The sequence below is a fragment of the Canis lupus genome, chromosome 7 (assembly GCF_048164855.1).
Source record: "Canis lupus baileyi chromosome 7, mCanLup2.hap1, whole genome shotgun sequence".
NCBI lineage: Eukaryota > Metazoa > Chordata > Mammalia > Carnivora > Canidae > Canis > Canis lupus.
The window spans coordinates 3,581,928-3,726,106 of NC_132844.1; the positions used below are offsets into that span (position 1 = coordinate 3,581,928).

A 144,179-nucleotide genomic window follows, 5' to 3' on the forward strand; every position below is an offset into this window, starting at 1 on the left:
GCAGTCATTGTCTATCTAGAATTCAAATTTACTTGGATGTCCTGTATTTTTTTCCTACTAAATCTGGCAACACTAACCTATACAGGGGTCTTAGCAATTGTTTCTTGATTGTGAAGAGATACACCTCAAAACTTAAGATCTCATTCTATTTTTCTCCATTGCTTTGGGTACCTTAACTGTGCCCCTATTTTTCCATAGGATACAATAACAGAGCCTCTGAAGCTTCAGAGAGGTGTATGGCTCCTTTAGTTTCTACTCACAGGCAAGGGCTTGGCCTTGGACTTACCACTTTTTGAGTGAGAGGTATTTATACTCATTGGAAAATGCTCCGGGGCACATATTTATTCCTCAAAACTGTGTAGAATGTAGAAGAAACAGAAATCTATAGAGTTGGAGAATTCCACTCACCAAAATGTTCCACAAGAATTTTGTACCACACACACAAAAACAGAAGACTCCATTTTTCCATGGCTCCATGTGATGCGAGACATGCCTCCACATGGTCTCTCCAGGTCTCCTCTGGTCCCTGGCAGAGCTGGATAACTGGAGGGGGAGGGAGAAGGGGGGAAGCAAAGAAGGAATAAATGAAAGAGAGGGTACAAGAGATTTTTTTCCTTTGTGGTTTCTATAAATATGAAACTTTGGAGAAAAGTAATAACATCTAGAAAAAAAAATATAGGGAACTTTCAATAGGATGCATCATGTAAAACTACAGCCAGCTCCTTTGAAGAAAACCAGTTGCAATGATGAACAGTATACATTCCACTTGCCATATTTTTCTTCTTTATATATGATTTCAGCCAGAGTCTGTCCTAGATTTATTTAAGGTAGGATTGGGTGTATATATGTGTTATAGTGGGTAGGAGGTAGCAATTATCAAGGATCTTGCATCTAAATTTTCTCACTGTGCTGTGTCTTGCATTAAAATATGTGTCCTTAAATTTGGTTGCACATTAGAATCACCTGAGAAATTTAAGTACATAAAACTTGGAACCTCAAAGATGATGATTCAATTGATCTAGAATGGGACCTGGTGAGCCCATGTCTAGAATCAATGAATTTAAATGATCACACTTTCCAAGAGTATGTTTTCAACATGATTGTCTCACTAGTGAGACAATATAACAAAAATTGGGAGCCAAGAAGACCTCACCTATAATGATTATTGGAATAACAACAGCAATTCAAAGGAATATCACAGAGATTCTGAAATTGGGGTTACAATTTTGGGGGCATGTTGTTAAAATTGTAGGACTAGCTAGAAAACCAAACTTAGGATGTGGTATGTGAATTCATCAAGTGTAGGAAGGAAATTGGTAAAAAAAAAAAAAAAATTCCCCATGAAAATGAAAGCTGGAATTCTATGTGGTTGTTTCCCCATTTTCTATGGTTATCTGGTTGCTGTGGAGATTGGATGGTATGAGGAGATTAATTTCTGACTTTCTCATGCTTGCTAGAGCCTTCCACCTAGCTTTACCAGGTAGCATAGATCCCCCAGGATTAGTCACAGCACATGGTCTCGAATTCAGGAAGCCTTGAATATCCTGCTATAGGTTAAGTGCAACCATAAACTTGAGCAATGCATGGCTAGTATGGTGCCAGAGACAAGAGAAAAGAACTTGAACTGTGCTATAACATGCCATAGAAATGGTATGGAGATAAATAGATGCAAAGGCCAAGATTGGCTGTTCTTTATATAAAAGGCCTAGCTCTGACAGTATATGTGGATTCAAAGTCCTGAAGACATGTATTTCTGTGTGGTTATCTTACTGTCCTAAAAGGAGGTCATCGTCAGAAGTTCAGGGGTAAGGATTCATATCCTTGTGTAATAAGTATGAAAAATATGTTCCTTCTTCATATTCAGAGTAGAAGAACTATAACAGCAGAGTAGGACTATAACAGAAGAACTATAACAGCAGAAGAACTTGAGGATGCCTACAGGTTTACTCCAGGCCGCTGGAAAGAGACTTGGAGGCTCAGAAGTTTAGTTCACATAAGTAGGAAGGAAGCTTCCCTTCATGACATTTTAACAGTTACTGGAAACAACCAAGACCCATACATAAATTCCCCAAAGACCTATTGCACAACCTGAGGGGAAAAATGAACTGAAACTTTTATGTGATTATCGTTTCACATTTAGAAAAAGTCTTCATAGAAGATATGACCTAATGCATCTGATGGAGGCCTTGAATAAAATACTACACATTCAAGGACAAAAAAAAAAAAAGATAGTTCGGTAAAATATGAGAATTTTTGTCTACAAATAGTATTAAACCCAGTTCAACGTGGATTAAAAGTAGAGAATTTGTTGGCTCATGGTATCAGAACTCTAGAGAGGACTTTCAGAGTTGGCTTAATTTAATGGCTCTTGTTCAATTTCTTTGTGTTCTCCAAACTGAGCCTCCTTTTATCTGTTGGCTCGTACCCCCGCTGACTTCCTGAGTAGGAAAATTGGTGTAGCATTCCAGGCCTTATATCTACAGAGGACGGCACTCAGAGGAAAAGAAAGCTTCTGTTCTGGTGCCCCTCTCTTCAGAATGAAGAAACGCACCAGAAGCCCAAGGAAACCTCCTCTTCCCTACTAGTTTGGATGGACTGGGTCACATGTTAACTCATGAATCAATTCTTTCGGGCAGTGGAATCCTCCTGAAGCTTCTGTGCTGTATGGCAAGGAGTAGGCTTCTGAAGGAACACCAAGACACTGTGATGAAGGGGGAAGGGGAATTGATGACTACCAGGTAACAAAAATCCACTTTAGGAAGTCTCCCTATCCGTAGAAATGCCACCTGATATTTCCCAAATAAAAAAAAGGAAGGAGCCATCCGATGTCTCGCCAATACATTTGACACCATAGATGTTCTGAATCATCTGATAAAAGTGCCTCGTTGACAAGTTTACACTCCATGGATTTTCATGTTTCTATGCATTCTAATGTGATTGTGTTAATGCTCCACAACTAAGATGCAGTGGTGTCAGCCTGCTACGTGCCTTTCTCCTTGATGAATCCGGAATGGAAAGGTTTTGGAAGTTCATTTGATGCTTTTTCTGAGTGTGGTTATTTATTTATAATGTAAAGACCTTTCTCTGGTTATAGTAACACTAATGTTATCTGATAGGTAGCCCCACATGAGAATTGCACTATTGTAAGGATTCGGGCAAAGTTTGGTAACCTCACTGCATATTAATACATGGCAATCGTACTCTGCAGGAAACTTTATAGTAACTCATCTATGTGACATTTATTACCAATTTAAAATATCCCCATTGTGATTGCAGGGAAACATGAGGAGAAAGTTTCTCTGTCAACTATGTTCATGAACGCCACACTGCCCCAACATTTTAAAATAAGCTGAAATGAAATTTATTGAGTTTATAGTTTGAGGATGCCTACAGGAAAAGCTTGTTCTTTTTTTTTTTTTTAAGATTTTATTTATTTATTTGAGAGAGAAAGAGAGAGAGCACAGCAAAGGTGTAGGGGCGAGGGGGACAGGGAGAGGGACAAGCAGACTCCCCACTGAGCAGGGCGCCTGACACACAGCTGAATCCCAGGACCCCATGATCCCCTAAGCTGAAAGCAGCTGCTTAACTGAGCCACCCAGGTGCCCCAAAAGTATGTGTTTTTTTCCCATAGATATTTTGTATAAGACCAAACAAAATGCCCTTGAGGTGAATACTGCTGTAAGGACTGACTTATTGCCTGAATTCTTGAGCTAGCTACAGGCATTAACTTGATAAGTAAATGATAATGTTTATTTCTCTTCTTTTTTTTTTAACTGATGACTTTACACAAGTCAAGAAAACACTTCTTTGTTAATACAACTAAATAAAAATATTAACCAATAATTCCAATCATTATCGTACAAAAACCTATGCAAATAGAACCAAATTAGGGAAATTCAAGTAGCTGTTTTTTGTTGTTTTTTTTTTCTCTCTCTCTCTTTTTTAAATCAATCTTCAATTGTAAAAAATCATGCTTACTTTAAATTTTGTTTTCTCCATGCTCAAGTACTTTAATAAACTTGCCCAGAATATTTATTTTCCTATTTAAGGATCCCTTCAGAAATATATACAACTCCAATGTTTTATGCTCTTGAAATATAATTTAGTTTTTACTCTTTGGTACCTTGTCTTGGGCCTTCTCATTTTGAAATTGTTGTTGGAGACAATGTTGGCCTAATCAGCCATTTTCTTCCTATATTTTAGCAGTAGAAAGAAATCATCTTTTAAGTCCGTTTTCTGATAGAAGAAAACGCTCTGATAAATAACAATACTAGCCTCAGGAGCCGGTAGGTTTGCATCCCAACCACATGTGACTGTACAAAATGAGTGGAAGCCAAGAATAAAATGGTTAGAATTACAGAGATTGATCATTTTAAGAGTAGGATTTCTTAAAAAGCATATGGTAGAGACATGTGATGAAATAAAAAAAGTATTAAAATAATGGTGCATAGCTGTATTTGTTAGTCTACAGAATATCCAAAACATGTCAAATAAAATAATAAACTTTCAAGAAGGATATAAAATATGACTCTGTTCTTATGTAAACACACATATTTTCGTACAAATATTTTATTAATAGCATTTATATGGAGGTAATTAAAGGTGACTTCTGTTTTCTTCTTTATACTTTTCGATGTTTTCTGAATTTGTAAAAGAGCAAGTATTAATTTTCATCCCAAAAAAGGTTATAATCCCATTTTCTTTTCTAAGTACAGTCTAAAACTTTTAAGCAGGAGCAGATATAAAGTGATTTAAATAAATTAAGTGATTATGAAATCAATTACATGCTTTCAATCTCTCCCCCCTAACCTAATTCCCACTGTCCTTTTTAACAGTTGATATTTTTGTATTTTTGCCTCGTTACAGGGGATAACCACTTTTCAGGACAACAACCCCATATCATACAGCAATATGTCTGTAATGCTTTTCTACCCTTGAATTAAAATCATCCTTGATTACCCTCAAGCTGCCTTTCAGTTGGAAAGACATGTTCTTACCTAATGCGTAGACTCTTATTTTCCAGAAGGCTGACTTTGCTGATGGGTCAACTGACTTTGCTCTTTCTTAGCTGCACTCAGTCTCTTTCCTTCATATAGAGATGCTTACCTCAACATAAGAGGCAAGTAGAGGAAAGAACTTCAGTTTTCTGTGCCTGTGACTCTTCAACCATGGGGTCTCTAGAGGTTTCCAGCTTTCAATTCTATCCTTTAATTTTAGTTTTTTTTCCTCCTAGGGGTTTGTAGGTGATTTTGTAACACTGAGTAACTATTTCTACATTTTAAAATGCCCACAGTAAACCAGAATGCTAGTAAAATAATCGTTTTGCTGTATTTTTTTCTAGTTAGATGTTACATTCCTTTGTTCAATATTTCATTTCTTTTCTTTCATTTATATATATATATATATTTTTTTTTAACTAATAAGTTAAAAGCACTGGCATTAACACTCCTGTTAATATGCCTGGCAAAATAGAATAGCTCAGCTCTGCAAAGGCAAACCGTACTCAAAAAAAAGTCTTCCACTCTGGAGTTAGATTGTCTCAGGACATTAAAGACAGTCCTGTGTAGTGCAAAGTCCTCTTTAGCGGAAAGACAATCACTGCTCTTGGGAATTCAGCAAGGCTTCAGGGTAAGATGTTCTACTCAACGTGATAAAGACGAGAACCTATTATAGCTTACAAGGGCTACCGGAAATGTCGATTTTATATCTTCTTCTATATAGAAAAGTATAGGCTACTAGACAATTACCCCGTAACATAGACTGAGAAGAAAACAGAATATACCACAATGAAAACCCTCAATGTACTCACATCCCTGGGCTTAATGATAATTAAACTAAGAGTCCTAAAATACTTCACAATAATTTTTGAGAGATATTAACAATTACTTAAGAAAGATTCTAGGCCAGAAACCAATATTGCACTGTACGTTCACTACCTAAAATTTAAATAAATCAAACAGAAAGATACTAGAATATCTCTTATAATGAACTACCTTTTAGAAAGAAAATTTAACTAATGCTCAACTTTCCATCAGTTTAGGTTTCCAAAGGATTTTTCGTGTGTACAGATAGTCTCACCTCCTTTCTCTCGTCAGTAAACGTCATGGTGAAGCTAATAAGAGTGGGAATTGTTTTACCATCTTCAGAACTGAGGTGGTTCTAAGACACTCAGTTTTGTCAGCACCCTTAAGGTGACTGAACCCCAAACCTCCCTGCCATGCCTCACATTTCAATGTCAGTCAAGAGTAGAGACCCTGTAGTACAACTGTATTATGAAAAACTCCAAACCTCCAGTAGGAACATTCTCTGAACTATTTCTCTTAGAATAAACAGAGGACTGAAGAGAGATAGGGGTCTTAAATGAAATGCAAGGTGGGATCAAGAAGCTGGTTGATCATTGGCAGAGTGCAGCTCCTTAAAAATTAGTAAGCAGGTCACTTTCCGATAGGGAGTGGGCAGATGGCTAGAGATCATTGGAAGACTGGATGAGGAAAGAAAAGTTGAGAGAGATGGAAAATCCATTTGTGTAGAAGGAAAGGTGGACAAGCTGCCATTGGTTCTATCCCTGCCCTCAGCACAGGGGCTGCCTGGTTTGGCCAACAGTGTGGATCCAGGGGGAGAAGGAGCCTTCATTACACATCAGCCCAGGAGATGAGGGCGAGGCCCCAAGCCTGTCCCTGGAGATGTGCCAGGAAGTAGGAGCAGATGAATGGGTTCCTCTCTAACCAAGAAGTTGAGTGGGAAGTAAGTGGGGACAGGAGCCAGGAAATGAGAGCAGTTTTCTGAGACACTCCAGAAAGTAGTGTGTTTAATAGTACCTTGTTCTCTAATGTAACCTGAGTATTATATAAAAATGTTGGCTGGTCTTTGTTTCTGGTTCTTGGGAGGGAGGCTCTAAACCTTTGAAATTTCTTAAGTGATGAAGATATCTTTGTTATCCATGATACCCACCCCACCCCACCCCACCCCACCCCCGGGGACCTCAAGGATTTATGTTAATAAGGTGACACATGGTGCATCTCTAGTTCTAGTTTTAGGATAATGAGTGGCTACACTGGAGGGACCAACTGCACGATCAGAAAATGAGAACTTCAATGTTGTCCAATCTCTGGGGACTAGAAGGGTGCTGGAAATTGGGTTCAATCACATAGCCAGTGATTCAGTCACATCTATATCAGGAGCCCTGATAAAAACTCTGGACACCTGAAGCTCCAGGGAACTTCCAGGTTGGTGATACTTATCGATGTGTGGGAAAGTGATGCATCCTGAGGACATGAAAGCTTGGCATTTAGAATCCTCCCAGGCCTGCATCTTTTCTTTTGGCCGCTCCTTATTTGCATCCTTTTTAATAAAATTGTGGTGATAAATATAGTGCTTTTCTGAGTCCTGTGAGGACTAGCAAATTATCAGTCTAGCAGTCTAGCAAATTATCAAACCAGAGGGGTAGTGGAAACCTCCAAATTTATAGCCAATTTGTCATAAGTGCAATGACCCAGGAACCCCAAAGCTTGCAGCTGGCATCTGAAATAAGGGGAGATTGGTAGGGGTTGCACCCTTAACCTGTGAAATCTCACCTAACTCCAGGTACAGACAAAATTGCTTTACACCGATAAGGTTTCTGCTAGTCTTGAGTGGCTTCCAGATTATTTTCTAAGACCCAATGTTTGAGGCACTAGGTTCTTGAAACATCATCTGAAGTTATATGTGCCAAATTTCTCAGTATCCGATTTCCACTTGAGAATTCACAAATTAAACTCGGTCTCTTCCTATGGTAACTAACCTACACCCTTTGCAAACTAACAAATAATTCATCTTGCTCACCCTGCCCTCCAACGTCCATTCCTGCTCCAATTTATGTTCAAATATTTCCAAAAGGTGAAAAAAACTTAAAGTCTTCTTCTGTATTTCCCTACGTTATTATTGAATCTCTGCTCATGTTAATGCTGAGAGACCAACTGAAGGGCTACCCTCACTTTCACCCTAACACGTGACCCCTTCATTTTCTCCATCATGTCGGGAAGGGCAGGTAACAATGGCCCATGACTCAAAAACAAGTCTTACTATTAGACTTCCTCACATACTCTTAGGGCCCAGGGGTTGTGCTAAACATTTCCTTGTGTTGCCCATTGAGTAAGCTCTCAGTTTTAGGGGCCTGTTTCAGATAGTCTTTCTTTCCCTGATCTCCCCAACCTTTCTCTTCTCATCCTCTCCTCAGCATTCATGCTCCATGGAGAGAGTGTAGAAGCAATCCACCGACTCTTCCATTCCACGGAAGGTGAACTTACTTCCTTCGGTTTCTTCAGAGATAAACACCTACAAGAAAAACACACATCACTAGCCACTAGCAAAGCCTTTCAACAGCAGAATGACTCAGTAAGAGAGTCAGTGTCTCTTCATCCGTTTTACCAAATATATATATATCTCCTCCAAGGAGCAGAAAGGAAGAAGAAGAAAAAGGTAAGTGAGTAAGAAAACCCTGTAGACAGGTCAGTAGTCATCGTACCCACTGCTTCAGACCCTGGTTTTATTATAAAAACTATATTGCACTAGGTAAAATGACTCCAGGGTGTAGTAGTAAACCATGCACTGAAGCCTCTTCCTTCTCAAGCTTTCATGATTTGTATTAGTAGCAAAAAGGAGCTAGTAGCTCTACAGCCAAGGCACATTCAGTAACTATCTGAATCTTAGTTCTCTCAGCTATATTATGAAAAGAAAATAAAAATAAATATCATTGTAAGCATAAAATGAGATATGTACAAAGGGTATGACCCATAATGGGTTTGCAAAAAAGAATGGCTCTTATTATTGCTATTATTATTTACTTTAAAAAAATCTTATTGCCATAGCTAAAGCTTCCAGTATAATGTTGAATAGAAACATTTTAAAAAACATTCTAGATTTGCATATTTAGAAAATTATATTAGAAAATTTTTATAATAGGGGCCCCTGGGTGTCTCAGACAATTGAGCATCTGTTGCTTCCAAGTCCAGCTTGATGGTTCAGGAACTGAAAGTGCAATGCACGCGTGGAATAAAAGGAGAGACAGACACAAACACTGTGGGGATCAGGGGACCAACGCAAAGTCTGAAAAGGTCCCGAGCTCATAACAGCTGCTGCTTTTATTAGGTGCATTGCTTAACCCTACCTGTTAGAAAGAGCAATCTCTACATTAGAAAAGTCTGGCAATGCAAAGAGGCAGGCTGAAAATAACTTCTAACAAACATCCCTCCCATATAGGGTGGACAAGGAAGTTTCGAGTATGATGAACAGTCCACTCTGGTGTTTAGTTGCTTGCATCCTACATTCAAGACTTACTGTTCTTCCGTATGTAGAAACTTCTCTTTGTTACGCCACGGGATGCATTTCTCAGGATCATATATTTACAGCCTCTTTTCTTAGATCTATTTATGATAAAGCAGACCTGTTTCCCACAGGCCTTCAACTCTGGATTTTGGCTCAGGTCATGATCTCAGGGTGATGAGATTGAGACCCACATCAGGCTCCGTGCTCAGCAGGATCTGCTTGAGATTCTCCCTCCCTTTCCTTAGGCCCCTCCCCAACTCATGAGCTCTCTCTCTCTCTCTCTCTCTCTCTCTCAAATAAATACATCTTTTAAAAAATACATAATATGTTTAATATCATTTTAAAATTATGTTCTACTACAGTTTGATGTAGCATATTTGCATCTGTTCAAAAGTGAATCGGTCCATACATTTCTCATCATGTACCATTCTCTGACCCTAGTTTCAAGCTCTTTCAGTCCTATAAAATGAGACACTGCACCCATTTGTAAAACAACTTTTTTTTAAACAATTTGTTGTTATGGGAAATGTTATTGCTTTTTCTTTGCCAGCTTGTCAAAAAAGGTATTGAAACAGTGGGACCCTGGAGATTTGTGGGGGCAGGGGGGAGAGTGAGGTCACTGGGGGTAAGTTTTTTGATTATCAATTCAACTGATTCACTGCTTATTAGTTTATTCCAGGTCCCAAGTTTCCTTGACCAGATGCTCAATGGGTATAAATATAAGCAGTACGCTTAATAGTTATAAACAGACTGTTCCTGAATCTGGCAGCACAAGTTCGAAATCTGTCTTTCCCATTCACTAGCTATTGACGTTGACCAATTTTCTACACCTCTCAAATCTCTGATTTCCTCCCATAAAGGGAGGATAATAAATATTGCCTACTTCACACAGTTGTTTTAACCATCAAGTGAAATAATGCATATAAAATGTTCACCACAGTGCTTGGAAGATTGGGGGCATGCAGTCAATGTTAGCTATTACTAGCAGTGGCTGTGGTGTAGAGTAGCGTGGCTTTTAGAAAATAAATTCCTTTTGATCAAGAACTCATACATTTTGCACATACAGCCATTGAGCTGAGTGATTTTAGGGAAGGCAGGTGCTGGTTAGGCTGGTCAACCTCTCCCTGGAAAGATTCTGCTTCTGAGCTACTCACCTCATGTTTAAAAAATCGTGTTTTCCTTCTGATTGTGACTGGTCTTCCTGGCGATGACAGGGACACAGATACCCCTCTCTTCATGTACACCCAAATTCAAGTGTACCCGAGATAGGACTACATGAGTTCTCATAAGATTGCTCTTTCCTCCGCATTGAGGACCCTGGTCATACAAAATGAGTTTTAAGTGGCTGTATTCCACTTAAGTCTACACACAGTGGGGACAACTAACTAAGGCAGATTCTGCAGTTGATTCCAGTGGTCTCTGGATTCACACAGAGCCAGACCTGGCTCTCCTACCTACTACTCAGCCTTGGGCACATAAGTCTTTAAGCATCAGTTTTCATACCTAGAGAATTTGAGTACAGGTTGTAATCCCTTGTTGTCTAATATATTCTGAAACTGAGATTTTTCTCAGATTTTAAAAATCTAATAGGCCACACATACCATATATCATGTACCATCCCAGCCAGAGTCTTCAGCAATTCCCTGTGATCACGCTAATATTTCAGAAGAGAAATAGAGGATCATTCACAGTAAGTCAAATAAAGATTACAAACAGCTTGTTACTATTTCAGCTCAGGTCAGATCAGAGTTTGCTATCAAATAAATTATGAGGGGTGCTTTGGTGCTGCCGTGGATTAAGGGTCTGACTCTTAGTTTCAGCTCAGGACATGATCTCAGGGTCATGTGACCGAGTCCAGCAGTGAGCTCTGCAGTCAGCATGGAATCTGCTTAAGATTCTCCCCCTCTCCCTCTTTTCCTATCCACCCCCCATGCTTGCTCACTCTCTCTCTCTCTCTGAAATAAATAAATCTTTAAAAAAACGAATTAGGAAAAAAATTTTCAATGTTCAGTGTTTTTTAGATTTTAGTACTTCAGGAAAGGAACTATGAACCTGGAGTGTCAGTACCTGCCCTATGATGTGTTGTATACATTGAATAAAATTGTTTACAATAAAGTGATCCTAAACCATGTTTCCACCATTGAGTGGTGCTCCTCAAAAAAAGTGTATTTTTTATTTTTTTATTTTTTAAGTAGGCTCATGATGAGTAAAGGGGAACTCATGATGAGTAAAGGGGAGCCTCAGTGCTCCATCTGCCCCAGGCTACCATTCTATTTTCCCCTTTCCCACAAAAGGACTAAAAAGGGAGCTTCTAAGCAAAGTGTGTTCCATGAAAATGTTTCCTGTGTCTTCACACCACCATTGGTAGAAATGAAGAAAAAGACTTCAAACTCTACACGCTTCTAGTAAGACCCACCCCTAGCCTGACTCCCTGGCATGAGTCTCACCACCGCCTGCCTTGGCACTTTCAGAACTTATCTTACTGTGCCCTATATCTCTGCTTGCATCAAACTCTGGAAGGAAGCCCAGCACTCCCAGGCCATCTCTCCATCCCAAGACTCTAATCCCCATATATGACTCCATCTCCCAACCCCTGCTCCAACTCCTGAAGACAACCACTGTGTCTCTGGTACTCTTGGTCGGTTATCCACAATATCCCTCATATCTTAAACATCTTCACATTTTTTCTAGCTTCAGCTGGAATCACAATATTGTTTCTTTCATAATCTCTTGGGTGATTTTCACTCCCACAAACCTTGTATCATATTGCAGCTTCAAGACCATCTCCATTCTCTCCTTTCTAAAAAAAACCCCAGGTTTGAATCTCATATTGTCAGACTATAGCACCCATCCATTCTTGTTATGGTCACGCTCAGAGCTACAAGTCACTCTAGCTCAGGCCTTGAGGATATTAGCTCCTGGCTCACTTTTTCTCTCTTATTTAATTCTTGTCATAACCATGGTGATTTAAAATGTACATCTGCAATATCTCTTATATACTGTCATCTCAGTTCGTTGACTATTTTTCTGTCCAAAGATCTTGTTATTCACCCTACTAAGCCATAAACTTCTATCAGTCCCTCCTGGACCATTTCATGATCAGTAACTACAACACCTCCAAAATTCAATTGCAAGCAACACACCTCTTGCATATCCAGAGTATTTCGATAATTTTCCAACCTACTGGAAACTAAAAATCCATGTATTGAACTATCTTTTCACTATCTGCTGCTACCTTGACATCTAATGCTTCTTTACCTGGCTCAAATTCCACAGTTCTTCATAATAACCACTTCCTTGAATTCTCCCAACTACCTTGCCCTTTCCTTCCTTCATCATTCTCATCTGCCAAAAGCCCATTCCTGTTAAATCTGACTCTCTACGCACTTTGTAGTTTCACTCACACATGAGCATTGCAGGAATAGGCAAACAGGGCCCCACCGAATGGCTTCATGTTAAACTTATGGCCTTGAATTCTGACCCAACAAACCTTTGGACTGTGCCATCCTAATCCCACTACCATCTCACTGTTCTACAGGACTCTTTTCTACATCTCTTCTGTTCTGAAAACTCCTCTTTTTCTACCATCATTAATCTCAGATGATGGCCATACTTATTACTTCACTAAGAAACAGAAGTACTCAGAAGATTTCATAAGCTCCCAGCACCACATCTACCTAACTATGAACATCTGTGCCTAAATTCTCTGCAGTCCTCTGGTTATGAAGGAGGTAGAGTGCCACTGGGCTCAGTTCTTGGAACATCTGTTTTCTCCAGCAAGGCTCTCTCCCTACATGAATATACATGGATTCTCAGCATCTCCACTTGGATATCTAACAAGCATCTTAAACTCAAGTCATCCAAAACTCAACCTTTTATTGCCCCTCCCACAATAAGTCTGCTGTTCCTTTAGAGTCCTCATGGCAGTAAATATTATCCCCATTATTACAGTTGTTAAAACTAAAAAGTTTGTATAATCCTTAACTTCTTTCTTACCTCTCCTACCATACATCTGAATCCATCAGTAAATCCTGTCAATTCAACTTTCAATATTCATTCAGACAATAAGCACTTGCTCCGAACTCCAAAAACTCACTGTAGTCCAAGCCACCATCATCTCACAAGTAATACACTAGCCACCCAACTGTTTGATATGACTCCTTCACGGTCTTCTACTGTCTGGTTTTTCTCTACAGTCACCAGAGTGAGGTTTTCAAAGCCTGTCAGAAAATAGTCTTTTCTGCTCAAAAATCCTGAAAAGGCTTACTCAGAGAAAAACAAAACAAAACAAAACAAAACAAAAAACAAAAACGAAAACAAGGGTCCTACAAGGCCTGTACCATTTAGATCCCAGGCCCTCTCTGAGCTCTGCCATTACTTTTCTCCCATTTGCTTGCTGCTCTAAACACACTTGGCTTCTTGTTATTCCCTGACCACATCAGTCACATTCCTGCCTCATGGTCTTTGCACTCACTGTTTCCACTCCCTGGAACACTCTTCCCCCGACATCAGTATGTCTTGGTTCCTAACCTCCTTCAGGTCTTTGAATGCCATCTTCTCAGAAAGCTTGCTTTGATTCCTCTATTTTAATTGTAACATTCTTTCTCATTAAACTGCCTCCTTTTTATGCCTTCTTTGTCTCCGTTGACTCATCATCCAATACACCATGTATTTTACCTATTTGCATACTATATGCTTCTCCTCCCTAGAATAAAGCCTCACAAAGGATGAAATATGGGCAGTTTTATAGACTGATTTATCCTGGTACCTCAAATAATTTCTGGAAATAAATATTTACTGAGCAAATGATTAAACTGCAACAACATTGTTAATTTTTAATATGAGCATAAGGTCGAAAGAAATGTTCCGCCTCAGGAGTCCTGGGTGCCTCTCTCACCTCTCCAAGATTTACTGTCCTAGTCTTCTGCCACAGGGGTTCATCACTGGAAAGTTTTGAGGAGGCTCATTGTGATGCATTTAATCCCAAAACTCATCTCAGGATTACTATAGAATCCTTACTCAGACACAACCAAGGACTAATGTACACAGTGTAGACTTTGGCATCCGACTTTATTATTTTTAAAAAGTAAAGTAATATATTTTACTTGAAGGATAATTAACAATATCCAACATAGAACCAATGAATTCTTATTTATATACAATTCTTACAATTGTACACAGCCTCTAACAGAATAAAGGCAGAGTGGCTATAAAATAGGCAAACTGGCAGGGGAGAAAATAGGTGTCTAAACATTTTAGTAAAGGAGGAAATGGAAAAACTCTTTAATTCACTAAGCATGGGGACAAACTGTCTAAATGGATACCCTAGTACTAAAACAAAGTACAATATCTCATGTTAATAGTTTCAATTCTGAATCACTGAGGAAAATTGAAATGAAGATAGATTCTTTCCTTTCTTTCAAAACTAAACTATGAACATTTACTTTTATGTAACTGCTTTATTAAGATATAGTTCACATAGTATACAATTCATCCATTTAAACTATACAAATCACTCTTTCTTAGTATTTTTAAAGAGTTGTATAACCATAACCAGTATCTCATTTTAGAACATTTTCATAACCCCACAATGAAACCCTGTACCCATTAACATCATTCTCATTTTCTGCCCAATGCTTATGCACCTCAACAGCTCTTGGCAGCCACTAATTCGCCCTCTGGTTCTGACTTGCTAATTCAAGACAGTTCACATAAATGTAATCATTCAATATGTGTCCTTTTGTGCTTGGAATCTTTCCTTTAGCATGATGGTTTCAACATTCACCCATATTATAGCACGTATTAATACTTCATTCCTTTTTCCGCATGTTTGTAAAGAAGGCAGTTTAGTGTTCAATTTTCAACTAATAGAATATTCAGACATGGCATACAGACTGCAATCTCTAATATCACTTCCTACTAAAAGAACCCAGAAATTAGAGGAAATATGATAAAAGAGGAAGGAAGGAAGGAAGGAAGGAAGGAAGGAAGGAAGGAAGGAAGGAAGGAGAAAGGGAATGCAGACACCATCAGATACACCCAGAGAGTGAAACATTCTTCAAGTAAACTAGCTAGGTCTCTATAATAATTATGTTTTATGAAGGCAAAGTTGTGCTTGAATGAAAGAGATTAAAGGAATATATGACCAGATGCAATGCAAATATTTTGGGGTCAGTTGGAGAAGTTTGAATGTACCCTGGATTGAGATGTGATAAAAATTGACCAAAACAGAAAGGCAAAATTTATTGAAAAGATATGTTACCAAAAAATATGTACTGTATAATCTCATTTTGCTTAAAAAATGTGCATGTCTACATGTGTAAGTAGGTAGACAGGTGGTGGGATAGATGGACAGATAGATCTAGATGGATGCACAGTGGTGATTTCTGGAATTGTGTCTTAATATTTTAAAACCTTTACTTGTCTAATTTTTTCTAATGTAATTGCACTTCTTGCATAATAATAACAAATTATGTAAAATAAAATAAAAATGGAGAAATTCCCATAAATCAATTTAAAAACAATGTTTTTGATCCTAAAATAAATAGGCTGATTCAAGATAGCAGATGAGGAATTCTTACTAAAATGAGAGTAAAGTAATTTTACTTGAGGGAAAGTAACTTTTAAAATATATGTTTGAAGATAACCCTTAAAATGAAGATAACCCTTAAAACCCTTAAAAATAAAACCCTTAAAAAAGTGTGAGGTGATGCCATCTCCAAGTTAAAACAATATATATGTATTTAAATTGAGAGAAAAAAAGATAGAAGATTATGAAGTATTTGATAAGTGAGACAAGGCAGAGAAAGCTGAAGACTTTAAAACCTAGTGAATGGCTAAAGCTGAGAAAGGAGGTCTTTCTAGCAGAAATGTAGCTGTTCTGCAGATTTAGAATTAACTAGTATAGGGTATGGAGTAAGAAGTGGGGGGCTAAAAACTAGATTTAATTGGAGGGTTTGGAACAAGATCCTACCTCTTCATACTAAAAGTAGGGTAACTCAAGAATTTAACCCTAAGCAAACATGTGTAATATATGCATACATAAGAACACAAATTTGAGAGAGAAAATCAGAGCCTTAGAGAATCCATTCAGAAGGCCCCACACCCAATTATTAGAATTTTCAAACAGAGAAAACAAAGAAAAAATAAAGAAGAAAATTAAACAAAAAAAAAAGATAGAAGAAAAATTCACAGATGTAAAGACATGAGCCTTCAAACTGAAAGTGCCCACCAAATACATGATTAATTTTAAAGCATTTGTTTGTTATATATGATAATCAGGTAATGTTGGACATTTTTAATACTATTTAAACAAAAGTGTTACAATTCTTACACATTCATTCCCCTTCCACTTCTTCAGACTATCAAGCATCACAACAGGTTGTTCGTTATAATTATTTATACAACTACGCTTTCAAAAAGAAGTGGTAGGTAGAGGATTCGCAAGTCAATGAACTTTTAAAATTGAAATTGTTAGGCTAAAGGAAACAAATCATCTTTAAATAGAAGTTTTAAAAAAGATAAAACTTAGAAAAAAACAAAAATTAGTATTTTAAATAGAGTAACACAAAATAGTATTATGAGTGCTGGTTCTGTGAGAAAAATGTGACCAAGAGAAAAAAAGAGACACAAAGTTCTCTAATTTGAGAACGAATGTATATCTACCATGAACAGAGTTCACTTTAAAAAAAATAGAATTAAAGATTATCTCTATCATGTTTCTATCCTTAAATTATTAGAGAAACACTAAAGAGTGTACTAAAGAATGAATCTATTACACAGAAGACCCAAAGTTCTGATCTGTGTTGATTACAGATTAGACATGACAAGAGGAAATACCAAAATTTGACACTCGATTTCTTCAGCTGCAAATGGGCATAAATCTCTGTCCTTCTTATCTTATAACAATATTGTTAGACTGCATTTGTTCACCCTCGCTTATTTATCAAGTGCTTACTACATGCACTGCATATGAGTATTCACAAAGTAGGCAGGCTTGCTCTCTTGCGTTTAGAGGAAGGAAATCATGATAAAATTCTCAATAAGATCTTCGTAAACTGTTTTAAAATGTAGATGCCAGTAAAATGTCATTAAATTTAAATTAATTTTTAAGTTAAGTTGATTTTAGGCTTTCCAGTGCTCTTGTGCTATGTTGTCACAGTTAAGTATTTTCAATCGGCATACATATTTCAGTGTATATATACTTTTATGGGTACTAGACAACCTCAAGGTATTTACATAACACTGAAGTAGGTCTTTCTCATACCAACCTGGCTTACCAACTTTCAAGTAAACCAGAGTATAAATCAAGAAGCATAATAAATGTAGAAATTTCCCTAGCATATTAATGTTAAAGATAATTCTAAATGATTGGTCCAGAATAAATAACCCGAAGTAAATTATCTGTAAGGGATTTTGAGAGGTTGTATTGTCTTGCTTTTATGTCATGAGTAAGCATAACATTTCTATGCTGTTCTGTGACTGAAGATTTTAAAAATTGATTTGCACATTAAATTTCATCTAAAATGTACTATAGTTCCTTGGGTCATAAAACATAGACATTCCATTCGGTTTACAATGCTTAAATAATTTTGAGTCAGATTTTTTTCTTTTTTGCCAATGGAGCTTGTGCTCCTTCCCCCCCCACCACCACCTTTTTTTTTTGAACAATAGATCTTTTAAAGACAAGAATCCAATGACCTTTTCAAGGGTCATTTGGAACCTTGGGCAAAATGTAACAGTTCTTCCTGATGGATTTCCACACAAAGTTACTGGAGACTCAAAGTCTATGGTAAATAGAGTCTAGGGAAACACAAACCTGGATCTGTCTGCCAGCTGATTATTAATACATCTGAATGGCCTGAACCCTGACCTGTGCACTGAATCTCCGAGCAAAACTTCCCTTCTTCCTCTCTCTCCTCTATGGCACCGTAGTCTTACAGGCTTTGCTTATTTTCTTCTATGCTTTGCATTCGTGTAACCCCCATTACGATATTAAGTCAGATTTATTTTGTTTCCCACATCTGTTCTTCTCAGCCCCACTGATAGCACTTCGCGGCAAGATGAGCTAGGGAAAGAAAATAAGCAGAATGTGTGGGGTTGCCGGAGTAAAAATGGGGCTTTTTTTCCTTTGATCTCCAAGTCATGTTTTCCCTGCACAGCTTCCTCTACACATCTTGGCAAACGTCAGACGCTGAAGTCACACTACTGTGAAGGTTGGGAAGAGAAAAGGAGAAAGAACAGACAACTAAAGCCTCTGGAATTAACAATCAGGACTGTAGATAGCCCTTAAACATTAACCTAAATGTATATAATAAAAAAAAAAAAAAAAAGCCTCAAGTGAATTTGTGCAAATTGCATATGCAAATATATGCATAAATGAAATTTTTGAGTTAAGACTCAAAATGAAAGTACTATTCAAATGATTATCTGACAGTAAAGGAAGAATTCTATCATCCACAGGAGCAAATTAATGTTGCTACAAAACTTGAAATCTTCTCCTGAAATTCCCTATTAATATTGCAGTATCAAAGCTTAAAGCATTTAATCTTCTACGATCGTTTATCTCCACAGATTTAATTATTGGCTAAAAAAAGCTAATCGTGAGTAGCGACAGAGATATGTTCATTGTCCAATTGATTCATGGCTCTTTGACCTATTTAATCATGAAAAACTAAATTCTAACCTATATTTTTTCCTAAAAGAACTAACGAGAGTTCTCTGGGCACTGAAATCCATGCTTCAGTGTGATTTTGATTTTGCATCACGATTACTTGACTCCCCATTTTTCTTCAGGTGAAAAACACAGCCATCAAACTGTAGTGCCAATTTTGCCCAGGATTCTTTTTTTTTTTTTTTTTTTTGGCCCTAAGGAGATTACAGTGAATCATTTTAAAAATCATTTTAGAAATTTAATTACATCATTGTTAGGCAGGCACGGTACCATTGCTCCCCTACGGCTCCCCTCACAAAACTCCAGAAAGGAGCTCATGGCTGTGAATGTGGACCAAGTTGCGCGTAGTGTTTAGAAGCGTTAAATCCGAGCTGAGAGAAAATTAGTCCTTTTGCAAGCAGTGAAAAACCAAGGGGATCATTTCATTGTCACCACCCAGTAGCCACCAGATGCTTAGAATTCCACGTATTTTAAGGACAAACCATTCAAAGACTCCTTTGACACCCAAAGTATGCCAATAATTCAATGTATTAGTTGGATGCAAATTTTATACAATAAGGTATGGAAAGCAAACTGTAATTGGGAGTGCCAGAGTGAATGGAGCTCTATCCTTTGACAGAGCCCATTGTTGAACTCCAGCCTGAACCCCCGACCCTTTACTTTGCAGGGATACAATAGCCTTTGATATGAGATGGTGGGAAACGGACTTAGAGACTCATTTCACATTCAGTTGCAATTCATCAGTTTGGCGAGGACTTTTAGCAGCTTTAATGACCACAGCAATTGATGGTTAAATCAATTTGTGCCGGTGACAGCATGGCTGGCCTCTAGACTGTAACAATCCAGGATTGCACCAGGCAGAAAAGACTCTGTTATTCAGATGTGCACGGCTCCTACTCAGCTCAGAGTGAGAACAACGGGGAGACAGTCTCTCCCAGGGCAGGCCCTGGAGAATGCACACATTCACTCCAGTGGACTACACAATGGCAGGGCTTCTTTGTAAAGTGGGGCAGTAGATTTTTTTTTTTTAAGTATTGTTGCAAGTAAAAATATACAGTAGGAGACAAAGATTTCTAATATTTGACTATATCCTAAGAGAAAGAAGCAAACCAGAAAGAATTTAGCCTTTGTTTCTTTGATCAAAATGGGTGGTCCTCCTCCTGCCACCACTAGACACGCCACCCCCCAGGAAAAAAAAAATAGGAAGAAGGCAAAAGAAAATCCACAGTAGAGATTATGGCAGAGGAGGTTTACATTTAGGAAAAAAAAAAAAAAAAGAAGAAGAAGAAGGTGAAATAAGAACTTAAAAAACAATACTGCATTCTGAGTCAAAAAGGAGGAAATACTGCTCCCTCTCCTGTTTATCAGAGGGATTTTTCTCCCCAAGTAGTTGGAAGACATATTTTTTTAAAATGTTTAAATATAAATGTTTATAATCAAAGAGGGCAGCGGCAGCATGGTGGGATGACTGGTATGGCTTATGCGATTTATTTAGAATAAAAAATGTTAAGTAAGCCAATACTTCGCTGAGCCTAGTGTTTAATGTTTGGGAAATTTATGTGCAAAAATTGGCATTTTAAAGGTGGGGGTAGGGACAAAAAGTCATTTCGCCAACATAATGCTCTGTGCCAGAATGAATGAGTGTAAGAATGACTGATTAAACCATACACAATACTTTACAAGTCTGCAGAAGATGTACCAAGGCATCTAAGAATAAGTACACATAATGGGGAATGTCCCCTTATTATTTAAACATCTGACTTGTAAAGGTTGGAAAACCTAAAGTCCACAGACATACTTCTCTGGACTTCTGAGGTATGATAGCTAACTTAAGTAACTGTTTAGGATTTTCAAAAAAATAAAAACAAACAGGCATTAATGCTACAGTTTTTGCAAAACAGAAATTGCCTCCCAAAGTATAGAAATCATGTTAACATAATATTAAATTTGGAATTTAATGAACTTGACTATAAGGATGGAACCTCTGTGATCCCGAGCGTTTTTTTTTTTCCTACCTTGTTAAAAATCGGACCAAATAACGTAATATTTTTTTTAAGCTATTGTGAGGAAAAGGGGGAAGGGGGATCTCTTTTAGAACCTGGGTAGATCCATGGGAAATGAATTGCATTAAACACGCAGCTATAGCACGGTGGAAAAAATGTAAACAACATTTTCCACCAGATTTGTCTAAACATTGAGAGAATATTGAGGTTGTACAGAGGAGGTCTTGGCACTGAGTCCAGAATCTGTACTTGGTAACTGGGGAGGGGAAAGAAAAGGAGGCGAGTTTCCATGGCAACGCTGGTGCCGAGAGCAAATGGAACAAGCAAGCATCTTCCCAAGGGAGGAAGGGAGCATGAAAAGTGGAAATGGAGGGGGAAGGGCAGTGGCAGCTTCTGAAAGGCTAGTTTATGCTGAATAAGTGTTTTTGTGCAAAGCTGTGACGTGATCCATGACAGGGTGCGTATTCTGAGAGATGTGACATCCTCTGGTCATGCGCCGCTCGGGTGATTAAAGATCACTCTGCCTGGGAATGTGTATTTGTCTTACCCTCTTCAGTTTAGCTGCATACAGAGAGTGGACTCATGTCGATGTGCACATTGTCCTCCACCTTCACAATAAAATACCATGAGGCGACTAGACTAGAACTTCACATGCATTTTTTTCTTATCATTGTACCCAGGAGTGATGTGGGGGGGGGGGGACTTTTATTTCCCTCTCTTAGAGGAAGAGGAGGAACTATAAAGGCAGATAGATGTGGTTTCTCATACTTTTGACTGTAAAACTCTGATTCACAATCCTGACAGCAGTGTTTCGCGTGTCACAAGGGTGTATACTTGTTCCGAAGGAATACGAGCGTCTAAAAGCTAACCTTATTCGTCTGGCTAAAATCATCATTATGAATATTTTCTTCTGATTATAAGTGGCCTTCGCGTAAAGAGGAAAACAGTAATGGCACCAAGAACAGGTGACAGATGGAGGCCTAGCTTTCCTCAATGCTCTAGAAAGAAACACATGGCCACTGAAGTACAAAGGCCTTTCATTCGAGGTCAGATTATATTGCAAATTAGCACCACATAGAAGAGCCCCGAGAAAATGTGGGCTTGGTCGCACAGGAGTTAAACTTACACCATTGTCCCACGATTTAAAAACAAAAACCAGGATCAGAATATATACCGGTCTGTAAACTCTGTGAGGCAGTAGTTATGTCTCCCCTTCTCCCATCCTATTTCCAGCACACCCCCCACCCAGAGCCTACACGTAGCAGATGCTCAATACATATTTGTTGACTATTGAAAGAGTAAGTAAGATGAATCATTTTTCAAAATTGTGAGACACAACTTGTAAATGCGCAGGAAAGGAATGAACCTTTATTCACCATCTCCGATATGCCAGGCAGCATGCTCATGTTCTCTCACTGAGTGCTCACCAATACCTAGGAGGGTGGTCGTTTATCATCCCCATGTTACAACTGGGAATAGAGAATCCCTGGAAGCCTCACTTACTTGCCCAAATGTACACCATGGATTAAGCAGAGATTCAAACTCAACCCACTCATGATCTTTCAACTTTTCCATCCTGCTTACTTTATACCAGACAGCAATGACTAACTCCCACTTTGTTCTGACCTAAAGAACTAAAATGTGATGAATTCATCATCATACTCGTCAAGTCTCATTGGGAACCCTCTAAAAGCTCGGGGAACAGTGCTTCAGATCTCCTTCCACCTGCTCCTTGGAAGACAGTGAAGGCCAGGATCGGAAATTAAAAGCTAGATTAACCGAATACAGCTCTCAGCCCTTCACATATAATGGAGCTAAGATTCTGTGGAAGTAAAAGCAGCTGTGTTCCTAAGTTCAAATGGAATCTTGGTGCAGCCCATATTTCTCCTGTCTACTCTTTTGTGTTGCTTCCTACCTTCTGTGATTCAGTGTCTGCCAAGACTGAGCCCCCCTGGACTGACAAAGCTCTACCCGGATCCATCTCAACCCCTTCCTTTCCCCCATCTTCCTTCTATTGACTCCATTAAAAAAAAAAAAAATCAATTCCAGTGAATCCAATGGCATCTCCATTTCATTATCAGTCAACATATTTTACTCTAAACTTAGTCTTCATAGAATAATTCTTCACTACACGTTCATGATCTTCTCTTCCTTCTGAGTGCAAGCTGTTGTTTTTCTTCTCCCTGTCTTCCAAGGATCATAAAACTCCCAAATTCCCACCAACATTTTGAGATCATTATTCTTTCACCCTTGTTTAAAAAGGTAGGATGCACCTTTATTTACGTGTCCACTAACTATGAACAGATAATCCTACGACACCCATTGTCTGAGGACATGATTTTGTTTTCCATAAATCTCACTTCACTCCATTTTTTTGTCTCCAAATGACACTCCTTGAAAGTAAGTTTCAAACAGGTTAAATAACTGACCTAGTTTTTGAAGTGGAGTGGGAATTGGCCCCCACGGACGTTCTCTTCACAGCATCATCCTTCCTCTCTATCTGATTAAACTGACCTCTTTCTGCCATCTACCAATTTTCACATGCATCCACAGTCCCTGAAGGCTCTGTCAATTGACTCATATTGTTCCTCTCCATTGCTAGCATCCTGGGGCTTGCCAATGTTCCCCGTGATCATGTATCTTAGCACGTATCTATGCTCTGCCCTGATAATCTTATCCTATATTTCAGAAACCTACTCTCATGGGTATACCCAAACCAGTTTCTCAAAATGTGGCCAAGAAGACCTCTGATGATCACCAATGGTGTCAGCAAACATGTGGCAATTTAGAGCAAAAGATAATGAAACTACCTTGTTGACTTTCATTTCACAAATCTCCTTCACTTATTCCGTAAGTATTCATCACACACTAATGAATTGCCAGACACTATTGTAGGCACTGAAGATAGAGCAGGGAACAAGACAGGTGAGATCTTGTTTTCATGGGACTCATGATCTTAGGGAGAAATAAACAATTGTAAGTTATTATACAATGAAAGAAAAAAAGCAACAGAGCACCAAATAGTCAAATATAATATTCATCTACTCAACAAATATTTCCTTTTGTTCCTCCTCTGTGTCAATCACTGTTGTACATAGTGTGGATGTAGCAGCAACCACAAAATGCTAAATCCAGAAAATATTTACTCCCAAGATAGATAATAATGACCTTATCATTAGAGTAGAAATTCTTTTAACCAGACTTGGTCCATGATCATCAACATATCATGAGAACTTGTTCTTTATCATTGCTAGGGTGTCTGGGATTAAAACACGAAGGTGTTTGTGTAATCATCTGTTCTGTTCTGTGTGTAAGGATCGTTGCTCGAGTGTTCAGCTGAGAGCTCCTCAGAACCATGAGTCTCCTTGGTCAAGAAGTTGAGCAGGTCTAGGGCTTCTTATCTACTGAACAGGATGGGGATTTTTGTTTGTTTTCCCCAGAATAATCGATGCCCCTGTTCTCTGAGAGACTCCTTTTTTTGGGGGGGGAGGCAGGGAGGGAGATCATTTCTGAGCAAATAACAATAAATAAATTTATTTCTAAGTATAGGGCATGAGGATATAAGATATGTAAATGATATGTATTCGTATATGTGATAAATAACATGCAATAATAAAATAATGTAATAGAGAGAGAGAGATGAGGGATAGGGTTTGAGGGAAAAAGAGAATAAATAGGATGTTGTCGGGGAGACCCTTCAGAAAGAGAAGGCTTAAGAACTAAAGAATGAGAAGTGCCAGAAACTCCATTGTTTTTAATAACCATCACAGGCTTACAGGGCCTACCTGTGCAACACTGAAGTAGTCAATATGTTATATCCAACACTTAAGTTTAAAGTCTTCTCAGCTAATATGTTGTTTCAGAACCTACCTGGTTTTGTTCGCAGTTGTTGTTATGCTGTAACATATCTCAAATTCAGAAAAAAAAAGTGGATCAATGACTCCAGAGTTGTTTATTAAAACACAAATGTGGCAAAAATCATCCACAGATTACTACAACCAGGAAAGTCACTTATAGTGTACCAGACCCCAGGATAACATCTGATGTGAACTTCTCTGTGCAAGACAAGTGAATCTGCAAGTGTAATCATTTCACATAAGTAAAGGAGGACAAAACAAGAATACTCTACATAATAATGAATATCTGAAAATTCAATTTTATTGAACCAGTGATCAATAAGTCTCAGTGCATTTCCTGTTGAAAGTACCTCAAATAATGGTATAAAACCATAAAAGCTTTTACATTGTTTCCCAAAAAAGCACAGTGACCTCTCTGGTAAACCAACTGACTTTTTCCAGAATGAGGAACAAATAATGGTTTCCAGTATAGAAGAGATGAATTTATTGGCCAGAGGCGGAAGAGAAACTGAACAACAGAGGCAACAAAATCGTAGGCCTCATAGCGCAAACAAGTATAAACCTACTATGGCTGGGAAGTTTACAAGACTATTAGCAAAGTCAATTTAAGAGCAAGAGAGAGTATGTGTGTATATGGGGAAGAAAGCCAAAGGAGCTGCACGCAAGATACACCAGCATATTTTGCAATTATCGACAATGTATGATGTAGAAGAGCAATTGCAGTTACGTCTGTGTGCTGACCAATAGTTCGCTTTATGGTTCTACAGATGCCACTAACGTGTAGAGCACGAACTAGGTCCTAGTACGTGCGGGATGCGTATGAGAGGAAAGTACTAGGTGATGACTTGTTCTGTTAATCATTGAAAATCCACAGCCACGAAGACGTGAGTCTGGGTGCATAGTGACTATTCTGGTTCATTTAGATCAATGCTGACAAATTTCGACGATGTGTGCCACAACAGGCTACGTTGCTACCCACGTAAAGCTAACTGCACCTGCTTAGCAAGCGATCCATGGCTTCATTCACAGAGACTGTTGGTAATGAGCCCTTTATCTCCTGATGCAGGGTCAGTATGGAAGGAAACCTGAAACTTGGTGAACATAATTAAATGAGATCCCTGGGTGTATGGTTTTTGAATACTTTAAGGAGAAATAGATTGATCAGGAACTATAAGAAAGCTCGCTGGTTGTTGAAGGAAAAAATACCTCTATTTTTGAACTAAGGAACAGGTTATAAATACTTTATAACGACACTGATATTGCTCATAACAGTTTCAAGTGACTTTCTCAAATACTCTACCTCAAATAACCTGCACTTCAATATAAAAAATTGCACATTTCAATGTTGAGAATCATTTGAAAAAAAAAAAAAAAAAAACTACCAGGATTTCTTACAGACATGGAATCGCTGTGTTAACAGGTCAGCTGCTCAAAGCTCCATGCCTTCCCAAACCTTCACCGTTTTTTTTTCACTTATGAGAGAAATTGATACCATATAATCAAGCTTTTTGTTTTTAATTGTGGCAAAAAAGAAAGAAACCCACTAAACAAAATTTATCATCCCAACCACTTTTAAGTGGACAGTTCAGTAGTGTTAACTGTATTCATATCACTGTGCAACAGATTCCTAGAACTTTCCATCTTGTAAAATTAAAATTCTATACCCATTGGACAACAACTCCCCATTTCTACCTCCTCCTCACACCTAGCAAACCATCTTCTATCTTCCATCATGCTATCTTCAAACTTTTATCTTCTAGGAGTTTGATTACTTTAAGTACCTCATATAAGTAGAATCATACAGTATTTGTCTTTTTGTGATTGACTCACTTCACCTGGTGTGACATTCTCAAAGTTCATCTGTGTTGCAACATGAGACAGGATCTCCTTTTTTAAGGCTGCATAATACTCTGTTGTGTGTATCTCCTACATTGTGTTTGTCCATTCATCTGTCAATGGACATTTGGGTTGTTTCCACCTCTTAGATATTGTGATTAATGCTGCATTGAATACGGGTATGCAAATATCTCCTGAGATCCTGCCTTCAATTCTTTTGAATACATACTCAGAGTGGGAATACTGGATCATGGGGCCATTGTATTTATAATTTTGGGGGGAATTTCCATACTACTTATCATAGGGGTGCCCCATTTTATATTTCCACCAACAGTGCACAAGTGTTCCAATTTCATCACATCCTTGCCAAGACTTGTTACTTTCTGGTGGGTTTTGTTGCTGTTGTTGTTGTTGATTGGTTTGGTTTGGTTTTTGGTTTGTTTGGCATTTTTGCTAGCCTTCTCAATGGGTATGAGATAACTCATCATGTTTTGCATATCTCTAGTGATTAGTGATGTTGAGCATCTTCTTGGCTTGTTGACCATTTGTATGTTTTTTTCAGAGAAATGTCTATTCAAATCCTTTGCTTACTTTTTAATTGGGTTATTTGATTTTTTGTTGTTTTTGAGCTGTAGCTCTTTATCTACTCTGGTTAACCCTTAGTCGCATATATGATTTGCAATGGTTTTTTCTCATTCCATCGGATGCCATTTACTTTGTTGATTGCTTCTTTTTTTTTTTTAAACTGAATTTCTTTGAACCATTCCAACTCACTTCTTTTTTTTTTTTAAGATTTTATTTATTCATGAGAGACACACAGAGAGAGAGAGAGAGAGAGGCAGAGACACAGGCAGAGGGAGAAGCAGGTTCCATGCAGAGAGCCTGATGCAGGACTCGATCCCGGGACTCCAGGACCATGTCCTGGGCCAAAGGCAGGCACTAAACCACTGAGCCACCCAGAGATCCCCCAATTGTGTCTTTTGATGTGCACAAGTTTTTAAGTTTGATGCAGTTCCATTTGTCTATTTTTACTTTTGTTGCCCATTGCTTTTGTTGTCATAGCCAAGAAACTACTTTCAAATCCAATAAAATAAAGCACTTCTCCTATGTTTTCTTCTGGGAGTTTTATAGCTTCAGGTCTTACATTTAGGTCTTTAATCTATTTTGACTTAATTTGTGTATACAGTGTAAAGTAAGGATCTTACTTTATTCTTTTTCATGTGGATATTCAGTTTGCCCAGCACCATTTGTTGAAGAGTCTCACCCTTCCCTGTGGTGTGGTCTTGCCACCCTTGCTGAAGATCATTTTACCATATATGAAAGGATCTTATTTTTAAGCCACATTCAAATTCTCAAAAATTAATATCTAATTTCCAGAGATAAATACAACTAAATGGATTAAAAATGTTGTTGTATTTCTCTCCAAACTTCTACACTGAGTGGGCAATGCTTGTTAGCAGTCCTGGAAGTAGTTTAAGTTAATTTCTGCACACATTCAATCTGAGCATTCCAACACTGTTTGACAGCTGCCAAATAAGTATTTCCATGCTACAAACTCATGATTGTGAGGCTAGAATTAACTTAATACAAATAAAGCCTGAGAATAGAGAAACTATTGAGTATAGTTCCTAATCTGTGCATTAAGCCATCTATAATTGAGATTGATATCAAGATGTCAGTGAAAAACTAGGAAAATCCCCTCACTAATACTAAATAATGATCATCATTATTTTTCCCCCATTCTGCTTCACCCGTTTTGTCCATCCCCCAATGATCGTTTTTCTTAACACACATTAAAATGTAGTTTGCCCTTTATTTTTTATATTGTGATAATTTTTCTACTTAGTTCAATGTTAGTTTATTATACCCCACATATCCATTGAATGAGGTAAGACCACACTTTGGAAAGCTCTGCCTTAAATCTGTGACTTAATCTACAATTTAAATCTACAACTGCTTTAACAGTGCCGTCCAATAGAAAATAAATGCAAGCCATATATGCAATTTTAAGTGTTCTAGTAGCCACGTTAGAAAAGATGTAATAGGCGATGTTAACTTTAATAATATATTCCTTTTAAAATGCCCCAAATATTATTATTTCAACATGTGCTAAATATTTTTAAGATATTGAGATATTTTGTATTCTTTTCTTCCCAGCACGTATTCACAATCTGGTCCATATTGTGCATTTGCAGCACTTCTCACTTGCTCTTACATCTCGACTCGGAGCAGCTGCATGTGACTAGTGACTACTGTACCAGACCGCACAGTCCTGAAACTTTAACCTTACAAATCAGATTCTCTGATCTTAACCTTCTTCGCATTGACTTCTTTCAATATCTTTCTGTCACTAAACCTAAATTTAAACCCCAAAGAGATCCTTTCCTTTGATGCTACACTTCTCTGAGTCCAATGATTCCCCGAGGCCTTTGCTAGGAAAGCCCTCCTTTAGGAAAGCTCTCTAGTCAATGTGCTTCACTGGCCAGACCATTCTGGAATCCTGAACCAATTTGAGCACTCACCTTCCTATTTCTTTTCCAGACCACGGACACTACCAAAGAAAGTATATAACCATGCCGATTGGCATCATTTCACATATATCCCTTTCACCCTGCGTGGGTATGCGAGGGTCTTCAACTCTCCATTATATATTACAGTCACTGTAGTCCCTTTCCACTCCTTCAGCAGACAGTCATTGGTAGAAGCCCCTTCTACTGTCCCATGATATTCCTTCCCCCCACAGTCTTAGCAGACTGTCTAGTCCCCTATTTCAGAGGGAGTAGAGGTGATCAAGCATGCCCAACAGTCAGACACTTGCCTCTTCAAGGCAAATCCCTTCCACCTGAACTCTTCAACCCATCCTCTCCCAGATTTCTCAGTGACTTTGTGTGAAAAGCAAGAGCACCGGCTGACATCCAAGTTAAATATTAATGTAATTACTCAGCTTCTTAAGGAGACTTTACATTATTGTTCCCATTCTGGCACTAGATATGGGACTTTCAGCAAATGTTTCCATACCTCAGCTTTCTCATCTTAAAAGCTAGGCTGGGTGAATTCTATTGTTCCTTTTAGTTCCAGTGTTTTAGACTCTACAGTCCTGCATAACAGAAAATGAGCTTTGATGTGCTGAACAGAATCAGAGGAGAGGAAAATGAGTATGTGTAGGACCAGGTGGCCTCCATTCCTTTCTGGATCTGCAACCTCACATTGACCCGAACCTCTTCGGGACACTGTTCTTCATCTATAAAGTTGAGTTAGTAACCAATCCACAGAATGGCTCTGAAAACTTAAAGGCACAGCACCTACATGGACAGGTGTCTCCTAGGACAGTGCTATGCCAGAGCAGGGACTCAATTTCCATTAATTGTTTCAGTCAAGGGCAGAGGCATTGTGGAGGTTGTTGCCTGTCTGCTTACAGACACAACTGCGCCCTGTTCTTGCAAACTACATTTCCCAGGTTCCCCTGTTAACTGGTTTTCTGGCACATTTGGCCCCTCAGAGGCACTGGTTGGTAACTAAAGGTGGAAGGAGGGAAAAATAGAGAATTCTTTTTTTTTTTTCTATGCCTCGGCAGCATTTAACATGGCTCCAGCTCCCTGTCAGACACCCCCTACCTTAATGGTCCTATGTCGTTTGTCACAAGAGATAGCCCCTAATTCTGGGTTCTACTTATACCACCTTCTGTGCCCCTTTGCCCCTCCTGAGGTTCATCCCTTTGTTTAACATATTTAGTGAATCCCACTTCCTGGCTGGACCCTGACTGATGCAGCCATGACAGTGTCATTTGTCTTTGGGGAATGGATGAGGATTTTAACACTGCGAGTAAAGGAATGAGCCAGGTAACCTATAAAGACCCTTATTCGGTTTCAATCACCTAATTCTTACACTTTGTTAAATTCAAACAGTCATTACATTAATTTCACAGCCTAATGTTTAGTTTCAGAGCTTCTCAGAGAAGTGCTAGGTTCACAGAATGAGCAAAATTTGGGGATATAAAACTTGGTGAGTCCAATGCACCGCAGCTGGTCTTAATAGCAAAGCCACAGGGTAGAAATCGTATGCATCAGACTACCCTGGGCCAGACCAACTGTATTTTATGATCACAGGTCCGGCTTTCCCACAGCATATCCTCCCACAGCTAATGGCTTCCATGATTTGAAACTCTTTCCCCATTCCTGCAGGCCTTGCTGCTTTGGAATGTTGAGGTTTCTAATGCTAATCTTAACCACATTCTCTCCTCTGTGTTATGCACTAGGATGGATCAAAGCAGATTCATATGCAAGAAATAAGATTTTCGGAAAATAAAACTCAAACTTTTCTTGGGCTTATACACTAAATGAGAATTCATTTCTTGTATACCACATTATTTCTCAGAAATACTTTCTGTCTGGAGCTAATAGACGCCTTGCCAAAAGTTCAAATCTCTTAGAAAAACCACATTAATGGTTTCCCCTGACCTCCCAACCTCTTCACCTCTGTGCTCCTCTGTTGCAATGTCAAACATTCTGTTAGCAGGTAATGAAATGGAGATTCAAACTTGAGAATGCTGCTGTCACAATCTGCACTCTCAATCACTGCCCAAACTGAGAGATGGGTTCTTTAGTAAATGCCTCCATAGTTGTAATGTGTTTTTTTTTTTTTACCTAAAATGTTTTAATTTAAATTTTAAATAATTCCAGACTTTAAAAAAGTTACAAAAATTACTATTTTTTACTATTTTTTACTATTTTTTACTATTACTATACAAAAATTCATATTCCCTTCCCTCAGACTCCCCCAGCACAGTTACCCAAATGAAGAAATTAATATTAATACACTACTAATTAACAATACTAATCTATAAATATTATTCAGATATCGCCAACTGTCCCATTAATGACCTTTTTTCTGACTCGAGATCCAATCCAATACCAAACATTACATTTACTTGTCATATCTCCTTGGTGTCCTTCATCTGGAACAGTGCTTCAGTTTTTCTTTGTTTTTCATGATCTTGATACTTTGATGCCATTATTTTGTCAACTGGCCACTTGAGTGTCCACAATAATCTTAAGGCTCAAGAAAGCTGGACATTGATCAGCAGGAAGTGTCCAAACCTTAACAGAAAGACGTGGAATTGGTGTACATCAAACCCTATATTTGATGGGATGCAATGGCCTCTCAAGGAGAATCCACGGGTCTTGACCTTGTGGCAACTAGGCTCAGGTGCCCTCTCCAAAGCAAGCAATCTCGCGACCAGCAATCCTTTCTCATAGCACTACTGGTTTGTAATGAATTAGAGAAATATTTCATTCTGCTGGGTAATCTCTATGAATATGATCTCTCAAGCATTTTCTGCCCCAAACCAATTATCTTGAGAAGCATATGAAGGAATTTAGTTCGTTTTCCTGTACCTGTTCTTCTTGAGCATTTCCAGATAACTGGCTCCAGATGAATTCCTCACATGGATGAAAGCCATCAATATCACATTTCTATTGTGATATAAGTATGACAGGCAGTGTCTCCATGTTTTAAAATCTAAGTTAGTTATTTGCCAGTTTCAGGTTATTACCTATTTTAATTCCTTAGATGATCCAGGCAATACAGCCATTGATGTTGCTTAGACTAATCCCTGTCTCAGCCATAACTATCACACTAGAATTTTTCTCAATGGATATTCTAAATATTGAACATAACAACATGGGGGGAAAAGACAAAAGTTCTTTTAAGTTATCATGTAATTCATGTAATATAAAATAGGCATGTTTCAAATTGGTGGCTGCTGAGGAGTGAGGGCTTTCTCATACAGTTCAATAAAAGACTACTCATGATCCTCCTATGACCATTCTTGGTTCCTTCTTGGACTTGATCGTGAAAATTCTCATTCGTTGGTCAATGTGATAAACTCAATACTTTTCCATACTGATAAGTAAGACTACATTAATACTTTGTAAAGCAATAACAGTTCTCACGCTTACTGGTTTTTGGACGCCTTTATGCCCTTAAAGGTTATTGAGAACTCCGAAGAGTTTTTGTTTTACTGGGTTTTATCCATTACTGTCTACCATGATTGAAATTGAAACTGCAAATAGGGTGCCTGTGTGGCTCAATCAGTCAAGTGCCTCAGCACAGGACATGATCCAGAGTCCTGGGCTTGAGCCCCACATCCTCCCCAGCAGGGAGCCTACTTCTCCCTCTCCTTCTGCCTTTCTTTCCCCCCTGCTTATGCTCTCTGGCTCTCTCTTTGTCAAATAAATAAATAAAAATCTTGGGATGCCTGGGTAGATGTTTGGGATGCTCTAGTAGAGCCCCTCAATATCTGACCCATTCAGATGTCCTCAGACCAATAGACTGAATCCTCTTCATCCAATTCCCTAAAATCTTGGGATGGCTCAGCGGTTGAGTGTCTGCCTTCGGCTCAGGGCATGATCCCCTCCCGGGATCCAGTCCCACATCTGGCTCCCTGTGGCAAGCCTGCTTCTCCCTCTGTCTGTGTATCTGCCTTTCTCTCTGTGTCTCTCATGAATAAAAAAATAAATTCTTTTTTAAAAAATTAAAATATTTAAGAAAAAATCAAAACTGAGAATATTTTAAAACATTTATATATCAATTCACTTAAAATAATTATTCTTCTTTGGTCATCCAAAAATGGGCATTGCCATAATTTAATAAAATCCTTGCCTCCAAAAAATATCTTTAGTCACCACTTTTAGCACATGCACTTAGAAGATATAAAATTGATTGGAGGAGATAATAGGTTAGGACCCACCAAAAAAAAAAAAAAAAAAACTTTCAAAAATAAAAATGGGACTAAAATGATCAAGAAATTTTATAAATTGACCCAAGGAGCCAAAAGATGACAGTACTTTGTATTGTATTATATCACTCTGAAATTTGTTACCAAGATTTCTTAAGTCATTTCCCTACCGTATTTTCACTTCTCAAAATCAAATCCTAAAGGCTTTGCTATCACTCAGTTCAAATACTGTTTCATATTGCAACTTCTTATATATTACCAAATTTTAAATTGACCTCATTCAGCTTCAATATTCTTACAAAAACCTACAAAGTGTGACTACTTAATTGTCACAAATAAAGCTTTTATCTTTATTAAAGTCCTTTAGAAAAAAAATTAAAAAGGAGATTTAAATCTCCAAGCACAGGAAATAGATGAAATAATACTTTAACCACCACCATTCCACTAGTCATTTGAAAGCAGCAGGCCTGCAGGCAGTTCTTAACTTGGGCTATCCTGGTTCCTGACCCAACCATTTCTCATTAGAAGCTCCATGTAATGTCTGCAATGAATAAATAGGCTTCTGGAACATAACATGACTCAATAAAAATAACCTTATCCAAAAGCCTTTTTAGTTGTAGAGTTATCAAATCTCATGATATATTTAATAATTATTTCTGATACATTTCTTCTAGAAATCACCTTCTGTATCACCACCACCACCACTGCTCCCAGATATTTTTAATAATAGACTCAAGTGGTAAAGTCAAGGCCTTGACTTCATATATTTCCTTAAAATTGCTGCTCCAAACATAAGCTGTTTATAGGTTTCAAGTCGGATTGAAATACCCGCAGATGCATCACTTCTAATTAATGATCAAAACATAAGCTTTTAGTTTTTCTAATAGTATTCTCTCAACCTAATTGGGAGGTACCCTAATTAGAATTCTGGTTATAAATGAAAACCGACTCAAATTATCTTACAAAAACAACAGAGTTCATTGGGTGTATACAGGGCCAATTCATTGAACTGAGAAAGAAAAGCAGAAATTGAGACAGTCTTACAGACTTTGGGAACTGCAATCAAAAATTCAAATGCTGCTGGGGCACCAGGTCAGCATCCAACTCTTGATTTCAGCTCAGGTCATGATCTCAGGGGTGTGAGATCGAGCCCCACCATGGGCTCCACAATTACAGGGGGTCTGCTTGAGAGTCTCCCTCTGCCCCCTGGCTACCCTCCCCCAGCTCACATGTGCTCTCTCTGAATAAACAAACAGATATATAAAATCTTCTTTAAAAAATTCAAATGGCAAAGTATTATCTCTCTCGGCCCCTCTTATCTCCTTTTCTCTGTTTCTCCGTGTGAGCAGTGTATGCAGGCACGTCTTACCTGGACTGCTCTCTACTTGTGGGTTCTTCTTCTAGGTTTCATCTCTGCCAGGAAACGTGTACGTCAGCAGCTCTGGGGTTCCATCCTTGCAACTCCAACAACAGAAAGAGGAGGCCTAACTAGTGTCATGCACCCATCCTTTAAATCAAACTAGCTGGAAGTTAAGAACCCCCAATTGGACAACCACAGGTAGTGTGACCACTCCCAGGACAAGATGTGGAGGGAAGTCCAGCCAAAACTACTTGGCTGGAGTCAAGGAAGGGAAGGTTCTCAAGGGAAGATGAAACATACTTCCAGAAGAATGGGACAGAGTGGCGCTTTTCAAAGAAAACAAAAGATATTGACTATAGATAACTTCTCTTATCTACTACAAATACTGACTTTAAAATTATCAAGTGTGTTTTAAATTTAATTAATTGTTCAGCTCCATCAATTTTTGTTCATCTTAAAATAACTAATCTTGGGGCGCCTGGGTAGCTCAGTGGTTGAGCGTCTGCCTTTGGCTCAGGTTATGATCTCGGGGTCTTGGGATCGAGTGTCTCATCGGGTTCCCCGCGGGGATCCTGCTTCTCCCTCTGCCTGTATCTCTGCCTTTCTTTCTGTGTCTTTCATGAATAAATAAAGAATAAACAATCTTTCTTTTACTCCTCATTTCACAACCACTACTCTAGTAGAGCCCCTCAATATCTGACCCATTCAGATGTCCTCAGACCAATAGACTGAATCCTCTTCATCCAATTCCCTAAAGCTTCACTTTCACACAAACCCTGCCCTGCCCTAGTCAAAGAGGCCCCACCAATAGCTCTTCCTGACAAGTGTCATAGTTCTTTGCATTTCTCAGATCCTAGAATGCCTCTCCCTCGCCCACCTTTGTTTTCAGTCCTGAACCCTTCCTTTAGCTACATCTATCAGGTTCTAATCTGATGTCTTCCCATGCAATCAGCTCTTACTTTCCTTCTCCTCCTGCCAGCACATACAATCCAGGGCACATTATATAAATCTTTACTGTTGCAATTCTTGTGCATTAGACCAGCAGCCTGAGGAAAGGTGTTCTAGTTTTGTACCTGCTGCTGTATCTGTCCAGCCTACAGCTCCTCAGGCTCTTCCTAATTCTGAGTTTAGGTTTACTTTGCTCATCATACTTTGCTTAGGTTCTATATTTCCCTTATACATTATTGTTCACATTTTTTATCTTACCCTTTCAATGGGTTATTCCCTAAACAATGCAAGGCCTTAGTAAACCCTGGGTAGCTGGGTATAATTCCAATGCAAAAAGTAAAATGCTCTAGTTTTTAAACAGTAGTTGCATTATCTGGATTCTAAGTGGCTTTGCCTTACTACAGTACATTACTAAGACTTCAACCCTCATTTACTGAATAAGCAAAATAATGTTTAATAAGAGCGATAATTGCAGGAAATGGAGATGGACAATAGTGGAATCTCATAGCACAGACCTGGATTTATTTCAGACCTGAGAATATGGAAAAAATAAGATAATCACTAAATGCAAAAATATATCAGTTGTGGAAGAAGGCAACATGAAGTAACCAGAGGAAGAAGTAAAAAAGGAGCATAATCCATCACTTGTTCTTCAGCTTCTATAAGATGTATCTGCTTTGAGCTTTATAACTTAGTGGCTTTTTCTTCTTAGAGCACTCTTCCACCTCAAAGTAGTTTCTGGATACCACATTTAAAATAAAAGTTAAATAGAGACGCTGGGGTGGCTCAGTGATTGAGTGTCTGCCTTTGGCCCAGGGTGTGATCCTGGAGACCCGGGATCGAGTCCCACATCAGGCTCCCTGCATGGAGCCCCCTTCTCCCTCTGCCTGTGTCTCTGCCTCTCTCTCCCTCTGTGTGTTTCTCATAAATAAATAATAAATAAATAAATAAATAAATAAATAAATAAATAAATAAAATCTTTTAAAGAAATAAAAAATAAATGAAAATTAAATAGAGTAAATTAAACTACCTCAACTTTATGTCTTGAAACCTTAGTACGTGCAATTCTGATGCCTATTGCTGTTTGCTCACTGGCCTGGCAATGACACACCCGTACAGCTTCCCAGTGTTTGCGAGACTTTCTCTGTGCCGCTGGAGAGGCATGCCCCAAACTCTAGCAATAGGATATGTGTGAATATAAGTCCTGCTGGACCCTCTAAAATGAGAGCTCCTAAGACTCAGGCAAGAACACCAGGTATCCTCTCTCTTCCTCTTCAGCTACCACACCAAGTCAATCCTACTGATATTCGGGCAAGGAAAATGATCAACCTTGTTTTGCTTTTTATAATTATCCCCTCTGCCAGGTAGGAAACTAGGACAATATCTCGGCATGATGAGTTTGTGATGTTCTTCTCTTTTTTGAAGCAGAGGGCAGATGACACTCCAGCTCTTTTGGAATTGTAATACGACATGATTCCGAGTCATGGCAGCATTTAGGTCATTAAGTCTAGTACCCATCCAGGACTTGCCTCCGATGACAATCACTGCCCTGAAGAGCATTTTGTTAGATAAGGGTGGGATGGGGAGGGAATACACTACACCCATTATTTCAAAGAGCTCTCGTTGCTGTGTTGCTGTGAATAAATTAGAAAAAAAAAAAAAAAAGGAAATCTTCTCATAAGAAGAACTTAAAGAATGCCATACTCTGCTAGTTTAGGATGCTGTGGTCTGTAATGCGAGAATACATTTATGAAGGATGTAGTCTACAGAGGAGAAAGTATGAAAAAACCCTTGGTATAACAGTGTGAGGTGCCTTAAAATAATTTTTTAAATGGAGTACAGATCTTGCTGCACCCTGCTTCCAGTAAAAGGCAAAGCAGAAAAAAAAAAAAAAAAAAAAACTGATACTGGTTGCTATGGCAGCAAGTGCAAAGAGTGAGTCTGAATTCTGTGTCAAGGTAATGAATTTAGCATCTACAGGAAAAGAAATGGATTTCCTGTCACACACTGTAAATCCACCACCGGAAATGAACACATTGTAGTCATTTTGGGATGTTTAAAACCCATTTAAGATGTGCAAAAGTGGTAGAAAGAGTGCATCAGATTACCTCAAGGGACTCAGTTTTTCCCCATCAGTGTGTTTCCATCCATGTCTGTGAGAGGAGCAGGAAAGAACCTTCCACATGAATCTGGCAGTTTGTACTCAGCAGGTTCCAAAGTGACTATGGCACGGCCAAGATTTTTCCTCAAGGCCTTGTTGCTGCTCTGGACTGCTAAAAGCTTCTTCTCGGGGGATGCTCTTCAGGAGGGCAGTTCACCCCTTCCTTGACCCTTGATAATTCGCTCATTCTTACTCCTGCCCATATCCAGGGCCATCCTCTAATGGGCTTTCCTGGGCCTACTCCTCAGCTCTCCCCACTCTATCACAAAAATAGTGTTGTACTATTTTTGTTATTGGTCTCTTAGGTTGGCAGTTGAATAAGCCATTTTCAAAGTAATAATAATGATGATAAGCGCGTGAATATAAATACTGTATCTTACTGAACTGAGAAATATAATATATTGTTTAGGAAGCACCAGAGAGTCATATTCACTTTCACACGTAGAATGGTAACTACTTACCTAGATATGCTATATTTAGTAATGATGTCAAGATGATTATAGATGAATGCAGCGACAGACTTAAACCTCAAAAATGAAACACTAAAAATGTTAATTTTCTATTGATGGCCCTGCCTGATATGAGTAAAACAGCCCCCTTGTCTTGTAGCTCTGCCATCTGGAGCGCCTGAGCTCCAAGCATGACCTGGGAGGGAAAGAGAGACGGAGGGCAAAACCTTGGAGGTGGCATCCATTACTTCCAGCCACATCTCACTCGCCAGAAACCAGTCAGAGGACAATCAGAACTGCAAGAAAGCATGTGAACATGAGCAATTTCTACAACCAGAATCTAATAAAGACTTCGTTGGGCAGTATTTTCTATTTTGACTTCTGTTATTGACAGAGAAATACAAACCAAACTTGGGTGAAATGATATAGTGGTTTCAAAATCTACATGAGAAACAATGACCTTTATTGGGAGCTGCATTGAGCCCCTTATGCCAACATTCATACTTCTCTATGATTTCTGTGTGCCTCTCCTGGTCTTCCTAAAACAGAAGGGTATGAAAAATTATCCCTAGACTCTATTAGAAAAATATTTCTGTATTAGAATATTTCTGCAAGGAACAAGAAACAAGGACAATGACAGTCTTTCATTGTACCTTCAGGCAAAATTTAAAACTTGCAATCTTAGAACCCTTTTTCTCACCTTTCAAGTATCCTTGGACTTAGTCTTCAAAGAAGTCCACGTAAAAGTGCTATTAGCACAGAATATCTTCATATCGCTTAGCAATTCTGTAACAGCACATTGATGTCAGTGAAATTGTAATGAAGTACCTTCACACCACTGATATTTCTATTATCTCTGAGAATAGTGTAGTCGGAATAACGTAAAGCATCAAATCAAATACCCTGTTAATTGTTGATGTTGCTTTATCAGATGCTAAGTAAAGACTAAGACAAAGCAGAAAGCATGAGTTGTCTCAGTCCACTTAGAAGGAAAGCAAAGAAACAGAATTCCCAAGTATAAACTTGGCTGAACCCACTTGGAAGCCCAACTTGCCTATTGCTTTAGAAATTAATGGACTGCAGATGTTACTATATTTTAACAGCATATTGTACCCAGATCAGAGACTATGCATGGTCCCAGTAGGACAGATGTTTTGTGCAGTCAGTGGAAAATTCAATCAAATAAGCTGTAATTGCAAAAGTAATTAAAGTTCATTACTTACAGTAAATACACTGAGAAAACTTCAATGGTTAAGGAAAAGCAACTTTCTTCTTTTACCATCATACCAGACAAAATTAAAAATGAAAGAATTTGATCACTAGAACAAGGCAAAGAATTCTTTGCCAGTCTAGAGACAAGTTAATATTTGCAAGGTAATAAAAGTTAAGTGAAAATATCCAGCAATGCGTCTCATAATAAATACTTGAGTTGACAAAATTATGAGCATAAAATATCATCAAATACAACTGAGAAAGATTTAGGCATATAATAAACTTCAAAATAGTTATATGATTTCAAAATTCTACCATTGGGTATTACATAAGAGGTTTAAAATATGACAGATCTTGCCAGTTTTCTCCAAGTTTAATATCTGGTCTTTTAGAATAGCTCCAAAGAGTGTTTGGGGACTTTTTTGTCCTCAAAAGTTCAATGAAGTGTCACCAATTATGCATATTATAATAGTAAAATAATAGCTAGCAGTTTAATCTATTTTCCATGTACTTAGCACTGTGTTAAGAACTTAACAATAATCCACTGACATGGGTTCTTTTATTTCCCCCATTTTGCACATGAAAATAATGAGCTTTAGAGAAATTAAGTAACATCCCAATATCGGGAGTTGTGATGATAAACTACAGTTATACTCCAGAAGCTATACTCAAATACTTCATTATATTGCCTCAGAAAGTCAGGGTTCTTATTTATTCAAATGCTATCTATTTCCAATCGTTATTTAAGGTAGCTCTAACATTTTTAAAATCACAAAAGTTATTCATGAGCATTTAAAAATCTATCTTGAACTCATTTACATTTCACCCTATAGTGATCATTATGTAAAGTATCCTTCTTTGATACTAATACCTCAAGTCCATGAGAGCCCCTTAATTTTACGTGCTCTGTATTTGATGAATTAACAGTCTTGCTCATATTTTTCATTAATTAAAAATTGTAGGTATGTCTTCATTTACTCTTGTGTTTCTTTTTAATTATTTTTATTAAACTATTATCTTCTCATGTGTACTAATATGGAACCCATTTACCCACTTTATCAAACTTATTATTCTTCACGATTTTTCAGTCCCTTTATCTCTTAACAGATGGCAAAATGGAATTACAAAAATTCTTTAACTTTGAGTAAGGCCAAACTAATGTTTTCCATATTGTTCTGTCCTGGTAATGGTTTTTAATCATAATAACACACTGTGTTAGAAAATTAAAAAAAAAAAAAGGAAATTCAAGAAAAAGGCAGTTACTTCTTCCTAAAAACCTTTCCTGGCCTATAATTAGTAATACATTAGTTTCCGGTTACTTTTCATCTAAATATCTCATATTAACCAACATAAGAGTCTTACAATTTCAAATACTGTTATCCTGAATTTCTTAAATGTACTAATAGAAACAGGCTTTTTTTTTTTTTTTTTAGTATAAATGCTTTTTTTTTAGATGATATTATTGATTCTTCTTTTAAACTTTTTTCGGCACATGGTAGCCTAGTTAACATTGTGATTGAAGTATCTGCTTTCAATTATGTTTCACTAGAAATAATTTCCCTACATTGGAGGTAATTTACAAATATAACAAGAGAAAAAACAAGAAAAATAGCTTGAAAGATTAACTTCCAAAACCATTCATATATAAATGTTAAGTTAATCCACTGCTTCCTAAATTATGGTTCTTGGAACACTAGCTCCATGACATTAAATGAAACAGTTCTATTGTTTGGGAAATCAGTAATTAAACAAGTTAAACAAGTTTCTATACCCCAGACCTCAGTTCTTAAATTATATATATAAAAAAAGTGCATTAGGAATTTCCAAGAGAAAAACATAATATAAACTATTTCCCACATTCCTTTGGCTCTTTCAAAGCCCTTGTATTTATGGAGCCGCTCTCAGTTTTAAAGCCCTGTGGAACACACACTGGGAAATGCAGAGGTAATTAATATGTTCCACAAACTACAATTAGAAACTAGAATGATTTCTACTTATAAGATGTCTAGCAGTGGATATTTTAGGTACCATTATTATATAAGGATTTATTCTAATTGTAAGGATCCTAGAGATGGTCAACACAGAAGGACATTGTGCAAAAAGGCAAGGCAGGGTGATGGGCATCATGTACTACTTATCGATGTAACCTCAAAACTTAGTTGACTTTATTAATTTTTCTGTTTTCAGATTTTCATTACAGTGTAAGTATTTAAAATCATCAAGATGCTTTTTTCACTAACAACATTTAGCTGTTTCCATTTTCTTGTAATACACGTTAACACAGACATAAAAGTTATGTAAAAAGATTGTCCTTTTCATTCAAAATATTTTTTCTTTTTTTTTTATTTGTTCTTAAAGCACAATGTTAGCAGTACCTGTAACAAAAGGAAAAAAAAATAATACTGTGGCTCTGTTTAAATAGATTGTCTCCAACTTGCTTATTGATTTTTTTTCTATAAAAACTTATTGTTTCCTAGGATTCTTTAAAGAATCTACTGGGGAGACTGGAGACCTGTCAGCTTATAAAAATATGCCATTACTGTATATATTATATTAAATTGTTGAATGTGCATGGAATTTGTTTATACTATGTGCCAACCAATGAAAAAGCTGAACTGATGTTCATCCATCGGTGACAACATGAAGGAAATTAAGAAACACAAATTATTAGACTTTTAAATGCTCGTACTACTAGCACTTTTTCTTTTATAATATTGAATACGCTGCAAGTTAAATGCCTTTTCTGTCCAGTGAGGTCTTAGCTTCAACAAATATCAATTCCTAAGGTAAAATTTGATGCACCATCTTTAACAATATTTTTTTGTGCCAAAGGAGAGAGAGAGATCCAGATTTAAGGTGGGATCTGAGCAGTTTCTGAGCAGTGCCAATACTAAAAACTTGATCTTATTGCCCATCCCTTTACCTTCATAAATAGCATCATTCCTTTGAATATTGAAGAAGATTCTGTCTCGAAGCATATGCTACTAGAAATACAAATATCCTAGGGTAGAAATAATTTCAAATGGTAGGAGTCAAACAAGAACATAGTCCTTTGCTTTGAGAATGAGAGAGCAGAAGGAAAGGAGGAATATGGTAAGTATGGAAAAGTATGGAAGAAAAGTTTTACTTCCTTAGAAAATATCTTCCCTGTGAACACAAAATGTTCCACCTGTAGCACAATTAATGGCAAGTAAGATTGCAGAAAAGATCCCCGAGAGGCAGATAATGAGAAATGAGAAGGTCCCATTTTTACGTCGTCTAGCATTCTTTTGCATCTTTGGACAATAAAAGTCTCTTTAAATGAAACAACTTATTAAATTTAAAATATTTTGTTTAAGTTTGAGGGGTTAACATATCAACCTAGGAAACAGAAAGTAGAGCAGAAATAAGACCATAGAGCTTCCCACCTCATACAGCCCACCCAGAGGTCGGTGGGTCACTGGCCAAAATCAGAAACCAAGACTTGACCAGTGGAAGCAGGAGACCCAACCCTCACTCTTCCCAGAACAAAGATCTGAAGGAAGATCTCTTTTTCTGCCTAAATTTAGTGCAAATTTCTCGACTCCACAACTAGTGAATGAAATAAAATACGAACAACTGAAGTGCATTATCGATTTTCTCAGGCACAGAAAATTCAAAGAAAACATCTCTGAGTTAATGCATCAGCATTGAATGTAAAGTGAATACGGAAAATCTTTGTTAACACAACATTAAAGTATTCATACAATCGATGGGCCTCAGAGTCAGTAATGTGCTGAACACTTTTAAAGAGAATATTGTCACTCTTTAAATTACTAAAGTGTTATCAGCAGAACACTTACAAATGAGATCAATTGAGGAGCCTGGGTGGCTCAGCCGGTTAAGCATCCAACTCTTGCTCTGGGCTCACGTCATGATCTCCTGAGTTGTGAGATCAAGCCCCCAATCTGGCTCCATGCTCAGCGGGAGATCGGCTTGAAGGGTCTCTCCCTCGGCCCCTTCCGCACTCAAATAAGTAAATAAATCTTTTTTAAAAATGACATAAATTACTCCTTTTTGAAATGTGCACCTTAAACCTCCAAACTTTTATGATCATGGATTTTCTTCATATATGAATGGTGTTAAAGGATACAAAATTCACTTTTTCTTCTTTCTCTTTCTACTTAAATAGAAAGTAATATAACAACCAGCACCCATGGAGCCACCACTTATAATGGAGTCTGCCACATTTGACACTAATCTTTTTTCTTCGCTAAAGAAAATAAAATATTAAAAATAAATTAATCTTTTACTCTTTCCCCAGTTTTATTCCCTACTCCTCCTCCCACCCCAGAAAACAATTAACCAGAATATGCAGGCATTTAAAAAATAATCATGCTACGCATATATGTAGCCATATACAATTTTTTTTATTTTTAAATTTTACTATGAGGACCTCTCATTGCTAAATAGTTTTGTGCAAGTTGGACTTTTACTCAATATCATTTCTTATCTAATCTACACTACATCTAATCTATCCGTGTTGGTACATAGATCTAGTATATTCATTGTAACTGCAGCAGAATATTCAAATTCTATTTCCATTTTATTTCTTCAAGAATTCTTAAAGAATTTAATTAGTTCAGGGATGCCTGGGTGGCTCAGTGGTTCGGTGTCTGCCTTTGGCTCAGGGCATGATCCCAGAGTCCCGGGATTGAGTCCTGCGTCGGGCAGGGAGCCCGCTTCTCCCTCTGCCTGTCTCTCTGCCTCTCTCTCTCTCTTTGTGTCGCTCATGAATAAATAAATAAAATCTTTTTTAAAAAAGAATTTAATTATTTTAAATGAGTTTTCACTTAATGGATTTCATCTGCTGCCCTGTTTTCTTCCCTTCCTGGCCTTTGATCCCAACACACACACATACACACACACACACGTACTCAGAGTTTTTATTTATTTATTTTTATTTATTTTTATTTTTTATTTTTTAATTTATTTTTTATTGGTGTTCAATTTACCAACATACAGAATAACCCCCAGTGCCCGTCACCCATTCACTCCCACCCCCCGCCCTCCTCCCCTTCTACCACCCCTAGTTCGTTTCCCAAGTTAGCAGTCTTTACGTTCTGTCTCTCTTTCTGATATTTCCCACACATTTCTTCTCCCTTCCCTTATATTCCCTTTCACTATTATTTATATTCCCCACATGAATGAGAACATATAATGTTTGTCCTTCTACGACTGACTTACTTCACTCAGCATAATACCCTCCAGTTCCATCCACGTTGAAGCAAATGGTGGGTATTTGTCATTTCTAATGGCTGAGGAATATTCCATTATATACATAGACCACATCTTCTTTATCCATTCATCTGTCAATGGACACCGAGGCTCCTTCCACAGTTTGGCTATTGTGGACATTGTTGCTATAAACATCGGGGTGCAGGTGCCCCGGTGTTTCATTGCATCTGTATCTTTGGGGTAAATCCCCAACAGTGCAATTGCTGGGTCGTAGGGCAGGTCTATTTTTAACTCTTTGAGGAACCTCCACACAGTTTTCCAGAGTGGCTGCACCAGTTCACATTCCCACCAACAGTGTAAGAGGGTTCCCTTTTCTCCGCATCCTCTCCAACATTTGTTGTTTCCTGCCATGTTAATTTTCCCCATTCTCACTGGTGTGAGGTGGTATCTCATTGTGGTTTTGATTTGTATTTCCCTGATGGCAAGTGATGCAAAACCATATCTGGGGGCATCACAATGCCAGATTTCAGGTTGTACTACAAAGCTGTGGTCATCAAGACAGTGTGGTACTGGCACAAAAACAGACACATAGATCAATGGAACAGAATAGAGAACCCAGAAGTGGACCCTGAACTTTATGGTCAACTAATATTCGATAAAGGAGGAAAGACTATCCATTGGAAGAAAGACAGTCTCTTCAATAAATGGTGCTGGGAAATTTGGACATCCACATGCAGAAGAATGAAACTAGACCACTCTCTTTCACCATACACAAAGATAAGCTCAAAATGGATGAAAGATCTAAATGTGAGACAAGATTCCATCAAAATCCTAGAGAAGAGCACAGGCAACACCCTTTTTGAACTCGGCCACAGTAACTTCTTGCAAGATACATCCATGAAGGCAAAAGAAACAAAAGCAAAAATGAACTATTGGGACTTCATCAAGATAAAAAGCTTCTGCACAGCAAAGGATACAGTCAACAAAACTACAAGACAACCTACAGAATGGGAGAAGATATTTGCAAATGACATATCAGATAAAGGGCTAGTTTCCAAGATCTATAAAGAACTTATTAAACTCAACAACAAAGAAACAAACAATCCAATCATGAAATGGGCAAAAGACATGAACAGAAATCTCACAGAGGAAGACATAGTCATGGCCAGAGTTTTTAATTCAGGCCTCTCAAACCCCAAATTCTGTTGGTGAATGTTCTGGAATCCGTCTTTCAGGCTCTAAAAATACAACAGGCAGTGTTGCAGAGTGTGATCAAATACCTGAACTTTTGTCAGGATCTCACTTGGGTGCAGTAATCACGTTTAGCTCAGAAACTTTTTGCAACTGGGTATAAACAAATGAAAATTTGGGGTCTATGGCCGGAATGTCCTATTAGTTTTCCCAAAGGGTTAATAGTTAAAATAGCACGTCAGCAACAAAAACTAACAGATAGGGTGTATGAATCACTGATTTAGCAGGGTGTTTCCATTAATAATGCTTTTCAGCTGTGCAGTTTGGAAAGAAAAGTGAAAAAGAAGGGATGCTCACCAGCTCACACAGATAACTGAACTCTCTTATAAAGCTTTGCTGGTGGAGTTGACATCATTCTGGATGAAAAAAAAAGCTGCAGCTTCCCTGTCCCTAGTTCTCATTACTTCAATTTCTGGATTTAATTAGAATTACATTCTCTTCCTTCACACACACACACACACACACACAATGTGTATCTACAAGGTCAAACCACAAACCTGAATATTCAAAATAATTTATATTTTCATGTGGTAAGACTATTTGTTCTACATATTGTGATAAATCTGTTACTTCTACCTGTTTATGCTTCAGTACTGAATGTCAATCAATTACAGTAATTAAATGCATGAGGAAAGAGCAACTCAAGCTAATCTTTATCCCCTCCCCTAAAAAAATGTGATTTACTTTTTAATTACCCACAGGTTAATGATTACATTTAGGGAACTTCATATATCACAGTGATTTTATACTGCACAATTTATGTGAGCAACACTGTCCTACAGATATTAGAAAATAAAATAAACAACAAAAACCAAAAATGAACCCTATTCTTAGGAGTTTACATTTGCATAAGTGAAATGACACCTCCAGAAATGACAGCAGCATTGACTGTAAACATATTTTAATAGGGAAGAAGAAAGAGTTCTATCAAATATACTCGTCAGGAATTGAGGCATCCTGGAATAGGATAGGATAGGAGACTCAGAATTCTAAGACTTTAATCCCTATTGTGGCTCTACCCTTACTGATTAGCAGCCTGCCTGACACATGGTGGCTGCCAATGAACATCTGTTGATTTACCCTATAGACTCGAGACATCACAGCTTCTCAGGATCTTGGTTCCTCTCCCACAAAAGGGGATAAGAGATAATTCATAAAATTCTTGTGATGAAAAAAAAAATTCTTGTGATGATCAAATAAAATATGTGAAAGCATATTATGGTAACTTTTTATATTGCCTATTCTCTGAGGAATCTAAAACTATGAGCCTCTGGATTATTAAAGCTTGTGCATCATGATATGAAGGTAACTTTCCTGTGAATAGCCTAGGGCTGGGAATAAAAAATAAAAGAAAAAAACATAGCTCATTGTTTTCCTCTTCCTTTAGCTATAACCACCCCCCCCATCCCACCTCCCCAACCTCCCCTAGTGGTTAAGAGGTAGATGACCTTCCAAACTTGTAAGTTCCTTTTCCATAGGGGAGTGGGACATTTCCCAGGAGAATGTGAAGCACAGACTACCTCCATGCCTAAAATCTGACCCTAAATTGAAACCAATCAATGTCTCCTCTGTAAGCCCCAGCACAATGACCTTAGAGAGGAAGATTTAAACGCTGTGGGGTCACCTGTGATTTTAAATCCTCATTCTAAGCCAAACCTCTTGCTGGGAACAATGGGAGATCTGGGTGCAGATTACCTGCAATTTCCATGTTCTGTGGTAGCTTAAGAAACGATGCCCAGATCTGGAAACAGAGCACAGAGCCATAATGACAGTGAACAAGAGGTAATGAGAAACCTGTTCTCACAGTTTAAATATCTGAATCACACCTTCAGATAGCATTTGTCCAAGAATAGGAACGTTCTGAGCATTACGGCACCGACCAAACTTTCTATACGAATCCTCAAAATAAGCATTGTTTGTGAGAATGCACGACGTCAGCATACCATACTTCACGTGCTAATGTTTTCCTGACACTCTGTTCTATAGACATTTCAGTGATGGTGTATAAAAGAAGAAACGTGACTAAACCTAAAAGGGAGGTGGTAAGGATCATTCAAAAAGAAAGAAGGAAAGAAGGAAGGAAGAGAGATGGGACGATCTGTAGTTGAGCCAGTGAAACTTTTTAAGAAAAAGAAAAAAAGGAAGGGAGGGAGGAAGGAAGGATAATATATGGTGCTCAATCCATCTTGCCATATTTGAGAGGCTATTTTATTAGGATATTTTACTATTGACAGACTTTTCATTTAAATGTAAATTGTGTACGTAACAGTAGTGACCCTCCACATATAAATCAGCTTGGCTCCAGCTATGAGCAATCCTACACAGATATGCCAATAAAATGCTGGAATTTCAGCAAAAATTAAAAATCAATAAGGCCCATTGAACTATGTCATTCATTTATTATCAATCTATTTATATAATTTTTTTCAATCTTTGGTTAAAATTTCTTCTTCTTCATGTCGTGCATTTAATACATTTATCATTGTGACATTTCTCATAGTGCTCAACCCACAGTATTTGTTCCCTCTCTCTGTACTCATATCTTTCTTTTCTCTGTGGTATCTGCCTGAACTGGTATGTGTGCGATGCCAAAAAACAAAGTAGCATAGGGAAGAAGAAGCGATTATGAAGAATTATGACTTTAAAAATGGAAAAGTTCTTGAGTAGGTAGTTTTAAAGCAGAGTATACTGGGTTTCTAACAATTTATGAGTTGTTTTTCTGGAGTGTTTTCCTTCTTTTACCCATTACCTGGCCTATATTTTTTTGCATTCTTTCTCTCCCTACTCTCCTTTGCTTTCAGATGACTTCATTTTTTTCTTTCTTTCTCTACTATTTTTCTTCCTTTTTTCTGTTTTTCTCTCAACACTGAAGACTACTGCTTTAATATTGTCTTCTCTCATGGGATCTCTCATGGGAAGTCTATTTGTGGGTGAGCCCCAGCTTCTTTAGCTATAACCAGAGGAATGCAGTCCCAGATTCTCACCACAAGCCACATCTAAAAGTGAATCACTCTCAAGCAGATGGAGTTTCCCAGAAGAACAATGTACTGCTTGAGACTGTCATTCCTAACTAAAGGCTCAGCCTCAAGTGAATCACAAACTTGACCAACAATATGTTTTAAAGTGAAGATACAATAAGTATAAACTACTGGAAAAGATTGTTAAGGTCCAAGTCCCCCCAAAAATGGGTTCTAGTGCATAAATCATATTGGTAGTTATAATATGGATCCCTATTATAAAGTGAGCATCCAAAGACAAAGGGCTATCTGTAATTTAGTCTAAACCTAATGTGCTAGGTATGAGAGAGTTACTTTGATTTAACAAATGGGGAAGAATTAAACAATTACTAATTTGGGTGAAATGTGTGTGTGTGTGCGCGCATGTGTGCATGTGTGTGTACACACCCACACATATACAGCTTCTCTGAGTTTGAAATTACATACAAATTTAAAAGTATATAAAAAACATGTGCCAAGATCAGCATTCTAAATTACCAACCATCCGTTTCGCCCAGGATTAAGAGATGTCCTTGGGTACAAACTTGAATCAGTATAACCAGGAAAGTTCCCCTGGAAACAAGGGCAAGTTGGCCACCCAAGCCCCCAAGTAAAGGGTGAGAAGTGATCTGGACGTGAAAGAGAGGAGTTTCTTCGCTGTTTGGTTTGAATGCTAAAAATTATTTATGAACTTACAAAAGTATAAAATCAATCTTAAGAGAACAGCGCTATTAGGATGAGAAAGAAGACATGAATTGTACTGTTAAGACTGTTTGGCATGCTAGAGTAGTAACTAGTTAGGGGAAATTATGGAAATTGATATTTACTATGCACCCTCTTTTTAAAGAATGACATTTAGCCTATAAATGTGTAAGTTCAATCATCAAAAAATACAATCAATATGCAAAATTCTGTATTTGCATATAAAGAGATTGCCTCCTTATGTGGAAGATTAAAAGAAACCAATTTCCCTCATACTGCTGTTTAGTATCTAATGAGGGATTTCAACCTATTTCAACTGAGATTACTCTTCAGCATTCCATCCAAGACAAAGTATCCTAGCTGGCATGCATGACATAGTGATTCTAAAGGGAAAACAAATGAATAGCATAATTGTGTTTTCAAAACATTTTAAACAGCTTTGATGCTTGGAAAGTCACTTCACTTTTTGCCAACAAATAATGCCAATTTTCCTTTAATCTTAAAAAAAAAAAATGCCGGTTTAAAGCAAGATTCCCAGTTAGATTTTTCAGTCGAAAAAAATTTTGAAAAATAGAGGCCAAAATCTCATCATATTACTACCATATAATCAGTATAAACCCCCTTATAAATAAGTGTGAAGCTAAATATAACAAGAAATTCTGAAGGATTTTTCTGCAAGCATGTCTCAAGTATCTGCCCTGAAAGCCTCCTGCAAAAGAAGCTGGTAAATAAGCTCATTGAGTCTCACAAGTATCTTCACACAAGCAGTTTCTCCCTGCCAGCCTACAAACTACGCCTCTCAGACTTTGGGACAAGATATAGAGAAAAGCATCCTTTCTTTTTCAAACTGTTGTTTTGCTTTTGGAGAGGCTACACTGACTAAAATCATCTGGATTTGGAATCTTCAGGGTATTTTCTGAACCTAGTTTCACTAATCATCTTAAGGTAAAGGAGGTACTATGAGCCTCTGCACCTTCTTATACACCTGTAAAATCATAAAGTACTTGATCCACCCACCTCACAGAGGATCTTTGAAGCATCTGCTATAGTATGTAAGATAAGGGACGCCTGGGTGGCTGAGCTGCTTCTCCCTCTGCTTATGTCTCTGCCTCTCTCTCTCTGTCTCTTATGAATAAATAAATAAAATCTTAAAAAGAAAATAAATCCAGGAACTTACTGTTGAAGGTCTCCAGCTCATTCTTTGTTGTGGAACCGTGGCTGTCCTCCTCACTAAGAAGAGAGAGCCATAGTTTGCCCCTTATAGCTACCTACATGAGTTGTTCACACAATGTCATTTTTGTTATTAGATGTAGTTATCCTGCCGTTAGGAGAAATGAAATGAGAACCTGACAACGAGCTGAATTTATTATAAAACACTATCAGTACAGCATTTGGGAGGTATACGAACTATCCAAAAGGATAAAAATCAAAGTTTGCAAATTATCATTTTACCTATATATTTTTTAAAGATTTTATTTATTTATTCATGAAAGACACAGAAAGGGAGGCAGAGACACAGGCAGAGGGAGGCAGAGACACAGACATCGGGCTCCCTGCAGGCTCCATGCAGGGAGCCCGATGTAGGACTCGATCCCAGGACCCCGGGATCGCAACCTGAACTGACGCTTGATCACTGAGCCACCCAGGTGCCCCAGTTCTTGGTTTTATTAAGACAATTCCTGCCAAGAAAATCTTCCATCAGGGCAGATCTGGCTGTTCTGACAGGAGCTCAGGGTGGTTGCTCTTGCAGGATCAACTCACAGCACAGACCTGCTAATTCCTATTGCTTGTTTCCCAGAGTTGTCAATGCCTGCCCTGAAGGGTGACTCTAGTCAGCTCTCCAAAGGAGCTCCATCTTTCTTGGTAATTCCTAGTTCGATGTCACTATCTTATACAATTGGATCAATAAATGTTTATTAAATTCCTGCAATTTGCCCAATACTGTATTTGGTGCTAGGGATAAACATGTGAAAAATAATATGGCTGTCCTTGAGAAACATAGAAGCTAGTATCAGCCCCAGAGCCAGAAACAGAAGCAGGTGGTTACACGTTCTGCAGTAGTCCCACCAGCAGTCAGGGGAGCACTGGAAGACAGATACCTGGACACCTAAACTTTAATAGTTGGTTCATACCTTGGTCCTCTCTGAGCATTCTAAGTTGAGTTCTTTCAAGGAAATAGATGAAGGCTTCTAAACCTGGGATCCACAGATACAGTCTCTGGTATAAGGAGAGTTCTGAGAGAATTTTGTGTATATGCATTCTTTCATTTCCGTGATAATCTCAATTATGTAAACCAAAGTCAGCAAACTTCCGTAAGGACCAGATGGTAAATATTTTAGGCTTTGAGGGCTGTACTATCTCTATCACAGTTACTTGACTGTGCCGTTATAGCAGGAGAGCAACCACAGGCAATGACAAAAAAATTTAGGCATGACTAAGTTACAATAAAGCTTTATTTAAAAAATAAATGTGGGGGGGGGGGTGCAGATTAGGCCAGCAGGCCAAAGTTTGATGACCTGTGATCTAAGTGAACGTTTTATAACAAAATACTCCTGTGCAATTGCAGTGGTGTTTTAAGTGTGTTTAGGAGAGGGATGGATCCAAAAAGCATCAAGGCACAGTATGAGTGTAAGCTTATAAGTGATTCAAAAAGAGTACTCTCTCTTTCTCTCTCAAAAGGAAAGAAAACAATGAAGAGAAGAGAGGAGAGGGGAGGCCAGACAAGGCGAGTGGGGGGAAGGAGTGAAAGGGAAAGAGGAAAGAAGAGGAAAAGAGAAAGAAGGGAAGAGAAAGGAGAAGGAAGAGGAAGAGGAGAGGAGAGGAGAGGAGAGGAGAGGAGAGGAGAGGAGAGGAGAAGAAGAGAAGGAAGAGAAGAGAAGAGGAGAGGAGAGGAGAGGAGAGGAGAGGAGAGGAGAGGAGAGGAGAGGAGAAGAGAAGAGAAAGAAGAGAAGAGAAGAGAAGAGAAGAGAAGAGAAGAGAAGAGAAGAGAAGAGAAGAGAAGAGAAGAGAAGAGAAAGAAGAGAAGAAAAAGAAAGAAGAGAAGAGAAAGAGAAGAGAAGAGAAGAGAAGAGAAGAGAAGAGAAGAGAAGAGAAGAGAAGAGAAGAGAAGAGAAAGAAAGAAGAGAAGAGAAGAGAAGAGAAGAGAAGAGAAGAGAAGAGAAGAGAAGAGAAGAGAAGAGAAAGAAGAGAAGAGAAGAGAAGAGAAGAGAAGAGAAGAGAAGAGAAGAGAAGAGGAGAAGAGAAAAGAAGAAAGAGAAGAGAAGAGAAGGAAGGGAAGAGAAAGAAGAGAAAGAGAAAGAAAAAGGAGGCTTTTGAGCGGTCCAGTTGGTTAAGCATCTGCCTTTTGATTTTGGCTCAGATCATGATCTCAGGGTCGTGAGACTGAGCCCCGCGTCAGACTCCACACCCCACTCCACAAGAAGCCCATTCAAACCAGACAGGCCAAGATGGCGGATGCCATAACAGGAAACTCCTCACCAAATTAGTTAGAAAAAGCCCAAAGCCCTGCATATTGCTCTAAGTAATGACTATTCTACGTGCTAGCTAACAACTGCAGATAGCAGATAGAAACCCAAGCCCTAGGGATGCAGCTCCCTCTCTCTCTCTCTCTCCCTCTCTGTGTGTGTCTCTCTTTCATTAGCATGCTGTCATACCTTGAGAGTGTATTTTTTGCTTTAGTAAACTTTCCCTCTTGTGTTTCCCATCTGCTGTGCTGCCTGTCTTGAATTCCTTTTCATGATGAGACCAAAAATCCCTAAGGACTCTTTCAGGTCTGGCTGGGTCAAGGCCCCAGGGCCCAGGGTCACCACAATCACCCAGTGGCACTAAGAGGACAAATCAGAAGACTTGACTTATATTTCTTGAAACCTGGGTGATACAGAAGACTGGTGTCTGCCCCAGAGCTGGGGAATTTAAAAAGCCTAGAAGTGGGTAAGGTGGACAATGGTAGCTGAGAAGATGGCTTCACTGTGGGAACCTTTTCTAGCAACACATTCAGTGTGGGTGTGTTTCCTCTGAACTGAGAAGAAGTGACCTGGTGTCAGACCTCAGTCATCTAAAAGTGAGTTTTTCCAGGAAGTGTGGTAGAGACCCAGGTATAGGTGGACAAAAAGGACTTTTAGCTTGTCAGTGGGAAAATGTCAACGAACGACCAGTGAGGGATCTGCAGTAATGGGACAATCTCCAAAGAACCCACACAGCCCACAGTCAAAGAAAGAATCCATTGTAAACACTAGCCACGCCAGAAAGAGTTCTGCTGCTCACATTAGTACCAGGAAAGTAAAACCATACTGCGCCCTCACTTCCTTTCTCTTCTCCATTCATCTTGGAGGAGCCACAGCATCTTTACCTTGATTTTTTTGGAGGGGTTACCTATTCTTTTTAATTAATTAATTAATTTATTTATTTATTTATTTATTTATTTTAAATTTTATTTATTATTCATGAAAGACATATAGAGAGAGAGAGGCAGAGACACAGGCAGAGGGAGGAGCAGGCTCCATGCAGGGAGCCCGATGTGGGACTTGATCCTGGAACCCCAGGACCATGCCCTGGGCTGAAGGCAGGTGCTAAACCACTGAGCCACCCAGGGATTCCTTATTTTTTTTATTTAAATTCAATTTTCCAACATATAGTATAACACCCAGTGCTCATCCCATCAAGTACCCTCCTTAGTGCCCATCACCCAGTCACCCCCTTCCCCCCACTCCTTCCACAAGCCTTTGTTTCCCAGAGTTAGGAGTCTTTCATGGTTTGTCTTCCTGTCTAATTTTTCCTCACTCAGTTTCCCTCTTTTCCCATATAGTCCCTTTTCTTATTTCTTATATTCTGTGTATGAGTGAAGTCATACGATGATTAGCTTTCTCCAACTGACTTACCTCACTCAGCATCATACCCTCCAGGCCCATCCACGTCGAAGCACATGGTAGGTGTTCGTCCTTTCTGATGGCTGAGGAATATTCCATTGTATACATAGACCACATCTTCTTTACCCACCATCTGTCGAAGAACATCGAGGCTCCTCCCACAGTTTGGCTCTTGTGGACATTGCTGCTGTGAGCATTGGGGTGCAGGTGTCCCAGCGTTTCACTACATTACCCTGATTTTATGACCTGTGTGGGGAGAGGGGAAGGGGCAGAAACATGAGGCAATACAATAGAAAAGAAGCCTTCTACATTTCCTATTCCTAGTAGGTGTGGGCTGGGAGAGAGGTAGGGAGCTTGGCAGTTAGAACTCACCAACATCATTCTATTCCCTTTTTCTGATAAGAAAAAACACATTTTCCAGCCCCTTTCAATTACATGGGGCATGTGACTTCGTACAACTGAAGACATGGGACTGGAGATGTCATGTGTCAAGAAGATAGAGTCTACACAACTTTGTTCTTCCCTCTTTTGCAGCCGCAAGGAGGCCCCGTGTCAACATGACAGCACCCCAAGAGCCACAGGGCTTAGATTACTCAGTTACCGCAAAGATGAGTTACTCTTTGGTCCCAGGAGGACTTAGAGTAAACAAACAAAAAAAAATAAGCAAAACCCCAAAACTTGTGTTGCGTCTGTCACCACAGCACAACTTGATCTGCCCTAATTCATGCAAGGATAGAAGATTTAACCTAGAATGAAATTTGGAGCTTCTGTTGCTACTTGGGACTGAACATACTAATTACTGGTCTAAAACTGTCGTAGGGGTCAAAGAACCTACAGGGCTTTTGTTGTCTAAGAGCTTGTTTGAGATTTCATCCAAGGGCAGGGAAAAAAAACCAGCCACACAGACATTTGCAGGGCAGTTGGGAGAAAAAAAAATTATTGTTTTATTGTTTCAGCCTCAAAACTTATGCTTCTTTTGTGTGCTGATTATGGAAGGTTTCTGGAAATAACTAACTTAGGTCAACCTATTTAAGAGATGTAACAGGAAAATAATGGTATATAGATTTTAAAAAAACAGATTCTAGCTCAGATTTGACTTCCTCTGAGCTTCAGGTACGGATAGGGTTAATTCGCAAAGGAACGGAAAGGACTACCATCCTCCAGGAGTTAAAATGTTATGTTTCTGGAAGATTTCTAGACCTTGAAAACACTTTCGTGCCATCAACTAGTTAAAAAGACAATTCTCATTGCCTTAGATTGCTGTTGGTTCTCTCTGCCGCAGCAGTGGGGTCGCCCAGAAGTACGGCTGGGCTACGTGACCAGCCATAGGCTTTATTTAACTGCAGTAAATTACCACCACCACCACCACCACCACCCCCAAAAAAATGGCCACAATCTCAGCTCTTTTCCTCTGTCCCTTCCATCTGGTCTAGTCTTTTGACTTGATGTGGCCAACGGACTGAGGTGGAAGGAACAGAGTTCAAGTTCTGAGCCTGGGACTGATCTGGCTTCTTGCAACCCTGGAGTTGCCATAGCAAGGCCAGGCTAGCCCGCCCGAGGGTGACAGACACGCAGCCCAGTCACTTCTGTTGACCAGCCACCCTCTGAGAGAGATCCACCCGGCAGGCAGGTGGCTGTCCACACACGGAGAATCCCAGCTAAGACCAGAAGAACTAGAAGAAGGGAGCTCCCCAGCTGAGATCTGCCTGCTGGCCCACAAGACTGAGAGCAAAATAAATGGATGTTTTGATTCATTAGCTTCTGGAGGACTCGTTAAATGACAAAAGCTGATTAAAAAAATAAGGATGAAATCAATATTATTTGTTTAGAAACTCTGCTAATTATTTTACAAATGGTGACAGAAGGGAAAGGCCTGGAACCAATGCCATGTGTCATCAATGCTACATTTAGGCAGAGAGGGTTAGGTTTTATAGCCACACATTTTTAGGTTTGTATTAATCAGTTCGGGCTGTCATAACAAAATACCATAGCCTGGGTGGCTTAAACAACTGAAATTTATTTTCTCACGGTTCTGGAGGCTGGGAAGTCCAGAGTGAAGGTGCCAGCTGATTGGTTCCTGGTAAGAACTTTTCCCAGCTTGCAGAGAATCAAAGCCTTTTCTTTGTGTCCTCACATGCCAGTATCTCTTCTTATGAGGGCATGAGCCCTATGGGATGAGGGCCCCACCTCGTCACCTCATGTAACCTTTCTCACCTCTGCACAGGCCGTATCTCCAATACGGTCGCATTGGGGGATAGGGCTTCAGTGTGTAAATTTAGGGGGAACAGAAAAATTCAGTCCATAACAGCTTGAAAAATATTATTATTGTTGGAATTCCTAGAGCAAAAAATCACTTCATTATTGTGCGACTGAAAGTCATTAGTTTTTAACCCCCCTTTCCCTGCTAAACGATTGTGTTTGGTAACACGATTTCTTAGGAATGCAACTTTTACATGATTAAACTGAACAGATTACACAAATAATTCTCTCTAAAGTTTTTGCTACAGAATCTGACATTTGATGACGAAAAAGCATGCCATTGGAAGAAATAACTTGAGCTTTAGCAGCTTTTTGGATGTAAAAGTTGTCCTCAAACCGAATTACATTTGATGAAGCAAAACAGAAAAATAATTCTCAAAGGCCCACAAATACATACTGGCAATTTTATTATTTCCCCTTCTTCTCGCATTCTTTTATTTTCATATTTAGAAATAGCCAACCTGTAATATTATTTGAATAACAAAATAGAAACAGTGATAGTAAGTAAAAGGCAAAGAATTTTTAAAGTCTATTAGGTATTCCTTCCTAAAAGTTGACCACAATGCATATAAAAAGGACTTTATGCAAATTTTGTATTTCTCACTGTGCAATGCTGAGTAAATATTGAGGCTGGGCTGTTTTGCATTCAAAGTGTTTTATGATTTCTTAATAAAAGAATGCTAAAGTAGACAACGTAATGACTACGGATCAACATATAAAAGAATGATCTATTCAATTCTATGAATACTATTGGTGGACCATTACATGTTTTCATATTTTATACTCCAACTGAAGTCAACAGATACAGACCGTTCACTACCCTGACATCATAAAAAACCTTTTCCTGTGTTGATAATTGTGTCTTTTGCATTTAAATCTTTAATCAGCCCAGATTTGATTTTCTGTGTGATGTAAAGCAGCATTTTGATTTGTGGTTCATATGGATACATCTGATCTGAACAGTATTTATGGAAGAGATTTTTCATCCTCCGCTCACCTTCCACGCCATCGCAGGCACATACACGTCTGCATACCCATACATCCGCTTCTGGGCTCCCCCTTTATTTCATTGGTCTTCCTCTGCACCCATACCACATTACCTTAAATAGGATAGCTCTACAATAAGTCTTAATACCTAATAAGTCAAGTCTTTGGACTGATTCTTCTATTTCAAGACTGCCTAGCTGTAGGCACCCTCTTGAATTTACACATAAATTTTAGAATCAGCTTGTCATTTTCTATGGAAAGAAAACGCTGTGATGTTGACTAGAATCATTTGGGGGTAAAATCAATGAGTACAATTTAATTGTACTTTTACAATTGTACTTTTACAATCTTTTAATTCATTTAGGTATTGTTTAAGGTCTTTCAATAGATGTTAAAATGTTTCTCACAGAGTTCTGGAACATAGTCTGTCAGAAATGTTTTTGGATAATTTGTATGCTTGGTGTTACTGTAAATGTCACCTTTAAACTTTTTTCTTTGTATTCTTACTATTTATTACTATTATTCAGGAACACAATTTATTGTACTATGCAGATTTTTATTTAGCAGCTTTTCTTTACTCTTCTACTAATTTGAATAATTCATTTGTGGGTGTCTTTGTTATTCCTTCTACACAATTATATGATTTACAAATTAGCTTTTATTTCTCTATTCTTCCCAATCCCTACACACTTATTTCTTTTTCTTGTAATACTGTGCTAGTTAGAAACACTGATAAAATATTAAATAAAAGAGCTATTGCTTGGAATCTTGGTCTTCTTCCTAAACTCAGAAGTAGAGCCTTCAATGAGTCTTCACTGCGTAGTAAGTTTACTGTTGATTTTCAGTCACATTAAGGAAGTTCCCTTCTGTTTCTAATTTGTCAAGAACATCAACATCAATGGACATTATATTTTAATAAGTGCCATTTCTGCAATTGTGGAGGTATTATATGATCTTTAATTTTGTAATATGGCAAATTATATTAATTAACTTTTCCATATTAATACTTTATCTTCCCGAAGTAAAATTAACTTTGTCACGTGGATTATACCATTTGTGCTTTACATATGTTCTACATTCTTTTTGCTAGTTTGTTTTGTTACTTTTGTTACTAGATTTTTGCATCTATGTTTCGTAAGTAAATTTTGCTCATGCTTTTCTTTCTTTACTATTTTTGTTACATTTTGGCATTAAAATTAAACTAGCCTCATAAATAAATTTTTAGTGCTCTGAAAAAATATGAGTAAGATTGCAATATTTTGTTACTTAAACACTCGTTTGAACTTGTTGATAGAGACTCTGTGCTTGGAATTTTCTTAGTGAAAATACTTTGGACTATTGATTCAATTTTCTAGTAATTATGGGACAATTCAGACCTTCCAATTTTCCTTTAGGTAAATTTGCTTATATATTTTTTCCTAGAAATTTGTCAACCTAGTTTAAATGTTTTCATTTATAGCATAAAGTTTTCATAAAACTGTCATAAATATTAAAAATCCCAGAAACACCCAAGTGAGTTATAACTTATATGCACACAAAAATCTGCACATGAATGTTTATAACAGTTTTATTCATAATTGCTAAAACCTGGAAGCAAGTAAAATGTCCTTTAATAGGTGAATGGATAAAGAAACTGTGGTATATCCATACAGTGGAATATTGTTCACCAATAAAAATAAAGGAGCTATCAAGTCACGAGAAGACATGGAGAAAACTTATTGTATGTTGGTAAATGAAAGAATTCCATTGGAGAAGACTACTTACTGTATATTTCCTACCATAAGACATTCTGGAAAAGATGAAACTATGAAGATAATAAAAAAAAAAAAATTCAGTGGTTGCCAGGGGTTGGGAAAGGCAGGAGGAGGGTTAAATAGGTAGATCACAGGGGATTTTTAGAGCAGTGAAATTATTCTGTATAATACTGTAATGTGGACATATGTAATACACTTAGACATTTGTCAAAATCCACAAAATACATAGCACAGAGTGAACTCTAATATAAATTATGAAATTCAATTAATAATAATGAATTGATATGGGCTCATCGATTGTAACAAATGTTCACACTAACGCAAGGTTTAATAATAAGGAAAACTATACTCAGAGGAGAGAATGGGTAAATGGGAATTCCCCATATTTTCTGCAAATTAAAACTGCTAAAAAAGCAGCCTATTAATTTAAAAAATAAATAAACAAGTATTGTATTAATTTACTCCTTCTCATATGAGGTTTCCTAGTTTCTTTCACAATTGCATCAACTTTTAAACATATTTTTCCATTACTATATTACATTTTTATAATGATGGAATCCACAGCTGTCTAAGTCCTAGACCTAGACTTTCTTCTTTTACAAACTCCTTATGTACCATAAAAACACTACATTTTTTCCTAATTGACTTATTTTTATGGGTATATTACTTTGAGAGACAGTTTTAAGAAACGCTCTCATTAATGTTGGTTTCCTTTCTGAATAACCATTTTTTTCATTAGAGCTTTATTATTGTTGGCGAATTGTGATGTTTTCCAAGGTCAATAACATTTGCTAAGTACCAGCTGCATCAACTCAGGTAATTCTTACCTTACCTCAGTGTACACTTGCCTAAAACGGTCAATTTAATAAATTTATTTATTTATATTAACATTGTGGTCACATAAATCCATCAAGGCAGATATTCCACATCTTTAGATAAGTTCCATAACCCCGACTTATTGATATTTTCCCAATAATCATGGGAAATGAAAAAGAACTAATTTAGACAATTTTTTAAAAGTATATGTCTCAGGACACACTGACTGTTCTATGTTCTCTTTCCTTTTGAATGCAACCCATCTGCCCAAAGATGAAAGCTTATAAATATAGCCTTCCGGCTGCCTAAGAGAATCTGGTTGTATTTTACTTGAGATGTTAGGTTAATATGATTTCCTTAAACTTCATAATTCAATCCACCTTTTTTATTTTGGGCAGAAACTTTTCCCTTGAATTACAAATGATCTACAAAGTTGAAGGAAGTTGTAAGTTCAATTCTTTTGTGTTGACATAAGCAACAAGTTGGAAATATCAGGCTTACTTTATGATGGTCTCTGTAATTAAGCAGAAAATTTATTTTCTGATATTAGTTATAATTTTTCTAGTATTTTATTAATATTTTTTCTTTTGTTTATTCAATTTGTGCTAACTATATGCATGAAAGGCCCAGGAATAAAATTCTAAATACAGGGAATCCCTGGGTGGCTCAGTGGTTTAGCACCTGCCTTCGGTCCAGGGTGTGATCTTGGAGTCCCAGGATCGAGTCCCACATTGGGATCCCTGCATGAAGCCTGCTTCTCCCTCCGCCTGTGTCTCTGCCTCTCTCTCTTTGTGTGTCTCTCATGAATAAATAAATAAAATCTTTTTTTTTAAAAAAAAAGAAAAACTCTAAATACATATATTTTGAGGTTTCATTTAGAATTGCAAGCTCTTTTATTTAGGACAAACCTGAAACTGATTAAATTATTTCTACTTCAAATTCCAAAATTTCAAGAGCTATAATACTAACAAGAAGAAATGATGAAAATAGACTTTTATTCTTTTTCTGGACTTTTTCTATGATATCTTGGACTTCATCATATTTTTTTCACCTACAGTTCTTGGGCACGGAATTTCTACTACTTAGTTATTTGTTAATAAAATTGGTTGTCAAGGCCAGAGCAGGCATTTTTTTTTTTTTTTTTTACTTTCTTAAAAAAAAAGAAAAAGAAAGAAAAGAAAGAAAAGAAAAGAAAAGAAAATGACTTACCACTTTAAATGTCCTCAGGGGGCGCCTGAGTGGCTCAGTCAGTTAAGTTTCCACCTTTGGCTCAGATCATGGGGTCCTGGGATCAAGCCCCTCTGTCGGAAAGTCAGGTTCCCTGCTTCACGGGGACCCTCTTCTCCCTCTCCCTCTGCCTACTGCTCCAACTGCTTGTGCTGTCTCTCTCTGCCAAATAAGTAAATAAAAAAGCCTTTTAAAAAATAAATAAATGAGACAAAATGCCCTCTGGAATTCAATCAAATTCTACAGAAAAACTCTAAAACTCAAATGTGTACACTAGGTCAGTTGTTTAGAAAACAGTTTGTGGAATTGCCATAATTGAATCTGTCTGGTCTAATCAGGAGGAGAACCCAGACCAAGTAGTTTAATAGAGGACATTAATAGGGGCCACTAGTTAAAAAGGAAGAGGAAGATCTGCAAGACGATCAGAGAAGGATGAGGACACTCCATGATTCATGTCAACATCCAGAGATTAGTGCCAGCCCAAAGTGATTCTAGAGTTGTAGAGACAAAGGAGACGGTGATGCTGCAAAAGCCTGAGGATGCAGAGCCTGTAGACAGAAGCTGAAACCACAGAGGAGCTCCTTATGGAGGCAAGAGCCAGTTGGGAACTGGGATTATGGCAAGGATTGGCTCAACAGAGACTGTGGCCCCAGAGAGAAGGTCTGCTAGAAAGAGATGGAATTATGGAGACAGTTTAGGCTACAATTGCAACCCAAAGCCAGGAAAGAAGGCAATGAAGTAACCTGGCTTCTCTCCTGTAGTCCTCCATTTTCCAAATTTTGTCTCCCATTAGCCATATCTCTCCAGAAAGCAATTGACAAACGGGGGTGTGGGAAATCAAGTCTGTGAGAATCGGGACCCTAAGACACTGAACAGGAAAATAACACATTAATCTTTTCTCATAGTGAACTAGTCATGATCTGGGGAAATCTGGCAGAATATTTAGAAGTAAGGACTAGAAAAAAAGTAAGAAATGAAGGGTTGGAAAGCTCTTTCGTGACTACCAGTAACATTATACAAGACAGAAATGTTTGCATGATAAATGTTTATATTAAGTTTTATGGTAAAGAGCAAAAGTCTCAGGAAAGTTTTAAAAATACCTAGGAGCTCTTGAATCAAGTCAGAAATCTTGCTTTATGAAGTTCTTGGCAAATTTCTTGTAAGAGCAACTGCTTATTGACTGTACATGATGTGCGTGCAGGGCTCTCCATGCACTTTCTCACTCAGTCCTCACAAACATTCTATGATATGGAGACTATTGTCATTCTGCAGACGAAGGGACAAAGACTAATTGTCTGAGGTCACAGCGGTGGTAAGTGAGAGAATTCCCACCCCAAGCCCCGTATCCTGATCTCCAAGCTCGGTCTTGGTCACCATGGGCTCTGTCCCAGTCGGCGCTGGTTGGATGAGGCTTCATTATGTGTTATTCATAATCACCTTTCTGAGCAGATGGCCGTCTCCCACTTCCACAAAGCTGGCTCAGAATAATGATGGTTAAAATTAAATAGGTGTTTTATATCCAACCCACACACAGAAGATGAAATCATTCCTGCTTCTGTGACCAATGATCTTTTAAAGGCTATATGTACATTTTTATCTCTTTAATCATCTGTAAGCACTGTGCTGTTCTATAAGATGGCTAAGGGGATGGGCAGATTGAAGCAGAAAGGAAAGCATCCATCTACAGGCAGCAGCATCTCTGCACCCAAAGCGCCTCCAAACTTCCTTCGCCTCCAGAACCTTGCTGGTTGCAAAAACAGAAAATGGAAAAGCATTTGGTGGTCAACATTGACACACATCGCTACCTTCCTCTGGTCAACGGAGACTTAGCTGATGACCATGTCCACACCCTGCCCATCAGACACTACCAGTCCGTGATGGAGCTTTCAGCAAGATGGTGGAAGAGGTGGAAAATGGTTCTACACTAAGATGGTTCTTTAAGAGTCAAGGGAAATGATGTGTTCTATTTTAGAGAAATTGTAAGATTTATCACATCCAGCCACAGGTCATTTTTGTGCAACTCAGCCACTGCTCTGCTAATGACATTAAAGATGCCTTCATCCCCCAGGTGCAGGAACCACACATAGAGCTAGCTGTTGGAAATCCAGAGCACTCTGACATCAAGCCCGTTGTGCAGCCAAGAGTGACATTTTTTTATGTTGAAATTGACGGAGGATCAAAAAAAAAAGGAACTTGACAGAGGAAAGAAGCTTTCCTACACAATTAAAAAAAAAAATGTTTCCCTTGCAGTTAAAAAAGGAGGTCTTGGCCAGTGAAGCCATTCTTAATATTCCTGACTGGTCTGAATGGAGGCAGTGCCAGATGAGCAAGGAAGAGGCAACCCTGGCCCACAGTTTCTAGAGAAACGTTGAGCCCTTAGACTTCATTCCGGATGACTCAGCACAGGGGAAGGCGCTTTATGAACTTCACGGGAAGTAGTGGCCACCTGTTTGTAAATAAGCTAGTCTCTCAGGAACCCCTGTAGAAACGACCTGCAGCCAAGAGGCCTGATGCTGAATTTTTTGGTAAAAAAAAAAAAAAAAAAAAAATCACATTCTGGGACGCAAATCATATGTTAAAAGCATGTCTGTCATCCAGATTGTGTTTACCAACATTTTCAAAAAAGGATTTAAATTATCAAATAAAAGCCAAATGCTTGTCCATGAAAAAAAATTACATCATGAGTAGGGGCAACACGAATTCTGCTGCTTTTGCTTTAGACCAAATTAGGCAAGTATCTGGTTGGCTGATTATTTGTTAATTCAATTCATTAATTTACTTATTTATTTATTACTGATACACTTTTATAGGATGTGTGTGTGTATGTGTGCTTGTAAGGAAGAGTGTAGCATGCTACCACAGAACCCTTCTCAAAACTGTATAAGCCAATGGCATTCTAGAATCTTATTTTTAACAGGTATCAGTACTCAGAATAATAATATATGCTACTATATAGGCTATAATAGTAATATTAGTATATATGCTACATAGTAATCGAATTTAATCCTTAGTATTCCTTTGTAATGCTACCCAGGTTATGCTGAACATGTTTCTTGAAGAAATATGCCTCAAAAAAAAAAAAAAACCCACAAAAAACAACAAAAAAAAGTAAAAAGAAGAGTATCATTCTTCCACTACATGAAAACATATTTTCTATCTGTGGGACGAGCATGGCATTGAGTAAAGGGCACTTGTCAGAGATTTAGGTGTCCCACCTGTGCTCCTTTTTTATTCTGTAACCTTGAACATGTTACTTACCCTCCTTTGTTCACAGCCGTTTCTCCATAAAGAGAGGCAACTACTTCCTGCTTTTTTTACCTCAAACACAAGTGAGGTAGGAAAATGTAAAATGAGGTGATTGGGGCTGATATACTTTGTAAATGAAAATGATATACAAATTTAAGTCATAAAAATTCTCCTGAGTTTTTCTGTGCTGGTCTAGATACACACTCATGTACTGTAAATGCTTTCATATATGGACAGAAAAACACACACACAGGCCTGAGAAACAAGTGCCATGCCATGTATATGATGCACACTTATATGTTAGAATGCATGGATCATGAGCGGCGTTGGAGGGGTCAGGAAATAAGACCCAAAGTAGGGTAGACTGGAGCACTTGGCCTGGCTTCTATCTTACTGGTCACCTCTCTTACTATGTTGTTAAATAGCAGAGGAAGGAGAATGGTGTGCCATTTCTCCACTGCTAGGAAAGGCATATATGGCAGAAAATCAAATTAAATGATCAAATTATATTGTGGTCCCTAAAGATTGTTCTCATTGAGATGAAGGGGAAAAACTCGCCATTTCATTTCAATTCAGAAGAATAGGGGACAATACATTTCACGTAAATCAGAAAAAGAACTTCATCATAATTGACTTCTAGAAAAATAAGAAATGTGAAAATTATCATAAAGAACAGAACTGAGTTCACTATTATCTTAAATAATAATTCTCTACACAAGATGATTCTACTACTGAAAATTAGAGAAATAGGACACTTTTGACCTGGAGGATTTAATTCCAGCTACTTTACTTTCCTTTTTACCCAAAACAAAAACTTAAAATGCCATGCCCTGCGGTTGAATTATTGGACTATCTCTTCTGTAACTATTGTCAAACAACTTTATCATTACTAATTTTGCTTTTTTATTGTTAAGCTTATTTCTTTTTTTTAAGATTTTTTTATTTACTTATTCATGAGACATGAGAGACACAGAGAGAGAGAGAGAGAGGCAAAGACACAGGCAGAGGGAGAAACAGTCTCCATGCAGGGAGCCCGATGCGGGACTTATTTCTAAATTTTAATTACAGTATAGTTAACATAGTGTTATATTAATTTTAAATGTACAATATAGTGTTTCAACAATTCCACACACTACTCAGTGCTCACCATGATAAGTGAACTCTTAACCCCCATCACCGATTCACCCTTCTCCATCCACCTCCCTCTGGTAACCACCAGTTTGTTCTCCATAATTAAGAGTTTGATTTTTTTTTTGTCCCTTTTTTCCTCTGTTCATTTGTTTTTTTCCTTAAATTCCACAATATGAGTGAAATCATAAGGTATTTATCTTTTTCTGACTATTCCACTTGGCATAATACTCTCTAGCTCCACCGGTGTCATTGCAGGTGGCAAAATTTCAACATGTTTTACGGTTGGGTAATATTCCATTGTATATACATATTACCTCTCCTTTATCCATTCATTGATCGATGGACACTTGGGCTGCTTCTGTAATTTGGCTGTTGTAAATAAAGCTGCAGTAAACCTAATTCTTTTTGAATTAATGTTTCATATTCTTTGGGTAAATACTCAGTAGTATAATTACTGGATCATACGGTAATTGTATTTTTAACTTTTTGAGGAACCTCCATTCAGTCTTTCACAGTGGCTGCACCAGTTTGCACTCAACAGTGTGAGGGTTTATTTTTCTCCACATCCTCATCAACATTTGTTTCTTGTGTCTTTGGTTCTAGCCATTGTGATAGGTTTGAGGTAATGTCGCATGGTGGTTTTGATTTGCATTTCCCTGATAATTAATGATTTGGGGGATCTTTACATGTGTCTGTTGGCCATCTGTATGTCTTCTTTGGATAATTTTGCTTGTCTTCTAGTTTTCTTTTTAGACATGCCAGAGATCAGTTTTACTAATTGTCTTTATTTTAGGAACTATTTTAAGGAAAATTTCAATCTACTCAATTTTATGTTGATCTTTTTTTTTTATTTTTATTTATTTATTCATGAAAGACACAGAGAGAGAGAGGCAGAGACACAGGCAGAGGGAGAAGCAGGTTCCAAGCAGGGAGCCTGATGTGGGACTCAATCCTGGGTTCCCAGGATCACGCCCCGGGCTGAAGGCGGCGCTAAACCGTTGAGCCACCCAGGCTGCCCTTATGTTGGTCTTAATTTTCTTCTTGATTCCCTTAAAGTTTTTAGTTATTCTTTTTCCTAAATTCTGAAATAAAGTATGTCACACAGTGAATAAAGGGCATGGGATCAGAAAAAAAGCTGTCTGTGAATAGACTTAACACCTTGGACTTCAGAACATCTTTCATGCCTAATGGAGAAACACATAGTTAAATAGATTTGCCTACATGTAAACGATAGCTACTGATTTGGAAGTGCGGATTATCATATTTTATCTTGGTATATGTCCTAAAGTGGCAGAGGTTTGCATTTTCCTTTTGTAATCAGCCGAAATTTATATCATGAATAAAAACTGACAAACTTCTGTGCAAAATAACATTATTATTTGGTGCACATGCCCGAGTTGACCAGGACAGTTCAGTGACATGAATCTAGCGGCTCCTTCCCACCCAGTGGTAACAAGCATTCTAAAGAGGATTCCAGCCTTTGCCTGAAGAAATGAACTCCTGTTGCATGTTATTTATGAAGGCAACTCCTCAAGAGCCCCCGCTGGGGTTTCAGCAAGCACGTGGTAGGAATTCTTAACAAGCATAACATGCAGTGTAGCAGTTTTGATATCTTCTCAGGTGAAGAAGTTTTAGGGCCTCAAAACCTATTCCAATTGGCCCACCTCTACCCAGCTCTAGGTTTCTGGAGCGCTCATAGGAGGATTTGATATAATTAAGGTGCTGGAAGCATCTGACAAACTAGATACAATTTGCCCCAAAGCTCCCAAATTAAAGGAAAGCTTCTAAGTACTGACAAATAAAGCTTCGGTGATGAGCTTTATAGAAGGAAACTAAGAGGAATCAAAATGTGGATTCTGCAAACAAATTCTGGAAGTACGAAAAGTAATGGTGTTGAATATGAGACGTTTGATGTACTGGAGGATGAAGAAGTTCGGCAGGGGTTAAAAGCTGACTCGAATCAGCCCACATACCCTCTGCTGTCTTCTAAAGGGGAGCCTGTTGGAGGTGTGGATAGTGCTGAGGAACTGAAAGACAATGGCGAGTTCCCACCAGTAATGAGAGGAGAGAAGTAGTGAATGTTATGCTGGGGGCCCCGCTGTGGCAGGAAATATTTCCATCACAGTGGGGCTACTCCTGACTTAGTTCTCAGGGGGAGCAGGGGCAGAGACTACTTCCTACCCACTTATGCTCAGTGTATTTCATAAATTTGTGCTAAATACATGTGTGTTTTGTGTATTTTCACCGAACGCAGATTGCAACAAACATCTTCAAATCCAATTAAAAATACTTTGTGTAAAAAAAATAATGATCTAAAATAAAATAGGAAATTAAAGTCTGTGTATCAGTTATCTACTGTGACATTTCAAAGGAATTAAAACTGAGGCTAAGATATTTACTTGTTCATAATTCTGCAATTTGGCTGCCCTCCATTCAATAGTTTTCCTGCTTGTCTCTCTTAGAGTCACTCATGTGGCTGCTGGCATTGAGATCTCTTCTGGGAATGGATGGTCCAAAATGGCTTTACTCATGTGTCTTGTGTCTATCCAGGACAGCCACTCAAGGTACCTCAACTTTTCTATTCACAAGGACTCCAAATTTTCCTATAGGAAATTTTCCTATAGGTAAAAGCAGGTATTTTAAGGCCTCTTAGGCCCAGGCCTACAAATCACACAGTCACTTGTACCATTCTACTGGTCAAATCAAGGCACAGCCCACCCAGATCCAAGAGGCAGGAAGATGGATTCCACCCCTTGACGAGGGCTGAGAAATTCACATTGTTAAGGGACATGAGTGCAGAGAGGTATGACTCACTGGACGGTCTTATTGTAATAAAACTATTTATTCTTCCAGAATAATGATTATAACAGCAGCTAATATGTACTGAGAAATTTATGTGTCTAACAACTGTTAACATATTAATTTTCAAACAACTCTCTGAGAGAGGTTCAATTATTTTCACAATTTTACAAATGAGGAAACAAGACCACATGGACATAAATGTATTAAAATTGTTTCAGTAATTAAATATCAGGAATATGATCTCAATGTAGAAGCAGACAGACATAATTAGAACAAAACAGAAAGTCCAGAGTTAGGCTCAACTATATGTGGGAATTCAATCTAATATAAAGCAGGCATTTCAAATTACTAAGATAAAATAATTTGAAATTACTAAAATACTAAATTACCGTGCAACAAATTATTATCTGATAATTGTTTAATTACATAGATCACGAACAAAATGAGCCATTTGCAAAAAGTTAACATTTGATATACATCTCATTCACACGAAAATGAATGCAAATAGAGTGAATGTGTAACTCTGTAAATGTTAATCCTGTAGAAGTACTGATATAAGGTATAAGTAAATATAGGGGAGTGACTGAGCACATTTAAATCACAAAATCTTAGGGTAAGACTGGCTGTGAAAACCAGAAAGTCAAAAAATATTATAGATTTTTATTATATAACAATAAGCTAAGACTCCTTAAAGACTTCTAAGTCATAATCTGTTTTTCAACTATTATAACACTTGACATTCATACAATTTCTATGAGGTAATTACTGGCATTAAAGCACACTTAACATCTGAGGAAAGTGAAGCATACAGTTACTCACTATACTTATATAGCTCTTAAGGAAACAAGGTAAAATTAGAACCTTAGCATTCTGACTCCATAACCTGTGCCCTGCCATAAAAATAATTTTTAAAGATTAATTTATTTATTGGAGGGGAGCAGATGGAAAGGGAGAGAATCTCAAGAAGACTCCACTAAGCACAGAGCCCAAAACGGGGCTGGCTCTTGGGACCCATCAGATCCCAACCTGAGTTGGAACCAAGAGTCAGATGCTCAACCAACTGAGCCACCCAGGTGCCCCCAAAAACTAAAATATGTTTAAGTAAAAGGCCAATAAAAGGAAATATATGTTATAAAGTACAAGTCTTGAAATAGGAAATGGATTTAAAATGGAGATAACAAGACACCTGGGTGGCTCAGTGGTTGAGCGTCTGCCTTCAGCTCAGGTGGTGATCCCCGGGGTCCTGGGATCAAGGCCCACATCGGGACTCCTGCAGGGAGCCTGTTTCTCCCTCTGCCTGTGTCTCTGCCTCTCTCTGTGTGTCTCTCATGAATAAATAAATAAAATCTTTTAAAAATAATAAAATAAAATGGAAATAGTATAAAAGATAATACAGCAAATGAAAAGAACCTAACAAACAAACAAATACAAATAAGCTAAGAATAGAAAAGGGAAATTCACACAGAAAAAGAGACACAAAGATTCAATAGAAACAAGAAAACATGTTTGAAATCACTAGTAATAAAGTAAGTGCAAGCAAAAGTAAAGATTATCAATGCCAGTTATTAGTCTGGGAAACCAGAAAGTGGTGAATGATGCTCAGATCTTACAAAAATACAAAGAAATAGCTACCCATATGCATTGATGTAGGGATTGTACATTAGAGGATGAAATAAGAAATATTCCCCAAATCAGAATGACCACACCCTGAAAACTGTGATATTTCTCAAAGAAATTTATGCGAAGGATATGCCTAAACAAATGTGCTCAGGTGCACATTTATCAAATTGTTGTTTATAGAAAGAAAAAAGGAGGAAGCCATCTTAAAAGTCCTCAATAAGGGAGGGCAATAAATTTTAGAATAACCATGTCATAAAACAGAGTCTGGTGCAGGCATTAAAATGGCTGATGTAAATCTATTCACACTGACACTGAAATACCCACTACCTTGTTGAAAGATGGCAGGTTGTAAAGCATTCTGTAATGTGTGGTCCCCTTAATATAAAATTGCATAGTAATACAGTAAGAGAGCATGAAAAGACAGTCACATTGGGGTTAATAGTAGCTGGAATTCATAATAGTTGTAGTTGAAATACCACAGGAGTTGATTTTTATTCTTTATTTCTCCATGTATTATTTGACTTTTTTTTTTTTTTTTATGAGAAGCATTCTCTTTGTAAAGCAGAAAGTGTGGCTTTCTGGATGTGACAGTGTGAAGATATTGGAGAATCCCTTCCCCCAAAAACAAATATAAAACTGGACAAATTTGTGAAAAACAAACACTTTAGGGCTGTAAAAACAATAACAACAAACTTGAGCTCCTGTATATAGGAAAAATGGCTTTGTGCAAGAACAGCGGGAATCTGGCTGCAGCCTTCTTTCCCTTACACGTTTCCTATACACACATGCACAAGCACACACGCACACACACTCCCAATCAGTTGACATGGTAATTTTATAAGGGTGAAGCTGGCCAGGAAAACCTGCAGCCCTGCTGACTGGAGCACAGGATAATGACTCAGGTATGGCAGTGTTGTCAAGGAAAACAGTAAACTCACTAGGTAATGAGCCGGGAAAACCTTATGCTCTACCAACCTGAGCTTGTAATCTCAACTGAAGGGAAGCCCTAAAAATCAAAGAGCCATAGACTATAACAGGCAAAAATTGTAGCACTGTATTACTGGGTTCATACCACAGACAGATAGACTTGTAGCACAAGGTAGGGAGAAGTTGTCATATTTTACTGGAATTAAGTCAATATTTAGCCTCACCTAGCTTGTGATAGTTATTGAATCTAGTATCCTTAGAGTAACCACTAAGAGAAAAGCTCAAAAATGTGGCGTTAAAGAAATAAAAATGAAAGAGGAGACATTACTATCAACCTCAGAGAAATAAAAAAGATTTGTAAAGGAATACTCTGAACAACCATATGCCAACAAAGTACATAAATTGGATGAAACTGACAAAATCCAGAAAGCACAAAAGCAACCAAAACTGTCTCAAAAAGGATATCTAGGGGCACCTGGGTGGATCAGCAGTTGAGCATCTGCCTTTGGACCAGGGCGTGATCCCAGGGTCCTGGGATCAAGTCCCACATCAGGCTGCCCCAGGAAGCCTGCTTCTCCCTCTGCCTATGTCTCTGCCTCTCTCTGTGTGTGTCTCTCATGAATAAATGAATAAAATCTTTTAAAAAAAAGGATATCTAAATAGACCTATAAAAGTAAAGATTTTGAAAAAGTAAATTAAAAACTCCCTAGAAAGAAGAGCCCAGGCCTAGATGCCTTCCCTGGTGAATTCTACAAAACATTTAAAGAATTAATGGCAATTCTTTACAAATTCTTCCAATAGGGATTACTTTTCAACTCACTCTGTATAGTCAATATTAACCTAATACCAAAATCAGAAAAAGATATCACAAGAAAGAAACCTATAGACTAACAAATCTTATAATGTTACATAAGAAAACCCTCAGTAAAAAAACTAATAACCCGAATCCATCAACCTACAAAAAGGACTATATGCTGGGATGCCTGAGTGGCTCAGTCAGTCAAGCATCTGCCTTCAGCTCAGGTCATGATCCCAGGAGCCTGGGATCAAGTCAATGTCCGACTCCCTGCTCAGCCAGGAGTCTGCTTCTCCCTCTCCCTCTGCCCCGCCACCCACTCGTGCTCTCTCTCTAACAAATAACTAAAATCTTAAAATAAATAAAATAAAAGGACTACATAACTAATGGAATTCATTCCAGGAATGCAAGGCTCGACATGCTAAAACTGATTAGTGTAATACATCACAACAGACATCACAACAAAAATCACATGATGGTCTCAATTGATGTAGATAAATCATTTGGCAAAACTTAACATCCTTCCTGATAAAAATACTCACAAAGTAGGAATAGAAGAGAATTTCCTTAGCCTGATTAAAGGCATATATGAAAAACCCATAGCTAACATCGTGCTTAACGGTGAAAGATTAAATGCATTTTTCCTAAGACCAGAAACAATACAAAGATATTCACTCTTACCAGATGAGGCAAATCTCTGCAGACAGAAAGTGGAACAATGATTGCCTAGAGGTGGGTCAGGGAGAGATTGAGGGGAAAATGGGAAGTGTCTGCTAGTAAGTATTGGGGTTCTTTGATGGTGATGAAAGTATTCTAAAACTTACTGTGGTGAGGGCTGCCCAACTCTGTGAATACCCTAAAAATTATTGAATTGCATATTTTAAATAGATGAAATGTAGCATATATGAATTATATCCTAATAAACTGGTTACTTTTTAGAAGGAAAAAATGAAATAAGATACTAAAATATTGATTCAATACAAAAACTTTAGTAAAGGAAGAAGACCAAAGGGACAAAAAAAGACATGAGACATATTGAAAATAAAGTGCAAAATAGTAGAGATAAAACCAACTATATCCATGTCTTTTCAAGTGAATGGACTAAACACTAATGAAAAGGCAGAGATTGTCAGACAATTAAAAAACAAGATCCAACTCTGTGTTGTCTACAAGTGACCCAATTTGGATTTAAAGACACAACGAAGTTGAAAGTAAAAGGATGAGGAAAGATATACTATATATACAGGAGCCATAAAAGAGTCGGGGTGGCTATACTAATATCAGGCAAAATAGAGCTTAAGACAAAACATATTATGAGTGACAGAGAAGGACATCTTATGATTCAAAAGTCAATATATAAGGAAGTTATAAATGTACACACACCTAATATTAGAGTTTCCTAATACACGAATCAAATGCAGACAGAACTAAAAGGAGAAACTGACAGTCCAACGATTATAGGTGATTTCAATACCCTACTTCTCACAATTGATAGAAATGAGAAGAAAATTAATACTGATATAAAAGACTTGAAAACTATCAAACAACCTAACCTGGCGTTTATAGAATTCTCCTCCCCCAAAACAGCAGAATACATATTCTTTGCAAGAATAAACAGAACATTCCCCAGGATAGACCATGGTCTCAGCCATACAATAAATCTCAGTGAATTTAAAAGAATTGAAATCATATAAAATATGTTCATCAAGCACAATGAAATTGAATTAAAAAGGAACAATAGAAAAAAATTGAGATATCTCAAGTATTTGGAAGTTGAACATCTGTAAGTAATCCAAAGCTCAAATCAGTAACCACAGGGAAAATAAGAAAATCTTTAATTACTTGAAAAAGAAAATATGACCTAAAAATCGAGGAAGGCAGCTAGAGAAATGCTGAGAGGGAAATTTAGTGGTTTGAACACTTATATTAGAAAAAAAGATAGAGGGGGGCCTGGGTGGTCCAGTAGGTTAAGTGACTGCCTTCAGTCCAGGTCATGATCCTAGGGTCCCAGGATTGAGACCCCCAATCTTCTTCTCCTCCTCTCTTTGCCCCTTATGCCCACTTATGCTCTCTTTCTCTCTGACTCACTCTCTCTCTCAAATAAGTGACAAATTTTTTAAAAAGGAAAAATAGATCTAAAAAATTATCTAAGATCCTACCACAAGAAAAAAGAAGAGATAAACCCAAATTAAATAGAAAGAAGGAAAAAATAAAGCCCAGTGCTGAAATCAATAAATCAGAAAAATATAAAACCAACAAAGATGACCAATAGAACCAAAAGTTGATTCTTTGAAAAGTCAATAAAATTGGTAAACTGAAGTGTGAGAATGACAAAGAAAAAAGAGAGAGAAGATACAAATCAATAAAATCAGGAATGAGAGACTGGGCATCAGTAATTTGCCTACAGAAATTAGGCAAGGATTCTTGAATTTCTTGAATTATTACAAGAAAATATTATACTCTTTTTATGCTAACAAATTAAATGACTTAGATAACATGGATAAACTGATACAAATATGCCCATTACCAAGAAACTCAAGGAGGAACAGGAAATCTGTATAGATCTATAAATAAGTAAAGAAATTAAATTAACGATTAAAAATCTTCTGATACACAAAAATCTAGATGATTTCACTATTCTACCTAATATTTAAGGAAGAAAAGATAGTAGCTCTACTCAGACTTTATCAGGGGGTAAAGAAAGTTTTCAAGTCACCCTGAGGCCAATATTACTCTGATACCAAAATCAAAGATATCAAATGAAAAGAAAACTGTAAACCAATGCCCTAAATAAATATAGATACAAAAATCCTTAACAAAATATTAGCAAAGGTAACCAACATATCAAAAGAATTATATACCACATCCAAGTGGGATTTACCAAAGTCATACAAAGTTGCTTGTATTCAAATATGTAATTCACAGTATCAATAGAAAAAAGGACAAAAGTCATTTCAATAGAATCAGAATAGCATTTTAAAAAATCCAGTATCCATTTATTTTGAAAAAAATATTTCAATAAACTTGGAATAGAAGAGAATTTCCTCTAGCTCAAAAAGGGCATTGAGAAAAACCTAAAATTCACATCATGCTTAAGAGTAAAAGCTTAAGTAATCTCACACTTAAATCAGGAACAAGGCCAAAATATTTATTATCATGACTTCTATTCAATCCTGTGCTAGATATTCTAGACAGTATAATCAGGCCATAAAAATAAATTAAAAGCATATATTGGAAAAAAGAAATAAAGCTCATCATATGCAAACAACATGATTCTGTGTATAGAAAATCTTAAGGAAGCTGCAAAAGCCAAAGCAAAACAAAACAATAATCTATAATTAATAAACAAGTTTGAAAGGTCATAGGGTACAAAATCAAAATTTGAAGGCCAATTATTTTTCTTAATACAGCAACAATCAAAATTTTAAATTAAGGAACCAGTTTTATTCACAGTAGCATCCAAAAGAAATACTAAGAAATAATCTAACAAAAGACATGAAAAACCTGTACAAAGCAACCTATAAAAGATTGCTGAGAGAAATTAAAGTAGATCTCTAACAAAATGGAAAGCTATTCTGCATTCATAGATCATACGACTTAATTTTTTAAGATGTCTCTTCTCCCCAAATCGATGTTTATATTTAATCCAATCTCCATTAAAATTCCTGTAGTCTTTATGTTTGTTTGTTTGTTTGGAAAAAATGGGCAAGGTGATCCAATATAAATGGCAATGCAAAGGACCTAGAACATCAACAAAAAAAAACTTTGGTAAAGAAGGACAGAGTTGGAAGACTTACACTACCCAACTTGGAAACTTTCTATGAAAGTACAACAATTAAGATAGTGCACTTTTGTTAAAGAAGATCAGAACAGAAGGTCCCAGGGCACCTGGCTGGCTCAGTTGGTGGAGCGTGCAACTCTTGATCTCTGTGTTTGTGGGTTCAAACCCCATGCTGGGTGTAGAGATTACTTAAAAATAAAATCTTAAGGAAAAAAGAAATTAAAAAGAAAGAGTAGAAAGTTCCCAAATAAATGCTTGCATTGATGGTCAATTATTTTATTTCATTTTCTGGGCAACAGTATTTATGCACATTTACCTGGTAATATTAACTTTTCTCAAAAGCCTAGAAATTTTTGTTTGTTTTAGAGTAGTTTTAGATTCAGAAATAGTAGAGAGAGTTTCGGTGTACTCTGCAGCCGGTTCCCCGTATTGTTAACATCTTACTTTATCATGGCACACCTGTCACAACTAGTGAATCAGTATTATTAGTGCAAAGTTATTAGCTAAAATCCATACTTTATTTGAATTCCCTTCCAGGATCCCATCCAGGATACCACATTATATTTAGTCCTCTTGTTTCCCTAGGCTTCTCTAGACTGTGATTGTTTGTCAAACTTCCCTAATTTTTTTATGATTTCGACAGTTTTGAGGATTGCTAGTCGGGTATTTTGTAGAGTATCCCTCACATTGAGATTTTCTAATGTTTTTCTCATGTTTAGACTGTGGTTATGCCTGTTGGGGAAGAAAGACCCCAAAGGTAAAGTGTTTTTCTTATCACATCATATCAAGGATATATGTTATCAACATGACATTGCTGAGGATTTTGACTTTGATCACCTGGTTGTAGTAATTCTTGTCAGATTATTCTAGAGTAAAGTTACTCCTTGGTCCCTCTCCAACTACTATACTGTTTGGGAGGGAGTCACTATGCACAACCCTCACTTAAGGGGTAGGGAGTTATGCACCTCCTTGAGGATGTTATTTCCACATAAATCATTCATAATTCCTTAGTATGGGATATTTGTCTCCTCTTCCTCTTGTATTTATTTATTTGGTCATTTATTTATATCAGTATGAACTCATGAGCATTTACTTTATACCTTGGGTTATAATCTGATACTACTTTATTTATTTTGTTCATTAAATCTTTCCAGCTTTGCCCGCTGGGAGCTTTTCACATTGTCTCCTGTGTCACTTTGACACATTCCTAACATTTTGTCTTTTAAGTACTTTCTTACTTTCCCACAAGATCTCTGGGTCCATCTTAAATTTTCCCTGATCCAGCCCTGGAATCTGCCATTTCTCCAAGGAGCCCTTGTTCCTTTCACTGGAGAATGATATTAAAAACCAAAATCTAGATGCCAATCTGCATGCTGCTTGTAGGATGACATTGTTCCTAGACCCTCTCAGAGGACAGAGCCATATATGTGTATATAGTATATATATGTGTGCGTGTGTGCATATACTAACCAATGTACACACATATCTATAATTATACATAGATACAGCTAAAATGGTATAATGTAATATAAATGAGATAGATGATAGATAGATGATGATAGATAGATAGATGATAGATAGATAGATGGTACATCGATCTATCCACCCATCAGTATCTATATTAAGGTAAATATGTTTATACTGATACAGTGTCTCCATCACTAATTGGGTATCACATGGTTTGTTCTAACCTTCCTCCCTAACTGCAATAATCAGCTGATTTTCAAAAAAGGTGCCAGGACAATTCAGTGGGGGAAATGAGTCATTTCAACACATGATGCTGGAACAATTAGATATCCACAGGAAAAATATTTAAAAACAAACTCAAATTCTTACCTCACATCATTGCAAAGATTAATGTAACATGGGTCATAGACATAAGTGTAAAAGTTAAACTGGCAAACTATGGAAAACAAACTGAGGGTTGATGGAGGGATGTGGATGGGGGATGGGATAGATGGATGATGGACATTGATGTGATGAACACTGGGTATTATATGTAAATGATGAACCACTGAACTCTGCTCCTGAAACCAATACTGAACTGTTATGTCAACAAACTAGAATTTAAATAATTAAATAAATACATACATACATACTCAAACTATAAAAATTCTGTAAGAGAATATAAGATAAATAAATCTTTGTGCCCTCAAAGCAAAGGTTTCTTCAATGTGACATCAACTGCACAACCCATAAAAGAAAAAAATTTGATAAATAGGATTTTATCAAAATAAAAATCTTTTGTTCTTCTAAAGTTACCATTCAGAAAATGAAGAGATAAGTCAAAGACTGGAATAAAACATTTGCAGGTTATATACCTGGTTTTAAAAAACCTGTCATAATTCAGTATTAAGAAGCCATCAATTCAATATTAAAATATGAGCAAAATATTTAAATAGAATTTCACCGAAGAAGACATATGAATAGCTAATAGGCACGTGAAAAGATGTTTAATAGCATTAGTCAGCAGAGATATGTAAATCTAAACCGTAATGAAATACCATTAGATACCCACTAGACTTGCTAATCCAAACAGCATCAAAATGAAGTTTTAACCAGAATGTGGAGCAACTAGAACTCTCATGCATAGTTGACTAGAATGTAAAATGGTATAATCACTTTTAAAAAGTGTATCAGGTTATTTTTTCTTAAGTTAACCGTATACTTATTTTAAAACCCTATTTAATTCCTAGGTATCCTCTCAACGGAAATGAAAACTTATGTCCACACAAAGACCCATGGAAGAATGTTATAACAGCATTATCCAGAATATCCAAAAGGCGAAAGCAATTTAAATATCTATCAATTCGTGAAGTGATAAACAAATGTGATATATCCCCACAATGGAATACAAGTCATATTAAAAATTATGAACCATGATTTCACACTGCACTACAGATGAACTTCAAAGACATTGCATATGCAGAGTCATAAAAGACCATATATTGTAGGGCTTTATATGTAATTTCTACTAGTTTATATGAAATTTCTACAAATGGCAAATCTGTGAGGGACAGAAAGCAGATCTGTGGTTTCCAGGGACTGGGGATTGGCTGCAAACAGGCATAAGGAACATTCTGGGGATGATGCAAACGTTCTAAAACTGGGGTTATGGTGATGGTTGCACAGCTGTATAAACTTATTAAAAATTATTGAGATGTACACCTGCGCAGTTTGAATTTTATGGTATTTAAGTTATGCCTCAATAACTAAGGAATATATAATAATGGTATTAAGCATAGTGTAGTATTTAAACCAGACAGTAGAGAGCCCAGCAATAGATATACACAGGAATTTGACATGCAGTGAAATGGCTTTACAAATTGACAGAAAAAGGATATACTACAAATAGTGCCAGGACAGTTACGTATCCAAAGGAAAAAAAAATTATTTTCCTTTCACACAATATGAAAAGATAATTTCCAGATGTATTAAACACTGGAAATTAAAAAACAAGTTGTTAATATTTTTAGGAGAAATTTTGGAAGAATACATTTATAACCCCAGGGTTAAAAGGGGTTCCTAAAGAAAACAAGCAAAAACCTATGAAAGAAAGATGGTAAACTGAAAATTTCTAATCTTATTACAGTGAAGCATAACATAAACAAGGCAAATGATGACATCAAAGAAAAAAATTCGTGCAGTGCCGATTTTAGTTAAATCTGACAAAAGACTAGAATGTATCAAGACCTGCTAAAAATCAACAAGGCAAAGAAAAACCCAAAAGTGGAAAAAGTGTATGGCCAGATGATTTACAGAAAAGAGGACATAAATAGCCATCACATATATTAAATGATGATAAACATCACAAGTGATTATTTTAAAAAACCATTTAAATAAGTATGTGACACCATTTCACATCCATTCAATTAGCAAAAATGAAGAAAAGTCTGACAATAGAAGGAGCGGGCAAGCATGTGGAGAAATGGGTAACATCCAAACACCAATGGTAAGGGGATACAAATACTTTTAAGAGTAACTTGACCATGTTTAGTTGAATAAAACAGCAATCTTCAGAACACAAACATTTAGAGAGATGTGCAGACATTCTAAATGGCACAAAGACATGAAGAAATTTTAAAAATTCTACACTGAATTCTATACTTGAGTCTAGGATCGCACTGTATGTTGACTGGAATTTAAATTAAAAACTTGAAACTACAAAAAATTATATTAATAAATTAATTTTCAGAACTTTACCTTCCTTATATATATTCACAAAAGCAAAGGCAAAGGAAGTTGCAACAAGTATTAACATACAATTTTGTCTTATTTAATCCAGAAGACATACTCATGACAAAACTTTGTCTTATCTATGTAAAATTAGAATATTATTTTTTTAATATTTTATTTATTTACTTGAGAGAGAAAGCACAAGCAGGGGGAGTGGTAGAGGGAGTGGGAGAAGCAGATGACCCACTCAGCAGGGAGCCCCTGTGGGGCTGGATCCCAGGACCCTGGGATCACCTCTAGAGCCCAAGGCAGACGCCCAACTGACTGAGCCACCAGGCGCCCCTAAAATTAGAATATTAAAGATAAGTGAACAGTATGTTGGCAAATGCCAATCCACCATTAAGTGTGTTCTCTCTGCATGCAGCCACTGTCTGTAACGGGGAAGAACTTGGTAAGCATTCTCATCCCCTTATGTCTTGATTCATGCCGAAGTTTCCAAGATATTAACGTGATTATTTAAAGTGCGTGATACAGTAGAAAGATTTCATCGAAACCAGGTACATTTGCAAAGGTTACCGAAAGTAAAGAATTGTGACTTTTCTCAATCTTTACTGAGTCATTGGATTAGGCAGGCTAGCTTTAAGTGAAAAAAATTAATAAATATAATTAAAAAGTGTTTGGCAGGTCTTGGAAAAGCCTTTTTGGCATACTTTCCAGAAACTGAGAAAATAGATAACTTTGATGAAACAATCCCTTTGAAAGAGAGATGACTTCTCTTCATGAACCACATGGATGGTAGCACATATTCCACTCCTCCTGCAGCCCCCAAAAAACCAAAGGTGACAGTCCTCATTGCAGGCTGACCCTTGCAAGCGCCGCAGTGCTGATCACTGCAAGCGGATTCTCAGACTTTGTCACCCTGACCTTCCAACTGGAGCCTACCTATCAGAAGTGAATGACCATCCTTGTGTGTGTTTAGGATCTGATAATATGCTGATGACTGTGCTTTCATTTTCAGAGTGCCTTTCTTCTAGAGTTGTTCAAGGAATGTTCCATGTGGCCTTTACATTTTTTAATTACATATTAACAACTTTATGGGGAAATATAAGCAGAATCATCAAAAAAGAAAAATCCCAGTCCTTTTCACCATAAAACCCCAACTAATGTCAAGATACAATGGTCTCTCCTTGCTTTAATGTTGCACAGATATAATTTTTCATAATTGCAATAAGTATACCCATATTATTTAAGGTTTTTTTTAAGTTTTTTTAGTTAACATTACAGAATCCAGATTTTTTGCACCCCTTCCTCATTTACATATTTTAAAAGAACGATGTGATATTCAGTTTGCTAATATATCAGATTATTTAACCAAAAAGAAGTGAAACGTCTTCTAATTCTTTACTTTCAATAGAACTGAAGAACCTAATTAAATTTTTGACTTAAAAAAAGCTTGTTAATAATTATTGTGCTCGATTGTTATCTTAATTTTGGTTTAAACACAAAAGAAGTTTAGAGAAATATATAATTCTGTTACAGCAAAACAGTAGTCTAGACATTTATTTGAATAAATGGGAATTAAGCTGACACTGAAACTTATTTCATTCAACTTCATGTAATCTTCACTTATGTGAACTGATTGACAAAGCCCATCTCATTTAGAAATACCTTTCGAGTACAATTTTACCTTTATCAAATTTTTAACGTATTTTTGTGATCTTGAGCACTTCTATAATAATAATAACTGTAATGCTAACCTAGTACAAAACAATTTTAGAGCCTAGTGTCACAAGAAAGTTAAAATTTTTGTTTCAATGTACCTTTATATTATTGTTGAAGAAAACTTGATAGACTTTTCCATAAAACACTTTCAAATATAACAATATAAGATATTAACATCAAATTGAGAAACATGAAATGGAAATATGAATTTGCAAGGTAGAAATTACAGTGCAAAATTTCCAATTGTTAAAGAAAGTGCTCATGTATTTTTAAAAAGGTAGGAGAGGGCAACATTGCTGATGTTTATATTCCAATTAGTACATTTTAAGGATACGGTATGAACTTTGCCATTAAATGCCAGTACAGATCTTCCTTGACTTACGATGTGGGTTACGTCCCAATAAACCCACTGTAAGTTGAAAATATCATTAAGTCAAAATGCGTTTAATGCACCTAACCTGCCAAACGTCACTGCTTAGACTGATCTACCTTAAACGTGCTTGAAACATGTCCTTTTAGCTTACAGTTGGGCAAAATTATCTAATGTAAAGTCTAATTTATAATAACTTGAATATCTCATGTAATTTATTAAATACTTTAAAATGCTATTTTTAATGAAAAATAGAAAGATTGAATGGGTACAGAATGATCGATTTTAAGTGCATTGGTGATTGCGTGGCTGCCTGGGAGCTACAGCTTGCTGCCGCTGCCCAGCATCATAAGAAAGTATCTACTGCACTTCGCTCACTGGGAAAAGATCAAAATCCTAAATTCTAAGTATGGTTTCTACTGAAAGCATAGACAGTGCTTTTGCGCTATCGTAAAGTCAAAAAATTATAAACCAAACCGTCATATGTCAGGGACCATCTGCATTTGCAGATTACTAGCATCCATGTCTTTGCAACTAGTTAAAGTCCTGTCAAAAGATTTTAACTATCAGCTTAAGATGTGTGAAGGGTTTAGTTTTAGTTTTTAGTTTAGTTTTTTTGACATCTTTTAGGTTTTATTTCTTTTAGGGAAATGCAAGCAAACATGTATAAAGACCTCTAAGGAAGAAGATGATCATGTCTTTTGACCAAACAATTACATTCGGGGCTCAATGCCTCCTGCAACCAAGAGACGTGATAGGTCAGGATGTTCGTTGCCACACCATTTGCAATTCCAGCAGAAACTGGAAACAACTACTTACCAAAAGAGTAATGGATAAACAAATGGTACAACTCCAGACAAATATATATATATATAGGGAAAGCAGATGATTTAGACCAATGTCACTCAAAGCACATTCTATGGACCAGTATCAGTTGGCAAACCATCTGTTACCAATCTGTGTCAAGATCGTACTAAAATTGAAAGCGATTATTTAAAACTTTTATAGCAGCTTGACAGAGTAATTTTTATCTGTTAAATATAATAATAAAAACTGTGACTTGTCTTTAGTACATCTGTTTTATCATATTTTCTCTAATAATACATTTATTGTGTTTTAATTAGACAGATGGTACATCATAGACTGAAAATTAAAAAAGAAATCTTTACCAGAGTTGGAGCAGTGATCTTGAACCAGATAAGAAAGCATAGATAAATCTGAAAACCATAGCATTGAGTATAAAGAGAAAATTTGAAAATTATGTGTACATTGTGTTGCCAATGATTTTATACATAAACACGTACATCATAAAATATATATTACCCAAATAATAAAATATAAGCAACTCAGATAGTAAAAAATGTAAGTATGTACTGATAAGCAATGCATGAGAATGATATACACCGACCTCTGAGTAACTTTGAAGAAGATGGGTGGGCAGGACAGCAGATTCATGGAGGGATGGGGGCTTCCGCTGTATCTTTCACTTCTTTTTAAAATATCTCTAAAACAAATATGACAAAACTTTAAGATTTTTTTAAAGCTTCCTTGTGAGTATCCATTATATTGTTCTCTATCTTCTTTTATGTTTGAAATATTCCATAATAAAATACATAAAACTAAATCAAAGTTGTTTTTTTTTTTTCAAATGCAATATAAACTTCAGATTGTTGGAACTTTTCCACAAAAGGAAAAAAAAAAAAAAGGGAAAGAGATCTAAGAGAAGATGAAAGCTTTTCTACAGTATCTGGCAAATTTAACAGATTATGTGCCTTTCCAAAATCATCCATTGAATATCAACTATGTGTGAAGAACCATACAACGTCTTAAAAATAGGAAAAACTATGTGTTGAGGATGTAAGATAAACTATTTGGAAGAAACCTGAGACTGAATCAAGAGCCTACTAAGCCAGATGTCTTGATATGTACCCCAAAACAAAACTGGATCTCTGTATCTTCTTAGACAGGCAGGATTTTACCTTGAAAGGGACAAGGTTCTCTTTGTTATTATTACTTCACTTCCCCACATTATCATTATCTCCTATGATACTGGTCTTAGCAGTGTCACCTGATGAAATGACATTTTTAGGAAGAGTCTGAGGCTCATAAGAGAGATTACAACAGATGCTGGGCAGATGTTTCCCTCTGCCTTTTATTTTATTTTATTTTATTTTATTTTATTTTTTCAGAAGTTGGGTAAGCGTGATCTTTATGCTGCTGTTTAACTCTGCAGGCCAGCTGCCTCTACAGCAGCCCTGAACAAGTGGATTTCCTTTGTGTGTCTGAAATCATCTAACAGCAGACGTCGGCCTAGGGGTTTCCATCACTCAAGCGTGCTGGGCTGCCCTATCACCAAGCGCTGGGAACAATGGCTCAGAAACAGTGGTTTCCTATCCCGTTTCATTAAATGGAATGTGAAGTAAAGGGAATTTGACCTCCTTGAGAGGATGCTTTCTTTGACCTCTGAGAAGTTTGTTGTTGTAGAATGAACATGCAATCACGGGAGAGAGGTAAAAAAATGAAGCTAACTGGACAGCTCACAAATCATTTAACAGTGTGCATGGGACTTCATAGTAATAGGGTCAGGGTTTCCAGAAAAAAAATAATCTGATAGTGACTACAAGGATACTAAAAAGTAGAGATGCTTCTGTGTGTCCCTGAACAATGAGGACACAAGAATAGCAATAAACATCCTTCATTAGGGCTCTGTCCCTCTGGGGTCTGGTCACTTCAGATATCCTTCAGCGGAAGCTTGAGCAATTAAGATGGCTGATTTCCCAGGAAAAGAGCTTTGTTCCTTAGCACGACCAGCACAAAGGCTTAGGAGGCCGTCCGTCCGCGTCCGAAAATAGCAGGCCCCGTTGGAGGGTCTGACATTCCTCTTGCCTTAATTCATGGCCTAAATTAAAACGGACTGTTTATTGGAACTAGGTATCCCACTGTTGAATTAATCTGAGAGAAAATTGGGATATTTTCTTGGATTGTTCGCAAGGCCTTAGAAATTGGCCTCGAAGAATTTTGCCGGCGCTGCTTTAGAGTCGCTTTTCTGGTCTGCAGGGGAAACCTCAGGGCTATTTGACTGAGAAAAGGAAAATGAAATCCGCCTGAAATAAGTCTTCCGTTAGTTGTGAAAGCCTCTTGCTGCACTGTTGGTGTTGAAAAACTAAAACCTGAGACAAAAACTCGGGCGGATAGAAACATCGAGGTCAAGGGTTCCTAAGCTGCTTTGGTCGTACGACGGCACGCCTCGAAGAACCTCAAGGCCACCCAGTTAATTTTCTGCCACTTAAATGTTTATGTTAAAATAGAGATGCAGGAGCAGAGGAGAGTTTCGGGGAGTCGTAGGCCATTCCCTCCTCCTGTGCACACCCCCCCCCAGGGGGCCCTGGGAGCTGGTAAGGGCAGGCCCAGGATCCTGCTGCTGCTGCAAAGTGGTAGCAAACTCACGCAGACCCTGTGCACCGCCTTTCTCCGGCAATTAAATGGGAAATAACAAAGTACCTACCTCCCTCACTATTTTGAAGAGTGACAGCTCCAACATGCGTCAAGCACGTGGTGCCCACTACAGGCAACTCACACGTGGTAGCTGCTGTATCGTTTAACTGGGTCGTTGCTCCACTGAAGACAACATCTTAGCAATGGCGGCATCTAGAGTGGCTTACACAAGTACTGGGCTTAAAATTTTGTGAACATCTGTATGTGTTTCAACATTGAGATATAGATGTGCAATTTTTTTTTAGATATGCATATTTTAAAACAGAAGTGGGACCCCTGGGGGGCTCAGTGGTTGAGCCTCTGCCTTCAGCTCAGGGCGTGACCCCAGGGTCCTGGGATCGAGTCCCACATCGGGCTCCCTGCAGGGAGCCTGCTTCTCCCTCTGCCTGTGTCTCTGCCTCTCTCTTTCTCTCATGAATAAATAAGCAAAATCTTTAAAAATTAATTAATTAACTTAAAAAACAGAAGGAAACTACCACAAAATGTTAAATGACTGTGAATATAGTGACACTTTCTTTTTAACTTTTTAAATATTTTCCAGTTTTAAAACAATTTTTCTATTTTCCAAAATTTACTTTTGTAATAAGAAAAAGGAATCCCAAGGGATGCCTGGATGGCCCAGACCAGCAGCTTAGTGGCTGCCTTTCGCTCAGGTCATGATCCAGGACCTGGGAACCACCAGCACTGGGTTCCCTCGCTCAGCAGGGAGTCCGGTTCTCCCTCTGCTCTTCCCCCTCCACCCACTTGTGCTCTCTCTCTCACTCTCTCTCTCTCAAATAAATAAATAAAATATTTTTTAAAAAAAGAAAACAGAATTTCAAAAGGAAATAAAAGATAATAAGTTAAAATTCTAGCTTTCAGTACCTTATCGCCTGGAATACTTGGATTCCATGCCCTCTTAAACAACCTGGACTCTGACCTCTTCTTACTATTCCCTAGTTGAGGAACAGCTTTCAATTTGTGTCTGAACTTGATTTCTCTAAGAAGAAATTTCCAGCTACGTTTAAGATTGAGGCTGTTCACAAAAGCTCCAGGAATGGGTTTCCCATTTACTGTAACTACAACTCTTTGGGGTTTTGCTTTTTCTGTAGTAGAAACACCTACAAATGTAATTGCAGATCCTAAGGATTAGTGTTAAAACAGCCCATCCTACTATTTGATACACAAATCAGAGTGTTCATCTTATTTACTCCATTTCCGACAGAGCTAAGGCGCCAGGGTGGCCTAAGTGGGGAGATGGGAAATTTAGTTCCTCTTCAGAAACACCAAGAGATTTAAAAAAACAAAAAACAAAAAAACAAAACAAAACAAAACAAAACAAAAAACAACAGTTTCTGAGGACCTTCTCCAACCCTAATGAATCAGAAACACCGAAGAAGGAAGTCAACAGGAAGGAACGACCTGTATGCTACTTGAGTGATACTGGTAATTGGCCAACTTGGTACAGTTATAGTTTGGGACCAGTTAATATTAGGCGAAAGTGTGTTTGTCTGAAATTTAACAATCGTGGATAGCTCTATTTTATATTGCATATGTTTCATCCTATTACAGGTATATACTACATTCGCCCATGTTCTACGTATGTAATGTATTTTTAGATCTACTTGATCAGTTTTCCATCACCTTGAGTAAATTGGAATGTTCATAACTGTTGATAGGCAAAATAATCCTCATTCAAAATGTTATCTGAGTTTTATTTATTTGGTCCAATATTTGGGTGGTAAGCCCGTCACAATTTCCCTTAGAAGGATTCTTTGTTTTAAGCCTATTGGTTTCCAGTTACAGAAATGCAAAGAGATTTTTCTGGCAGGACACTCAGTACTTTTGGCTCCTTGCATTGGACCAGTTCTGAAGTTGAAAGGTGTTTGGAAAAGGGTTCAGAGGAAGTGGAAAGTGACTCTCTAATAAGGCATTATTACATCAGGTTTATGTGAACACCAAATGAATGTCCAATTGTTTGTATGTGAATTGTTTGGCTTTCTTCCAGTCCAACTATAGTATCAAAGTGTTGTATAAGTATGTTCTGATCCAACTTTACTGATTTTAGGTGCTTTGATTTTGGCTGAAAGGCATCTTTTCAATCAAGTTACAGACACTGGTGTAACTTAAGGAATGGGTCACCTAATAATGAGAGAGTCCTAAATATTTTGCCAATCTCTTTCTAAACAAGTAAGCCTTTTGATTTTTCTACTTAAATTATATAAAATGTATGGGTCTTGGGAAATAAATATAAAATAAAAACGAGAGCAATCTTTTCCACTAGGTGAGAGATATTGGTAGAAGTAGAAAGTAGTTTTCTGCACTCATTTTTTACTGTAAGAATGATTCGACCGGGCAAGGAACTTGCTGGACTCCATCTCCCTACGCCTTAGAACTTGAGCACCATCAATCCTAGTGACTCAAGTCCAGCATATTTGTTTCCAAACTTCATATTTAGAATGTGATGTGCATTAAACTAAAAAGAAGATTCTTGAAGGATTTTATCATCCGCCAAAAAGAAGCCCATGGCGATATCGTTTTCTAGGATGAGACTGCTTTTTAACTAGGACCCCCAAATTCCCAAGGTTTAAATTCGAATATTCAACTTTTCAAGTAATCTATCAGTGTACACTCCAATGTCACGCTCTCAAAATTAAAATCCCAAAATTTCAAACAAAGGGATCATTTGAGAAAAATGAATGGTGAGCCATGGTGGCCTGGTATGTCAGTTTTGATTGTAGTATCTTAAGAGTGATTCTAAGATAAAAGCTTAGCTTCATTTTGTTAATTATGAGATAACTTATCATGTCACCAAAGGTGAGCTTTTTTTCGTAAGATGAACCAGGTTTGGAGAAATTCTGAGTCAATAATAAAAAACAACAACAACAACAAAAAAAACCCAAGTCTCAGTGCCAAGATATTCTGAGTCAGAAGTACGCTGGTTTCCTAAATCTTACTTGAGAACCCTTCAGAATCTGAAGACCTTGGGACAAAGTAGCAGTTCATTGTCATCCCTTTCCAAGTCACACTCACTGGAAAGTAAGTGACCATCCAAGCTGGAAGAGACCAAAAAGGGGGCCCTAATAGCTTCAAGGCAAATGAGGGAAGGAGCAGATCAAAGAAAGTAATATAATTCCTTCCTTGATAAAAAGCTGATACTTTTCAAAGTTGCCCCAAACCAAAGGCCTCTTGTGTTCCAATTTATTTAGAATTCTTTTTAATACCACGCATTCAAAGAGTTCTTTCCTTCTCAGGGAAATTCGGGGGGGGAAAATCATATTTAATTAAGTAGTCAAAAGAATGAAAATTTCATTTGAAGTTAAATATTTTTGAAATATTTGGCTTAGCCCCCTAATGCAATGCCCAAAGTGCCTTCAGATTTTTATTCCTAAGTGGGTTTTCAAATTCAATTAAATTCTCTGGCTTCAAAGCTACTTAAGAAATATTCTGGGCCAAAGATATTTCAGTTACCTTTAAGCCCTCCGGGGAACGCCCCTCCAAAAAAGTCAGGTCATTTATTCTTGAAACTCATAAATGTCAATGCAAACATACCCTGAAGGTTCATTTATCATATAGAGGTTGAGTGAACCTATGATTGGAAGTAAAATGAATAGTAATAACTTCTGAATATGTTCCATATTTTTGTACACTCTGCAGTCTCCGGTATCAGTTTTCATTTGCTACTCCAGAGCTGGAATTTATTAAGGTATATTAGGGATAGAACCCAGATTCATATTTCAAATATTTCTGCCAGTCTCCCATGCAAAAGCAAAAAAATAAGTGTTCATTGATACTGATAATTCCCACCACTGCTGACAAGTTTCACTGTTTTTTTTTCTTCTTTTTCCCAGCTGAGAAAATATTTGCTGTTGAACATCTGGCTGAGGAATGTGGAAAGTCCAAAGGCCTGGTATAGTATCTGAAATGGACTTTTTAAAGACAAGTAACATGGAGTATTAAGCGGTTTCCCAGAAGTGAATTTTCAGAGAAAATGCCCCATGTCACTTCATGAGAGTCAGAACCTCCTAAGAGTGGAGGGGTCGAATTAAGGGTCAGTATCAAGAGTTTGCTGTGGTGTAGACACCACGCTGTATGTAGACAGTGGCTGTGCCAGGCGGGTACTAGCGAGGGCATCTGCTCCTCACACATCTACTCCCCGTCGGGGACGGAAGGGCAAAGCTCTCAGACTCCACGGGAGAATGTCCTTCCAGCCTGTGTGAGCAGCAACCGCCCTTGGAAGCAGGAGGACCCTACGAGAACCTTCTCCCGCTGACTCATCCGGGCAGACACGTGGCCATCTAGGGCTGAGTTCAAGGAGTTGCTGTGCTGAGCGCGTGTGTGGGTAGGAGTGTGGCCAGTACAAGTCAACATGGGGAGAGCCTGCGGCAGATTAAAGAGTAAATTGGTACACGTTTGTGCAAACACGTACAAACCAGCCTCTTCGAACCAGTATGCTGAGTTCCCTCTAGTGGGTCAACAGCACAGGCCCAGTAAGTGGGTACAATTTCCCATCCATGTGCCTCTACTTACATCAGTTTGCATCTACTCACATCTCACTGCAGAGCCCTTGTGTTGACTATAGTCCTGCACCTCAGGAACCCCACTCACTCTACACGCGGGAACCACAGGTAGTGTGAAGTGAACCTCGCCAAAATCCGGATCATATATCCCAGGAGCCCAAGAGCCCCAGGGCCTGGCAATAGAGATGTCGGCTGCCTGAATTTAGATGTGTCCCTTTCACATACAGAATTTTAGGTCTGAGAAAGAACAGAGATCATCGGGCCCAAGCTTCCCATCTGCGAGAGTGAGAAACTGGGAGAGTGGGGCAGTTTTTTCTGAAATTATACAAATAAGTAGCAGATCGGGAGCCCCGACCTCTTTCCTCCATGCCGCAGAGATGCCCAATGATCCTTGTCACCAGGTCTCGGGTCCTGATAGCGCGTAGTTTTGATTTAGAGTTTTTGGCAGTTTGGGAAGCTGTTAAATTCTTCTGCAATACATTTAGTAGGGCATTTTTTTTTTTTTTTTTGGAAATCCCGACATGCTGCCGTGGGGATCATGAGATGAGTGTGGGGAAACTGAGGCCAACGAAAGGGACTGAGGGCTGGCAGGGGGCTCGTGGTGCCATGTGACCAGCCTCAGCCCCGAGAACAGGCCTCCCTCCCGGGGCTCCTGCGCAAGGCTCAGCTCCCGTATCCCTCGCCCCTTCTTTCTCTCTTTCTTATTTTCTTTTCTCCTTTTGTTTTGTTTGGTTTCCTTTGTAGCAGTTTGACAGACACAATTGGGAGGGGACCAAGGGAAGAAAAATATACAAATTCTTTCGGATATGTGCCACCTGATACCCACTGTATTATCAAGAGGAATTTAACCCCTTCCCTTGAAAAAAATGATCGTTTCTATCAGAACGGTGATAATTTCCTGACTTAGTGATTGCCAAGTGGCATGACGGGGTCTCCTGAAGGCAGTAAACATTTCTCCCAGCTCGGGGAGGCGTCAGCCAGGGCCTCGGGAGCCCCCGTTGGCTTGTCGTGCCCCTGGATCCTGCAGGGAGGGAGCAGAAGCCAGCAGGCCGATCCAGTTCCTGTTTTGTTGGGAGCTTCAACCCCTGGCTTCAATTTTCCCCGGTAAGTCCTGTTTGACAAGCCCTTGTTCCCACACAGGGGCTCCCATTTTCTCATTTTTCAAGATGAACATAAAATGGACTATTATTAACAGAACCAGAGAACTGGGAACAAGCTTAGGCTCTTCCCTGTAACAAAACCAAACACAAACAAGCACGCGGAGGCCCCAGCCCGTGGGAGGAGAGTCACGACCACCCCTGGACGACAGCCTTCCGCTCCCTGGAGGCCTGTGTTACTCAGGGACCTCCTCGGACTATAATAAATTAGTCTGACAAATTATGCCTCTCACCAGACTTATCCATTCTCAGCCTTTCTGAGAGGGGTTTGAGCAAAGGGCGCTTTGTCCGCAAGTGACATGCTGAGGGCATCTGTTTAGCAGATTCCTTTCCTGAAGGGCCCGTGAAGGCTGCTGTCATCAGGATGGAGGTGGGGGGCGCCTCGTTCTTCACTGTCCCGGAGCTCACCCGCCGTGTGTCCCCGTCAGTCTTGCCCCCACCTCTCCGATCTGTCCCCCCTGCCCTCTCGAGTCCCATCTCTGCCCCCAGAGGGACGGCTCAGCCAACACCACATCCTGTTTTGCAGAACCGTACCTGCCCCTCAGACAGCTCACAGATGCACTTTGTTTTCTTTTGCTCGGAGGAAACCCATTTCCCAAAGATCATAAAACGAAAGCTGAGACTTCGATCAATAAATATGTTACTCTAGTGTCCCTCAGCAGAATCATTAGGGTTCATTGGTCATCCCACGGGAGATGAACAGCAGGCGCCTCCATGCGCAGACCCTTCGAGAAGGCATCGCCAGAAATACCGGAAAAAAATTACAAACCCTGTCCCCTGTTTCCAGCCTTGCCCTCCCCATCCACTCCTCACGGAATCCTCTAGAGTCCTCTTTCAAAAATGTGAATCTGAGCGCACCGTAGACCCTGGCTTAAAATCCGAAATAATTCATCGCACCTGTCTTAATCAGCCTAAATCCCTTCACAAGATGTAGAACATAGTTTAGGATCTGGCCACCGCCTTCCTCCAAGACCCGTCTTATCTTTGGGGGCACGATCCCAGCTCCCCGGCAACCTGTGCCCCGATCACACCGAAACGCAGGTGTGCCTTATATAAAGATGTGCCCCCTCTCACCGTCACTTCCGGGGCTTGACCCCTGCAGCCACTTCTGCTTGGGACAGGCCTTCCCCTCCTGCCCTCCTCCTTCGGGCATTTCCTATTTTTTCTGTCTGGGCCACCATTGCCTTGGGGAAATCCCTGGGCCTCCGAGGTTGGAGCTCAACCCACTCAAGTGCAGCCATCAATTCAATTACAAGCACCTATTTTCTTCTTCTTCTCCCCCCACCCCCACCCAGTAGAACCGAATAAGCCATTATCGTCCCAGCATCTAGTACAATAACTTATACAAAAAGGGAAAAATGTAAGAGCTTATCCAATGGTGAGCCAGCTGCTGTAAAATCAGAACTTTTACCTGGTGCCCTGTTCATGGTGATGGTAACATAGCCTTTATTCCCAAAGAGCTTGTAATTTGGATGGGGTGACGATAATTCATCTGTAAATCTTTAATGAAAGAAAGGAGACGCGTGAGAATTAGATGCAAATGATGTATTAGTTTTTAGAAATTGCTATAGCAGTTGATAAGGACAGGGCATCGCAAACTGCGGAGCCGGGGGCGCTCTCTTGGGGGCGAGATTACATCTAAATTGTGAAAGCTGGACTACTTGAATAAAGAAGAGGACAAGGGAAGAACTGAAGGATCAGTAAAAGGAAAGGTCCACATGGAAAAAACATACACATAGGACATGTCCAACAGGCGACGATTAGCTAGTTAAATCTGGAAAGAAGAAAAGGAAGAGTTTCATGGGACAATTCATTTATTTAAGCAACACACACTGAGAGCAGTGCCTGGGTAGAGGGGCAAATCGAAGACCATGAACTCCGGCCTCGCGGAGTTTGCCCTCCAGTGCAGGGATGAACCTAACCACTCTATTCAGCTCCACAATTCTTTAATAGCAAAACAAAGTCTGTAAAGGTTTAAAAATTGGAATTTTATCCTGAATGTGTCAGTGAAACTGGTCTGAACTGAACTCCTCTTTATTTTAGCTAATACACATATTTCTAGGTTTGGCTTCGGAAATATTCACGTATTTGATTACAGAACTTTGCTAAGGATAAGATGTAATATATGGTATATGCATTGCATTCTCTACTAAACTCTGAAAATGGCTAAATTCTGAAATGCATCTAGGATCCCAAAGATTTGGGTCAGAGATTGTGGATCTCAGAGTGTGGTTAGGAAGAGTGCCATGAGAAAAAGAAAACATGGAACAGGTTAAGGGAAATCCAGAGGACTGGAAGGCGGCATGGGAGCTGGGCAGGACTGAATAGGGGAGTCAGGGTTAGGCTTTGGGGGAAGGGGAGGCACCTTTACTCACAGAAGTGAGAGAGTCAGCCGAGCAGTCACCCAGGGCAGGAGTGCATCATGCTGCAGAACCGGGACGGCGAAGGTCCAGGAAGCATGGGGACACCTGGGGCAGCTAAGGAACTGTAAGGAAACACAGAGACGAACAAGGAGAAGAGTGGGAAAGAAGATGGGAGGAGTGATAGGTGGTCAGATCACATAGAATTGCTAAGGCATTTCAAGGTTTGGGGTAGAAGAGTGACATGATACGACATACCTTAAAACATCATTCCACTTGCTCTATGGAAAATAAGCTACAGGAAATAAGGGTCGAGTCATAGAGACCGATTAGCAGGGTATTGCAATAAGCCACCTAAGACGATGCTGATGCAGCCCAGAGTGGTGGTAAAGGAGATGCTGCGAAGTAGTCAGATTCCAGACAGATTCCGAGGAGAGTCAATAGGATTTCTTAATACACTGGATGTATGTATGAAAGAGGGGAGTCATGAGTGACTCCAGAATCTGAGGCCTGAACAATCGGAAGAATGGACATGTTACCATCTAAAATGGGAGAAGCTGTACAAGGTTTTGAAGGGACGATTGGGAGTGGTTTTGTTTACGCGTAGTTCAAGACATCCGTTGGACTTCCAAGAGGTGATGTGGAGCAGGCAGGTGGACATACACGTCTGGAGTTCAGAAGAAAAATCTGGCCTGGATATAAATTTGGGATTATTAACATAGCGTTGGCTTTGAAAGTCATGTGACTACATGAGAACTACAAGGAGGTAGGTGTAGCTAGAGAAAAGACACCCAAGAACCGAACCCTGAGAAGCGCAGAAGATAAATACAGAAAGAATTACCAGTAGAACGAAGTAATCACATCTCCTACCAGCCTTCCCAAGGAGTATAGAACTCGAAATAGTGTGAATGAGTCCAATCATCCCTAGATATGGGGTTGAGAGATGTAAATAAGACATCCTAGGAAATGAACACTCATTTCCTGGTTCTTAAAATATTGGCTGGGAATGGAAACAAGAATTTATTAGGCCATTGCAGCTCTCCAATGCCTAATGTACTCCTGGCAGGATTCAAATCAACATAAAAGCATGTCATTCGGACCTAATTTTTATTCCCACAGAGATGGAAGAAATGTAATAAATGCTTTCCCTTACTATAATAATAAGTATCAATTATGGTAACAATGGCGTTTGCTGCTATGGAGAGCGCTAATATGCAGCCTCTAAAAGGTGCCAACCGGGATTCTGAGTGCTTTATGCTTGGAAACCCATAGACTCGCACTGCAACCCTATGAAATAGATAACACTATTAACAAAGAGGTTAAGAATACCGCCCCAGATCACACAGCCGTGAGTGGTGGGACTTGGATTGGGCCTCCAGCACTTTGATCCCAGAATCTTCTCGCTTGACCATCATGCTAACACTTGCTACTTGGCATGTGGTTGCTGTCATCAGTTCTAAAGGTGAACCTATTCCTCCAGGGCGATAGAATGTGAAAGCAAACAACTGACAGGATATCTGGGATTGGCATCAGAGGACACAGACTCGGGTGTATGCTCTTCCACTCTCCAGCCATGTGCCCTGACTTAACAACAGAACAGCCTTGACCAATCTCTCCTGTGCAAACATGTCCAGGATGGCAATGGCCCCTGCCTCACACTAGTTGCAAGGTTCAGGGCAAGTATATGTGAAAACAGTGTCTTCTGTGTTGTAAAGTCCACATGTCAGTTATTTTCTAGCATCTGACATATGGAAGGAAACATTAGTGGAAGAAAATGTCTTGTTATAATGGCACTGGCTCAACTCTACAGAGTGACAAGGTGCCATGCCCAGTCTTCGAGGGACGAAGCCTCATTGTGTTGTCATTGTCCCCAGAGGCCAGATTTTGGTCCTTTCTTTAGGCTTCTTTCCCCTCTCTTTTACTCTGTTCACAATATACTCTCATGATCCATTATGCTTCTGACCTGAAAAGGTAAAGGGCCAATTACGCTCAGCCACCTACGCTCAAAACACGGCTTTGAGGACAGGTCTCTGAGCCGGAACCTGTGCAAAACACCAGTGGTAGTAAGCTCCTTGCCTGGATTATGCGTCTTCAAGTCTTCCGGGGTGGCAAGAGCACAATTATTTTTGAGAAAGTGAAACGGTGACAAAGAGTCTCTTAACATACTAGCAATCTTTATAAAGTTGACTTGGTGCATCAAGGGGTTTCTTCTTCTTCCAACATTTCACCTGAAGGTACTGGTTGCAAGGTCTTTGCGCAAGCTGTTTGCCATTGCTTCAGGATGTGAACTGGGAATGAAAAGGTTCTTTCATTGGGAGCTGAGATGTTTACTAAGGACTTTCAGAATCCACTCTGCAAGGCTAAACGTTGTGAAGTTGACTTCAACTGATAGTCAATGACTCAACTTTCATTCTCTGCTCTGATGAAAATTAATTACTTTTTTACAAGATTAGCAGGGAGCGAAATCTCTGGAGATAAATGGGCCAAGTAACCAAGATTGCTTCACTGTCATATTTATCAGTCCTGTAGCCTGTGTGAATACTGTCCATTGCTCCCGACTTCCCACACCATGATCCTGAATTCTGCGTTATGTTTCTGTATGGGATCCCATTAGGGAAACTCTCAAATGCAGAGTCAAAAGAATACAGTATCACTGCTACTGAAGCCACGCTGACTTCTGGTATTTTCCAAGGCCACGTTCCATATTACCTTTGCCATGAGCACCTGTTGGAGGTCTCACGTGACAAAAGTCGAAACAAATTCATGCCACTTCTGAGAGAGCAATCTAGAGGGATAGGAGAAATAACACAGGAAAGAAACAGATCTATTTCTCTCTGAAATTGGCTAGAAAAAAATTAAAAATTAAAAAATAAAAGTAGAGCTCAGTTTTCTGCTGATGATGCTTTAAAACAAGCTAATATGTTCAGGGGCAATTCTTTCAGAAAGGCTCCTAAACATTGAGTTTGAGAGTAACAAATGATCCAATTATCCCAACCAAAGCTTTAAGACATCATCTGGCTCAGTTGGTGGTGAGACATTAAAGAGTCCTACAAAAAGTGCTGAGTAGGATAAAATGCAATCCTATGAAGAGGAAGAGTTGCTAAAAACTTCTAAGCTCCTTTTCATTATTTATCAAACTTGAAGAAATCAAATCAAAAATAATCTTTAAAATGGTCCTCAGAGATCCAATGGTTAACTTCATCACTAGCCAGCAAACAATCTTCCTCAAATACAAATTCGTAGTGTGCTTTTCATTATCCAATAACAAGCAGAATGTTCTCAGACATTCACTCAAAGGCATGTCAGTCAAAGCAAAGGCAGGATTTTAGTAAAATAATTGGGGCCTTTGATATCCACTTAGGTCCTTCTTTGTTTCATTGACCTACTCAGATTGACCTACTCTAAAAGACTTTGAAAGTATTCTGTACTGTAGCCCTCTGTCCCCACACTTCACCCCCACTTTATATTTATAAATTTACAGAGGTATATGGCAGTCCTGCTCTCTGCTGAAAGAGACTGTAGAATCCTCTCAAACTCTTAGTTTTCACTTTTTAAGACAGCTTTATTGAGATATAGTTGGCATACAATCGATCAATTGCAAACAAAATACAATTTGATAAGTTTTCAAATATGTATAGACAAATAAACCATCAACAAAACCACGATAATTAAAATTTCCATTTCCCCTCAAAGTTACCGTGTGTTTCCTTTCAATTCCTCCCTTCTTCCTTACTATGTACCTCCCTGTCCTGAAGCAACCACTTCTATTCTCTGTCACTAGAGATTAGTTTGCAGTTTCTAGAATTAGAATAATATAATAGGTAACATGTTTTTGTCTTGATTCTTCCTCATAGCATAATTGTTTTGAGATTCAATCATGTTATAAAGTTCCCTTTTTTATTGCTGAGTAGTATGCTATTATATGGATATATTACAATTTCTTCATCCATTCACCTACGTCCAAACATTTGAGCTCCTGTCCATTTTTTGATGCTTTGAAACAAAACTGCTATGTGTATGTATATATATATATACACACACACACACACATATATATATATATATATATATATATATATATATATATTTGTATACAAGTCTGTATGGACACATGCTGTCACTCCTCTTAGTTAAATACCTACCAGTGGAATGGCTGAGTCATGTGACAGGCATATAATTAGTTTTTTTTTTTTTAAAGATTTCATTTATTTAATCGTGAGAGACACAGAAAGAGAGGCAGAGACACAGGCAGAAGGAGAAGCAGGCTCCCTGCGGGGACCCCGATGCAGGACTCGATCCCGGGACCCCCGGATCACGCCCTGAGTCAAAGGCAGATGCTCAACTGTTGAGCCACCCAGGTGTCCCTATGATTAGGTTTTTAAGAGACTGCCAAGTTATTTACCAAAGCGATTCCCACCAGTGGTGTGTGAGAATTTCAGTTCCTCCATATCCTCTCCAACACTTGGTATGATCAGTATTTTTAATTGTAGCCATTTTACTTTGTGTACTAGTGTCTCCTTATGGTGAAGCGTGAATACCCCACTCCATCAGACCAACCTTTGTGTAATTATTGAGTTAGGAACGACACCCATGCAAGGACTTTGAGCATGGATGCTTGGTGATCCCTCTGCTACAAGACCTCCTGAAAGCTTCTCTCCTCTCACAAAGCACCTACCCCTGCCTCTCAGCTACTGCTCTCTTTACCCCATTGTTCTTCTGTCTCTCAAATGGAAAAAGGCTTCACTTATTGCCCTGCTCTTAATCTGTCTTGGGCACATTCTCACATCAGCATATATGGGTTCACGCCATCTCTTTTCAGAGCTGCGTAACACTTCATTTTCTGGAGGCCCTTTAATGTACTCGATCACTCTCTATGGCCATTTCCGTGGTTTCCACATTTCTGCTACTAGACAAATCTTGTGTGTGCCTTTCTATACGCATGGAAGTCTTGTGAGGAGAGCACCATGTATTTGTTATTAGTACTGTGGCTGCATGCTCTCCAGAGCACGTCCTTCTCGGTTATGTCTCCACTTTCTTAGCCTCTTGTTCATGCATGTTGGGCACATATAAGGAGACACCAGTTAAACCCTCTAAATTAATGGCCAATCTGCTCTATGGTGAGAAGAAAAAGCAGCTGAGCCAAGGGAAATGAGTACCCTCTGCCATCCCCTGAATTTCTGTAGCCTCCCGGCTTCTATTTCCATGAGAGGTAGTGTGGCTTAGCAGGAAAGGCTTAGAGTTAGATCCGTGCTTACAATTCATCCCAGACTCTTTGCTTCCTCCAGCAAGTCACTGTCATACTCCGAACTTTGCCTTCCTCGTTGTCAGCAGGATAATGTCCTGTATTACCCACGTACTGAACAATCACAAGAGATGTTGACCTCGGGACTAGAACAAGTGCTGAGAGTACACACTGGGTAAGGCACTGGCCCTTCAGTTGCCAGACCCTGGAAAGTTGGAGGGGTACCCCTGAAAAATTCTCAGGAGGCTGGATGGAAGGACACACTTGAGGAGCTCAGGGCAGCCATTATTTCTACCTGGTACTGAATAATACTTTAACTGCTACTATTGCCTACGCCAAATAATATTTAAGCATCCACCTGCAGAAGAACATCAGTGCAAAGCAGAGCACCTGAAACTTGGTAGAAGCTTCAACATTACTTCTTTCCCTATATGTTATAAAACTCATTTCTTTTATCCTTCATTCATTAGTTGCTCTGTGTTCTGGACATGAAATGTTGGTCTGTTATACTTCTAGCAGAGAATAATGTCTTCATAGACAGTATTCTATTATCCTCCTGATGAAAATGTTAATATCAGTTATTAATTTTTATAGAAAACCAAATCTATTACCCATGCAAAAGGAACTCTTTGGGTCATTATCTTTCTTTATTTCTACCATAGGAACTACTATTAAATAAGTACATTAGGATCTTATATTAAAGCCAATATGAGCACTCTGTGTCCTTGTGTGAGTGAGGAACAGGAGCTCTGAAAAGCAGAGTGGCCAATTCCAAGGTTAGAAGCGGGTCCTTGGGAATGATGCAGTGAAAACAAAAACCCATTGATCTCTGCAGCTCCCACGCCTGAACAAAAGGGGGAACTCAAGAAAAGACTCGCAGAACTGAAGTGAACCTGTGATGAACCTTGGTAGAGCAAAGACACTAATGGGAATGCCATGGCCTATCTCTTAGCTATGGAGAAGCCAGGAAAGGCTGGAATGGGACCCATGCCAATGGCACCCATCCTGCAGAAAAGAGCAGTAATGAGGATAACACAACACAGCACAAATTAGGAAATCATCTTACCACGCTACAAGCTCTGTAAACATCATGACCTATGAAAGCAGATGTCCAGCAGTTGAAAACCTCCTGGTACCAACCAATCTATAGTCACATTCCCTCTCTTTCATTGTGTCTTCACAAAGTTAGATCAATACACACACTCCAAGCCCTACAGGTGGCCTTGAAACTTGGTGTTATTATGGTCATAGGAATGGCATCAATGATAGCAAAGTTATCAACATGGAAATACAAGGAGTGGTTTTATTCATCTAACCTCTCCTAGTGTAATCACTTCCCCTTGTAAGGAGTCTTCCTTTCATTCTCACTAACTCCGACTGCTTCTAACAGCTCTTGCTTCTCTAATTAGGCACATTTCATACTTCAGGCCTAATGTGGGCTTCCCATTGTCTCAGCTAATAGGTTTTTAATATTTTAAATTCTATTATGTTTGTTCTTCTTGGCTTCACACCACAAAAAAATTAATCTTTCCTTGTGTTGTGTTTGCTGTTGTAGTAAAGGCTGAGGCAGGACCCAGGTCGCCACACAGAGATGAGCCAGGCCTAGGATGTGGCCTCTGGCCAAAGGAGTCCAGGTGTTTTGAATTAGAAGTGGAATGAAGTGTGCTCCTGGCGTGGGATTCCCAGATCAGAATGAACTTTGGGCTAATGAAGTGAGAAATGACTATGTCCAGAAAGGTTAACTGAGTGATTTCTGCCTCTGAGATTTCTGTGCCTGGCTGGAGAGCCCCTCAATGTGGGGCATCTAAATGACCTAACCCTTTTCTAGCTGCTAAGAAAGTGATTCTCCGGGCCTCCTTCTGTAACCCTCTTTCCTGGTTCTCAATTCACATGACTTAAGGGATGGGAATGTAATAGGAAGTGGGCTACTCTCTAGGCATCCCAAACCCCAGGAAAGGGATAAAAGGTTTTCAGGCACTGGGAGATTAAAAAAAAAAAAAAAAAGTTAATAGAAATGGTCTTCAATAAGAACATGTTGAATAGGAGCATATGCATTGTCTCAAGGGTATCATTATGCCTATCTCATAGCTAACGGAATTGAAATCCGAGAGATTAGGTGATTTTTCCCAAAGATGATACAGTTAAATGATGGTTGGGCTCAGAATGAAAGACAGATTTCCTAGCTGCAAGAGTATGTTCTCTCATCTTCTTTCCCCTACCATCACTCTTTAACAACCTTTCCAATTTCTCTGTTCTTTAATTCTCAAAACAAAAGCAATTTAAACTTGCACATTTAAAATCACCTTAATTTCCTCGTGATAATTGTTTTTGGCATAAGCTTTTGTAAAAAGCTCTCACTATATGTAGGATATAAATAGTTATATTAAAAAATTGTCATACCAGTAGTAAATATGACCCACACCAGAATCCAGGCAGTGGAGTGCCTTTAGCCACACATCATATGATTGTGAAAGTCACTGAAGGCCTCCTAAGGGCTCCACATATACTCACTTGCTTACTCTTAACAGGAGCCAGTGAAGTAGGTATTGTTATTTTCTTGATTCTATGTTACATCATGAGTGAGCGATAGAACTGGGATTTAAATCTAGTGGGCCAATGCCCAAGTTTGCGTATTCATGCTACTTTATGCAGATTCTTAATATTTATTAAGTAAAAATAGACACTAATGACCCTTCTCCGGAGAAATACATTTTCTTTTCTTTTCATCCAACCAAAATATGCTAAGATAAAAATATAAAATACTTCTTTCTGAATTTCTTCCTACTCGAATTCTGTCTATAATTTACCCCTCATGAACATTTAATGGACATAAAAGTTAACACTTTATACTACACCCATGGCTAGAGTCAACTTTAGCTGAAATCTTGAATACACTTTAGCTGAGTTCCTGGAATAAAATAGAAGAGTCTGCAAAAATGTCAGAAGCTCCATGTTATCCATATTTCATAAATATTTTCAAAAGTTATTCTTATCCTTTGTTAAACTAATTCTGTCACTCTGTTGAATAATATACAGAATTTAACATCAGCTGGAATGAAATTTTAGCCATAAGCTAAATACCTGGTTTTCATATTCGGACCAGCATTGTTTCTATATCTTATTACTGGTTATCTCTGATTTTATCAATCAATTCATTAAAAAAAAGTCAATTATGGATTATAAACTCTGGGAACTCACCCAAATTTAAAAAAAAAAAAAATAGGCCATTCCCTTGAGAGGTTCAATTATTCATTTAGGGAACTACTCAACAAAACCATCCTCTATACTTTCAATCACACTATTAATTAAAAATAAACCTACAATGTCCTAGAAGAACAGAATCATAATTTTATCCTCACATTTCCAGAGTCTGGCTCTGGTGGTGTTCAAGGAAAAGCCCTTTATGTCTGATGGAAGCTTGTAGAAATGAGATTAGTTTTTCAATGATTCCTGAGAATGGCAAGCATTTCATTTCAGTTTTACTGAACGCTTAACCACTGACAATGACTAATGCTCATAAGGAGCGAAAATCATCCTCTGGCTCACAATTTCATTATTTTTCAAAGAATTGATTTTTTTGTTTGGGCAATTTGAAATCATTTTTCAAGATGCAAAAACAGATTTCCTATTATTGGTTGGGACCTTAATAAACTAATAATGATGACCTTGTTCTGGAGATACTGGTTTGTAACCGTCTCTGAATTTTAATGATTCTAGGGGCTTATGCAATAGAGGAGAATCAAACACATGACTTAAAGAATGAAACTATTGTTTTACTTGTCATTTGTCTGCACTTAATGCTACTTATGTCCATAGAAAATTCTTCTGCTCCTTGTCTGGATGGAGTATAATCAGAGTAATATACTCCATGGCCTTTTGCATTATTTTCTCCTTGTGATATTTTATTAAACAACTAAAATTTGTTTAATAAGCATAGTAAATCTCCCTACCAGCTACTATTGAGAAACATAGTGATTAGCGAAGACATTGGAAATGTAATTACACTCCTTGTCTCCAAAATGATAGAAGTCATCACTTGATATATGGAAAGAATAAAACTTTTTGAAAGTCAGATCTGACTTTCAGTCAAGGCTCCTCAACTTCTTAGCCACGTGACTTCTAACGAAGAGCCTAACCTCCTTCAGCTTCAGTTCCTGAGCTGGATAACTCACTTGTGCTCTCAGATGCACTGTCCACCCCTCCGCTCTGTTTTGTCACGGGAAGCTGACCTCCTGTGTCCATGACTATGTCGCCAGACCTCCTTGCCCACTGGCTTTCCTTTCGAGCTGTGGGGAACCTGGCAGGAGACTGGAAGGAAGTGGGATCCAGTGCTGACTCTCTACCTCCCTTCCTGCAGAGTCCCCTCTCTGGTCGGCTCTGTCATTTGATTAAAGGTCACAACATTTCTCAAGGTATCCTGCTCAACCAGTCTCTTTCCAGGGTCCTGCATCCCCTTCCACCTCCTTCTCTTGTCCTTTGAGCCTGGATCTGGGAACAACTCTATTATGACAAGCTCTGGGGAGACTGCACTATCGTCTGTGGGTTCCTCACCATGAGGACACATTCATAAAGAGTTTCTTTATTAAACCGTCCTTGATTAATCCTAATTTGAGAGTCTCGTTTGCTTCCTGCCCAAATCCTGACTGTTACAGTTCCCCAGCCCATACAAACAGAGATAATCACACCCAGGGTTATTGTGAAGAGTGAAAAGATAAATACGTGCAGGGCCAGGCCTTTCCTTGGGGTTCAGTACATGTGTGCCAAGCTTACAGTCCTTCGGTTCAATTATAAATTTTCATTATGTGCAAAAGTGAATGTGCTATATGCTATGAGATGGATCATCAGATTTCTCAGTTTAAAAATTGGTGTGATGTTTCTGCATTATAAAGACTTAAATAGTAAAGTATCGGAAACTCAGGAGGAAGTCCACCTCCCCACTGATCAGGCAATTTGGTTCCTAGTCACACAACACCCTGTATTCTATGTAAATAGATTTTTATTCACATAGGCAGTGTCTGAACAGAACCCTGAAATGAGGAAAAATTGGTAAAATCCTACTACAGATACTACTAAGTTGCTTCAGTAACATCTGACTCTTTAAGTACCGTGGAGTAACACTTAGTAACATCTTACTAAATTAAACAGGAAACTGGTTATTCCTTCTGCTCAAGAAATATTATATGGGTTTCTAAAAGGAGATTTCTGGCTGTGGAATCCAACTATGCCAAACTTATTTTATTTCAAATAAGCATATTTCATTGATTTATCATCTTATGGCAAAGGAAATATATAGAATTTCCCTTGTATATATCACATGGTTTATTCGACCAGTTTGCCAGGTTTTGCAAATACCGCTCACTTACACTCTTTTTGAATCTATTTAGTCCAGATATCACATTTATACAAAAATCTGTATATATTTGGAGTCACCCAGTACACTTGATAATCTCTTTTATAACTTGACAAATCATTCTGACTCTTAGAACAGGAATTTAAATTATTCACTAAACACGACTTGGTTACATTACTTGGAGAAACCCATTTACTATCTTCATTTCAAATATGGAGCTGATTATGATAATCACTTCAAGGAATTATGTTTAAATAGGCTAGATATTTGAAGGACCCTGAATTGGTATGTATTCTCTGAGCTGAAAAGGAAAATCTTAAAAGGGAATTTCAAAAGAGAGGAAACATTCATTTTGTCTGTAGGTCAATGGGAAAGCACATTCTTTTAGACTACACTGATATAATAGTAGCTAAACATCTAGCAGACTCTTTTGTGTGTGCTAAGAATGGTACTAAGCATTTTATATCTATTATCAAATTCAAAAGTATAAAATAGTGTGCAAAGGAAGGATAGCTTGTGGTTGCATTTATTTAAAGACCTAACAATGTTGCCCTAACTAAATAATGCTGTGCTTCCTTTCACACATAACAGGAGACTCCACAGACAGGTGATCCTAGGCTGGTGGCGAAGCTCCACGATGCCCGCAGTGACCCCACCTCCTTCTGGCTGCAGGGGTGGGACACCCCTCACACTCACAAGATGCCTCAGAGCTTCCACTATAGCATCCATCTTCTAGGCAGGAGCAAGAGGAAAGAAAAGAGCACAGGCAAAAAAATAAATAAAATAAAATAAAATAAAATAAAATAAAATAAAATAAAATAAATAAAATAAAATAAAATAAAATAAAATAAAATAAAATAAAAAGAAAGGAGGTACCAGGCAGTTAAGGGTACCACCTGTCAAACTCCTTATTTAACAACTTCCACCTGCATCTCTGCAGCCAAGACATGACCATCCTGAAAAGTGTCTGTAAAATGTGGTTATGTAGCTGCGGGTGCTGCCAATGTCATCAGTTTGCAGTTCTTTCAATAACAAAGAACGCAGAGTGGGTATTGGTTAGGCGGCTGGCTGCCTCTGTCAGAGGTAAGTATGGTTGTTATCGCTATTTTGTGGATGAAGAACTTCAGCAACTTGCCTAGAAAGCGGTTGGTGGTACAGCTAAGCCTGGAACCCCTCCTGCCCTTAATATTGATCGTGCTTCTATTTTGGTTAATCAAGCTAAAACTCCCAAGTTCTCTATTTGCTGTAGAAAAAAAAAAAAAAAAACAGTATTTTTTTTCCTATTTTCCCTCACCAAGATTTAAGCTTCAAACCTTTCCCCAATGTTATTTTAAACATTTTCAAGCCTACGGAAGAGTTGTAAGAATACCGTTAGAAACACAATTATAGTCTTTACCCAGATTTACCCATTATTAAAGTTTCATCACATTTTTTGTCTCTTCCTATTTATACACATATGTATACACACAAACATACACACATACGTGTTTACAAAAATACACACCTGTGTCTATGTATTTACATACATAAACATTAAAATAAACATTAAATATACATATTAGTGTACAATATATATTATAAACTCTATCTTTGAAGAATTACTAGCTAACAAACAGCATTATCCTTCATGCTAAACGCTTCTGATTTTTATCGGCTAAAAACAAGGGCATTTTAGGTTTTACCTGGACTGTAGATTCTGGATTAAAGCTATCTGTGCCTCAATAATTGTTAATGTTCATTTCTTCATATTTCAAAAGTGCATTGGGATACTCCACGACACGCAAAACCTACAGTAAGATACTATTTTTGCATTCAATAAGGAATACACTGAAAGAACAGTGGATAAGAGTCAAGTTGTAGAACTAGTTCTTTCATTAGGAAATTAGAAAACTAAAAAAAAAAAAGTAAATTAGAAAACTGACTTCTGCATTCATTCAACAAATAGTTATTGTATGTTTATTACGTGTCTGGCATTATCCTAACGTTTCTAGATTTACTTTTTTTAAAAGATTTTATTTATTTATTCATGAGGGATACAGAGAGAGAGAGAGAGAGAGAGAGAGAGACACGGGCAGAGGGAGAAGCAGGCTCCATGCAGGGAGCCCCATGCAGGACTCAATCTTGGGTCTCCAGGATCACACCCTTGGGCTGAAGGCGGCGCTAAACCACTGAACCACCCAGGCTGTTCTAGATTTACTTTTATTAATGTAATGAATTAGTCTTTCAGCTGGGTCTTAGATTGGATATAATAACAATTGTTTGCATACATATTCCTAAGTAAGATAATTCTACTGCAAGGATCAACACTGGAAATTATTTTAAGGCCCAGATTGTTAATACAAGTGAGTGAAACTTCTTATGGGAGACGGAAGAGTGAGAACTATAATAGAGACAATAAGTCACACCTAACTTATCCACATTTAAGCACTTGAGAACATTGTGCACACAGAATACACCTACAGGCTATGTTCCACCTGTAGCCCAGCAGCTTTCCACTTCAGATTTTTGCTTTTTTTTTTCTCCCCTTGCTACATTTGTCTAATATACTTGCTTGAGTTGCTCTCCAAGCCCTCCAACAGTTTCTGTCTTTAGTATAAAAGTCCCTGACTCTCCATGATTAGTAATTATTTTTCATATTCTCTACTGTTTCTATTATCTGGTTCCTCTGGGGCTCATTGTTCCTTTTGTTCATGTTACTGCTTTTTGTCCATGCTACTGGTTTTCCTCAAATGACTGGTGATACTTGGATGCTTTTAATATTTAAAAGTAAAGAACGTGGTGTGTCAATATGTGTGTTAGTCAGCTAGAGCTACCATAACAAGTACCACAGACTGGCGGCTTACACAACAGAAATGTATTGTCTTACAGCTCTGGAGGTTGGCAGTCCAAGATCAAGGTGTCGGCAGGGTTGGTTCGAGGCCTTTCCCCTTTACTTACAGATGGTTGCCTTCTTCCTGTGTCTTCATACCCATCTTCCCTCTCTGTCTGTGTCCAAATTTTCTCTTCTTACAAGTACAGCAGCCATATTGGATTTGGGCATAGTCTAGTGACCTTATTTTAACTTAATTACCTCATTTGAGGCCCCATCTTCAAATACAATCACATTCTGAAGTGCTGGGTGTTAGAACTTCAACATATGAATTTTGGGGGGACACAATTCAACCCATTGACAATTCAGGAGGTGCAAAAGGATTCCTCATGAGTTTCAAAAATTCCTTTTGATGGCAAAGCTCCCCTCAATGAGATGTCAACTCTACCACTTTGTAAATAAATGGGCAGAAATGCTCTAAGGCTGGGGGTAGGGGTTGGGGAATGGGTTCCATTACAACTAAAAAGGACACAAGAAAGACTTTATTCTGGGGATAGAGTAATTCAGGGTTATTTTACTCCTGTGTGTAGCTGACTTCCTTATAATCTTTTTTTTCTCTTTTCTCTCCATAGTAGACATCTGAAGTTACCAAGTGTCATCTCCTGTTTGGCTCCAATGTTTATGTTAACAACACTTGCCCTCCTCCACACCCATACAACAAACACCCATCCACTCTTTAAAGGAGCTATTCTCTCAGGCTTCATCTAGGGAAGGAATATCACAGCCTGTCCTTTTGTGTACACAAAATAGATCACTGACCCAGCTGTTTTCCTTTTCTTTCCTTGTTTGTCCTTGAATTAATGACCCTGCAGGTTGTCCTGGGGCCTACTTCCTTCCTGTCTGCACCCTTGCTGATTCAAGCGTGTATCCGTCTGGAAGTCACACTGAGAAGGTTCTAAAGAGCCATCTCAGTACTATTCCCTTGGTTTGTTTCTCCTGCTTTCTCAGAACCTGTTCTTTTTGTCATATTTCTAACTGACATTTCAATGTGAGTTGGGAGGTAGGAAAGAAATCCTTGTGATCAATCAATGACCTTGATCCAGAAGTTATGGACGCCAATTCTAATTCCTCCCAAACCACATTATCTAATAATGCATTCGGTAAATGTAAAGAGATCAACATCAAGCCCTGCCTGAAGTGGACACGGTATGTTTCCCCTTACAGAGAGTTAGAATAATATTCCTCACATCTTTCCATGATTTCTGTACAATGAAATCAAGTCTATAACTTCTTTCATGTTCTGGAACGCACTCCAGCTTTTAGAGTTGCTGGGTGATCTGTCCTTACCTCCTCAGCTATCTGGTACCTTTTCTTCCCTAGTTTTTAGCCCTCCGGGTTGGAAATACTTTCTAATAGCAAAGTATGTATTTAATTGGCCTAAGCCTTGACTTCATCTGAGGCTGTCACACAAATTCAATCTTAAAGTTATCATACAGAGGAAGAACCCAAAATTCGCAGACAGTGAGATGCAGAATCAAACCTGGTGGTGAGCTGGAGAAGAGCTTTGTGACTGTTTCTGATTTTAAACATCTCAAGTGTTTATGACAGATTGAAGTTTCTGAAGAGGGAAGTTAAAAGAAAGAGAAAAACTTTCCATCCTATTCACCTCATTTGGTTTTCTATATCTGGCCTAATTCCAGCAGTGACTTGAGACAGGCTTCAGTGGAAGATGCACGTGATACCAAACTCTAAACATGGAGATTTTTAAAAAAAGATGCATGTACCGAAAATGACTGTATACTGGGGTCTCAGGGTCTGTTGGACGGTTTAAATCAGTGACAACACACCCTGGGAAGTCGATGGCTTAAAAAATGGACAAAATGCAATGGACTAAATTTGCCTTCTTTCAAAACCCCCTTCAACCTTGTCAAATACCCCAGCTCCAAGTAGCAAGAGTTGTTCCAGATGGTATCATTTTTACATGTAAGCCCCACAGTCTTACCAGGAACACAATTCTGTTGCATATATCTGCAAGAGCTCAAAAGGAAATCACAGAATGTCAGGAGGATGTCCAGTAAGTAAGGATAATGAATTCAAAGTCTTTTCAGAAAGAACAAGATTGAGAGAAATTAGCAAGTAGATAAGGGTAGGCAGAGGGTGTTAAAAACAATAGAGAAGAAAAATGGTGTCCCTGCTGAGGAAAAGAGAAAGCTTTGTGGTTTTAACCTTGAAATTCCCACCTGAGAGCCTCAAAGAGAAAAGGAAGGAACGGGATAATATCTTGGACAATTTGAGATAAGGAGGAAGACACAAGGGATGCCTGCGGGGCTCAATGGTTGAGCAGCTGCCTTTGGCTCAGGGCATGATCTCAGGGTCCAGGATCGAGTCCCACAGAGGGCTCTGCCCCGGAAGGCTGCTTCTCCCTCTGTCTCTCTCTCTCTCTCTCTCTCTCTGGGTCTCTCATGAATAAATAAAAATCTTAAAAAAAAAAAAAAAAAGGAAGACGACATCAAGTCACTAAAGTCACTACTGAGAAGTCCCAGAAAGATCAATGTAAGCAGATAAACAGGAAATAGAGGTGTAAATGTGTAAATGCAAACTGACGTAAAGTACATATTAGAAGGAGTAGAATCTGAAATAGAAAAAAAAAAGAGAATAACTCATTAAAACCACACAAATATGTATGTGAAGGAGCTGTACTGCACATAGAAAAACATACCATACTAACTTTGAGAGAAGAACAAAAAAACAAAGTGGCTTTTTATAGTTTGACTGAACTTTGGAGATGTTGTGGGAACCAGGTGACCATGGCTCAGTGGTTTATTTAAGAAAGACTACATAAATACAAAGGATCAGAATGCACACACACACACACACAAAGAAGAATGCACAGAGTTATATTCTTAAAGACACTTTGAAAAGGCAACTACTTAAAAAATATTGTACCTGCTTAAGATGCAATGTATTATATCACATACCTTTATAGTAACAATGGGGTAAGACAATAAATTTGTTTTCATAAAAGTGGCAGAAACTAGTAACTGTCCCCCAGGGACTCGAACCCCTTGCGTTTTAACTGAATACACAGCTGCCCAGGCAAGACTGTATTTTCTCTGCCTCTCACACAGCTGGATACAGCCGTGAAACTCCGCTCTAGCCAATGGGGAAGAGCAAAAGCAGTGTCTGGGTCTTGCTCTGGGTCTTGTTTAACATCTTTCTAGGCTCTGAATGTGTGTTTCCCCTGAGCCCAAATCACATACTGAATCCTAATGTCCAATGGGATGGTATTAGAACACAGGGCCTTTGGGAGATGATTAGGCCATGAGAGTGGAGCTCTCCTGAATGGGATTAGTGTCCTTAGAGCCCCACAGAGCCCTAGCCCCTTCCTTCATGTGAGAATACAACAAGAAGTCTGCAACCCAGAAAAGGGCCCTCACCCAACCATGTTGGCGCCTTGATCCAGAACTTCCAGACTCCAGAACTATGAGAATAAAGGTCCACTGTTTATAAGCTTATCTAGTCTGTTGTGTTTTATTATAACGACCTGTATGGACCTAGATGCTTCCCCTTCCTCTATTACTGACTGGAGAGCTGCAACATGAACGTGATGGTTCAGAGCTGTCTTCAAGCACATAGCAAGGGCAATGGCACAGAAGAAGACATAATGGCCACATAGAAAGGACGTGAGTCCCTTGGCTATTCCAGAGAGTAGAAACGCTCTGTCCCATGCATGTAAGAATAAAATAAACTTCTATCTTACTTAATCAGCATGATTGATCTCTTTCATTTATTTATTTTTAAAGATTGTATTTATTTATTTGAAAAAGAGAGTGTAAGCGAGAGAGAGAGAGAGAGAGAGAGAGAGAGAGAGAGAGAGCACTGGTGGGGGGAGGAGCAGAGGGAGAGGAAGAAGCAGATTCCCCACTGAGTAGGGAGCCCGAGGCAGGGCTCAACCCTGCTGGGACCATGACCAGAGCCCAAGGCAGACAGTTAATTCCCTAAGCCCCCCAGGCACCCCTACTGAGTCTCTTTTAAAACAATCATCTCATATAGTAAGCCTGTCAGTACTACCTGTAACGACATCTTTTAGCAAATAATTTTGCTTCTTCCAAGACGAAAATAACGTGTTCCATGATTTAAATATTTCATCCCATCAAGATGAAAAGAAATCTGAAGAGTTCATTATAATCAAGGAGTTCCTTTCTGCTTGTGTGTGTGTGTGTGTGTGTGTGTGTCTGTGTGTGTTGTTGCTTGAAGAACAAAATACACGCCAGCGATGGTGGGGAATTAAACACTCAGCCCTGGAGAAAAAAGCCAGCGAGCAAAAGTTTGTGTGCAGGGCACTCTCATTGAATTTACACGCGGCAACTATCAATCCACTCACAAACTTAAATGAGCGATAAATTGAACTTGCTTACTTACCTTCTGTAACCAGACCCGACCGCGGGCTGCTGTCCCCCAGCCCCAGCAGCCTTCTCAATTGCAGGGCGTCCCTCTCCACTGCCCCCACCCTCCTCCACAAACCAGCAGCCCTCCGCACAGCAGGCAGCCTCCAGGAGTTTTCAGCCAACACCTGTCCCGATTGGCTGTTACCGGGGCTCTACAGTTGCTAGACACTTTCCATTACCCTTGTCTTCACTTCAACTTAATTTTAGCTTTTGGTGCCCATTCCACTGAATGGCAGGAGCCATGTCAGTTGCTTCAAGGTCCTCACCCCCTTTCCCAGGGCTTTCCCCTAAGTTCCAGAAGGTGTAAGTAGTACAAAGGATTGGACAGCGGGTGTGAGATTGAGGACGGAGGGATCTTACCCTATAGTATTAGAAAAACGTTCTTTGGTGGTTTTCCATCTCCTCTCTGATGTCACTGGCCCTCAGCACTTGGCTAGCAGATCCCTGAAATGTTAACAGCGTGTCTACTTGGTCCCCTAAAGGTCTTCAATGCTGATTAAGGACAGTTTAGGAGTTTACAGCACAATCATCAATAACTCTAAACTTTCGAGTGCCAAGTTCACTCAGGGAGAAAATTAAGAGACTTTGATGACTTCGCACGTCATTGGTCACCAAGGTTTGGATCTCAGTATCTGCAAAGCTAAGCAAGCCAATTAAACAAAGGAGTTGTAAACTGTCCAGCTTCTAACCTCAGAGGTGCATGGAGGTCCTTCAGACACAGGCATATGGCCATCCAGAGGCAGCCGTGGCGAGCAGGGGGGATCAGTGGGCTGGGGGGTCTGTCCGACGGGGCTCTAGCACTTCAATAAATAGGCATCAGTATCTCCAAATAAGGACTTCATAAAACAAAGAATGGGGTTTTTTTGTTTTGTTTTGTTTTTTGTTTCTAGTTGCAGAGGTCATGGGAGCAATGTCCAAGGAAGAAATAAAGAAAAAAATAGTTAAAGAAGATCGTAAGAGAAAAATCTAGATAGTTGAAAATTACACAAATGAATGCTAGAGAGAGAAATTTAAAAGACAAAAAGTAGCTTGGACTTGAGGGAAGTGAAATTCAGCATCACTGGGGCTCCTGGCTGGCTCAGGCTGGGAACCCTGCAACTCTTGATCTCAGGGTTCAAGCCCCATGTTGAATATAGAGATTTCTAAAAAAATAAAAATCTTAAAAAAAAAATACAGCATCACTGGTTTCCAGTAATAGGATAAATAAGGAAGTTAATGCCCCATTATGAGCCGGGAAACAAAGAATGAGATTAAATTCAAGCAGTAGTGATGGAGTAGGACATACGAACTGCTTTCTCCATGATAAGAACCAGACATGATTTGAAATACTTCCTCACTACTGAGGATCCTCCCATGATAGTTCGGAAAACAGACAGGAGGGAGGCTGACCGGGGCCGCTCAGGCAGCCTGAGAGCTCATTCACTGCAGGGACTTGGCTAGCAAAGAAGGAGTGTTTATAAATATTACTGTACGTCTCCTCTATTTCTCTCAATTATATTAAAAACAGCTGCTATCAAGGAACAAACATTTGGGCCTTGATTCTGGAGCTGTGATTTCCAACTCCAGAATGCACTGATAAATATGACATTTAAACAATGTTTTCAAAGCCTTGAATAAGATGCTTAAGTGAGTGGTGGTTTCATACTTCCATGTTCTTCTTTTTATTCTGGCAAGACCTTTGACCCTGGTTCTGTTCCCTTAGGACAGGACATAAAAACCTGAATTGCACAGAGGATCCCTCCCCACCCTGCACTGTACCTCCACACCCTCCACTCCCACCCACCAGACCTCAGAGGTCTGCTGGGACTGAAATTTGCCTGTAATGATGTGCTGGTCAATCAAGCGGGCACAAGAAGCTCTGGGTTTTGGTGTTTGCGGGGTTTTGTGGTGTAAATGATCCCACCATGGCTGATTTCAAAGATGGCTACATTTAAGGAACAAATGGCTCATAAAATTCCTGAGAATGTCAAAATGGGCTCCTGTGGGTTAGCAGGCAGATCCACCACACAGGGATGAGGGAAGTCTCCTGCGTCCAGTCCTCTGGCCCGTGCAAGATGTGGTCCAAGCCTCTGAGCAGTCTTTCATAAAAACAATAAAAATAACAGCAAACTCCCGGTCCCCATTCTTTACGTGCCAAAATTTGAAGTCTTTGAGAGTAACGTTATTGACGTCCACAGGCACACTACAAAGGTATTATCGTGACGCCCAGGAACAAAGGATTACAGGACCTAACACAGTCAGGAGCAAGGTCACAACTACTAGAAGTTCTAGAAGCAGAATTTAAACCCAGATCTGTCTACCTCTAAAATCCATGGCCTAACCCTGACCCGGCCTTGCTTCCTTTACATGTAGCCCAGTCATCCCGATGGTCTTTTGAAAGTCCTACTGCTTCTCTCCAGTAATTTCCTGCCATTTCCCTTGACCTTCATTGGGTCCCATGTTCTCCCTTCCTCCATGGAAAGGAATCCTTTGCTCCTGGAGGGCAGGGACAGCGTCCCAGTCATCTCTGCATGCACCAGCCTCCTGTGAGCGCCCTATTAGTATTTGCTGAATGAGTGAATGAACGGAGTGATTCAAATTGAATCCATAAATTGGCTTTTTATTCCTGTTGTTTAGAAAGCTCCAGTGGCTGCCATCCCCGCACCCTCCAGATCCCGCAACAGAGCCTCACCATGGAAGCCAACTTCGAAGGTCAGGCTGGAAATAAGAAAATGCAGTGAGGCCTTCATTTTTAAGTCTTAAGTTGAAGACATTGCTTAGCACCTTCACTGGGTTTAAGTCTTTTTTTTTTTTTTAAAGTAGAAGATGAAATACTCATAAGGCAATATTCCCAGTTCCGAGGTCACCTGGGCCAGTTCTCACCTATATGTATATCTCATACATTCATTAAAATGCAAAACTTTCAGGGTGCCCGGGGGGCACAGTCGGTTGAGCATTTGACTCTTGATGTCAGCTCAGGTCTTGATCTCAAGGTTGAGAGTTCAAGCCTCAAGCTGGGCTCCATGCTGATAAAAAAAAAAAAAAAAAAAAAAAAGCAAAACTTTCAAATGGTCATTTCATGGCTTTCCTGCCCCCTAAATGATTAAGTATCACCTTTCCAGACTTGAGGCTATAACTAGTCACCCTGATTTGCAGCTCTTTGACCTATAAAACAGGCTCATAAAAATTATAGCCTAGAAAGCATCTGGAGCAACTCATAGACAAGGCTGATAAATCATTTTATAAATTCATAAAAACTTAAGAGTGTTTTCAATTGAATTATAATAATCACCCTACAAAAGGATCTCAGCAGGTACTTTTTAAAATGAGGCACACTGGAGTTTTTAAGCAGCAGTGTCTAAAAGGCTATTTCTACCTGTTTGACTTCCTTTCATTATGTGTGAATTAGTTAGGCAAATTAGCCTGCACTTCTAAGGCCTGTGACATATGTCAAATCCAACAGCTGCTAAGCGTGATGTCAGTTGAAATGTGGAAATCTGATCCATTTCACAGATAACTGGGTGACAGGCGACCACTTGCGTTTCAGTACGACCTTCAGGTCTCTTTTTGCTGATCCCAGAGGCCCAAAGTAAGAATGTCATAGATATCTTGATTTGGGTTTTTTGTGACATATCTGAGAATAACTATTAAACTAGAAACCCTCTTTCCACATAGACGTATCTTTCAATATACAGCACAGAATTATTTTAGCAAGTTCTTTCTAACAGGCTATTTTTTATTTGCTTTCCTGAATTAATCACAGTGCCTTGCTCAAAGAAGGCCCACAGCAATATTGTCTGATTGACTTACTGACCTTTAGTTCTGGTAAAACAGCAGGAGGAAGGGACACAGGGCTTCAGTTTTTATTAGCTCAGACTTTTCAGCTGATGGAGAGTTGACTGTATCATCTTTAAGTACAAACACAGTCCGTTACTGGGTAGCTTGGAACTTGTGTCAGATAGAAAGATCCTCATTTAATGTGTATTTCAATTAGTTGTCTGCCCTCATAGATATATTAAAACAGGATTCTTCCCTTTTAATTAATTTATAAAACTATGGCTTTTGGAGATAACCTAAGTATTCTTAGAAAATCTCGTTTCAAATAGCCCATGATCGAGAACTTCCAGTTTTCCAGTCTTAAAGTGAAAAACAATTTTGAATGTTTGCTAATGAGCTAGTTTTGACAAAAATATTTTACTTGTTCATTCTTTCCATCAGTTTTATAGCCGTGAAATGTTAGCAATTTTTCAAATATTAGAAACATTTACAGAGAAGAAAACCTGGTAGATGGGCTTCCTGTCCTTTGTAGAGTATTATTTATGAGCTATTTCATTTACCCCAAAATGAGAAACTGGTGTTTTCCATTCTTTAACTGCACACAATGTCATGTGATTCCTAAGCAGCAATGTCACACTCAACAAAAATTATAGATTACATTTATGGTTTCTATAAAATGAGATTCCTATCCATGCAAGCTAAATATTTTAAAGTCTTCTTTCTTTTTCCTTTTTTTTTTTTTATTTTATTTTTCTTGGTACGGGGGAGAGATTGATTGGGCCAGTGCTGAAAAAGCCTCAGGTGAGGATGAAATTAGTTGACAGGTTGGAGGTTGTTGGTGCCTGTGATTGGCAAAATAATGGTTTCCTAAAGATGTCCACATCCTGAGATTTGGAATCTGTGGATATGGTAAGTGACATGACCAAGGAGAATTAGGGTTGCTAATAAACTGACCTTAAAATAGAAATATTATCCTAGATTATCTGGGTGGGCCTAGTGCAACCACAAGGATCCTTCAAAGTGTAAGAGGGAAAACAAGGAGAAAACCTGAAGAAAGTGTGATGATGAATGCAGAGTCGGAGAGATGCTAACTGCTGGCTTTGAAGATAGAAGACACTTCTCAAAGTGTCTCAAAGCTGGAAATGGTAAGGACATGGATCTCTTCCTACAGTCTCCAGAAAGGGGATGCAGCCCAGTTGATAGCTTGATTTTAGCCCTGTAAGACATGTGTCAGACTTCCGACCTCCCGAACAATAAGATAATGAATTAGTGTTCTTTTAAACCATGGAATTTGTGAAAATTTGTTACAGCAGCCATGGAAAACTAATACACTGCCAACTGAATAGAAAGAATCCACTCTGGGGAATTAGAGAGACCTCAGTTAGCACAGGAGCTGCCTATGCCAAGTGGCTAAACACAAACACACTAAGTGCTGACACAGACTCTTATTCAGAAGCAAAAACAAAACAAAGTCCAGCTGTGGAGATTGGTTGCACCACAGTGGGAATGTACTTAACATTACTGACCTGTATGCATAAAAATAGATGAGCTGGTAAATTTTATGTTGTATGTACTTTACCATATAATAATTTTTAAAAACTCAGAAAATTTTCACATACCCCTGAACACCACCAATCTAGGGTTAATAGTTCACAAGGGAAGAGGAGTCTGAGTCATGTTACTAGAAGAAATATCCTTTTCCTGTGTAAGACCAGACAATGGTTTAGAGAAAAATACAGTTGTGCTTGGTGATAGACGACGTCTTTGTTCAGAACTAAGGAGAGAAACACCTACAACCTCTGCATGTATAGACTGTAGACCCAGACCATTACTTCGGTCATTGCTTTGCCTTCAGAATCAGCAAACATTAAGTCCAAGAGGCACTAGCCGGAAGTGTTCCAGTCTTCAATTTATAAGACCAGACCAAGGGCACAGATCAGAACCCTCCTGTGAGGACAAATAGAATTAAAGAAAGGAAGTGGGCACAGGAGAACAGAAAGAGGTGGGAAAGATACAGTGTCTTCGTGGGACCGTGTCTTTTCAGGAGCCCGAAGTTCAAACACTTGCTTCCAAAGGAATCGGTAACTGTCCAAGTTTCAGCTTATGGCTCCCAACAGGTATAGGGGGAGAAAGATGAAAAGTCAATGTTTTGAATAAGGAACTCTTCATCTTCTCCACCCAGATCTCCACCTCTTGTGTTTCCTTCTTCAATCAAAGACACCACTACTTGTCTGTTCTAAGAGCGTAGAACTTCAAAGCTCCTTCCCCACTGGGAAAGAGCAAAATACTCCCGAATCTATTTTCTACCATATTAGGGACTTTCTTCAGAGTCTCCTGGCTGTATTCCAATCATCTTCTCTTGGTTTGATGATTTTGGTGGACTTTCTGTTACATTTCATTCTGACTTTGACCCTGAATACTGTCTTTCTTCGTTCCCAGCTTCAAACTCTATAGACCAGAAGCCAGTTCTCCTACCGGTGTGAACAGCCAGCCAGCCTAGGGAAAGGACAGCCCAGGAGAGTGTCACACACCATAGATGCCTTGAGAAGCAAGACCACCATGTGAAGCCTAAGCCATAAACTAGGAAGTTATTCTAGAATCTACCCTCTCCTTCACTGCGTGCCAGACTCCCATGGCCTATTTCCTCACCCCAAATACACACACATGCAATCAAATACCAAGTTATGCTGATTCTACCTCTTGAATATTTCTGGAATTTATACTCTTATTTACATCTGCACATACCAGCCCTTTGGTTTACACGCTCATTATTTCTTACTTGAAATTTTGCAGCTGCTTTTCCATGTTAGGGCAGGTTGCTTGGAAACAGACTCAAAAGCAGATTATTCTGTGCAGTATGGTTATTACAGAATGCACTGAGAACAACAACTAAAAGCAAGTGAGGGAAGCGGGATTGGACAGAAACAGAAATTGAACGAGGATGCAGATATACCAGAGGCCTCAGCTTACCCCACAGGGCTCTCTGAGGCTGAGCTGTCTCAGATTGAAGAAGGGGGGCTGGCCATCATGTAGGGACTACCCATTGGATATGGGATCTCCCCAGGCAGAAGCCACAGTCTCAGGGGTGCAGTCTGGGTGGTGCAGCACAACATCCCCTACAGTTTCCTCAACTGGATTCCCTGTCTTCAGCCTCCCCATTGTTGCCATAGTAATCATTTTAAAACAGCAGTCACATTCTCGAACTGCATAAATATAATCCTTTCTGTTCATCTGTTTGTTTTTTTAAAATAAGAAGATGCAATTCCAGGAGTGAAGGTGAGAGAAAATAGTCAATCAGATTATGCCTTGGTTAAAAAAAAAAAAAAAAGAATGCTAGTTTAGAAAAGGACATGCTGGGGACACCCCGCCTGTATAGCTCAGTCAGTTAAGCATCTGACTCTTGATTTTGGCTCAGGTCATGATCTCAAGATTTTGAGATCAAGTCCAATGTCAGGCTCTGTGCTGGGCACGGAGCCTGTGTAAGAGTCTCTTTCTCCCTCTTCCTCTGCCCCTCTCCCCATCTCGACCTCTCTAAAAATAATTAATATGGAAGGTAGCATTAATGACCAGAAATTGCCTATGTTTATGTGGAGCTTGTGGTTATAAAGTAAAACCTTCAAGAATTATAGTCAAGGCAATAATGTAAGTTATTTGCTAAATCCTTGCCAGCTAGAGGAATGTGGGTGTTCTATATGCATCACTGTTCATGGTCACAGCACTAAACTCTTGCACTATGTTGGCCACTTTACGCGGGGAGAAGAGCTGAGATGCAAAGAAGGTAAAACCTTGCTCATTATAGACATAAGAGGCAAAACTAGATTGGAACCCAAGTTGACCAACGCCAAAGTTGGTCTTGAGATTTGTTTTTCTAGTTCATTGGCATTGGAGCTTTGGCCAAGAAGAAAATTAATGGCCAGTTCTGATTTGGTCATAACTAGAGCAAGAAATATTCTCATCAAATTTTAAAATGTAATGTTTGTTCAGTGATGACAGATAAGAGAGTTTGCTCTTTTTATGATCAGCTACCGTGAAACAGGAATCACTTAGCATGAAGAACAGAAGGTCACAGAAAGAAATGAATATGCTTTTTGCTGATGAAAGTCACAGCACAGAGAATGAAACAACAAGAGTGAGGGCTGGAGTTGTCACACTTCAGATTTATATTTATTAAAACTAGTAACCCCATCAGGAAAAAATATCGCTTCATATGAATTACACGTGTGTGCTATGTAATTCTTCCGAGAAAGCTCAGGACTGAGCTAAAGGTCTACAAAAACAATGGTGCCCTCATATAAGACTAGCTGAAAACTGGTGAAGCTGCATCAAAAGGAGTATTTAGGCAAGGACAATAAAATGAATGGAAAACAAGAAATAAATGTTTTCAATAAGTAATAGAAAATCAATGAGGCAATGAAGTCCTTTCCTGAAGATGAATGAGGTGAAAATATATATTTCAAACCTATAAATCTTGTCTGCCTAGCACCCCTCTCACCCTGTAGAATCTACTAAGAAGGCCATAAAGGATAGGATTTATTGTTTTGTTCCTACAGGAAACATTTATTGAATGCCATCTCCGTGCCAGGCTCTATGGTAATCACTGGGAAAGCTGTGATGAATACAACATACATGACATCATGTGGCTTATATTCTAATAGGGAAAATAGTAACTATGAAAGCAAATAAATAGTGATAAGCTATGAATAACAGTAAAGAAGGATAAAGGTAGAGAGATGGTATGTTTATACAAGGTGGTTAGTGAGGTCCTCCCGGAGGAATAGCATTTGAACAACTACCTGAATAATGAGAAGAAACTGAATGAGAAGATGCAGAAGACAAGGATCCTAGGAAAAGAGAAAATGAGTAAAATCATAGTTGTATCAACAAGGTTTTTGAACTTAGGTAAAATCCAGAGCACTCCTGCCTGTGTGAGATGCAGTGAGGGAGGAAGTACAGATTACATCACAGAAGAGGCTGAGACCCAATGGGAAACTCATCGGATTTGGGATTTGGGATGTGGCTGCTAGAAATATGACTGTAGAAGAGCAGGAATGCTGGTGGCTTGGACCAAAGTAGAAACAGTAGAGGTGGTGAGAGCTGGTCAAATTCAGGAGATACAAAGTAGAATCAAAGGGAAGACTGAAGACAACTTCCAGGGCTTTTTATCTAAGCAATTGGGTGAACCACAATGCCATTAATGACGACTGGCTGGGGAAAGAGCAGGGTGGGTATGAGGAAGAGGCGTGGTGGTCCCTAGAGCAGTTATTCTGCTTTGGACATGTTGAGAATCCAATACCTGTTAGACATCTGGCAGAGATTCTAGGTAAATAATAAGTATGTGAATCTCAGCCTCAGAAAAGAGGTTATGGCTAAGGATGAAAAATTTGGGAAGTTTAGTATTATTGGGATTTAAAGTCAAAGGACGGGAGGAGCACACTTAGATGGTTAATGTCGGTAGAGAAGAGAAGGTATCCAAATATAAAACCTGGGACACACTAACACTTAATAAAAAATTAATAACACATTGATTGGATCCTACTATTCACTAAACACTTTTCTAAACACTTGACCCGAATTAACTTATTTTTTTAAAAAACACTCAACTTCCCTCCCCCCACACTAATTCCTTCCAATATTGAAAGTCAACTGAAATATTTTATTAAGTCAACTTTAAATATTTTATTTAAGGGAACATGAAATATAACTTTTCTCTTAACACAAACATAATCACTTTTCTTAGCATATCTCATCATGAAGGCAGATACTGTTTTCTTTTTACAATGAAAAATAACTTTAATAAGCTGAATGAAAAACTGCATCTGCAGATGGAAAGGGTTAACTGAAATATTAATGAAAATACAGCAATATTTGAACCAAGGATTCTTTTTTTTATTGACGCATAATCGACATATACAATTATATTAGTTTCAGGTGTACAACATAATGATTTAACATTTATATTTGTTTAATCCTTATAACAATTCTCTGACATAAAAATTATTTTACCTTTATTTTACACATGAGGAAACAGGCAAGGACCAGCTAAGAAACTAGCTAGTAAGTGATAGAGCTGGGATATGACCAAAAGCCATCTGGTGCATTGAGGCAGAGAAGGAGGCTTTAGGAAAGGGGACAGAAAGAGCAGCCAGGGAAGGAAAATTAGGATAGAAGGGATGACTGAGATAAGGACTGAGAATAGAATAGATTGGTTGTGTAGAAGTCACTGGTGGTCCTTAGAAGGGCTCCTAGGAGGAATCGATGCCAGAAGGCAAATTGATTAGAGAAAATCCATTCTGAGAATGTGGAGACACTAAGTAAGCCTTGCTGTTGAAATGTGTTCCAGAAGGTACTATTCACGCAAACTGTAACGTGAAGCACACTTCCTGGAGCCATGCAGCATGGCGGCATTGAGTATATTGGTTCAGATACAGGGAGGTTTAGAGATTTGGGGGTGGGAAGATGCAAAGTTCCTTTCTAATAGTTTCCATTTTCTTCATGAACTAAGAAGCATGCACATCGTATGAGACAAAATAGTGGAAAGAGGATGTTACTTGAAGAGAGAAGAGGATAAGGGGAGTAGTCCTTCAGAGAGAAGGATAAAATAACAAGAGAAATGTAGTCGGATTGGTGGGCAGAGTGGCAGATCCATTTGAAAAAATATGCTAAGTATCAGTGCAGTTTTGAATTTTTCTCCAGAGTCACTCAAAACTCCTGAGGACAGGTGCGGAGTTCTGAAAGATGAGATTGGTCAACGTGGGTGCTAAGGAGTTGGGAGTATAAGCCAGGGGTCATCACACTGATTGGCTATGGAAAACAGGAAGTGACAATGCCAAGGGGTTAAAAAGAAGAGTGAGGGTTGGGTTCCCATGTGGCTCAGTCGGTTAAGCATCTGACTCTTGGTTTCAGATCAGTTCATGATCTCAGGGTGGTGAGATCAAGCCCCACATACAGCTCCACACTGGATGTGGAGCCTGCTTGGCATTCTCTCTCTCCCTCTTCCTTCCCCTCCTCTCTCCCTCTCCCTCTCTTAAAAAAAGAAAAGAAAGGAGGTGGGGGGCACGAAGAATGGAGTGACTATATTGCCAGAATATTCCAGGATAAATAGGTGCCTTTGATTTCTCAACCCTAAATAACTGCCAGGACCCCAAATCCAGACCAACAGGAAGGGGTTCATGAATAGAATAATCATGCCCCCACTCTGCTCATGACAGTCGTATTTTGTACAAATCTCCTGGACTAATAATTAGTAGGAGCACTTTCATTCTCAAAATGGTCTCTCCTTGATAATAAGTTATGTGCTCACCCTACTGTAAAGGAGGTGCAGCCCACATCAAGTGTGTGCAAAAATAAAAATAGTTATGTTAAGATGGAAGAGAGAAGAATACCTAATATATCTTAAATTCCTGCAGTGAAACAGAACACTGTCTTAGGTGATGTTCGTGTTTAATATGTGATCCAATTTTGTCTTAAAAACAGCAGCTTTATAAAAGTAAAATTATCATCCTGATTTTACAAATGAAGAAACAGAAGGCTCGTCTCATACTTTGCCTAAGACACAGACTGAATACTCAGCACGTTTGAAATTTCAACACAAGTCTTACTGGCTCCAATTTGAAAAAGTTGAGTCTGCAAGCGGTATATATAGCCTGATAAACAAAAGAAAGACAAATGTGTGTATAACTTATAAAACTTTGTATTTAAAAATGTTTTTTAAATATTTTCCTTTTTTTTCTTTAAAACTATTGCTAAACTGTGTTGTCGGAATGTTTACATGTATATACAAACAAAGTGCTAAATCAAGAATAATCCCTCTTGACATACCTTGGATTCTTTAAAATCCAGCATGACCCGCCAGAAAACCATCCTTTAACAGCTATCAACCAACAACTATGGCAGCCTTGGCTTAGAAAATTTGATAAAGACCAGTTAGTTCTACTTTGCAAATTTATGGCTGCGGTGAGTGACTTCAAGGATGAAGAAAAGGCTCAATAATATGCATTAATGATCAAGTAATGCAGAACTATATAGAATATGCATAAATTGAATTCTAAAAAAAAAAAATCCAAAGAGACAGAAAAAAGGAAAGAAAGGAGAGCAGAATATAGGTAGGTAGGCAGAGAGGGAGGAAGGGAGGATGGGAGGAAGGAAGGATTCAAATCTGTGAACCAAAGTAACTTCTTAAAAAATCAAACAAAAATTTGATCCGTGCCTTATAATCTTTTTTTTTTTAGTCTGAGATTTTTCATAGGAGGATTTTTGTTGGAAGGGAATTTGACTTGTACAGATTTCTAGACAAAATCTACTTCTACGAATGTAGACTTATCAGTCACAGCAGCCATGAATCCAATAGTAGTCTTAGAAGGAAAACCATTAAGCATTAACCCAGAGGCAAGAACCCTGAGGATTCCTTCTCTCTCCCTGAGTAATCCTGCGCATCACCTGTCGCTGTTTAGACCCGAATCGTGATGATTATCTAGCCCAGTTGAGGTATCTTCCTCAGGAATTAAGCGTGGCAGGAATTTTAATGTAAAATACAGAAACAACTATAATTATTAGCAGGATTGTTGGGGGGGGTTACAAAAAAAACAACACAAAAAAGCAAACTAAAAGCAGAGGAACACAGAGGAGCCAAATTATAAGTAAGTAGAAAGTACAGCATAAAGATATGAGGAGGGTAGTGAAGGTGGGGACTAGATGGAAGTAGCAAAATTGGAGACAACACAACTGGGATGAAAGAACCACCAGTGGGGGCCCCATGCAATACATGCCCTGTCCCCTGGAGAGTCCTTGAATCCTGAATGACCCTGCCTTCCAGGGCAGGCTCTGCAAACTGTGGCTACAACATGGCTCCCACTTCTTCCATTTTGATTCAGCTATTTCAGTCTTGTGACACTTTATCTCCCTTACTGCCGTGCAGGTAGCCTCGTAATAAGTCCCCATCATGTCCAGCAGCCTGATATTCTTTCAACCATATCCCCTAATTACACGCTTACTATCTTTGAATGACTTCCACCTTTCTGTCAAGGACTAAATGATCAACGATTGCAAATGCATGATGATCTTATATTTTGTGGACGTGGGGAGTGCAAAAATGAAGGAAAGGTTATAAAAGAAGGAGAATAATGGTGGGGAATATGGATCATGGGGCTTCCAGAGTTTGGGGATGCAGGGGACTGGTGGGGTTTGCAGTAGGTCTCCGGGATTACATTGCTCTATTGAGTTATCGTAGTCCTATTAACTGATCTTTGTTTCATATACTGAACCCCTCGATGATTGTACAAGTTGTCCCAAGTAGGAAGGGACAGTCCGGTTTTAATGGACCTTGTGTTCCAAATTAGAGTTCTGGCAGTAAACGGGCATAAAGGGTCTTGCTCAGTTCCTCTGGTCCTGCAGGTTTCCCAACTTCCATGTATCACGGATTCTTTTCTCAGTCTAGTTCTGCTGGCCTGATGGGTAATATTCTTCACAGAGTCTTACATTAAAGTGATTGGCTGTCCTAGTTTTTTTTTTTAATGGTGAAATCAAATATTTTATTAGAATGTGTTTCTCTGTACACCTGTATGTAAACTATGTGAGCCTCTTTCTTGTTCTTGTTAACCCTCTTCTTCCTTCCTCCGTTCTTTTTTTGAATTGAGTGGAACGGTGTCAGTTGGAGGTATAGTGAGGGAAACAGTCAGTTAAATTAGCCTTACTAATGGGTCTTAATAATAACCCCCTGTTCACTTGGCAGAGGGTGGCTATGGAGCACCCCAACCTCATTACAGGCCGGCACTGAGGCACACCCAGCACAGTCAAAAGCAAGTGAATAGAATCAGAAGGGAAGCAAGATAGTGAGACACGGCTGCGTATTTCTGAGTCCAGACAGGAAATCACCACCACGGTGAAGACAGGGTGTCTCTGTTCTCCTGGCGGAGTGGCTGACTCACCACTGCCTATTCTTGGTTTGGACCTCAAGTGTCTGGACCTTCACTTTCTTTCTAAAGAAAGTCCTTTGGGGCCACCTAGGACTCCAGCCCTGCAGCGGGCACTGTGGCCCACATTTCCTAACTTTGAACTAAATCACAGAGATGCTTGGAATTTTGGGCATAGATATTTACAGATTGCTTATCTATTAAACTCTAGAAATGATATACCACCCCACACCCTAAAAAATGATATAGTCCCTTGAGTTTGGTAAAGTAAAGCAAGTGATGAAAGCAAAAATCCATAAGGGAGTACCTATCTCTCCTGGTATTCAGCTCACCTATTTCACTGACCTTGGACATTGATCCCCTTAACAAGGTATTGCTTGAGCTCCCTCAAAGCCATGTCAAGTACCACCATGCTGTCAAGGTTCACGATCATTCCCGAAGCTTCCATATCTATCCCCAGTCACCCTTTCTGTCCCCACAAAGTTGGAACACAGGAAATACTCAAAGACATCCTGTCTTTCATTCCTACTTGTGTCAAATATCTGATAACACCCACTTCTAAAGCCTAATCCTAAAAACCACCACCACCCTATTAAATGAACATCCTACACTACAACCGAGGGCAGGGTGTATCTTCACGTGGTCACTAACCTGGGCTAATCTATGCTTAGCCTCATTTGGCCTAGTTTCTTCCACACTTTTACAATCGGCTATGCACAGGGACTCTGAGACATAGTCATAAGTGTCTCTTTAATGTAGTTGCTCAAGTTATTTATCTCGTATAAGCCGTTCTTTCTGGAATGTTCCCTCTACAGTCTGTCATAGAGTGACTTTATTTGAAGTCTCTTAGCTTCCACGCAGCTTACATACCACTCAGGAAGGCAAAGTGCGGCACTCCTAGCGCATAGCATCTCAATTTCTCTTTCCATTCCCTGAGGGCTATGAAGCCACTGAATTTAAGCTGCAACAGAAAAGGAAAGAAGGTACATCCACATATGTTTGTATTTTCATACCCACATTCTGTTTCATCCCTGAATGTTTTAAATTTCAGTGATTTTACTGTGAGTTGAAATGAATAAGATCCTAATGATCTATCATCTCCATTTATATTAGACAAATATATAATCCAATCCACATAAATATGCATGCATTCTTAAAGAGACTGCTAATACATCATGCTAAAGAGGATATCTCAAAAGAGGTATTTCAAAAGAATGCACTCAAATCTGCAACTACCTATCACACTTTACACATAGGCCAAGTTATCTGAAGTCATCAAGAACTCTATATACGGGGTTTGGAGAATTTCTGAAGTAGAGGAAATTATAACACTAGGGGACACGTCTGATTATTCTCCATTAATGTTTTTAAAACCTGCATCTATCAGCCCAAAGCATGCTTTCTTACTTTTTAAAATCAGGCCGTAGTTTTTAGGAGACACTCACCAATTACTAAGATGTGTTTTAAATTTTGAATATTCAGACTGCTAATTTATGGTTGAATTTCATTACCAGCAATAAATCAGGCCTTGTATCTGCACAGATACAAAAAGTAAATAATTCAATCTTGTATTCAGACTGTGGGGAAGAATAATTCAGTCTTGAGATTTTAATTAAAACAACCCCTCAAATGTAAAGTGTAATTCTTATATTTTAAAACAACCTGAATGTAAAAGTCACTGAGTAGCAAAAATTGATTGAAGGTTTCAATTCTATTGAAAATTCAAGTTTATGGGATGCCTGGGTGGCTCAGTGGCTGAGCATCTGCCTTCAGCTCAGGTAGTAATCCCAGGGTCCTGGGATCCAATTCCTCATTGGGCTCCCTGCATGGAGCCTGCTTCTCCCTCTGCCTGTGTCTCTGCCTCTCTCTTTGTCTCTCATGAATAAATAAATAAAATCTTTAAAAAATTTTCAAGTTAATGTCAAGCCTTTTGAAAGACATCAATAACTGTCTCTAATACACTGTATCTATCCACTGAGCCAAAATGATGCCAATATTCTCCATTCGATTTATGTAAATTTATTAAACCAGACGGTCAAAAATGACTTTACCGCCTTATTTGATGGCTATCTATCAGGTTTCAAAGTGATTCTAATTCCAGGTTGGACATTTCACTACCGCAATATCCAAAACATATATTGAGGCCTATTACATTAAAAGTATCTTTCATGCCAACATTTTTTATTCTCTCTGCTTATGATTCAGGTCATCTATACTGCAAGAGTTTTCCTACTGAAAGTGTCAAAGTCAATAAAGTGCTGTCAAAGTTTTGTTCTTAAAGTGAGCTATCAGTCTTGTTGTCATAAGCTGGTTATTTCAGAGTGAAAAAGAAGGTTTGCAAATGACAGTAGAAAAATGTGTTCCTTTTGCCTCTGATAGTTACACTTTAAGTTGATGTGTATAAAAAACATAACATTACATTTATTTTGAACTAAGAAAATTTTGGAAACAAAACTCAGTGTTAGTTTGTGATGAACACCTAAGATATTATCTTGCCAGCACCATCCCTTACTTTTCTGAGGATGCACCACTGCCCCTCAACTACCCCATCCACATGGCTTCCTTGGGAAATGACATTCTTACCTGCAAGGCTCCAGTCAGCTGGCTCAGATGCGGGTACTTCATTCACCTGGGACAAGCAAGTGAAGCCCTTCTGGGGAATTTTTTTTGGACTGACACCAGAAAAATAGGTCGGTCCTCAGTGTTGCTGAAAAATATATCAAAAACTCATCAGCTATTGGTGGCTCATATTCAATTTTATGATAATCATAGTGGCATCCAGAACATCTGAGATGAGAGAGGTTATATGCTGGTAGCATTCAAATCCCGGCTCATGGCTGCTTGGGAGAACCAGCTGCTTCTCTGAAGCTTGGTTGTTCAAGTCTTGCATATATTCTGGGAAGTGACTATGAATTTGATTATGGTCATTTATAACCCAAAGAGTCTGGCTCCCACAAGCGTAGGGATCAAATTTTTGGTACAGCTGAATCCAACTAAAGTGAGGGTGAGCATCATTTTGAAAGTCAGGGCTTTGGAATCCAACAGTTCAATATGTACACTTTTATTAATATGGATGCTTCTTGAAGGTGGCGAAGCAGTTGGTTAAACTACTCTTACCTCTCAGATTCAGACCAAGTAATCACTGAGCTTGAAGGAAGTTGGTAGGAAAATGCTATCATCCCTGTCATAGGATGTCAACTATTTCAGCATTCACAAAAATGAGGCACAGAAAGACAAGCCAACTTATCGGAAAGTTGACAGGGAACAAAAGGACAGGTGATGTAGCTTTTCAAAGACTGCTCTCCATGGACTCAGTAATCTGGGACTTATGAATGTCAGATAATAATACAATTTGGGGCATTGCCATAAACTCTATCCCACCCTAATGTAGTGGGCTGAAAGGGAGCAACTGGCTCCTAGCAATTTGAATGGTATATTCTTGAGGATTCAGGATTATTAGCAATACCGGATTCCTTGACACTGCCTTATGCATGCTATAAGAAAAAGAGGACAGGGATGCCTGGGTGGCTCAGCGGTCAAGTATCCACCTCAGGGTGTGATCCTGGAGACCCGGGATCGAGTCCCACGTCGGGCTCCCTGCTTCTCCCTCTGCCTGTGTCTCTGCCTCTCTCTATCTCTGTGGCTCTCATGAATAAATAAATAAAATCTTAAAAAAAAATAAAAAGATGACAAAGCTTCCCATTGAAAAATTCATTCATGTTCTAGTTAAACGTGGCAAATTAACCCTAGGCTCTTCTTTTTCCTGAGATCCCACTAAAGTGATAGTTGAAATGATATAACCCAAAAGGCAGAAGTGATAGGAGGCAAGGTAACTGCAGAAAAGAGGTTTTAATACGATGTTTGAAGATAGAAAGCAGATGGAGTAGCAGTAACTATTCTCAGTAACTAATTGAGAACCAACCGAGAATCTATGCCCTTACAGAAAGAGGATACCAGCAGGAAATGAGTTAACACATCCCCACCACAGCACCCATGAAAGGCTCACAGTTAGGTCAGATACCAGGTAAGTGGGGGGTGTGAAATTGAACACAGGTAGATTTATTGACAGTCTAAATAGAGAAGAGTTGGATTCCCCAGCTCTTTCCCAGTCAAGCACCACAAGCAACTACCTCTGAAAGAAATGGAAAGCTTTATTATTTGAAAAAAATTAAGTAATGAGGGCCTAGACTGAAGGATGCATGATGGTGGCAAAGTATAAGATTGAAAAGGGGATTAATCAGAGTGTACACATGGAACTGTTGGGTTTAAAGGCCTTCTATTGGACCAGAATTCTTCTCTGGATAAACTAAACACTAGCAAGAAAAGACAGTCACATAGTAAGTTTTTGGCACCCTCCAACAGAAAGGCTATTTTTAATATATGGGAAGCCAATAGTGAACTCCATGGGTCAAGTAGCCTGATGCATACACAACCTGCCACCAATTTTTTTAGTGGCTTACTCTTAATTATGAACTGAGCCAAGTGATCACTGAACATATGAGGAAATCTTCAAATATCTATGATGAACACCAAATTAACAAAGGGAACTCAGAAAAGGGAAAGACAATGAAACAAGAAAAAATTTGTAATCATATAATAAATAACCTCAGACAGACAATGAGCATGGTAAATGCTTATGGAGCTTCTTACTATGGGTCAAGCTCTGTTTTAAGTACTCTAAGTGTATTAAATCATTGAATAATCACAACCATCCTTTGATGAAGGTTTAGCCCATTTTACCAATGAGAAAATTCAGTAGTTAGTCCAAGTTTGTACAACCGATAAATGGCAGAGCTGAAATTTGAGTGTAAATGATCTGGCTGCGTACAGGTCCACCTCTTAACCATACACTATGACACAATAAAACTATGTCATGTGAACAAAGTCAGTTGTATCTAAAACTCTTCAGAATGAAATATGATAATCATAATAAAGAATGCAACAGAATATTTAAAAGATAATTTCAAGAAATCTCCCAGAAAGTTAAATTTAAAAATTAATTAAAGGTAATACAACCAGAGATCCAGTATATGTGATCCAGAACATGACTAATAGGAGTTTCAAAAAGAGAGAACAGAAAGAGTGGAAACAAGGAAATTATCAAAATGATGATGATGATGATGATGATATCAGAAAATTTCCCAAAACTGATGATCATATTAATTACCATATGGAAAAATGCTCACTTGAGTGACAACCATGCATAATTTAGAAAATACAAATATACCTCATCATGCAATTTCAGGATACTGCAATGAAAGAGAAGATCCTAAAAGTCTAGAGAGGCAAAAAGAAGCCCACATGCAAAAGAATGCAAATCCAAATACGATTAGACTTTTCAAAAGCAAAACCAGATACTTTAAGAGAGTTTAAAATAGGGCCTTTCAGATTCCAAGTGAAAATTATTTTCAACCTAGAATTCTATAGAAGATCAACTTACCTACCAATCATGAACCAGGACAATAAAAACATTTCAGATACCTGAGATTTCAAAAAATACACCTCCCATTCATTTTAGAGATGATACCAGTAAATGCGGCCTAACAAAACAAGGAAGTCTACCGAGAAAGAGGAAAATCATAGCATTAGGACATCCAACTAATGCCCAACCCAGAGACATGGTAAAGAAAAGCTTCAAAATGAGATGCCAGGTGCAGAAAGCATTTGCTCAGATGAGAGTTGAGGGAGTGTGTCAGGAACAAACAAATGAATAAATGAAGGAATTCATAGATTTTCAAGTGCTTTAAGCATTTGCAAAAATATTACTAAAACAATAGAGTAAAATGTTTTAGAATTTGCTAAAAAATTAACATTCAGTACACACAGAGTCTAGAAAATAGAAATTATTATTAAAAGGCAGGGAAGAAATATAATAATAATTAACTACTGGGCTCATCAGTGAATATGTTTATATATTCATAAAAGTATAACATTGAATTGTAAGTTAACCAAATTCTGAATTATGACCTTATTGATTGGGTAGAGAGAGAAAGAAAATGCCTTTTGAAAGAACTAATGGTTCAACTACCATAACAGCATGTTATATATGAAGTCTAAACCATCTAACTGAAGAACAAGCCACATAACTTATTTTTGTAAAGATATGAACATAAATTCCAGAAGAAACAGCTAAAAGTTGAAAGTATCTAACTCTAGAAGTGAAACTAATGCTGGGGAGAGATGGGGAAGGAAAAATTTTAATGTAAGCTTTTCAGTAATCCTTTAATTTAAAAACTATGTGAGAAGAACACAGGCAACACCCTTTTTGAACTCGGCCATAGTAACTTCTTGCAAGATACATCCACGAAGGCAAAAGAAACAAAAGCAAAAATGAACTATTGGGACTTCATCAAGATAAGAAGCTTTTGCACAGCAAAGGATACAGTCAACAAAACTCAAAGACAACCTACAGAATGGGAGAGGATATTTGCAAATGACATATCAGATAAAGGGCTAGTTTCCAAGATCTATAAAGAACTTCTTAAACTCAACACCAAAGAAACAAACAATCCAATCATGAAATGGGCAAAAGACATGAACAGAAATCTCACAGAGGAAGACATAGACATGGCCAACATGCACATGAGAAAATGCTCTGCATCACTTGCCATCAGGGAAATACAAATCAAAACCACAATGAGATACCACCTCACACCAGTGAGAATGGGGAAAATTAACAAGGCAGGAAACAACAAATGTTGGAGAGGATGTGGAGAAAAGGGAACCCTCATACACTGTTGGTGGGAATGTGAACTGGTGCAGCCACTCTGGAAAACTGTGTGGAGGTTCCTCAAACAGTTAAAAATAGACCTACGACCCAGCAATTGCACTGTTGGGGATTTACCCCAAAGATACAGATGCAGTGAAACGCCGGGACACCTGCACCCCGATGTTTATAGCAGCAATGGCCACGATAGCCAAACTGTGGAAGGAACCTCGGTGTCCAACGAAAGATGAATGGATAAAGAAGATGTGGTTTATGTATACAATGGAATATTACTCAGCTATTAGAAATGACAAATACCCACCATTTGCTTCAACGTGGATGGAACTGGAGGGTATTATGCTGAGTGAAGTAAGCCAGTCGGAGAAGGACAAACATTATATGTTCTCATTCATTTGGGGAATATAAATAATAGTGAAAGGGAATATAAGGGAAGGGGGAAGAAATGTGTGGGAAATATCAGAAAGGGAGACAGAACGTAAAGACTGCTAACTCTGGGAAACGAACTAGGGGTGGTGGAAGGGGAGGAGGGCGGGGGGTGGGAGTGAATGGGTGACGGGCACTGGGGGTTATTCTGTATGTTAGTAAATTGAACACCAATAAAATAAATAAATAAATAAATAAATAAATAAATAAATAAATAAATAAATAAATAAAAAACTATGTGACAATATTACTTTGAGAAGGCTAAAAATTAAATTCTGTGAATCGCATTCAACTGGATCCGAGTGTCAACATTCCAGGAGCACCTCATCTCCCCACCATAGCCCCTGCTCTCCCTCCCATGTTCTATGAATGGCAAAGTCCACAAGTTCAGTACTAAGAAATGGAAACTCTAAATTTAGGATACAGATTCAAAGGGCTTGGCTGGACATAATTTCTAGCATAATTAATGATACAATCCCAAAAAAATTAAGTTAACAAGAAACGCACTAGAACGTTAAGTTGTACTGCCAAAGGCAAAAAACAATAACAAGTAAGTCTGATTGTTCAACTCCAGCAACATTCAGCGTGAAGGCCCCTGACCTGTGGGAAGGGGCTGTCAAGAAAACGCAGTCTGAGAAGACAAATTGCCCCTCGTGTCCCTCACAGTGACCCTGAGGATCCTAGAAAAGGGATGTATGTTGGCAAGTGGACCCTAGAGAGGCCAAGAGACTAATCAAGGACTCAGATGCCCACAAGGTTCTTCACCTTCTGTTCCTAGTGGGCTTCAAATTTTCAGAATTCAAGAAAACTATAGACCTCTCACATATCGGCATTTAATATCTTCCATCATACATTTGAATTGTTGTAGTTAATATAACCCCTGGCATATTGTAAATATTGACTTTTTTATTTTGATTTTTTTTTTAAATCTTTAAGTAGTCTCCACACCCAACGTAGGGCTTGAACTCACGTAAGATGAGAGTAGCATGCTCTATTGACTAAGCTAGCCAGGTGCTCCTGTAAATATTGACATTTTAAAATAAAAAGACATCATCTAATATTTTTCATCATAAATTTAAAAGGTTAAAAATAATCTAATTCTTGGCATATTGCAAGTATTGATATTTTGACATTTTAAAATAAAATTTTTATAGCACTCTTTTGAATTAATCTAATGGACTGTAAAAACCATAGAGATTTTATATCTATTATCATCCATTTAAAAAAATGCAAAAATATGTCCACCTTAAACATTTGAACATTTTACATTCCTTTTCTCTTGGAACTCGTATTTATAATCTACTTTCTCCCATGATTTTTTTACTACTGCAATACATTTTATGCTTTAATATTTTTTCTTAATCACACATTATATTTCTCTGCAATAAAATTTTGTATATAGATTAAAACGTTTTTAAATGTAATATAATTATAAGGTTCGGAGCATTAAGATAAAATAAACTAATTATTAGAACACAATTGATGAAAATAGTCTAACTGTACTATAATTCTAATGAATAATTATAAAGCATAAAAATAAATTAATGCATCCATGTACTTATTGCTAGAATGAAACGGGTGATTCCAACATCAGCCAGGACTGAGAACCAGTGGTCTGCAGATGTAAGGAGCCAAACACCAGAGGACAACAAATGGTCTGCTCAGCTGGAGCCATCTTCTCAAACTTTTATTGTTAAAATGCAGATTGACTTGCCCCAGCAGGTCTGGGGCCTAAGTTCCTGTGGGCCTCACAAGCTCCCAAGTGATGCGGATATTACAGGTCGAAGGGCTACACTTTGAGTAACAAGAAGCTGGAGCGGTGGTTCTTAAGCTCAGCTGCGCCTCAGAACCTCCTGGGCAAGTTTAATAGCATCCCACCCGCCCCCAGCTATTCTGGTGTAATGGGTCTGAACTGTGGCCTCGATGTTGGAATTGTCTAAAATTTCCCACGTGATGCTACTTGTGGTGCCAAGTTTGAAAACTACTAAGATAGAAGATGAGACAAACTATTCCAGTCCCCTTTCCACCAACATTGTTCCGTCAAACTGAGCACAAAGTATCAAGACTTTTAAAAATAGGAGGCCTAGTTCCTGGGTCAAGTAAACAAGAAAGGAAGTGGCATCAGCCCTTCATTCCCTCTTCTTGCTCAGCCCTACCCTAGGGTAAATCATCCTGTGGTCTGGGAATTCTCGCCATTGGGATAAAGAAGCTTAGTGCTACACGTGGCGTTACGATTCCCTCCCAGGCTGTCTGTGACTGGGCCCATGCCCTGGAAGGCCTACCCCTCTAAGGAGAAATGGTCTAAATCTCCAGGTATCATCTGCACGAATTGTCTGTTGTGGGCAGGCTGGCCTCAGGAGCGTGTAACCAGTGTTGGCTGTCGGAGGACCACGCTGAGAAGGGCCCTGTACTTGGCTTAATGCTCTGCTGGCACCATCTTTAAATGCTTAATAATACTGCCTTTGGACTCCTGCTACATAAACGAAGTCTGATAGGACAACGGAGCATAAGCACGGAAGGCAGTGCCCACAGACCATTTCTTGCTGCCCTCTTCACCTGCAGCATTCTCACTGGCCCATGAGCAAAAAACTCCAGTGGACTCACAATGGTGGGAGTCCAGCGAGACTCAAAGTTAAGTACAGGGGAAGCAGGTTCTATCCATGACTGAGAAAATGGAGGCGCTGACAGTCCCCAAAGGCCCCCCTTTCCCATTCTATCCAGATTCTGAAGGAAAGGCCATGGCCATGATGGTCTGAGAAACATCCAAGACCAATCATATTCTTTATTACTCGTGTTCCTCCCTGTAGTAACTGACCACTGACACTAAAAACCATGACATAGAAGGAAAGAGAAAAGAAGGAGAAAAAAAGAGTAACCTACAGTTTGCATATATCAAGAAATGAAATTAAAGAAGCTGAGGCAGTTTTATGCAGCTTTTCCACTCTTTCTATAAGAACGAAATGCATACACGTGCACGAAATACAGACTATGTAATTTCAGTGATTCTGCCTACAAGTGGAATGCTGTTTCATTTACATTTAGACTATAAAGATGAATAAAAATTCAAGCTAATAACTTAAAATGGTAATTTTTTTTTACTTTCAAAAACATTAAATAGCAAATTAAAAACACCGTGACAATTTGGGAGAGACTGTAGAGTACAGAGAAAAGCTTGTTGTTTGACACTTTTTTCCAGCTTCTTGAGCAAAGGGGGTCCTACTTCTCTATTTTACACGGGGCCCCAGGTTAAGGACAGCATTGTTGCTTGTGACCAAGATTCCAGAGAGTCCTCAGCTCTCGCTCCCCTCTGTGCTCCCAGCCACGCCTGCTTCCTCTCAGTATTGCACACGCTCAGGTCCTTAGAGCAGATGTGGGAGTCCCTTCTTCTTGGCTTACTTACTCTTCCAAGAAGTAACGGTTTAACTATCAAAAGTTCAATTGCTTTATCTTCAAGAGAAACACAGATGAAGTCCTACTTTAGTACTAGACCTAAAAATACGTCAGTGGCTCAGTTCTGCTCATTGGTACCAAATTATCTTTATTTACTCAAAGCAGAAAATCCTAAATCAAAATGTACTCAATATTCAAACCCAAACATTCACTTGAACTCTTATTTTACTTTTTCTTAAAATAAATTATTTTGAAACTTTTCAATGTTGTTGTTAATAGGGAGGTAGAGAGAACATTAGCAGAAATAGCCAAGGTTATTTTTGCTACTGAGCAAGAGTTTTTCAAAACCATAAATTCATACACATGTTTTCCAATTAATACTTACGACTGTCACTATTCCCTTTCCCCTTTTTCATACTCAATCTGCCCAATCTAAATTTTCTGGATTTTATTCTAACATGATAGATATAAATTATTTTCTTCAAGTTGCTTTGTTTTTCTGCATTTTCTTATAAAATGTTATAGCAAAAAATGAACGTCTATTAATTTATGCTTACATGCTAAAGGTTTTTGAATTTAATATCTCTACTATACTCAATATATTAGCAATGAATTCAAGAAGTCTTAATATCAATATCACCCAAGGTTCAGTTTCTTTGATAGGATTTAATGATATGAAGGCATATTAAAAAGAAATATTCATGGTATGTAAAATACTCTATTAACTTTAACTACTTAAACTTAACAGAATGATTTCAGATACAATCCATTCCATGTAACAATAGCACCATTATTCAAATTAAGTAGCATTAAATCTTTTTTTCTGAATTGTGCTACTAGGTTTGGCTAATTGGATATCCATATTAAAAAAAAAATGAAGCCATGAGAAAAGTCAGTTCTTGTTGGATTGCAAATCCAACCGCAAGAGTTAAAACAATAAAACTTAGAAGAAAATGTAGGAGAAGGTCTTCATGACCTTGGATTAGGTAAAAATGTCCAGCTGGGGCTAACAATAAAGAAAAGATTATAAACTGACTACACCAAAACTGAGAGCTTCTGTTCATCAAAAGACACTAGTAAGAAAATAAAAGGCAGCCCATAGCATGGAAAATATTTGCAATACATTAATCCAACAAAGAACCTCTATGGAAAATATGCAAAGAAATCAATAAGAAAAAAATTTTAAAAATAAATCAATAAGAAAAGGACAAATCAAAAATGGAGAAAATGACTTAAAGAAGCACCTAAGGTGCACAGCTTGATTAGGCACCATGATTAATCAAATTAAAAGCAAATGTAATATCAGTATATACCCTCAAAGAAATAGCTAATGTTGGCAAGAATGTAGAGCTACCAAAGCGGTCAAATACTGATGGTGGGAGTGTAAACTGATACAAACAGCTTGGCAAATTAACTGGCAGTATCTACTAAGATGGAAAATATGCCCAGTTGATGATTTGATATATACAAAAGAGGCATGTACATATGTTCACCAAAAAAAAAAAAAAAACACACACACACACACACAAAGAATGTCCACAGCAGCACTTTTCATAAGAGCTGAAAAAAAAAAAAATTGGGGAATTACCCAAAGTTCTAATCAAGAATTGAACGAAAAATAAATTGTGGTATATTCATATAATGGAATTCTAGTTAGTTACAGAAAAAACCCACAACAATGCATAATAATATAGAAAAAAAATCTCAAACGTAATTCCAAGTGAAAGAAGCCAGTTAAAAAAGAGTAAATATTGATTTCATGGATATCAAGGTCTTCATTGCTTCCTCTCTGAGGGTTACTTTACCTGGATGGATTCATTTCGAAAAAAACTCTTCAAACTTTACACTTATAGTTTATACATTTGTTTTCATGTATATGAGGCTTAATTTAAACATTTTTTTAAAAACCCTCTGCCATATGGAGAATGTCTATATTTCCAGCAGAATATTATAACACTTTGCTTAGTTATAATATTTGTTTAGTATAACATTCTCTCTAAGAGAAAAATTGAGTGTGGGGCGCCTGGGTGGCTCAGTCAGTTACGTGTCAGAATTTTGATTTTGGCTCAGGTCATGATCTCAGGGTTGTGAGATCGAGCCCCACTTTGGGCTCCACACTCAGGGAAGAGTCTGCTAGAGCTTCTCTCTCCCTTTCCCTCTGCCTGTCCCTGTGCTTCTTCTCTTTCTCTCTCAAATGAATAAATAAATCTTTAAAAAAAATTCTCTCTCTTCCTGTCCCTCTGCCCATCCTAAAAAAATAATTAAAAGTTAAAAAAAAAAAAGAGAAGTTGAGTGTGCACGCATGTCAGTGTATGTTTGAACAGGGAGTTGCCCTTCTACAAGTCTCAGCATAATCCAAAAAAGAGCCATCATCCTCAATTAATATTGCTAACTCAGCTGAATCAAATATTTAAACTATTTTAGCCACTTTCCTGGTATCTGCAGAGCTAGGAAGCCTAATTGCATTGGAAGTATAAACTTATTTTTTTTTTTACTTGTGTCACCCCTTCTTGACCTGAAATTGAGTTAAATTGCAAATAAGCATTGGAAAGCCATTGTAGGATGTGAGTTTATAAAACCAAATACATTTTTTAAAGTTGATAAAAACTTAACCTTGACCTTTGTTTTTTCACATCCAGGAGTCTTAATTATGCGTTGGCTATTTCCTGTCTACAGGAGCACTGTAATTAAGCCACTGCTCATTTCTGCTAAGGTATTCCAACTGCTAATCGTCTCTGTTCTACATGCTTCCCTAAACCTTCCCCTAAAACAAGTAAAACTAAGTTGTGAACCTTGATTATCTATCACTAAAGTTTCTGGAGCTTTCTGAAAGGCAAGAGCATCATCTGAACCCCCAGCTTTGGCTCCACGTTCCCACGAGGACGCTGCAGGAGTGGAGGGTTAGACCGGGCTGAGGTGGACGCAATGTGGGCCGCAGAGGGCCGTGGGCTCTGAGGGGTGCAGGTGAACCGCTGGAGAAAGAGAGCAGAGATGTGGGTGGCAGGAGGGAAGGGGAGAAATGTGACTCTGAGGAAAGCAAAGGTCCCTGAAGAAATAAGACACAAGGACGGACCCAAGGCCAGAGCTGAGTCCTGGCTCCTGGGGCCTGAGCCACCTTGGTGTGCTTATCTAGACTCTGTGAGCCATACCATTTCCTTACTGATAAATTGCTGATGATAACACCCACCGCAGCATCACTATGAGAATATAAACCAAGTTTACAAACCATCTGGACTTGAATAGATGCTCCATGTTATTTATCCATTAAACTGGAAGCTCTTCCAGTGGCCGTCATGCGTTGTTCAACGCCGGCCTCAGTGACCAGCCAAATCCCTGCCAATAGCAAGTGCTCAATACATAGTCCTTAAATGAGTATGTTAAGGAATTAGATGATTGTTTGGGAATATCAATTAACGGCTGAAAAATATCCCAATTAATGTAGAGCAGGGTTTGTTTTGAAATACTAGGTGGACCCGTCCTGCTTTCCTGGAATCCCATGCCAGAGCACACAGAGGAAAAGCGAAGTATCCGCATCCTGGGTTCATCACCTGCCCAGAGGCCGTCCGCGTCCTACAGGCCTTTCTGAGCAAGGTCATTTCTGCAGGACTCCTGGGCACAAGCCCTGTTTTCTTGATTGAACCCTGACATACAGACCCTCCGAACCCCAGGCGCCCTCCACCCCTACACGGACACGCCCAGAGCCCAGGTCCAGGTCATGCAAACGCACACACCCTCGGGCCTTCGTGTTCACTCTTTACCCCTCAGGCCAACAACCACGGCTGTGGAGGCAGAAATAGCGTGTCCGTCTCCAACCGCATCTTTCCAAAGGACACCGACAGCCATCGGGCCTGCCCCAAGCCATCAAACCGGGCGTCTGGGTCACTGGGACGGAGGAGCAAAGGCCTCCCCTCGCCGTCCAAAAGCCGACACCGTCCAGGGCCCGCGCGTGCTTGCAGGTCGGGGACAGAGCCCTGGGTCACGTCACCCACGGCCCGCCTGGGAGCTGATCTCAGAGGGCAGCCCCCGGGGACGACTCTCCAGCCCCACGACCTCCCCGAGCTCCCGGAGAGGAGGCCCTGGGGCAGCAGGCGGGGAGCGGGCAGCGGGGTGCGACCGCAGGTGCCAGCAGGGAGGGCACAGCGGGCAGCGAAGGATGGAGACGCGGGGGTGGGGGGATGCGGGCGGCGGCCCTGGGCGGCGGGGGGACAGGTGGGCCCGACCAACCCTCCCGCCGCCCGGCCCCCGCCCCGCAGGACCAGGTCAGGGCGCCTCCGGAATTTCCCGCTAAAGGGTACTCCCGGGTCACCTCTGGGGACGCCCCCGACGTCCTCACACGCACACGTGCTCCGCGGTGTAACGGGGCCATTGCTTGCTGCGAGCCTCCACGTCATTCGCCTAAACTCGGGAGGGCCGGGAGGGCTCACCCCGAAGCCACCTGCTCCCGAGGCCGGCGCTGCCTTCCCATCCTCCCCGCGCCCCACGGAGCCCCGGCTGGGGGCGGGCACCCCGCGGGCCTTGCCAGGGGCCGTGCACCCCCCACTGTCTGCGGGCCGCACCGGCTGAGCACCCCCATCCCATCCGCAGGCCGCACCCGCTGAGCGCACCCCCCGCCCCCACCCCATCTGCGGGCCGCACCTGCTGAGCACCCCCATCCCATCTGCAGGCCGCACCCGCTGAGCGCACCACCCTCCGTCTGCGGGCCGCACCCGCTGAGCGCACCCCCCGCCCCCCACCCCGTCCGCAGGCTGCACCGGCTGAGCGCACCCCCCACTGTCTGCGGGCCGCACTGGCTGAGCACCCCCATCCCATCTGCAGGCCGCACCGGCTGAGCGCACCCCACCCGTCTGCAGGCTGCACCCGCTGAGCGCACCCCCCCGCCCCCCGCCCCCCACCTGGTCTGCAGGCTGCACCCGCTGAGCGCCCCCCACCCGGTCTGCGGGCCGCACCCGCTGAGCGCACCCCCGACCCCCCCGTCTGCAGGCCGCACCCACTGAGCACCCCCCCATCTGCAGGCCGCACCCACTGAGCGCCCCCCCATCTGCAGGCCGCACCGGCTGAGCGCACCCCCCCACCGCGTCTGCAGGCCGCGCCCGCTGAGCACACCCCCCCCGCCCCCCACCCGGTCTGCAGGCTGCACCCGCTGAGCGCCCCCCACCCCGTCTGCGGGCCGCACCGGCTGAGCGCACCCTCCCCCGTCCGCGGGCCGCACCCGCTGAGCGCACCCCGTCCCCCCCACCCCCCCCACCCCCCACCCCCCGGTCTGCAGGCCGCACCCACTGAGCGCCCCCCAGCCCCGCAGCATCCGAGGGCCCTGAAGGCACCGCTCGCCCCCCAGCCGGTGGCAGTTCTCAGAGAGTCACACTCGCTTCCCCCTCCAAAAAAAAAATAACCAGATCTATTTACATAAAAAGCAATAAATCAACACGGCTGTATCCACAGGAAAACAAAATCCGTGATTTCATTAGTAACACAGATTTTAAAGGGCTGGTTGCTTAAAGCCCGCGGGAGCTGGGTGCCCCTGCGGCCGCTGCTCCCGCTGCTCGGGGGCGTGTCGCCCTCCCAACCCACAGGGAGCGACCCCCGAGGGTCCAACCAGGCCGCCGCCTCCGCCTGCCTGGGGGGCTGCGATCTCGGGGCGGGGGGGGGACGCAGCCCAGGCGCTCCGACCTCCCGCCGCCCCCTCGCAGCACCCTTTCCCTGCTGCATTCCCAGCAGGATCATACAAAATCACTCACATACTAAAGTTCCTTTAAAACCCATTATATCTGATTTACATAAAGAAGGTGGTACTTCAGAAATACTAAGTATAATATATTGCATCTTAAAGCATAAAACTTTGTTGGCTCTTGCATTTTTCTTTAAGAGCAAATCAAATAGGGGCCCCTGGGGGGCTCAGGGGTCGAGCACCTGCCTTCGGCTCAGGGCGTGACCCCGGGTCCTGGGTTAGAGCCTGCTTCTCCCTCCGCCTGTGTCTCTGCCTCTCTCTGTGTGTCTCTCATGAATATACAAATAAAATCTTTAAAATTAAAAAAAAAAAAATAAGAGCAAACCAAACAAATTACAAAACACACATAGGTAGAGTTTTTCTTACTAAACCAAATTCACACAGATGTTGGTTTAGAGGCTTGGAGTCAGTAACCATGTGTTTCATGATTCCAAAAATAACAGGATTGCTTGCAGGTCTGTGAGAAGCTTCACACAAACCCAAAGAAAAGAAGCCCTTCCTAATTTCAAAGCATAATTGGATCTGAATGAAGCAATTCAATGATGCATGTTGGAATTATTATTTCCAGTGATATTATTTTATGATTTTTGATGCCTTTGGAACACTTCTTTTTCACTCAAGTAATTTTAATTCACACACATATATCTTTTATCTGAAAAACTGAAATTTGACACATGCGTATTTTCAAAAGAAAAATTGTTATAAAAATGTTTTTTTGCAGGGATCAGTTCTTATAGTGCTAGTTTTGTGCATATTATTTAGCCACACTGTCACTTTTATGTATTGATCATACATCCTCTTTCTTTTCTTTTTTTTTTTAAGATTTTATTTATTTATTCCTAAGAGACACAGAGAGAGAGGCAGAGACGCAGGCAGAGGGAGAAGCAGACTTGATCGCAGGCCCCGGGGGTCACGCCCTGAGCCGGAGGCAGGTGCTCCACAGCTGAGCCACCCAGTGCCCCCCAAGCCTCCTACTTCCTTGCATGAAGATGTTCTTTCATCCCACAGTCCTCCAGCAGCTGAGATTGAATCAATGATGCCAGAATCGCAGAATTATGTAAAGAATTTCCTGCCTGCGTTTCCAAACCTGAGCAATTCTCTGTGCATCAAGTGATTTCAGTCTAATGAAAATTGGGATTTTTTCTAACTTCCCAGTTTTCAGTGTTATATTTCAGTGCTGCCACACCAGACACTTCAACTCTCTTTGCTGTGAGGAGTGTCTGCTGGAACTGCCTCCGCTTCCCTCACGATTTTCAAAGAACAGTAGAGGGTAAGGGGGAGCAAGCTCTCCCCCCGACCCCCCTACACACACACACAGGCCTTTACTAGCCATTACCCTTTTCCAGTCCTGTGGCTAACCTTTCATATTCTTGTGTTCCCACAAAGGAGCAAACACTAACCTACAGATTAAAGGGTCCCCAAGGCAGGGATTGTCACCCCATTAACTGACCCAATCCCAACAGTCCCTTTTACAGGACAGTCCATATGCCAGTTCTTACAGTGCCCACTAGAAGGTACACTATTTCTTTCTAGTTTTTTGAGGATGACTCCTAAATTAATGGTTAATTAAGGGCAATCTCTTCTAACCCTCTGATCGCCCCACATGTTCACCTAAATTAAGCACTCAATATCAGGGATCTCAAAAACAAAACAAAACAGGGACACCTGGGTGGCTCAGCGGTTAAGCCTTCAGCCCAGGGTGTGACCCTGGGGTCCTGGGATCGAGTCTCACATCAGGCTCCTCGCAGGGAGCCTGTCTCACATCAGGCTCCTCGCAGGGAGCCTGCTTCTCCCTCTGCCTGGGTGTGTGTGTGTGTCTGTGTCTGTGTCTCTCATGAATAAATAAATAATTTCTTAAAAAAAAAAAAAAAGAGTCGCATTTAATGGATCAAGTGGCCCATTTTGTTGAAGTAGCAAGAACTACCTGCCTTAGTCTAACGGCAGGATCGTTTATTAACCCAAGAATTCTCAACCTCAGGAGGAATGTTCATGGGCACCGTGTGCATCATGATTTGTCTGTGCCACTACTTACACACACACACACACACACACACGGTCCACACGCCCAGCAAGGCTCCTGAGGAAAAGAGGAAGGAGTGGAGATAAATCTCAGGTGAGCCACGGCACAGAGCAGATGTAAGAGCAACACCCTCTCGGGCCCAGAGCTCAGCCCTTTCGGAAGTAGCCCTCGCCTCTCTGCTTCCACGGGTCAGAGCAGGGCAGTTGTTTCGTGAGTGTGTGAACTCAAATGCAGGCCTACTTGTCAACGCCGAGCAGGAAGGAAAGCTCTCGCCTGTGTGTCCTTTGACTCGGGTGGGCGACATGGTGTCCAGGAGCCAGGCCTGAACACTCCGCCTACGACTCTGTGTGACCTTCCACAAGAATTGTTGTGCAGAGGCAAACTTCTAATCTTTTTTTTTTTCAAACTTCTAATCTGGACAGCTGGACAGCTGAGCTCATTGACCTTCTTAAGGAAATACAAATGGGCTTTCCTCTCAACCGCAATTATAATGTGATGCTCCTAATATCAGTTATTCAATATATTATCTTTTTCCTCAACTGCAGTTCGTGTGTTTGGTGCAATTGGTATTTCTGTCAACTGTCAGGATGCTCCATGTCATCTGCTTTTTTTTTAATATATCTTATTATATTTAGCTTCTTGTTTAACTTCATGATAGTAATTGACTTTTGTTGGTCACTGCGTGCTCGCTTCTATAAGGCTAGCCAA

The 144,179-nt window shown here is 39.2% G+C and overlaps 1 long non-coding RNA gene and 2 pseudogenes across 2 annotated transcripts; 2 read left to right on the forward strand and 1 right to left on the reverse strand.

The window, feature by feature from the left end:
- The first annotated feature begins 63,354 nt into the window (after nt 1–63,354).
- On the forward strand, nt 63,355–64,030 carry LOC140637399 (CWF19-like protein 1 pseudogene; annotated as a pseudogene).
- A 3,335-nt stretch (nt 64,031–67,365) lies between these two features.
- Nucleotides 67,366–68,043, forward strand: LOC140637400 (glutaredoxin-3 pseudogene; annotated as a pseudogene).
- A 7,061-nt stretch (nt 68,044–75,104) lies between these two features.
- LOC140636480 (uncharacterized) lies at nt 75,105–112,036 on the reverse strand. 2 transcript variants are annotated; one of them, XR_012033665.1, is made up of 6 exons: nt 111,883–112,036; nt 93,689–96,458; nt 92,725–92,813; nt 85,668–85,819; nt 83,571–83,666; nt 75,105–75,854 (listed from the first exon to the last, which is right to left on the reverse strand). It is a non-coding gene; the product is annotated as an uncharacterized lncRNA (long non-coding RNA). The 2 variants fall into 2 exon arrangements; XR_012033666.1 differs by lacking the exon at nt 85,668–85,819.
- Nucleotides 112,037–144,179: the final 32,143 nt, after the last annotated feature.